Genomic DNA, 144,179 nt, shown 5'->3' with positions numbered 1-144,179 from the left:
ATTCATCACACCACCACCACCACCCCCCGCGGCTTTTCCTCCTTGGTGTCCATACATTTGTTCTCTACTTCTGTCTCAGTTACTGCCCTGCAAACCGGTTCATCTGTACCATTTTTCTAGGTTCCACATATATGCGTTAATATACGATATTTGTTTTTCTCTTTCTGACTTACTTCACTCTGTATGACAGACTCCAGATCCATCCACGTTTCTACAAATGTAGCTTGTTTGTTGATCATCTGTCTCTTACTCAATCTACACTCCTTTAGGGCAGGAACTTTGCCTATTTGGTTCATTGCTGTGACTTCAGCACCTAGGACAGTGCTTCACACATAGTAGGGTCTCAGTAAATGTGTGTCAGATGTGATTTATATCCAGTGATGTGCTGGAGCCAGTCACAGCTTGTGAGAGTCAATTATACACATCTTGACCCAAACGCAAGTTCAATGATATCATGTTGGTATCTTAAAATCTGCCATGAAGGGAATGTTTACACCATAGAAATTGGCCAGCGCTACATATATGGGGACTTTTTCTCCCTGGAAAGCTGGTTGTTGAGCATTTGCCAGTATATCATTAAACATAAATGAGGGCTTCCCTGGTGGCACAGTGGTTGAGAGTCCACCTGCCGATGCAGGGGACACGGGTTCGTGCCCCGGTCTGGGAAGACCCCACATGCCGCGGAGCGGCTGGGCCCATGAGCCATGGCTGCTGAGCCTGCGCATCCGGAGACTGGGCTCTGCAACGGGAGAGGCCACAACAGTGAGAGGCCCGCGTACCACAAAAAAAAACATAAAACAAAAACATAAATGAACATGTGCTATTAGAATATGCCTCTGTGGTTAAGAGAGGTAGTTCCCATACAACTCCAAGGAAAACTAACTCATTCGAGGATTCCAGGGACAGTTTCAACCCCAAGTTACTTTTCTGTCCTAGGCCGAACAGCTGGATGCTATGTTGCAAGGCTCAAATGTCATATATATATATTTATTTATTTATTTTTTCCTCTGCACACTGTTACTGATATAAATGTGCAAATGTGTTCTTAATGACATTAGGGCCCTCTCATCCAAGGGGTAACATTTTCCTTTTTGCCCTAATAATTAAAAAATGCCAATTGCTATTCATTAAAATAGGAAAGTAGATAAATAGTTGTGATAATTACCGCATTTTTCTTTTCAGAGAAAACAGCAATACTGTATGCAGTCATTTTCGATAAATATAGAAAATAAGCAATTATTGCTAGAGCTATTCATTATGAATATCTATTCCCAGCCTCACTTCTGTAAACACCATTCATTGTTTAAAATAATCATTTTGAAAGGGCAGGCCAAACTTGTCATTACTGACTGATGGGACCCTCCGACGGAGACACACAGGTCAGCCTGGGTAGGTAGTTAGCTGGTTGTCTCAATGCTGATTGTGAAAACAAGTTTGAAAAGATTACCTTTTCCACCATGAAAAAAGCCAAAAAGAGCAAGAAAAATCTAGCATGTCTCTCCGTGTACCAACCAGAGGCAGCTGCAGTTTTGGAGATTTAATTAAGAAATGTGCAGTGGATGAATGTTTGGGGGTTGACTTTGTGTCCATTCAGCCCACAAGTGCTTCTTTCATGTCTAACCTTGATTGAACCACGCTTCTCAGAAAGTCTGGCTCTGATGGAAAATAAATTCCACTGGATTCGAATGGAGCCATTAACATCTCCCTTCTCGGGTCCTGAAACATTTGCTTTAAAACACACACACACTCATCTCAGTTCTATCAGGAGGCAGCCAGCTTTTACCTCGGAGGGAGATACATCTGCCCCACTCTCCCGGCTCCTGCATGCTGCCTGCTTCCCCGGGCAGGGCTGAGCTGCTGGGAAACAGGAGGAAGGACAAGGGGACAGGGGAGGGGAGTCCCATGGCTCTGCTCCTCATCAGCTGGTGGCAGGAGCCCCGACACCACCTTGGGGTACTAAGTCATGACTAACCCCAAACCCCTGCTCCCTCCTGGAACTCACTTTTTTTTTTTTTTTTTTTGCGGTACGCGGGCCTCTCACTGTTGTGGCCTCTCCCGTTGAGGAGCACAGGCTCCGGATGCGCAGGCTCAGCGGCCATGGCTCACAGGTCCAGCCGTTTCGCGGCACGTGGGATCTTCCCAGACCGGGGCACGAACACACGTCCCCTGCATCGGCAGGCGGACTCTCAACCACTGCGCCACCAGGGAAGCCCCTACAACAAATCTTTTTTGAGCACCAACGATGTACCAGCTGCTGTGTTGCGTGCTGGGACCCAGCACTGAGTCAGACATGGGTCTTGTCTGTGTGGGGTTCATAGTCCAGTGTATTCAAATTTGTAATCCTAGTAAAGATGTCATGCCCCCAGATTATCAACATTCAATCTTCATTTATCAGTTTCCCATTAGGTGCTGGGCACTGAGCTAGTACTAGAGATTCTGTGAGAGGTAAGACACATCCCCATCCCTAAGGCGCTCACCGTTATCGGGGGTGATAAGCAAGTGAACAACAAGCCAGGCACACGATGCATATGATAAACCCTACGATACAGGCTTGCGAGCTACAAGATAAGAGCCACCATTTATCACACACTTACTGTGTGCCAGGCCTAGGAGAAGTACTTTGCATACATTTTGTCCTTGTAGCCTCACAACCACCTCGCAAAGTAAGCCCGTCTCTGTGTGCCACCATTACCATTTTCACCATTTTCACCTAACACCTGTCTTGCATTTACTCGATATTTTTAACCTTCTCAATGTAGTAAATCAACCTTTGTCTCGAGGAATAATATCTCTGAAATCATAAGACTTGTGAGCTAGTTTTCTGTGCCTGTCTATATTTTTTCTAATACCTATAAAATAAATGGGTAACAATTTAAAGTTTATAACCATTTAGATACATCTAAATCATCTTGATTATCAGATACTGTGTATGTGAGTCAGGGCAGGGGATGATGGGTAGGTGAGTCAGGGTAGGGAATGTTAGTTGCTATAGAAACAACATGGTCTAGGTTTATTCCTTGTTCATGTCACAGTTTTGTGTAGGTTGGGAGGTGGGGATTCTCCACCAAGTCACTCAGGGACCCAGGCTTCTTCCATCTAAAGGTCCTGTCATTCCCTGGAGCCTCAGGGCCTCCCCTGGATCCTTTGCATCCAGCTGGCAGATGCGGGAAGGGAGAGCATCACATCCCATTGGCCAGAATTCCTCCCTATGACTCCACCTAATAGCATGGAACCCTGGGATATGAGGTCTGCCCATGGATCCAGGGGGAAAGGAAAACAGGTTTAGTGAAGATCTAGCATGGTCTCTGCTACAGTACAGTAAGATTCTTACTTGGGAAGCACTAAGTTAAGCATTTCCACTTTACAAATGAGGAAATGAAACGTTAAGTTCCCTGACCCAGCTTACACAGGTATCAAGAGGTAAATGCTTGGACTCAAGCCCAAGCCAAGGCTGTGATAAAGCCACCACCACCGTGCTACACGAGGATTCTCACAGCTCTTCTTCGACTCAGAGCTCGCTCCTGACCTGCAGGACCGCACATCAAAACTTCCACAGATGTTCTCACCTTGCTGTCCCACAGGTACCTCTAATAAATGTATCCTGAACCCAGGCCATCATTTCTCTCCACGTCCCCAGCCTTGGCACCTTCTCCTTCTGAATTTCCTGTTTCAGTAAATGAGTCTGCTGACCAAGCCAGAAAACTAGAACTTATCCTAGAATTCTCCTCTCTCAGAATGCTTTCAGCTGCAGGTAACAGAAAACCCAACTCACTGGCTTAAACCATTAGGAAATAGTCCATTTCATATAAAAACAAGCCCCCAAATGCAGCAGCTCTAGGACTGGTTAATGTGGTGGAGCAAACACAGCACCGAGGACCCAAGTCCCTCTGTCTTTCCACTGGGCCACCCTCAGCCTGTTGACTCAGTCTCTTAGCCTGACTCCCCTCATGCTCCCAGGATGGATGGCTTCCTGGGTTCCAGGTCACACAAGCAGACAACAATGTCCAGAGGCACAAAAGGAAAGTTTCCCCTCAGCGTTCTCTTCTAAAGAGCAAAGAAACCCTACACAGAGGTGCCCCAGTGGAGATCTCCTTCACATCCCACTGGTCAGGATTTTGTCGTATGTCCATTCCTAAGCCAGTCATGTGCATAGGGAATGGAATCATAAGAACGGCTGAGATTAACAATGATTCACCTTCTGGGGTCCTGTAGAGACCCAGTCTCTCTGGTCGCACTGGCCACCTGTTACCAGAACCAAAATGGCGCTCTTTGGGCAAGAAAGATGAGGGAGTGGATAAGCGGTATACAATGTCTGCACAGTTCCTTTTTCCTAACCCCAGCGCCCTACCAATCACCACCGCCTGCCAGTTTCACCTCCTTCATTTCTCTTGGTTCCATGCCTTACTGCTGGTCACCATCTAGGCTATCATAATTCAAAACCTCAGTAGGCTGGCAATCTTCTACTGACAGGGAATAACTTTGTTAACATATACATACATACTTCTCAAATGCTAAAAATTAAAGATTCTTTCTGTTAAATGGTTTGTACTGTCAATTTCTTCCAGCAAATCTTTTCCTTATAGAGATAAAAAGATGAAATTATCCCAGTATTTGCATAAACTTAAAAAAAAAAAAACTCCAAAAATGAGACACCAGAATTAATAGGTTGGTACTGGATTTGATGTTCTCGGTTTCTAGAAATAATTGTGACTAAAGTTATTACAGAATCCGATTTCTGAAGCTGCATTAACATTTTTTAAAGTGGTTCATGGGAGAGCATTTAGATCATAGATATTGGTAGCTAACTACCATTTAAAACATGATCACAGAAACAGAAATAGGTGTGTATTGTACATATCCAAAACCGAATTGACTATTTCTCAACCTTCTACCTACACTCTTCTACCTACACTCATCTTATGATACAATTAGTGATCATTTTTTTCTTCCAGTTGCCCAGACCAAAACTCTTGTGTGTTAGTTATACATTGCTGCACAATCAATTATCCCCAAACATGACAATTTAAAACAGACATGTATTATCTCTCAGTTGCTGTGGATGAGGAATCTGGACATGGATTAGCTGGGCCCTCAGCTTTAGGGTTTCTCGCAGGATGTAATCACAGTATCAGCAGGCACCGCGGTCGCATCCCAAAGCTCAAAAGGGGAAGGACCCGCCCTGAGCTCACATAGTTGCTGGCAGGATTTGATTCTTCACGGGTTGTCGGACTAAGGGCTTCAATTCCTTGCTGGCTGTTGGCCAGGGGCTGCCCTCAGATCCTTGCCATGTGGACCTTGCTTCGTTGAAGTGTGCAAGCTGAGAGGGCAACAGAGAGAATATGCCAGCAAGAGGAAATCATGATCTTTTGTAGCCTAATCACAGAAGTGCCATTCCATCAACTTTGCCATATTCTAGTCATTAGAAACAAGCCACTAGGCCCGACCCCGACTCAAGAGGAACAGAATTACACAGAGACATGACTACCAGGAAGCGGGGACCAGAAGGGGCCTGTCTCACCTTGGAACACTCCTCAGTTTTTCTCCTTCTCTCACACCTTATATCCAATCCATCAGGCAACCCAACAGGCTGTCCCTTCAAAACAACACACCCAGAATCCCTCAATTGTTTGCTCAAATGTCACCTGTTGAGTGATATTTGATCATCTGACTTAATATCGCAACCAACCCATTAATACACACATACTCTCATCCTCTTCCTTTATGTTTCTTTATAGATCACCATCAGATATTCTAGATATCTTAATGATTTTTAAAATTCTCTCTCTCCCCACCTTAGTACGTAAGTTACCTGAGAGCAGGGATTTTTAGCTGGTTTGTTTGCCGCTATATTCCTCATGCCTAAAGCAGTACAAAAATATGGAAGAGATATGGAAACATATGTATATGTATAACTGATTCATTTTGTTGTAAAGCAGAAACTAACACACCATTGTAAAGCAATTATACTCCAATAAAGATGTTAAAAAAAATTGTTGAATGAATGAATATCAGAATACATGGAAATGTGTTATCTTCTTTTAAAAGCTCAGTACCACAAGAAAAACTTATTCAAAGATTTGCAAAGATTCCATCCTCTCTATGCACAGAGGTGTGGATTCTGTTGGTTTTTCAAAGTGCTCTGGTTTGTTTCACTAGGCTTCCAGATCGAGCCCATCACAGCTCCGACTCCCTACCAAAGCCAGATGGGACAGAGAGGAAAAGGCCTCATTTCAGCCCCGAAATTCTAGGGTGGTCTCTAATTTAACCTTGAAAACCACACTACATGGGCTCCTGGGCTAAAACTACAGGGGACATTCTACCGAGAGAGGCTTCAACTCCGAAGACCTTGCCCATCAACGGGCAGACCATGGTCATGGGTGGACAGCAATGGAAAGCAGCCTAGGACAGAAGGGACTGGCTGTATTTTTCTGCCTAATGATCAATAGCCATGAGGCTCAAGGGACTCTTTGTAAAGTGGAGCTTCTCAAACTTTTCCACATCAGTATCCCTCAGGGCAGCTGAAAATGAATGCTCAACCCTGGGGGCTTCGGGGGCGGGGTTGGGGGGTGTCTAGTCTGAAGCAGACCAGGAAGCCGGAAATGGATCTGCTAATTTTAATTTTCCCTTTAAAAAAAATTCATCTAGATTTCACATTTTCCTCAATAACACAGTTGCATTTAATTCTTTTTTTTTTTTTGCATTTGATTCTTAATACAAAACTAATGCTTTAAATTACTTATAAGTTTCCTAAAAATCTCTGCCGTTTCTTTTTTGGTCAATGCTAAATTACCAGGACTGTAAATTTCAGAAAATTCAGGCTGAACCGAAGGCAGTGCCCGCCGCACAGCACATTCAGGACCCAGGCAATTTCTTTTCCTGGTTTTTGAGAATTCAGATGCCCATAAAGATGTGGGTTGTATAAGTCAGATGGCAGATGGTGGCAGGGAACTCACAGGACACAGTGCTGCTGCGGGCGGCGGGGAGTGAAGAAGCCTCCTGCACCTCTTTGGGGCTCCTGTCCTGGGACAGTCTACGAGCATCCTCTTGCTGAGAGGGCAGGAAGCTTGGCTCAGACAATGGGCTTTCAGGTCTCTGATCCCAGTCTCTCTTTTTTTTTTTTTGCGGTACGCGGGCCTCCCACTGCTGTGGCCTCTCCCGTTGCGGAGCACAGGCTCCGGACGCGCAGGCTCAGCGGCCATGACTCACGGGCCCAGCCGCTCCGCGCCATGTGGGATCTTCCCGGACCGCGGCACGAACCCGTGTCCCCTGCATCGGCAGGCAGACTCTCAACCACTGCACCACCAGGGAAGTCCCCAGTCTCTTTTTTTGATGGTTGTTTTTACCTCAGAAAAAAACAGGTTTCAAAAGAAATTTTCCATGAACAGAGACGACTGATTCTTTTGTTGTTTTATCACCGAGGTTGTAACTTTTGTCACCTGTAAATGAACTAATCCTTCAAAGATTCAGTCTTCGTGATCAACTGCAGGTACCCATCTCGCAAATTTCATTGTCATCGTATCAATCTTGTCATGTGTGTAAAAGCAGTAAAATAATATAAAATTTACCCTAATTCAGGCTTTTAAAAAATCTGCTAAGTAAAGTAAACTTAGGAGGTCAGCCTTTACCATCAGGTCAAATACTGAATCCACATTTTTACCCTTTGTCCTCATGTCTACTTAATCCTTTGCAAAGAAGAATAATTCAACCCCGAATTTGATCCCTGAACACCGGGACCGTCTCTTTCTCTGACAAAGGCAGCAAATATCTGTGCAAAAGTCTTCATTAAAGTTACTCCCCATTTCCATGTCATGTGGAAAAAGATGAGCAGCCAAACAGCTTTTGTTTCTGTTCTTTTCAATGTTCATTGGATGCAAGGAGAAAACCGAGAGAAACTCTCTGATGTGAGATGCTTGTGGTAAAATGAGGCAGTGCTTGCTGGGGAGTTCAGGGTGAGAAATAACCTTGATGTAGGCTACCTCTACTGCCCTTTTGCCTGTCACACACTTGACCTTGTCTTTGCAACATATTTGCACCTTTTTTCCCTAATTAATTCTATGCTCCCTCAAATGCTAAAATACCAATCCAGTTGAAACCACTTCACCAGTTACTACCTGACACATTGTACATTTACACCCTTCTACGTGAGATCCTGCGGTGAGGCATCTGAGCCTGGACCCTAGAGCTGACTGCCTGGGTGGGAACCCCACCCAGCTTTACCAATCTCTAGTCGTGTGACCTTATCTCCCAAGTGCCTCAGTTTGCTTATCTGTACAACAGAGTAAAAATCAGGAGGATTTGAATGAGTTAGTGGGTATACATTTTTTTTAAAAGATTGGAGCATTTTATCTATCTATCTATCTAGTTTTATCTATCTATCTATCTATTTATTTTTGGCTGCGTTGGGTCTCCGTTGCGGGGCGCGTGCTTCTCATTGCGGTGGCTTCTCTTGTTGCAGAGCAGAGGCTCTAGGTGCGCGGGCTTCAGTAGTTGTGGCATGCGGGATCAGTAGTTGTGGCTCGCGGGCTCTAGAGCAGAGGCTCAGTAGTTGTGGCGCACGGGCTTAGTTGCTCCGCATGTGGGATCTTCCCGGACCAGGGCTCGAACACGTGTCCCCTGCATTGGCAGGCGGATTCTTAACCACTGCACCACAAGGGAAGTCCTGGGTATAAAATGTTAATGCCTGGCAAGCAGGGAGTGCTGTGTGTGAGGTGTTCCTTCATTTCATTGTATCTAAGATGCCATCAGTTGTAAGAAGCACCATTGTTTCATGTACAACTAAGAAAGAAAAAAAAATGCTGCCAATTAAGCTATGATGCAATGCTTTAGCTCAACATTTTTATTTTAGGTTTATCAAAAGTACTTGTTTAGGTATATCACATGTCGCCCTTGGGCCCACCTAAAGAGGAAGGTGTAAGTGAAAAAAAAATTGGTTAAGTTATTCTCGAAAACTTCTTCACAGAGACCAAATCCTCTTAGTGATTTTCAGCTCAAGGCTGTCAGGGCGCATATTTTCAACCCGAAGTAGGCTTCCAGGCAATCAGTGGCATCGATGAGGGAGTGTTTCTTTTAAGGGTGCTACTCTCTGGATCTGTCAGGCAATGACAACCATGTTATGACTTGACACATTGATCATAAGACATCCCAATTACACAGCTGCTAAAAGTGTGTATACAGGGGGGCAGGGGTTGTATCTTAGAATCAATGTAAATATGTTAATAGTATTGCATTCTCATCATAAATAGAACAAAGTGTATAAAAATGGTTGAATCATCAAAGTCCACACCTTCATCTAATTGTAAAGAGCTGTTGACCTCCGTCAGAATCTCAACCAGTTGCTTAAATGCATCTTTTGAGCACATGCGATCTGTCATTCCACGAGGGCACAGTTTTCAGCTCGGCTGCTGAATTTTGACCCCAATCAGGTGCATGTAAATCTTTACCAAAGCTTCTTCTGGATTTGCAGGTCACAAGTCATTTTTTAAATTGAGATATAATTGACATGTAACATTATATTAGCATCAGGTTACAATATAATGATTCAATATTTGTGAAATATATTGTATTTCATAATACAGTGTATATACTGTGAAATGATCACCACAATAGGTCTAGTCAACATAAAATTTTTTTTCTTACGATGAGAACTTTTAAGACTACTCTCATAGCAGCTTTCAAATATACATACATTACATCCCCATGACTTGCTTATTTTATAACTGGAAATTTGTATCTTTTGATCCATTTCACCCATTTCACCCTCCCATCCCCACACCCACCTCCGGCCTCTGAGCTCCGTGTTTTGTTGTGTTTTTTTAGATTCCACGTATAAGTGAGATCATACCGTGTTTGTCTTTCTCTGTTGGACTTATTCACTTGGCATACTGCCCTCCAATCCATCCATGTTACTGCAAAGGGGAAAGATTTCATTCCCTTTTATGGCTGAACAATACTTCATTGTGTACATATACAAGCACTTCTTAATCTGTTCATGCATCACTTAGGCTGCTTCCACGTCTCGGCTGTTATAAATAATGCTGCAATGAATGTGGAGGTGCCGATATCTTTTTGAATTAGTGCTTTCATTTCCTTCAGATTAATACCCCAAAGTGGAATTGTTAGATCATATGGTAGTTCTATTGTTAAGTTTTTGAGGAACCTCCATACTGTTTTCCGTAGGGGTTGAACCAATTTACATTCCCACCAACAGTGCACAAGAGTCCTCTACACCTTCTCTAACACATTATCTCTCGTCTTTTTCATAATAGCCACATTCACCTGTAGGTGTGAGGTGATCTCTCATTGTGGTTTTCATTTGCATTTCCCTGATGATTAGTGATGTTGAATACCTTTTCATGTACCTGTTGCCCACTTGTATTCAGATCCTCTGCCCATTTTTTAATAGGATTGTTTGCTTCTTTTCGCTATGGAGTTGTTCAGGTTCTTTATATATTTAGGAGATTAACCCTGCATTGGATATATAATTTGCCAATATCGTCGTCATTTTTCATTTGGATGTTTGATTATGTATCTGAACGGAAAGGAAGCAAGCACAGTGTTGATTCTCTTCAGATGGTCTCTTCTCTTTATCCCCTCTAGGTTTGCCCACAATTCCAGGGAACACCCCTGGTTCTGAAATCTAGTGCCTATACAGTCACCTGGAAAGCTTGGTAAAAATGTACATACAAAGACCACACTCGGGAACTGGACTAAAGCAGACTCTGAAAGTGAGATCCAAGAATTTATATTTAAAAAACTGGCTCCTCCCCATGATTCTGACATAACCTAAGTTTGAGGGTCACAGCTCTAGAAAAAAAGACGGTAGGAAAAGATGGGCAAAAGATGGGACAAAGGACATGGGGGGGAGGGGAGCATAAGGAAAGTTGTTTCTACAGAACACAGTTTCCAAAAGTTGCTCTTTTTTTTTTAAAATTGGAGCGTAGTTGCTTTACAACGTTGTGTTAGTTTCTGCTGTACAGCAAAGTGAATCAGTTATACATACACATATATCCCCTCTTTTTAAGATTTCCTTCCCATTTAGGTCACCACAGAGCATTACATAGAGCTCCCTGCGCTATACAGTATGTTCCCCTCAGTTGTCTATTTTATACATAGTATCAACAGTGTATATATGTCATTCCCAGTCTCCCGATTCATCCCACCCCCTCTTCCCACCCATAAGTCTGTTCTCTACATCTGTGTCTCTATTTCTGCTTTGCAATAAGTTCATCTGTACCATTTTTCTAGATTCCACATATAAGCGATATTATACGATACTTGTTTTTCTCTTTCTGACTTACTTCACTCTGTATGACAGTCTCTAGGTCTATCCACATCTCTGCAAATGGCACTATTTGGTTCCTTTTTATGGCTGAGTAATATTCCATTGTATATATGTACCACATCTTCTGTTGATGGACATTTAGGTTGCTTCCATGTCCTGGCTATTGTAAATAGTGCTGCAATGAACACTGAGATGTATCAAAAGGGGCTCTTTTTAACAGCTTTTTTTAAAAAATTGGGGTATAGTTACTTTACAATGTTGTGTTAGTTTCTGCTGTACAATGAAGTGAATCAGCTCCCTCATGGACCTCCCTCCCACCCACCCCCATCCCACCCATCTAGGTCACCACAGAGCACCGAGCTGAGCTCCCTGTGCTATATAGCAGGTTCCCACTAGCTATCTTTTTTAAACATGGCAGTGCACATACCTCAATCCCAATCTCCCAATTCACTTCACCCTCCACTCCCCACCACACTGTGTCCACATGTCTGTTCTCTGCATCTGCGTCTCTATTCCTGCCCTGCAAATAGGTTCATCTGCACCATTTTTCTAGATTCCACATATATGCGTTAATATACAATACTTAAAGTAGTATGTTGACTTTATAGTGTTGTTAAAATGAGATGAAAGCTGTGGAGAAGTCATGGAAAGGGTTGAGGTTAAGATGCTTTCTGTCTCCATCAAAAGCCCAATCCCAGCTGTGTTAAACAATTGGGAAATATGTTGGCCCACCCAGGGGGAGGGCAAGAGTTTGGGCCAGCACCTCGCTGAGATCCTGAGGGACCTTGTCCCTTTCCATCCCTCCACTCTGCCACACATAGCGTCCCTCTGAAGGCTGGGACCCTCGAGAGCGGAGGGTGACTGCCAGGGAAATTGGGATAATGTGCTTACCAAGCAGGCCCTGGAAAATGGCAACCAATCGGTTCGCCTGTTCAGAAATTACTGCAGGGGGGTCTTTAGAGAAAATAAAATATATAGAGTCCACCGTAGAATAGTTTAAAGTGTATTTTTAACTACTCAAAATCCCAGCAGCCCTAAAAGTAATGGTTTCCGTTTATTAATAATGGCCTTTTAATTTTAATTCTTATAAATTCACATAATGTTTACATAGTTATAATCACAGCATATATACACACACACACACACACACACACACAGAGTTGTGTGCATAATTTTTTTCTCTTAATATTATTCTCTAAACCTTTCTTCATGTTTTATAGTTACCATATAATTTTAAGTAACAGCAGGGCATTTTTTTATCGATACACCAGAACATACTTAACCAAATTCTACAGTTTCTTCGAGTTGCTCACTGTTACAGGTAATGCCGTGATGAAAATCTTTTGCATATGGCATTTTTACACACCTACTGCTTAAGGGATTTTCCTTTTCATTCCTGTCCTGTGGAAGAGAGAACTTTCCCTGGAGTCTCTCACAACCTGCTCCTCTCCTCACTAGGTGACATCATTAAGGTACAGAGTGTGAGATGGGAAAATTACCCTGGATTATCTGAATGGGTCCAGGGTCAAAAGGACCCTTAAAAGAGGGAGGAAAGAGACTTCCCTGGCGGTCCCATGGTTGAGACTCCACGCTTCCGTTGCAGGAAGCAGTGGAGTCTGCAGGGCATGAGTTCAATCCCTGGTTGGGGAACTAAGATCCCGCAAGCCGCGCAGCCAAAACAAAAAAGAGGGAGGAAAGAGGATGGGAGTTAGAAGCAAGAGGTTGGAGGGATGTGAGAACGGGGTCATGAGTCAAGGAATGTGGGTGGCCTCTGGAAGCCAGGGAAACAAATTCTCCACAGAAGTTTCCAGAGAGAATGCTGCCAACACCTTGATCATAGACTTCTGGCCGCTAGAACTGTAAGAGAATAAATCTGCACTGTTTTAAGCCACAAAGTTTGTAGTCATTTGTTACAGCAGCAGCAGAAAACAGATACATCCACTGCTCCGGCTGGGGTGGGAAAGGCATGAAAACTAGTAATAAGAGTGACGATAAAAATAACCGCTAAGAGCCGCCGAGGGCTTACACTGTCCTGCACGTCAACCTAGGTTAAAGCGCCACAACACCATGACATGGGTGTCAGCATCTCCACGCGGCAGACGTGAACCTGAGGCGCACAAAGGTTAAGGAACTGTGCAACGTGGCACAGCCTGTGAGTGGTAGTCAGGATTTGGACTTAGTCCAGAATCTAGAAAAGATGCTGCACAAGACTTGCCCAAGGTGCACAGTTAGTGGCACAGGCAGGAACAACCTCAGCGTCCCAACGGATTCCAGAGGACCAGAGGACTCTTTCCTCAAGGGCTGAAAAGAAAAAAAAAAGGGACTTCCCTGTGGCCTAGTGGTTAAGACTCTGAGTTTCCAGGGCAGGGGGCGTGGGTTTGATCCCTGATCGAGGAATTAGGATGGGAGGGGGGATGGTGAGGGGCCAGGCCTGGAAGGGGACCGAGGTAGATTCTTCAGGATTCTGCTTCAGGACTGGCTGGGGGGGTCACTGCTCCCTGACCAGATAGAGCCTCCCGGTGGACGTCCTCCTCTCCGTAGCTGCTCTTTGGTGTTTCTGACATCTCAAAGACAGCTCCACCCTCTCGAGCTTCAGCACCTTTGTCTGCAGGGAAATCTGAGGATCTGCTGCAAACTCCAGCAGCCCAGTGCTCCTGGGGTCTATGCACTCTAGAGCTCATCTCACTGAAAGGACAAAACGCCCCACAGCCCTGTCTTGCTAAGCTGAGCATCTTGGGAGCCACCATTGGCCACTGCAAGCAAGTGTGCGTTCTGAGCGCCACCTAGTGGTGCCCAGGGTCCCCAGCTTTTCTTCTGAAACCTGGCCAGAGGAAGGGGCTCCAACGATCTCCCTACCTCTGAGGTCGCTCTAGGCAGGCTTGGAGGACTTAGAGGATCTCCAGCCCTCTCGGATTCCAGGACACTTGAGAGAAGCCCGAGGCCAGCTGCTTCCCTGAAACTCTGTGAGCTTACATTGGGACTGTCGCATCCTGGGCTCTGCCTGAGGGTCCAGGATGCTGGTTCTGGGTTGATACACAGGATAATGCTTTTTGTCATTTATCAGCTCTGTGACCTGAATGAGGGTAGGGAAGGTGTGTGGGGGAATCAGCATCTCATTTCAATGTGAGAGGAACTAATAGAGGAAAGTGAATTTTAAAAAGCCATTGAGAATTCACATTATTTAACAACTTCTTAGATAAAATGGGCCAATTCTTTGAAAAACACAAATGACTACAATTCATTCAATATGAACTAGATAATTTGAATATGCCTACAACTGTTAAGGAAATTGAATTTGTAATTTAAAAGCTCCCCCCTAAAGAGGTCTCTAGACCCAGATGCTTTCACTGGAAGGTTCTATCAAATGCTTAAAGAAAAAATAACACTATATATATTCTTGATCAAAAAAAAAATACAAGGACTTCCCTGGTGGCGCGGTGGTTAAGAATCTGCCTGCCAGTGCAGGGAACACGGGTTCAATCCCCAGTCCAGGAAGATCCCACATGCCGCAGAGCAACTAAGCCCATGTGCCACAACTACTGAGCCTGTGCTCTAGAACCCACGAGCCACAACTACTGAGCCCGTGTGCCACAACTACTGAAGCCTGCGCACTTAGAGCCTGTGATCTATAACAAGAGAAGCCATCGCAATGAGAAGCCCGTGCACCGCAATGAAGAGTAGCCCCTGCTCGCCACAACTAGAGAAAGCCCGTGCGCAGCAACAAATACCCAACGCAGCCAAAAATAAATAAATAAATAAATTTTAAAAAATACAAGAGGAGGGAACACTTTCCAATTCACTTTATGAAGCTAGTATTATCCTAGTATTACCCTGATATCAAAACCAGACAAAGGGAGTACAAAATAAGAAAACTACAGATCAATACTCCTCGTGAATTTAGATTCAAAAACCGTTAATAAAATATTAGCAAGAGGAACTCAGCAATATATACAAAGAATTGTACACTGCAACCAAGTGTGGTTTATCCCAAGGATGCAAGTCTGATTCAATATTTGAAAATCAATTAGTGGAATCTATTAACAGGCTAAAGGAGAAAAATCACATGATCATATAAGTTGATGCAGAAAAAGCATTTGACAAAATTCAATGCCCATTAATGATAAAAAGAAACTCAGAAAAATGAGAATAGAGGAATATTTTCTTAATAAAGAATATCTACCAAAAAACCCACATAACTCTACTTAATGGTGAAAGACTGAATGCTTTCCACTTAAAACTGGGAACAAGACAAAGACATCTACTCTTACCACTCTTATAATAGTTCTGTAAGTTCTAGCCAGTGAAGTAAGGCAAGAAAAGGAAATAAAAGGTATGCAGACCAGAAAGGAAGATGTGTTTGCAGATGACATGATTATCCAGGTAGAAAATCACCAAGGAAGCTACAAAAATATCTTCAAACTAATAAGTGGGCTTAGCAGAGACACAGATTACAACATAAATATATAAAAATCAGTTGTATTTCTATATACTAGTAAGGAACACATGGACATCAAAATTTTGAAAACAATACCATTTACAGTTGTTCACAAAAAGATGGAATACTTAGGTATAAATCTAACAAAACATGTATAGGGCTCCTCTGCTGAAAACCACAAAATATTTAGGAAAGAAATCAAAGAAGATCTAAATACATGAAGAGACATACTATGTTCATGGATTGGCAAGCTCCATACAGTAAAGGTGTCAACTCTCCCCAGTTTGATATACAGGTTTAACCCAATTCCTGTCAAACTCCTAGCAAGATTTTTGTAGATATAGACAAGATTATTCTAAACTTTATATGAGAAAGCAAAGGAACTAGAATACCTAAATCAATTTTGAAAGAGAAGAACAGAGTGCAGGAATCAGTCTACTCAGATTTAAGACTTAAAAAGCAAAAGTAATCAAGAGTGTGTAGTGTTGGTGGAGGAATAGACACATAGATCAATGGAATAGGATAGAGAGCCCCAAAATACATCCATACAAAGATGCTCAATTGATTTTTGGCAGGTGCAAAAGTAATTCAATAGAGGAAAGATCGCCTTTTCAATACACAGTGGTAGTGGAATTGGACTTCCATAGACAAACAAACAAACCTAAAACACAACCAAAAGAAAAAATACCTAAACTATACACTTAATACAAAAATAACTCTAAATGGATCATGGATTTAAATGCAAAACATAAAACTGTAAAACTTTCAGGAAAAGACAGAAGAAAATCTTCGGGATTGGGTTTAGGCTAATTTAATTTAATTTTTAAAAATACAAAACACGGGACTTCCCTGGTGGCACAGTGGTTAAGAATCTGCCTGCCAATGCAGGGGACACAGGTTAGATCCCTGGTCCAGGAGCAACTTAGTTGCCATGGAGATAGTAAGCCCGTGCGCCACAACTACTACGCTTACATTCTAAAGCCTGCAAGCCACAACTACTGAAGCCCGCACACCTAGAGCCCGTGCTCCACAGCAAGAGAAGCCACCGCAATGAGAAGCCAATGCACCGCAACGAAGAGTAGCCCCCGCTCGCCGCAACTAGAGAAAGCCCACGCGCAGCGACGAAGACCCAACGCAGCCAAAAATAAATAAATAAATAAATTTATTTTTAAAAAAATAAAACACACCCACACAATAACCTATTTCAAATAAAGTAGAAAGCATTTTATTTTCTTCACCTTCCCATTTGCTGCTCATCCCTACAGTGATGATGAAATCACATGAGAAACTTTTTTAAACTTCCAAAGCCCAAGTTCCATTCCCAGAGGTCTGATTCACTCAATCCAGGGGAGGGCCTGAGCATCTGTATTTTGGAAAGCTCCCCAGGTGATGCTACGTGCAGCCAGGTTGAGGACCACTTTGCGAAATGAAGAGCTCTCCCCTTGCTTCTCCAAGGATGGGCCAACCAACCAGCAGTATCAGCCTCATCTGAGAGCTTGATAGAAATGCACATTCTCAGGCCCCACCCCATACCTGCTGGATCAGAGACAGCCATCTGTGTTTTAAGAAGCCCTCCCTCCATGCGATTCTGATGTCCACTCAAGTTTGAGAGCCTCTGCCTCGGTAGACAAATTCTGATAATAGGAGCCACTGATTCACAGACAAGTAGATACATCTGGTTAAAAAGCATCGAAAGCATCGTTCAACCTCCCTGATGATCAAAAGAAAGGCAACATAAAAACAGCAGTCAAGGGAGTTCTCTGGTGGCTTAGTGGTCAGGATTCTGGGCTTTCACTGCCGTGACCTGGGTTCAGTCCCTGGTCAGGGAGCTGAGATCTCGCAAGCCACGTGGCACAGCCAAAAAAAAAAGTCAAATGAGCAAATTTACAAGTAAATCAAACAGAAGTTAATAATTCATGCTTCCCCTTTCACACAGCTAGGGTAACCAATAACCAACCATCCCAGTTTGCCCAGGACTGAGGGGGTTCCCAGAATTGGGGACTTTGTGTGATAAAGCCAGGACAATTTGATAACCCTACACAAGACTCATGGGATCAGTATAATTATTGCTTACTCTCTGCTTTCCCCATTAGACAGTAATCCACAGGGACAGGACCCTGTATGTCTTATAGCCTGGTCCATATCTTTGTATATCATAAATGCTCAATCAATATTTGGAGATGGAAGACAGAAAGGTAGGAACAGAGGGAAAGAGGGAAGGAGGGGGAGAGAGGAAGGAAGATAGACAATTGCTGGGCAGTCACCTCCTCAGCATTTCTCCACGACCAGACACATACCACGGTCACAGTTCGGACTGCATCGCATTATAGCTACTTATTTATAGGGTTGTCTCCCTTGATAAGCCCTGAGCTCCTCTTGTGTGTGGACTGTATCCTATCCACCGTCATATAATCAAAGGCGTCAGAGCCTAGGGGTTAGGGGAATGGGTGCTGAGCTCAGTCTGCCTGGGTTCATATCCTAACTCTACGGATTATCAGCTGGGACCTTGGACGAGCTATTTCACCTTTCTCTACCTCAGCATCCTCATCTGAAAAACGGATATAAAAGGAAGAACACAGGACCTACCTTCGTGGAGTTGTGAGGATTTTACATGCGTTACTGCATGTAAACCATTTAGAATGGTGCCTGGAATATCCAGAGCGCTCAGTACCATTAGGCAGAATTATTATTAAAGGAAGGGAACCCACAAACCCCGGTTAAGGGATTGAAGTGACCTCACGGTGATCAGGAAGCTGCAGGTGGCTGTATTTTCTGGTTGGTGGACAGACACCAGTCTCTCTGCATGCCTCCGAAAGGTCAAGAGGGAACTTTCCAGGGTTGGGAAGATGATGCAGGAAGGCTCCAGGCTGACACGGGGCTTCCCTTGCCCAATGTCCCCCTTCATGTGTCCGCTACTCATTTCCCCATGAAGGACAGATACCCCAGTGCCTCTGGGTCCTCAGAGCTCCTGGCCTACAATTGCACCTTCACGTGCATTATCGCTTGAAGGGGCAAGGGGCTCTCACTGAAAAGTCAGGTCTGTGTGAGGGGATCCTTCAGTTCATCACTGAATCCCCGGAACCTGGTTTCTAGCACAGAGCAGGCACTCTGGAGCTACTTGTTAAGTAACTGATTTTTTTTTTTTTTTTTTTTGCGGTACACGGGCCTCTCACTGCTGTGGCCTCTCCCATTGCGGAACAACAGGCTCCGGACGCGCAGGCTCAGCGGCCATGGCTCACGGGCACAGCCGCTCCGCGGCATGTGGGATCTTCCCGGACCGGGGCACGAACCTGTGTCCCCTGCATCGGCAGGCGGACTCTCAACCACTGCGCCACCAGGGAAGCCCCAAGTAACTGATTTTAATGAGCATAAATACTTTTTAAAAAAACTAAGCAGATAACATTTATCAAGTACCTCCATACAGTGGCCAAATGGCTGTCGCACAAATATAAAACCTCAAGCCTCAGAGTATCACGCTTTACATTTTACCAAGCATTCTTACATCCATGTTTCATCTGACACCCCTCTCCCCAACAATTCTATGCTGGTATTATCCTTGATTGACACACTTTTAAAAATCCCAGTTGTCTATCGGTGCCCAGATCCACCTCACCTCTGGTCCTGCCCTTGACTGTGCATCTCCTAGCCAGATCCTTCCTATTGGGTCATGAACCAGGAAGCAGAATGGCCATGAACCATGTTACTCCATCAGTATTTACCTAATGGAGTTGAACACTCACGTCCACATGGAAATGTGCGTGCTGATGTCTATAGCGGCTTTGCTCGTAACTGCCAAAACTTGGAAGCAACCGAGATGCCCTTCAGCAGGTGAAGGAATAAATAAATTGTGGTACAGCCAGACAATGGAATATTATTCAGCGCTAAAAAGAAACAAGCTATCAAACCATGAAAAGACATGGAGGAACCTTAAATGCATATTATTAAGTGAAGGAAGCCCGTGTGAAAAGGCTACGTCCTGTAGGATTCCAACTGTATGACATTCTGGAGAAGGCAAAACTATGGAGACGTACAGAGATCAGTGGCTGTCCGTGGTTGGGGGGAGGGAGGGATAAGCAGGTCACAAGGCATCTTTTGGGCAGGGAAACTATTCTGAAAAATAAAAGAGCTCTACCTGTGAATTCCCCCAGGACCCCACCCCTCCCCATGGTCCCCATGACTTGAGAGATCGAAGGGGAAGAGAGCCCCCTGGGTTAAACGGGCAGGAGCCTGAACTGTCTTTTTTGTCACCATCCTTTATTAGGGACGTAACATGAGGGCCCCTTTGTCCCAGCACCTCGAAGGCCTTTACCCTCTTTGCTCCAAGGCACTGAATAAGCTCGTTCATTGTGCTGGTGCTGGCGCTAACCATGCGGTTAGGCATGATGAGATCATCCATCCAGAGAGAGTGCTTGTGAAACCAATAAAGGCTGAATTAGCCCCAGCCCTCCCCTCCCCCTGTCCCCCCAGAATAAATCTTCCCTCCCGTGTATGCCCCCCACCTTGGGACATGCCACCAACTGCACTTCATCAAGCGTATTTCTTCCTCTGTTTCCCTTCCCTAGACCCTGACAGGGACCCTGTTCATCCGTCATTCGTCTGGCCAGCCCCACCTAGGAGAGGGCAGGTCCCATGCTAAACATGGCAGACAGAGATGAATTAGACGCAGCCACAGCCGCTGGGCAGCGTACAACTCAGGAGCCTCCTGTCTCATTCATTTCCACACCCTTGGCATTGAGCACAGTGCCTGGCAAAGACAAGACATGCTTGTTGAAGGAAGGGGTGAAAAAATCCCTAAATGACCCCACATCAGTTTACAGAAAGTGCCCAATTAAAATCTGTTTTGGCGCTTTGGCCACCTATGCCCGGGGCCCCTCACCCGGGAGAGCAGTGATGAAGACAGGAAGGGTCCTAGTGACGTAGGGACAGATGGTGTCCTTTATCATCACAGATCAACAGCCAGTCCAGCCTGCTCAGCGCTCTGATGGCGCAGTGCTGCCCTTTGTCCAAGAGAAATGCAAAGCAGACAACGTTCTTCCAGGAGTGCAAATGTGCTGACACTGTTCTTTCTTGTCATTTTATCTTTTTCTCTTTCCCTTTTCACAAAAATGGGACCATAGAGTACGTACCATTTTGTAAATTTGGGTTTCCCACACCCCAGGCCACGTAACAGCACATAACGAGTATTCTTCCATATTACCAAATTTACAAGTCATGCAGCGATTTTAATGGTTGCATAGCATTCCACTGTATGAATGTATTAGCCCTTATTTAAACTGTTTCCCTAGTTTGGGATGTTTAGGCTGTTTCCAGATTTTTGCTGGGATGAATATCCTTATTCCTAAATCCTGAGAAGAAATTCCTAGAAGAGGAATTGTTGAGTCAAAGAGCATGTACATGTCAACTTTTGACATTTATGACCAAGCTGCCTACATCTGTTGAGTTCCTGCAGGGAATGGGTAAGCAGGGGGGCCCTGTGAGGTGAGTGGGCAGTTTTATACAGGTCCAGGGCGCTTACCTGAATCCCCTGGGACCAGATGTATTTCAGAATTCAGAATTTTCCAGGTTCTAGAGAAGTACCATAGTGTACATTCTATCTCCAGCAGATTCCAGGACAGACCCACAATCCAAGTCATCATTAAGGTTTCCTCCGTGGCCTGTATGAGAACAGAATCTAAAAAAAAGAGTGGATATATGTATAACTGAGTCACTTTGCTGTGCACCGAAACTAACACAACATTGTAAATCAACTATACTCCAATAAAAATTTTTAAAAAATTTTCCTCAGTAAAACACATGAACGTTCACAATAAGTGAGATAAATTAAGATCACACAGAGCCTTGTGGCAGCTCAGGGCGGGTTTTGCCAGTAGGTAAGTTTTGGAGCTAGAAGCATGTTTAAGAAAGGAAAAGCAACTTTCAGAGGTCAGAATTTTTGCAGGAGAAGAGAACGTGGTATATATATCATTCTGCTGCTTTGTGAGGGATATTGGCTTAGCGGGACAGGAGGACGGAGCGCAGAGTGAGGACGAAGTCGTCAGCTTGAGAGGAAAATCCATCTGTGTTTGGATCCTGCCTTCACCAGCTGCAAGCTGGGCGTCCCTGGACCAGTAGCTTGCCCTTTCTGGGCCTCATCTCTGAAGAGTACACATACCCCAGAGCTGTGGAGAGGATTACAGAGGATGGAGCATACAAAACACTTAGTATCCCTAACTAGTGCTGCATAGATGACAGCAGTTATTAAACTTGCCCTAGTAAATGGCAGCACTGGGAAATACAAGAGAAATGAAAGCCTTTGCTTGTCCTGTGATGTCAGGTGGGACCAGATAAACACTGAGACGCTTCTAATCTGTCAGCCCCCAAAGCTGACCTTCAGGGTTCTGCTCTAACTCACCCAAGTGGAAGGCCCAGAAATTTGGGTAAGAGGAAGGGGCCACCAGGAGATGCGGTGGAATTTCGCCCAGGGGCCCCGCTTGGCTTGTGCCCACCGTGGTGGTGCTGGGGCCCTCTGTCTCGCTGGCACGCCGGCTGGAGGGGCAGAGCCCAGGCCAGCCCCCCTGGACCTCCTCAGAGACCTACTTCGCTGTCCCAGGGTGCAGTTGTTGCAAATGAAGCCCTGGATAGTTCGAAGGCTGCCGTTCCAGAGGCAAGTTACCCCAGTGCTTGGGCAGGACCCCAGCAGGTCCCACACAGAGTCAAGCTGTGGCCTTAAGGACACGGGCGGTCCAGCTGGAAGAGGTGCGAGAGCGGGCGCAGGTTGGCTTTCCGTGAGCGCTGGGGTCCTCTGGGAGACCGCAGGCGGGTGCCAGGGTGGGAGGGGTGGATGAGGGCAGCCGGAGTGGCTGGGGGGACAGAGGTCTGGGCTGGGCTGCAGGGGCAGAGGCAGGGGGGTGGAGTCAGGACAAGGCATCCTTCCCTGTGTCCCAACCACATGGACCTGGAGGAACGCAGGACTACACCCCTGGGTTGTTTACCAAAATTGAAAAACAGAAAAGGAGAAGGAACAGACTTGTAAAGAAAAGCCTGAAAAGCCCTCTGTCAAATCCCCGCTCTGGACCAAGTTTTACCAGCACAGATTATAGCACCTTGGTTGCTGGAAGCTCTCTGCGCTGAGGACTCAGGCAGATTACATTTGCCAAGAAAAACTTTGTCAGGTCCGAACTGCTTTGCACCAGGAGGTGGGGAGATGGAAATTTTCAGAAGCCCCCTATCCAGTGGGGCCTTTCACAGCTTACCAAATAGACCCCGGAAAACCGCAGACAACTGGCTCATCTGTTTAGAAAGGACTGTTGGGGTTTCTTTAAAAGATTTTTAGAAAATATTCTAGAATCCACTGTGAGACTTCATCAAGTGTTTCTTCATTGCTCATAAATTTTACACAATAATTTGCTTCTAAATGCGCCTTCCTATCTTAATCCGTATAAATTTCCATGTTCATATTGTTTTAATCACAGTGTTATTAAATTTCATTTATATCCTTTCCCTTTCTATTCCATAAACCGTTTTTCATGTTTTTTATAGTCTTCATGTTGATTCTAATGATAGCATCCATTTCATTGTATTCAATACCACAGATTTCCTCACCAGACTATAAAAACTCATTTTTCATTATTATAAATAATGCTGCAACAAACATCTTTGTACATAGGGTATATTCACAGACTCACTACTTAAATAAATTTTCAGTTATTTATTCAACAGATGTTTATTGGATTCCTATTATGTTAGGCCCAGGGAATAAGTGAACAAAACAGACACAGCCTCTGCCCCAAAGGCTAAACAGTCTATCCTTTAATAATTTTCAGATCTTCCTGAGCGAGTCTCAAATACAAAAAGGACCCTCTGAATGAAAAACTGTAGGATTTGCAGCCAAGAAGCATCAACTGGGGTCTGTAGAAGTGACGCACAGAGTTGCGGGGAAGCGCAATACCCCTCTCTTACCCCCCCACCAGAGCCTGCAGGAGTCACAGGATGGAGAGCAAAACAGCAGCTCATTTCATTCGTTTGTCTTTTTGTTGAAGTATAATTGACTTACGATGTTGTATGAGTGTACAGCAAAGTGATACCTATATATATGTACGTATATATAGGCATCACTTTTTCACATTCTTTTTCATTATGGTTTTATTTTTTGGCCAGGCCACTCGGCTTGTGGGATCTTAGTTCCCCAATCAGGGATCGAACCCTGGTCCTCAGGAGTGAAAGCGCAGAGTCCTAACCAGTAGACCGCGAGGGAATTCCCTCATTATGGTTTATTACAGGATACTGAACATAATTCCCTGTACTATATAGTAGGACCTTGTTGTTTATCTATTTTATATGTAGTAGTTCGTATCTGCTAATCCAAAACTCCTAATCTATCCCTCCCTCCGTTCCCCTCTAGTAACCATCAGTTTGTTTGCCATTAACAGCAGCTCATTTCTACACGAGCCAGGCTGGAGGCCAGGAGACCAGGGACCATGCACAAGGTGCCTAAGAGGCCACTGCAGCATGAACTTGCACCCCATCATGGGGGCAGGTCTGGGCCTCTGCAGGCCTCTCTCCACCACCTGGGCCTGCCCCTATAAACTGCTAGGATGTTGAGTGCAGGGTTGGTGGAAAGTATTCTTCCTGAGGACAGGCTGCTCTCAGAGGGGAAAGGATGTGCCGAGCTGCTTAGTACCTTCTCCTGAGCTCCCGGATTGGATAACTCGCTTCTCTCCCGACGGAGGGAAGGATGCGATTGCATCCGGAGCCACTCTCCCCGCCCTCATGCTGCATGGAAACAGGAATGGGGACTCCAGAGGCAGTGGGGAGGTCGTCCAGTCTCTTCTGCTTACAGCCCCCTTCCCCATCCAACACCAGCTCCTGACACCCACCTCCCCTCAAAGCCCAGCCACTGGGACTGGCCCTCCAGGGTTCCGGGACCTTGTCAGCAGGCTGAGGGGTTACCGGAAATGAGCAGACTGGGAAAATGGCAGCATTCCACCCAAAGCCAGGGCCTAAGCAAAACCTCCACCTGCACTTGGTCTGGGTCTGCCGTTTGGTGGGATGACAGATTACGGGGCAGAAAATCGGGACGCAAATCCCTCGGCCACAGGCTGCTTTTGACCGAATTATCGTTACTAAATTAACCTACGGAACCCTTATTGCGTGCCAGGCATGGTGCCAACCTTTTTACATCATTGTCCTATTGAATCTTCTGAGCAGCCCCCTGACCCAGGAGCATTTACCAGCTCTGCTTTACACGTGAGGGTAGATAACTTCCCCAGGACTGCGCTAGTGAGTAGCAGCGACTGAGTTCAAACCAAAACATGTCTGATGGCAAAGCTTGGATTCCTAGCCTTTGGGCTATGCCACTGATCAGCACCTGGTTACCCCCGTCGCTTGTGCCTTCCTTCTTGAAAATGCATGATTGCTTGCAAAATCACTGCTCCGGTTACCAAAGAGGAAAGAAAGAAAAAACGTGTCTTTTGACTGATTACATGAGACATTCATGGGCGCGGCTGGGGAAAAGCCAGTGTCTCCTGACGGCCAGATCCGCCATCTGCCAATGGTTCACGTACAATCATGATCGCTAACACCAACGGAGCACTTTCTGCGGGCGAGCTCCGTTGTCAGTACCCTGCTGACCAAAGTTAACTGATCTAGTCCTCATGACAACCATGCGAGGGAGGTACTGATGTTTTCACCTCATTGTATAGCTGAGGAGATTGAGGTACAGAGAGGTTAAATGACAAGCCCAAAGTCACACAGTACGTGGTAAGCTAGGTTTGAGCCCAGCTTGTCCAGTTGAAGAAGCTATTGGTTCAGCCGCCCTCCCCTAAATCCTTTTTGACTGAAGAGGAACAAAGCAGCCAGTCCATTTCAGAACACAGGACACTGTGGTGATTCATAGAGGTGGGTCTCCCCGAGGCCCTTTTGGCATAAACACCTCTAGATTTTTCCACAAAATTGTTCCTGGGAAATGCCCGTTATTTCTTCAAATGGGGACGTGGGGCAGTGGGGAGGGGTAGGTTACAAAGTCTCATTTTATTTCTCAGCCAGGAGACTTGTCTGTGCCTTACTCTTATGCACAGGTACTTAACCCTCTGAGCCTCTGCGTTGACCCTCTGATTCTAAAATATCTCTCTGCACAAAACATTCCATTTCCATAATGTGGCCCTTCTTATTTGTGGAGACTTCTCTTCTCTGCAAATATTGACAGAGGTTGTTTTTTCCCGCTGATGAATTAACACACCCCAGCCCAGTCGGCATTCTCTGCGCTATATATGCCTTGAAGCGTACATGGAAGTTTTCTCACTGATTTTATTTGTAGAGAGAACTGACTGGTCCCTGTTGCACTGAGAACAAAGAATGAACAGAACAAGGAGGGATCACAAGAGGTGAGGTTTTCAAGCAAATGCTGAAACTGTTTAATGATGATTTAACTCAAATCCAAACTTTCTAACAAGTAAACGGGGGAAAAGCAGACTGGTTTAGGATGGTTAGTTTTGCTTTCCCTCCTGGCAGCTCTGATATTCTTCGTGATGACTATAACTTTACGAAGCTCTTTCATGCACACAATCTTTTTTGAGTGCTACAACAACTGTGAGGGGGAGTGATGGAGGCTGTAGGAGGAGGATGACATGAAACAAAGATTAGTTTCTGCTCTGCCTCCCTCCACTACCTAAGGTTGTCTCTGCTTTACATGCTGTTCATGGGCTAATCCACTCACTAGACTAGAAAAGCTAAAAAAAAAAAAAAAGAAAACCTCACCCCAGACTCCCTTGCAGCTAGGGGTGGCCATGGACACAGCTCTGGCCAAGGAGATAAAAGCAAAAGTCTGCTGGAGAATGTTGGGGCAGCTGAATTAAGAGTAAAGAGGCAGTTCCACCTTTTGCCCCTTCTTCTTACTGCCTTGAATATGGACTTGATGCCTGGAGCTGCAGCAGCCATCCTTTGACCATGAGGGAAAGGACAAGAGAATTGCGAAAAAAACATACTTGGAACCCTGATATCACTGAGCTCCTGCTCCAGTAGCCAAAACCACTTGCCTTGGGACTTCTCTTTATGTGAGAAAAAGAAACATTCCTTTAAGCTCCTGTTACTGAGTGCTTGTTACTTGCAGCCCAAACCGCTCCTAAACAATACCCTTGGGTGTTATTATCTCCATTACTCAGATGAGGAAAGCAAGGCCAGAGACACTGCGTGTCTGGTTTACAGTCCCCTTGCTAATCAACAGAACATGAACGAACGTTTTCTCATGCCTTTTCCTGGGCTCTCCCCACTGTTTCACAGCTGCCTCCACAGTGGTGGCAGAAATTCCACGTAGCAGAAAAATCTATTGGCTATGAATGTCTAGTACTTCATTCAAGCAATTGATATGTCTTCCTGGGTCAGTGGTCCAGGTTTGTGTGCAGCAAGAGGGCATTCTCAATTAATTTCAGACATTAACCAGTAGGGACTTTAGTCACAGAAAGGAAAAGTAAACTGTCTTAGCTGTCAGAAGTCTGGTTTAAGTAATACTGAGCAAATCTTCCCTCCCATCTTAGAGGTATGGTTGAATGCAGTCACTGGTACCCTTGGGTCCTGGCCACTGCCTTCTTGGATGATGTCAGGAGAAATGGACAATTGCTATGTGCGCAAAGGGACATAATGACCCTCAGCCTCCATCTGCCTGTGTAAACGCTCATGTGGCCCCATCCAGTTCCCATGTCCCCACCCCCCCAGACTATAGTGGTTCCCCCTGTTCAAATACTCAGGTTCTCTTCAAATACTCATTGTATGTTGTCTCACTTATTGCAATGTAATTAAATAATTATTTATGCAATTATTTGTTTACGGTCTGCTCCCCCCACTGGACTGGAAGCTCCCCATGGGCAGGGACCCTGTTGGTCTTACTCACAGATGTGCCCTCAAGTCTGGCACAGAGCCTTGGTCTCTGAGTGAATAAATGAACAGATAACTCAACGGCGTCAGTGGCTCTTTCTCCTTCCTGTAATTCAGAACCCTAGTCTTTCCACCTAGTTCGGGAAGTTTCTCTTGGCAGATGCAGTTTTCCCTCCTCTTATAATCTGGCTTCTATCCTAGGCCTTGAAAGTATAGAGGTGACTCAACCCAATACCAAATGCCTGGGTCCCTTGAGAGTCCTGTGGGGTTTTTCGTGTGGAGTCTTGGAAACAGCTTGGAAAGACATTCTAAGTAGCCCTGAGCTGGGTTTCTCAACCTTGACAAGGCAGGTCATCTGGACTGGATAACTCTTTGTGGCAGGAACTGTCCTGTGTATTACGGGATGTTTCTCAGCATCCTGGCCTCCGTCCACTAGATGCCTGTAGCACTCCCTCCCTACCTCCTCCCCAAACTGGCTCCAGACTCGGCTGAATGTCCCCTGTTGGGGACATTCAGGAGTTGGGAACTACTGCTCTAGAACCATTGGGTTAGAAATTCCCAAACAGCCAAAACATCTGTTAATCAAAGGAAGGATCCTTCAACCTCGCATAAGACCTGAGGCTGTGAACTAACACGCGGCCAAAACCTAGTCCTGGGGCTCCACTTTCTAGGGGAGAGACAACCTCAAAAATTACAGAGAAATTAGGCCTGATGCACATTCCAGTCTTTGAATCATCTTAACAGTTGGGAAGGACACAACCTGAACAGCAGAGGTGCCCTGGAGCACACATCATCAGCGCCTTATCTGTCTTCAGCACCTTCTCAGTTGGTGATGTCAGAAATTCCCATTTTCCCATGGTCAGGGCGGAGCGCGCCACGCTCGGGTTGCTTTGCTTTGCACGAGTGTGACATTCGACCACGGTGTAAATGTTGGAGCCATGAGCATCCTCAAAGCTACTTCTCTGGGCCTCCACGCCTCCTTTGGAAATTGAGGCTGGGAAGCCCTCACCTGCTCCAAGGAAGAGTGCTGAACAAAATGGGTCCTTGCAGGTTAGAGATCTAGGACCACTCCCCATACCCATGACCTCACTAACGTGTCCAACAAGAGTTTGCTGACAGACGCCAACTGTGGTGGGGAGTGGTGAGCTGCTCATCACTCCTATCTGAGCTTCAGTTTCTGCTTCTGCAAAGTGAGCAGCTTTGAAGCCACAAACCTCTTTGAGAATCTGATGAAAACCAGGCACCATCTCCCTAGGAGATACACATGAGCATAAAACGTTGCATAAAGTTTCAGGAGTTCACAGGGCCCCTTTGAGAATGCCTGGACCAGGGCAGGAATAGTTGGTTAGAGGCCTCTAGGACTGCTTTCCATTCCTACTTCCTGGGGCCTGGAAGCAACGCTGGAGCAACGCTGACGACCCTAAGTCAGCGCCAGGTTGCAGCGACCCGGGGACAGGATGACTGAGGGCAGAAAGGAAGGTGGAGTGAATGACAGCGTGGGAAAGATAGCGTCTTACTGTGCTGGGTCCTTTCATCACATCAGAGAGAAAGTCTCAGCTGGACGCGTGTCACCTCCTTACCACCGCCCTGAGTTGCTGAACCTCTATCAGCGAGAGGCCTCAAGCTCGTCACCTTTAGGAAGCAACGTATCTGGCCAGAATTTAATGCCAATGCTTTGCTTTCACTGCATTTTTTCAAACTGTTTGTTTTTATTGAATTCCCAAAGCAGAAAGTATCAATGGGGATATACAGGAATAGCCACTAAACGTTGTCCCCACCTCCATCCCCAGCCACCAGCTCTTCTCTCCATAGGAGATCCGTATGCCCTCCTTCCGGAAATATTTTATGTGTATGTAAGCATATGCAAGTATGCTTTTGCATTTATTTAAAAAATTAATATCTATTTATGGCAAATGAGGCTAGTTCCCATTTATGATTTTGATATATATTTTCTTTTCAAATAAATGTGTTTACATTTAAAAGAACGGGAGTCACTTTAAGGTATAGTGCTGAGTAAATACACAGAGGTGACAAAAAGTACGAATCGGGTGTGGGATGACACGCACAGGAAGTCCACGGGGATCTCTGCAGGGGAGGGGGCTGGGGGGCAGAGTCTTCACCCCCGCCTCCTCCTCCCCCCAGTGAGAGAGGCTGGAAAGTGCTTTGTTGAGGTTCAAGAGCAGCCCCTCCCCAGGACCCCTTCTCCCCTGAAGGAAGGGGAGCCCAGGCAGAGGGCACAGACCCTACTGAGAAGGCTCCCAGCCACAGAGGACATCTCTTGGTAGGACCTGGGCCTCCTGTCTCCCACAGAACATCAGACCATATGGGGTCTCTCTGTTTCTACGGTTACATCCAAGTAATGGCGGTTCCATTAGATCACACCTGACATGTATTTGCTTCCAGAAAGGATGAGTCACCTGGACACCGTCCTTCTTCCTGCTGTGCAAGGGGCCTTGGTGCAGACGTGTATACTCGTGCCTGCGTGAGTACCTCTGGGTCCCTGTGTGTCTGAACAAAGGAGCAGGGAAGCTGCAGAAATGCAGCAATAGCTCAAAATTCCTTGTACCCAGCACAGTGCTGGCCTGCCTCGCGGCCCTTAATTGTTATGAATAAAATATTAATGCATTTTATTTATGCACTAATGAATTTCATTATAAATACAATTAACACTCTCATTCTTCTCAGATACAACACCTCATGGATCTAATGAACAAAGTTTAGAGAGAGTCAAATACTGTCATTATCCATAACTGAATTCAGATTTCAGAAGATATCCGCAGACTCTCAAAATCGGCCCTTATAACTCGAAGCGTGTACTTCTCAGAAATAGTTTTAGGAGCTGTGTTGAATTCAAAAGAGGTGGGGCATGCTTACCATTGCACAGAACAATGCTAAGATTAATTTCAAAAGGATCAGATGAAGGGCTTCCCTGGTGGCGCAGTGGTTGAGAGTCCGTCTGCCAATGCAGGGGACATGGGTTCGTGCCCCGGTCCGGGAAGATCCCACATGCCGCGGAGCGGCTGGGCCCGTGAGCCGTGGCCGCTGAGCCTGCACGTCCGGAGCCTGTGCTCCGCAGCGGGAGAGGCCACAACAGTGAGAGGCCCGCGTACCGCAAAAAAAAAAAAAAAGGATCAGATGAAAACATACTCAGAAATGCCTACAACCGTCATAAATAGTCACTCTGTGATATGCCACGTGTCACGGCATTATGGTCACTTATGTAGTAACAGGCTTGATTTTCTTGCGATCACTGGATTCTTGCTCATTCACTGGTTGGAGGGATGCTGAGACCCTCAGGCCCAGCTGAACCTACCTGAGCATCTTACATAGAGAGTTATTCACTGGAACACAAAACCCCAAGTCCCAGGCGCTGCCTTCAGTAAACACGTGGGCCTCTCAAGGAGCTGTGGGAAGGCTGAGGCCACACCCCAGAAAAACGTGTGAGTCTTCTATATTTGGTGTACACCTGTGTAGCTGGGGTTTTTAAAAACTAGATTTTTTTATAGCAGTTTTACGTTCACAGTAAAACTGAGCAGAAGGTAGAGATTTCCCACATACTCCCTGACCCTACACACACACACGTATGCACACACGGACACACAAACATGCGCACGTGCGCACACATGCACGCACACACACGCAGCCTCCCCCACCATCAACATACCCACCAGAACGGTACATGTGTTACAGTTCATGAACCTACATTGATTGACACATCGTGATCACGCAAAGTCCATAGCTTACATTAGGGATCACTCTTGGTGTTGTACATGCTACAGGTTTGGACAACTGTATAATGACATGTATCCACAATTATAGCATCATACAGAGTAGTTTCACTGCCCTAAGCATCTCCTTTAATATACTGACTTTTCCCCTGATCTACAATCTGTAAGCTTTTTCTCATATCATTAAATATTTTCTGGAAAAAAAATTTTAACGGCTGCATTAGTTGAAGTACAGGCTAAGCTGCTATATCAAAGAGTGGTCCAGATAAGATACATGTCTTTGTCTCTCATCCAGCAGATGGAGGGTCCTTGAAGGAACCCTGGTTCCTTCCATCTTGTTCCCCCTTTTGCACTTTATTTGCTGAAGAAACCATGTGTTACCTTTCTACACGTGTTACCACCCAGAGGTTCTTCTGGAAAATGGGATAATAATGGCCAGCTCTTGGGTCCATCTGGGAGCTGAACGAGATGATGCATGAAAGTGCCTCAGATGCTGTGCAGAGAAGCGGTGCTTTTCTTAGAGTATCCTTATTTCATAGATTCAGGGGAGAGTAGAGTTTATAACAGTGACAGCGAGCTAAGCCCTTGTGAAGCACAGCTCTTCAAATTCTGCATGTGGCAGTGGGGGAGTCCCACCCCAGTCTTCCAGAGCTGCCTGACACCACACCTACCAAGAAATGACCCCTGGCAGGCCCAGCCCTGATCAGCTGCTGATGGCCTTTTCTTCCCTTCCTTTGTTTAATGGCCCTGAATGTGGACTCCGGCAGAATGCCACAAGAATCATAAAAAGAAATTTAGACCAAGGCAGTCATTAAGCTGTGCAAGCCACACAGGAGGCAAGGTAATTGAATTCCTAATCACGTTCCTGTCTCCTGACTTCACCATGAGAAATTCATTTCACCAACTATTAGGCTCAAATTCACTACAGCAGGAAAGGGGCCGGGGAAGGGAGGTGCCTATGACGAAGTCAATCACCACCCCACACCCTAGAGCGGGGACTCGTCCCACAAAATCCCCTTTCCACGCTAGGGCTTTGGGGAAGGGCTGGGGGGTATTGGCTCCTGATAACACCCACCATCAAGTTACCTTACAGGGTTCCTAAACAGGAAGGCACAAAGCAAGGCTGTGCTCTCGTTTAATTTTGTAACTACTCTCAGATGAGGCCTATGTGGGTTCCCGCTGGCTGATGGGGGCCAGAGCATGGAGGGGCCTTTTCTTCCCTGGCTTCTGTGCTTGTCCCCAAGGCAGGGACAGGCCTTTCCTTCTGGTCTCCCTCCTGCTGGCCTCACGCTTGCCCTGGGGCCACCCTCACATCGTTGAGCATCAGCAGAGGCTCTGAGACACACCCCACGTCAGCTGGGCTCAGGGTCCCCCGGGAAGGTATTTAAAAATGTGTAGTGCCCTCTCAATTCCCAACAGACTTCCTGGCTTGGGGCCCAGGAATGACAGACATTCGGAGGCTTTAGTCGTAGGTGGGAGTGAGTGGGGCTGGAGTAGAGAGAGACACGGAATTGCCCTGAACGTGAATCTCAGTGCTGCCCCTTCACATTTTTGGACCTCATCTGCTGAGAGCTGGGTTACTCACACTCAACTAATAAGAATAATAAATAATAAATAATAATAAATAATAAATAAATAACAATAGCATCCACTCACCCAGCACCGCCGGCCTTGTGCCCCCTGTTCTAAGCGCTTGATCAGGTGCGTAACAAACTTGATCCTCAAGGCAACTCTGGGAGGTGAGCACTGTTATTATCCCCATTTAATGGGGAAGAAAAGAGAGACCCTGAGAGGCTCTCTTTTTCTTCAACTTCCCTGCAGTGCCATAGCTCCACAGTCGGCTGCTCCGATCTGCTGGATATGTGCTGTCTGCGGGGGTCCTTGTAAGACTCGGGCCATGGCAGTGTGTGCCTGCATCTTTAACGTACACAGGCAGTTGTAGGGCTCATTCTCTTTTTTTTTTTTTTTTTTTTTCCGGTACGTGGGCCTCTCACTGTTGTGGTCTCTCCCGTTGCGGAGCACAGTCTCCGGACGCGCAGGCTCAGCGGCCATGGCTCACGGGCCCAGCTGCTCCGCGGCATATGGGATCTTCCCGGACTGGGGCACGAACCCGTGTCCCCTGCATCGGCAGACGGACTCTCAACCACTGCGCCACCAGGGAAGCCCTGGGTCAGATCTTTTGATGCAGTCGTTTTGCCTGTGGTTTGTGCTTTTGTTTTTGGCCGCACCTCTCAGCTTGTGGGATCTTAGTTCCCCAACCAGGGATTGAACCCGGCCGGGCCCACGGGAGTGAGAGCGCAGAGTCCTACCTACTGGACCGCCAGGGAATTCCCTATGGTTTGTGCCTTGAGGTCACGGTGTATGAAGTCCTTCTCCATCTCTAGATCACAGAGATATTTTTGGTATTTGTCATATAAACTTTATGGTTGTACCATATACATTTAGGTTTTTACTGTTTCAAGCCTAGCTTTGTTATACGGTGCTTGATGACGATGCAGTTTTATAGGTATACATAGTGATCGAGTTTCTCCAGTATTATCTGCTAAGGTGTTTGTCCTTTTCTTTTGATTTGCAAGCCCTGCAACTTTTTAGCTCTGCGGCTTTATTTATTCAAGAGGGTAGTTTGTGTTCCAAGCAAAATAACGGAGCGCTGCGAAGCAGAAGCGGCAGCCTGCTGTTCACAAGGGTGGACACTAGGGGGCATACCTTCTCTTTCTGCTCCACACAAGCCGTGTGAGCTTGGACAAGACTAGGTAACTCCCAACCTCATTTTGCTCACTTGAAAAACGGGTGCCACAGTTCTAAGGGCTCTTACAGAGATGAAAACAGAACCACTCACTGCACAGGAAGTGGCCTGGGGGTGCAGTTGTTTCTCCTTGTCTGCAGCCCCCATTAGTAATGCATCTTCTCTTCATAGTTCCTCTTGGGGCCACTTCAAGGCCTTTGTTCCCCCCAGGCCCTTGTACTTGCAGAGCTACCCCGTCATTCCAAACATAGTGAACTGCAGCCCTTCCTGTGTTAAATATAATGTTTATAAATATATGGGCATTGGATCCAACGGCAGTTGATTGGCTGAAATAATATTACGGAGGCATTTAAAGACTCGTCCATTGCAATTTTTGCTGCACCAATTTTTCTTTTTTTTCCTTCATATTTTGAAGCATTTTGTAAAAGGTCTCAAATGTCTTTGTAAACACTAGGTCTTTTGCTCATAGTACTCAGTGGATAAAACAGCCCAGCCTTCTCTGCCTCAGCAACACTAACTCACCTTGCGGCTGTCGATAGCCCTGCTGTATAGATACTGGCTCAAACCCGGCACCTCCCCTGCCTCCTGAGCCTGAGACCCACCTACCCACCTTCCACTCAATCGACCCCACTAAGTCCACTCGAGGACGTGCGGTATTTGTTTCTAGTGCAGGAGCCAAGAATGCAGGCCCTGGGCTAGGCCAAGTGCAAATTCTCGTCCCACCATTTTCTGGCTGTGATCTTGGGCAAGTTCATTAACCTCTCTATGCTCACTTCCTAATTTGTAAAATGGGACATTAATGACACTGACCTCAGAAAGGCAGTTGTGAGGATTATAGAAAAGGAGTCATGTGTGCAAAGTACCTGGACAAGTACTAAATTCCCTTTTGCTATTACTACTGTTCTGTTCAGAGAAGTTGTCTTCTCCACAGGATGTACCCTACTGTCTCCAAGATGGGCTTGCTCATAAAAATCACCTGGAGTACTTGATAAAAATACACATTCCCCACGGTGGTTGATTCCCTTGAGGATCTGATTCTGTTGGTCTAGGGTGAGACACTGGAATCTGTATTTTAACAAGTGCTCAAAACCTAGATTCAATCTCGATTTTGTAATCTAAGAATCATATACTGTTAGGCAAATTACAGAATCTAAGCCTGTTTCCTCCTATGAAAGATGGGAATAAGACCTATGTAGATTATTCTGAGAATTAAAAAAGTAAAGCCTGTATCATTCTGCATAATGCCTGGTGCATAGCTTCCTTTCCTTTTTCTCATCTTAGTCACTGCATAAAAACAATAGCTTCTTGAACTATTTCTTTCTATATTTTCTTTATTTCATTTTTTGGAAAATTGTTTTTAACAATTTTTCTGGGTTTGTTTTTTCTTTTTTTGAAAAAAAAAAAGCTCTAAATATTCCTCTGAATACAACTTTAACTGTATCCCGTAAGCTCCTTTCTGTTATTTTCAGTTATCATAGTTTTAATCACCTCTTTGATTCAGTTTTTGAAGAATGTTTCTCAATTTCCAGGTGGGTAAGTTTCCTGAATTTATATTTTTGCTTCTAATTTATGTAATCAGATATTACAGCTGTTATATCACATCTCTGTGAAATGGACTCAGGTTTCTTTTGTGGTTTCTACAAATGTTTCATGGACATAAAAGAAAAATGTGTATTTTCTACTTGTAAGGGCAGAGTTAAACAAACTGAATGATCATGTCGGTCAAATAGTCTGTGTTCTCACTGCTTATTTTGGTCTTTTTCAGTGTTTTCTAAACTGGAGCCATTAAAAAACTCACCTTTGTGATTTTTCCTGTATCCATGTATCAGCTATACTGCTATTTAATACAGTTATTTTAAAGGGAAACCAATGTCATTTGTCCTTTTAGCTCAACATGAATATGGGTCTAGCACAGGGCACTGTAGGCTCTGAAATGTTTGAGAATGAACGTGTTACGCGCTGAACTGTGTCCCTCCCCACCTCCAAATCCCTATGTTGAAGCCCTAAGTTCCAAATGTGGCTGTATTTGGAGATGGGGTCTTTAGAGATGTGATTAAAGTCAAAAGAGGGCATGTGGTCTGGTCCTCAGACAACATGATTGGTGTCCTAAAAGAAGAGGAAATTTGGACACGGACACAGCAATGCATGCACAGAGGAAAGGCCATGTGAAGACACAAGGAGAAGGTGACCGTCCACATGCCAAGGAGAGAGGCCTCAAAAGAAACGAAACCTGCCAACACCTTGCTCTTGGAGTTCTGGCTTCCAGACTCCGTCGTTTAATCTGCATAGTCTGCGGTATTCTGATACAGCAGCCTGGGCAAACTAATACACAGTGAATGAATGGGTAGGTCCCTTCTCAGGTGAGACCCGTCACGGAGACCAGCAGTACTACCTATGACCCAACCTCCACTTCAGCCTGCCCATCGTGGGTTTGGGGCCTCGCGTGCGACTCAAAGAGCAAGTGGACTTGCCTCGGAGCTCACGGGGCTCAGACCTCGCTCTTTGCTGAGGGACCCATGCATGGGTCAGGCCGCCTTAGGCAGCAGCGGTTAAGTGTTGCCCCAGGCCCTGCTGGAGACTCAAACCTTCCTCCCGTTTCCAGACCCACAGCCCCTAAATCACCTGGGACTCCCTTTAGCCCGTTTTTAGGCTCGTTCTGCTGAACTGCCCAGCTGGAAGTTTGGGGATTGAGCTGAGGCCACTGGTCTCCTTCTGTCCTTCAGAGTCCTTTTTGGAAGACTAGACTTTCCCTTGCTTTCCAATCAACCAGCTCTCAGAACAACTCCAAGTTCACAGTAGTAACTTTACACATAATTGTGGAATGAAAGCACAGAACTGGGTCCCACTGATTTTATCATTCTTGATAACATCCATCACCTCATCTTTTCATGACAAGTTCCCTCTTTAGCCTCCCTTTATCTCTTACTCTGACCTGCAGTTGCCTAAAATTTCTCTCTCCAACCCTCCTTCCACTCTGTATTCTGACCAAACAGTGCGATAGTAACAGTCGACTTTACCACATGCTTACTCTCAGTGCTTTACGTGTTATCGGCTCATTTAACCCTCACAGCCACCCTGGGAAGGTACAATTAATATTCTCATTTTGAAGATGAGGAAACGAGGCAGAGTGAGGTTAAGCAACTTGGCCAAGAGGTGGCAGAGCTGTGATTCTAACCTACACTGCATGGGTCTGGAGTAGGGGAGGACGCTAATCTGCACCAAACCTGGCCACTCATCATTTACGCAGGGCCGGGATTAGGGTGAGGTGAGTGAGGGGCCGAGGGTGCGGAATCTAATTCTGAGTCGTGCAGGGGCCACTCCTGCTCTTACAGGACCCTCAGTGTGCCTCTCCTCACCCCGTCTCGGCCCCGCAGTTGTGTACTTTCTCTGCTTCCCAGAGCCCCAGGATGATGCCCCAAAGCGCTGGCCCGCTGTTTGAGGCAACTTACAACTCATCTCTCCATCTTTCTCTCATTTTCTATCTCCATGTCTTGACTGCTTGTCTGTGTGGAACATCCTTTTTCCACCCCTTGAATCTTTTACCACCCCTTGTGGATCTAAAACCTGCCACCTGGCACTACAGGAAGGGTCCCCAGGAGATCCCCTTGAAACAGGAGGGAAAGGGGGCAGGGCACGACATTTTAAAAGAATGACAGCCATAGGACGTGACAAAAACCGGTTAGAACCAACTAGGTCCAAGATGGCAGAAGATTCGACTTCCAGTATACCTTGAGCCTCATTATACGCTCGCTGCAATACATTAGCTAAATGACACACCCACAGGTGCCATGACAGTTCTGACCCTAAAAGGTCAAAGTGGGCGTGGCCCAATTCCTGGAAATCCCGCCCCTTCCCCAAAATAGTTGGAATGATCCTCCCACTCACTAGCCTATGAAATTACCCAGCCCATATTTCAGGGCCTCTAGCCTTCTGAGATGGCCTGCACTCTGTCCGTGGAGTGTGTTTCCCTCTAAATAAATCCACTTCTTACCTATCACCTTGTCTCTCACTGAATTCTTTCTGCAAGGAGACATCAAGAACCTGAGCTTCATTAAATCCCGAGACCAAGTGTGTGATCTCAATTAAAAGGCCTTGGGTTCAAGTCCCAATCTGGGTTCTGGCTGGGTTCGAGTCCCAGCATGTGGGTTCATGTCCCAATCTGAGTTGCACAGTTTCACCCTAGTCCTGCGCTGTTCTCCTGGCATGGGGTACCTTCCTTTGGGGCAGCTGCTGGTTTCTAGCAGAGCTTTTCTCCTTTTTATCTGCACTCATGCCCTCAGGGCCTCATCTTTCTCAGGACTTTAAACAGCCTCTCTGGGCTGACGCCCTGACATTTAACTCTCTATCTTGAACTTCTTTCTGGAACTCCAGCCTCATGTGTCCAGTTAACCGTCCAAAACCTCTACTCGGATGTCTACAAGGCATCTCAACCTCGGCACCTAAAACTCGAGCTTCTGATATTCCTCTCAAACCTGCCCCTCCTCCGCAGTTTTCCCATCTCAGTGAAATGGCACCTCCAGCCTCAATGCTTCCAGTGTTGAAGCCCAAAATGTAGGAGTCATCCTTGAACCTCTCTCTCTCTCTCATCCCACATCCAATCCAACACTAAGTCCTATTGGTTCTCCTCTAAAATTATGTCAGACTGGGATTTACTTACCATACCTACTGCTACCACCTTGGACTAAGACATCATCTTCTCACCCCTATCACTGCAGCAGCCTCCACCCACCCAAAGCCTCAGGCTGCCCTCAGACCAGCCACCCGTGTGCTCCTGACCACCTGGAAGTGTGATCAGGAAGTGGGGTCACACTCCTCCTCTGTTCAGAGCCCTCCAGTGGCTCCCAATGCTGCTGCTTCTTACTACAACAAACAAGACCCTACCTGATCTGTTCTCTCTCTGACCTTGACTTTTATTCTTCCCCTCCTTGCTTGCTGGACTCCACCCACCATGATGGACTTAGACTCATTCCCCCAACATCCCAGTCATTCTCTGCCTCAGGGCCTTTACACTTGCTGACCTCCCTGCCTGGAATGTTCCTTCCCCCAGGATCTCCTTCACCTCCTCCAAGTGTTCAGTCAAATGCCACCTTCTCTATGGGGTCTTCCCTGACCACCTTAATTAAAATTCCACTCCCCACACACCTCCCCTTCCCTGCTTAGATTTTTCTCCGTGGCACTTATCACCACTTATTCAATATAATGACTTATGTTATTTTTGCCTATTTCCCTCAACTATAATGTAAACCCCTTGAGGACACGGATTATTGATGTTTTTGTTCACTGCTGAACTCTCCTGCCTAGAACAGTACCTGGTACATAGTATTTGCTGAAAAAATGAGGGAGTAACTGTGTACATTCACCCACCCTACCTGACTGCACACACCTTCAGAGTGAGGTCTGTGTGTGTTTCGGTCAAAGTTCTCTAGAGAAAGTGGACCAGTAGAAGATAGACAAATGACAGACAGATAGATTCATTTATTATAAAGAATTGGCGCATGCAAATATGGAGGCTGGAAGTCCCACCATCTGCCATCTGCAAGATGGAAAATCAGGAAAGCGGTGGAGTAGTTCTGTCTGAGTCCAAAGGTCTGAGAACCAGGACCGCGGAGGGTCAATGTTCCAGCTCAAGCAATCAGATAGAAAGAGCCAAATTCTTCCTTCCTTTTATTAAGGCCCTCAGTGGATTGGGTGATGCCCACCCACACTGGGGAGGGCAAACCATTTTACTGAGTCCACTGATGAATGCAATTTCATTCAGAAACATCCTCGAGACACACTCAGAAATACTGTTTAACCATCTGTCTGGGCATCCCTGTGACGCAGTCAAGCGGACACATAAATTAACCATCAGTGTTCATTCACTCTGTATCCACTGTGCCTTGATGTACAGCACATGCCATGAAGTTTGTTTCTTGTCTCTTCACTCCTTTAGCAATTGCTCTTCCAAGGTGCTGCTTTTGCAATTACGAGGCAGGCTCTACCTCATTTTCCCGACAGACAAGAAGGCGTCCCCATCACGCACGCAGGAAAGCCAACATGGAGGGCTCTGATGCCTCCCTTCAGGTCAGTCTGCATGCATTTCCTGCACACCTACTGTGTGCTGACCACACGGCCAAGGACCTACCTATTGGCTTTTTCAGAGTCAACACATGCTCCCATGCCCTTCAGCTTCACAGCAATCAGTGTGCTTACACGTAGGAGAATTTACAAAGGAGATGGTGGCAGGAACAAAGTAGCATCATGTTGTAGAAAAGCACATAGTTGGAAGCCAGATGGCTTCTGGTCTCAGATCTGTGTTTAGCTGTTTAACCTTGACCTTGATGTTGATCAGTCAGCTTCACCTGTCCAGCCCTCAGTTTCTGCATCTGTAGATGGACTTGGAGAAGCTGACCTCCCTTGCCAATCTCAAAGCCTATGAAATAGCGCCTGAGAAACGAACAGCTGCAGTAAGGTTGTGCAGTGATGGGATCAGGCTCAGAGACGGCCAAGGGGTCCAGAAAACCCTGCTCTGCTCAGCTCCTCCGGAGACTCTTAGGAGTGCCCAGAGGGCAACGTACGGCATCAGTGATACAGGGCATCAGTGATACAGGGCATCAGCAGAACAGGGTCTGCAGGAAAAACCTCGGTTCCTTAGAGTGAATTTCAAATTAAAAAAAAAAAATTTTAAGCTCTTTTCTTTTTCTAAATAAAATCTTTTGAAATGTTAAAAGTTGAGTGCTCTGATTTTAAGTGGGTTTAAGGAAAGAGGACCGGGCCTGCTTGTTGTGCGACCCCTCCAACTCCCATGTATTCATTATCGATTGCTGTGTCACAATTACTCCCAAACTTAGTGCACGTTTAGCCCATTCCCAGACCTCATATCAAGGATGGACTCATGGATGGTCAGGAAAGGCCTTCTGCTGTATTCTCTGTCTTTAGAGTCTGGTCTCCTAGCTCCTGTGTGAGACCTTGATGGACACATTCCTGCTCCGGGCATTCTAATACTCCCAGCTACCCCCTCCCCACCTTTTAAAGCTATTTGAATAAACTACTGAGTAGATACAAAGGAACATTTGTAACAAACATAAATAATGATGCAACAAATGCACAAGTCCTCCACTTGGGTTAGGAAAGAAGCCTTTAGGTCCTGGGTGCCCCTTCCTGACTCCAGCCTCTGCCCTGTCCCTTCATAGGTAACCACCAGCTTAAACTCCAGATTCTTCATTTTGAATTTGTTTCCCTTGTGGTTCTACTCCAACTGTCCATCTAAACACACATACATATTGCTTAGTTTTGCCTGTTTATGTATATAGTGGAATCAGACTGTACACATGCCTTTGACTTTTTCACTCATTGATCCACTGTTTGTAACATGTATCTTGCTGTTACTTCGTCTTCTGTTGTATGGATACACCGCAGTTGACCTGTCCATTCTTGTTCTGATGAATATTTGGGTTGTTTCCATGTTTCGTTTTTTTGCTATTGCTAACAGTGTCGTGTCTTTTGGTGCATAGATGTGCATCTGTGCTGGGTACATACCTAGAGTATGCACAGGATCTTGACTTTACTGGGTCACGTCAAATCATTTTCCAAAGTGACTACCAATTTACACTCCTCACAGCAATAAATGTGTCCCATTTGCACCACAGCTTTGCCAACGTTTGATACTGTCAGACTCTCTAAACTGTGCCACAGAATGGGTCAGAAGTGGTATTTCACAGCAGTTTAATTGTATTTCCTCAACAAGTGACGTTGGCCATTTTTATGTTTATGCCCTTTCTACTTTCATTAACATTTGGGTCAAAGGTTCCTGACACGAGAGATTAACAGCGTCCTGAAGTGGTCACCTCTGACAGGTACAGATCCAAGTGGTAAGGCTCTACCTGCCCACCCAATTACACGAAGCTTTACGTGCCTCCGTAGTGCACGTGTGGGCTTCGTGCTGGAAGCTACGCAGCACACAGACGCAAAGAACCCTAATTATCTAGAAGTGGGCTCGTGCAGGGTGACCTGAAGTGCTCTAGAGAAAGTACAGAGTCCTGTGGAGTACACGCAGAAAGAGCTCTGGCTGGAGGCAACCCAGCGCAGGGGGGTTAGGAGCGGTGTCTTTGGGGCAGAGGTCAGAGGTGCAGGTGACTGGCCCAGGGTCTGACACAGGGCCCAGAGCCTATTTACAGGGCTTTGGAAGACCCTGAGGACTCGGTGCAAGGGAAGTCTGAGGAATAAGATCCTGGCAATAGTGTGGAAATACACCGGCAGTGTTACGACCAGTTAGAAAAAGCACTAAAACATCTCAGACAAGGTGTTTGTTGATTGTGCGGACCACACTGCTCGAGGGCACGTGAAAACACGACGGGATCCCAGGCTTCAGCTCAGTCGCCCTTCATGAAAGCTCCCACCCGTCAGAGGTGAATGAGGCAGACTGCAAGGTGGTCGAGAGGTCTGGGCCTTTGAAGTCACAGACTTCCCTGGCTTCAAAAGTGTGCTATACCACTACCTAGCTGTGTAACCCTGAGCCAGGATTCCTACCTCTGAGCCCGCTCTTCCATCTGTAAGCGGGCACAGGAGCTTCCTGAGAGGGCTGTTATGTGCCTGGTACATGCTGCAGTAACAAGCACTTAGTGGTACTGTTAGCACTCTGCGGTTACTCAGGACAGAGAGGAACTTTGGGAAGGTTTTTGTTAAGGATTACCACAAGATAGGAGTTTCTGCTCATCAACTGATGCATCAGAAAATTAAGTGCATATGAGTGAATAATCTGAGCCTGACAATAAACATCAATGTAAACACTTACTGAACCCCGGGTATGTACCTGATACAGTTCAGAGAGAAAGGAAGGCTCACGTACCCTCACAGTGCTGTTATCAGGTGGGGCAGGTGGGGCGGTTTTGCCACCTTAAAAACTAAGATGGACAGATCAAGTGGGGATAAGCTGAAAAATGGAATCCGGAATGCCAACACGGCTAAAATGTGAACCTCAGCACACCCACCAGGCCCCGCAGCACAGCATCGATGAAACTTACTCAGCACCTAGTTCTCAAGATCGCCAACAGGAGCCCGGAAGTCCATTTGCCTGTCAGCTGAACAGTCCCAAGACCACCATTCAACAAGAGCCACACAGGGTGGATATTAACAGCTTTTAAGGTTTCACATGGTTTCTTTTCAGAAGATTTGTAACAAAAATACACGGAATTTAATACGAGTTCTGATACACTGGGCAATTACGCAGACAGGTCTATAAAGCAGAATCCTTCTCGTGCGGGCAGAACATTCTATTCCACAAAGAAGACAGAATCACAACATGATTAGGCATGATCACCCCGTACTGCCTATCTTCTAATTTCAGAGATTGGCAGACTTGGAGAAAAAAACAAATTTAAAAATAAATAAAGAAAACTGAACACAGTCAGCTGTCGCGATTCCCCTCCCCTCTTTTCCTTTTCCCATTGTCTCCACACAGCCAGATGGGACGGAGGGTGAGGCAGGGCTGTGAGGCAGACAGGGTCAGGGGATCTGCTGACTAAATGCTGGGCAGGCACTGAGTTCCCTGAGGTGACGGAGAAACGTACTTTCAATCAACCACTCAGTGCTGTAGCGAGACACACACACAGAGGGGAGGGAATGAAAAAGGAGCTACAAGAACTGCTGGTGGGAGGTCTGACGTCCACAACATGTTTAAAATCCAACTTCTGTAGTGGGAAAACGGCCTAAATATGATCCGTCGCCAGTACATTTAGGCAGAAATCTGTAACTGTAGGGTTAATACCTCTTTGTGATAATACGAGTTGGAATGCTAATGGAGCAGAAACACTTCTGCCCAAATTCCACCAAGTACAGTCAACAGAAAAAGCCAAAACCATTTGGTTTTTACACGAAAGTCCTTCACATCCACCTGTGTTCAAAAATAATAAATTATGATATTAACAGCTTTCTTTAAAAAAGTAATTACCACAAGAGTTAAATTGTTAAGTGTGGAAAGACATTTCTCCTATGAATATAGTTCTTAGGAAGGGATAGATGCATAACACACATGAAAAATAAAGCTGTAGTATTTTGTGATTTTAGCTTAAAGCAAAAGCCACCCCCCAAAAAGTCTTTAAACAAGCGTTAAATGTTTCCCATTGCAAAAGATCTCAGCTCACTTAGACCAGCACACAATGGACTAAACAACGACATTTATTGTTTTTCCCCATTTCGGCTGTGCATCTGCCTCCGTGATGAAGAACAGTGGAGATCACACTGTACGACCAAGTTCCCTGCATTGGAATATTCCTCCTAACAGGCTGGCCAGGTAGCCATTTCATCATCAGTGGTATAGTGCCTGGGAGCACACCTGGCCAGTGGTGACCACTTGTTTTGGGGAGATGCTCTCTCCCCGGGACAAGCCTAGGAGCCACAGTGCGCCGTCCCAGCAACGAGCCACCTTATTTGCACACGGGGGCCACGACTTGCTTTTGGATAAAAACTGTCTGCTATCATCTCTACTTTCACTAACACGGCGGAGAAAAAAAAAATAACCAACCTGAGAAAGGTTGACAGTGAGAATAAGAAAACCTACAAAGGAAAGGCCATGCAAAAACTGCTTCGACGGTTCCATCACCACCCACCGCGCGGGCTTGAGGCTGGTGACTTCATGGACGCCCCTCTGCGAAGCGCTGCCGAAAGCCAGTTTCGAGTGCGTCATGCTGACCCCAGTGCGATGCTGCCTGCCACCCACGCGTCACCTCCGGCCCATGAGATCCAAGGGGGCCTCGGGGCTCTAAGCACAGGACACGTGGCTGCTGAAGCCCCAGAACCTTCCGCAAACTTCGCCTTGGACTTGGGCAAGAAATACGTCAGTGGTTTGGAGTCCTGGCAGCAGCACCCACACTGGGGCTTAACCTCAGCAACCGGTCTGGAGGATGTTCTCCCCCGAGCGCTTGGTCACCGACAGTGTCGTGAATACCTGCAGGGAAGGAGACAGCATGAGACTCGGACACGGGCGCAGAAGTTAACTGGGCGCAGCTCAGATAACACCACGGGACTAAGAATGACTTGAGTAACTACTTACAACAGAGATGTAATATGACCAAGGTAAGCATTTCAACACCAAGGTGAAAGAGAAAAAAATGTAGCTTATATAATAAAGCACTTACTTGCATGAGGGTGATTGAAATAATACCCTGGTTGTTTATCAGTTCTCTAAAAGAAATGTACCATGAAATATTCTGGACACATAGAAAGAAGTGAAGTGTACTATCACGAACACCCTCGTGCTCACCCAACTCAGGGAGCTTCGTAACACATGGTTCGAGCCCCATGTGTATCCCCTTCCTGATAACTTTCACCCTCCCCGCCCCCTGACTGGTGCTTTTCTTTTGTAGGTTTTTAAAAACTTAATATGCAAATGGCAAGATGGTATATACATCCTCTTCTGCTACCTGCTTTCTTGGCTCAATACTTTATTTCTATTATTCACGCATACGGACACAGATGGCTCTAATTCTTCCATTTCTCACTGAATAGTATTCAATTACTATAGTATACGATACCATATTAGAGTATAGTATATATACTATAGTAGTGCTCTCCAACCTTTTCGGCACCAGGGACCGGTTTCGTGGAAGACAATTTTTCCGTGGCTGGAGGGGGGCGGGCAGGAAGGGGGTGACGGTTCAGGGAGTAATGCAAGCGACGGGGACTGGGAGATGAAGCGTCCCTCGCTCACCTGCCGCTCACCTCCTGCTGTGTGGCCCAGTTCCTAACGGGCCACACCCAGGGGTTGGGGACCCCTGTACTATAGTATTCAATCACTCAAATAGTGAGTATATTACAAATTACATACCCAGGCTCCTTTTGCTGGCCACTCAAGCTATAACCAATATGCTATCTGCAACGTGCTATGACATTCTGGTACATCTCCCTGCACCTGGAGCTACAGGTACAATTGCTGGGTGCGAGGGCAGGATTGGCTAGATTTCCAAAGTGCCTGACGAACTGATGCTCTCACTTGCAGTGACTGACAAGTTCTCCTGGTTTCACATCCTTGAAACATTGGTCCCTGTGGACTTAGAGCCTAAGAACTTTAGTTGGCTTTGATTTGCTACTACTCAGGATTGCCTATACCAAAAAAACAAGGGCTCTCAAACCTTAAAGCCTGTTCCCGCTGATTAAAATACACGGAAATTACAGATTCTAATTTGGCAGATCTAGGGTGGGCCCCAGGAATCTCATTTTTAGCAAGAGTCCCAAGTGATTCTAACGCAGGTTGCCTAAAGACCACAGATTAGAACTTCTTGAGGAACACCAGTGTAGGCAACGCACTGAGAATTTAACGCAAAATTCAAAGCCTAGAAGCCCACTGCGTGGTAAACTAACCATTGGTTGCTTAACTACTTTGTAGTTTCCCCAAACAGGAAACCTGCAGCTCTCCTACAGTCTATCTGGAACAGTAACTCTCTAAATTGCCAAATCCAGAGGGCACCTTGCCGCTTTCATTTCTCAGCCTCTCTGTAGCATTTGTTGTTGTCGATCTCAATGATCTTCTAACAATTCTTTCTTCTTTTTGCTTCCGTGAAAGCACTCTTTCCTGTTTCCTTCTTTTGTGGCTACTCCTCAGCCATGGCTTAGAGGTGTGCTGCTGAAACACCGATTTTTTTTTTTTAAATAAATTTATTTTTGGCTGCATCGGGTCTTGGTCGCTGCACGCGGGCTTTCTCTCATTGCGGCGAGCAGGCGCTACTCTTCGTTGCGGTGCACGGGCTTCTCATTGCGGTGGCTTCCCTCATTGCGGTGCACGGGCTCTAGGCACGCGGGCTCAGTAGTTGTGGCTCGCGGGCTCTAGAACGCAGGCTCAGTAGCTGCGGCGCACGGGCTTAGCTGCTCCGCCGCATGTGGGATCTTCCCCCCGGACCAGGGGGACCCGTGTCCCCTGCAGGCGGATTCTTAACCACCGTTCCAGGTGGCACGTCCGTGAAACACTGATTTTCCCCAGCCCTTAGGGTGGTCAGAGCCCCAGGGCGGGTGGGCTGCAGAACCAGGTGCCTGATCTGCTTATTCCAGTGTGCTGCCCAAACAATGCCACCGTCCACACGTGCATGACATGAACAAGGCCAGGCAGCATGGCCCTAAGGGTCCTTCCTCAGCTCTCTCCCCTTTAGATGCTCTCGTCATGGTCTCATTCAGGCAATTACTCCCTTTTAGGCAGATGGCTCCCGGTGAATGGCAGCGCCACTACTTGATTGACCAGGCCACGCGCCACGCATCTGGAATTGACCCTTCATTGACCCTTAATTCCTCTATTTCCATTACTGCTGATGTACCATCAATTAGTAAGTCTTAGATATGTTGTTTCTTTTCTGTCAAATCTGATCCCTCTTCATGTTAAGTCTGACTGAACTATGAGATTTTTGTTAGTTTCCAAAACATATGGTGCCTTCACCTCCCTGTGATGACACTGTGTGGACCACACATTATACATTCCCGCCCTACTGGACACAGACGTGGGGGGCAGGGGCTTGCTCTGGCCAAGGATACATGTAGAAGTGGGAAGCATCACTCCTGAACAGAAGCCTTGGGCACCAAGGTGCTTTTCCTATACCTCCTGTCCCTCTGCCATTCAGCCAGCTGTGCCCCTAGGAGAGGCTGCCCCACCAGCCAGGTCCTGGAGTGATGATGGATTTGGAGCTGAGCTGCAGCTGTTCCATGATGACCTTAGAGCACCACAAGGAATAAACCTCTGTTTTTATAGGCAAAAAAACCCCAAACAAAATCACCACCCAAACTGATCATCTATACTGCCCAGGCATGAAAACATAAAAGGACTTTGTGTAAAATCAATTAAACTTAGAAACTTATTTGGCTACTGAATACAATTAAGATTTCAATCCAGGGGCTTCCCTGGTGGCACAGTGGTTCAGAGTCCGCCTGCCGATGCGGGGACACAGGTTCGTGCCCTGGTCTGGGAAGATCCCACATGCCGCGGAGCGGGTGGGTCCGTGAGCCATAGCCGCTGAGCCTGCGCGTCCGGAGCCTGTGCTCCGCGACGGGAGAGGCCACAACAGTTAGAGGCCTGCGTACCGCAAAAAAAAAAAAAAATTTCAATCCAAATCTTTTCGGTCACACCAAGTAAGTTGAAAGGTAACTCTAAGTAAGATTCTGCAGAGTCCATTTGTCCTACTCTAACCCAGACCGACCTTTGAGAACCACTGAGTAAGTGTCATACTGAGACAGGAGGCTATGGCTGATTTGGGAGAGACCCCAGTGGAAGCGAGACTCATCAAGTGCTTGTATCACTGTCAGCACACCTGGACAAGCTTTTTGGTCAGCTGCATTCTCTGATTCCTGAGAAACAACTGGTCTCCTGATTTTTATTTTTATTTATTTATTATTATTATTTTTTTGCGGTACGTGGGCCTCTCACTGTTGTGGCCTCTCCCGTTGCGGAGCACAGGCTCCGGATGCGCAGGCCCAGCGGCCATGGCTCACAGGCCTAGCCGCTCCGCGGCACGTGGGATCCTCCCGGACTGGGGCACGAACCTGTGTCCCCTGCATCGGCAGGCGGACTCCCAACCACTGCGCCACCAGGGAAGCCCTGGTCTCCTGATTTTTAATACAAAGAGGAAAGAGCACAAGAAATCGAGGCCACTTTGACTTATATAGGTCAAAGCAACAGGAATCAACATCAAAAATACTTGTGAATAAAAGGGGAAAATACTTTTGTGTAAAGGAGGAACAATACTGAGAAAAACCCGTGGTCTATTTTAGCCTTAAAAGCAGCAACAAAGCCTTTTTTCTTCCTATATATCAGCAGTGCCTCAAAAAAGTCAGACCCAAGTAATGATGGCTAGTAAAACATTTAAAGTATGAACCCAGAAGAAAAATGTGTGAACAACTTGCATCCAAAAAAACAGTAATTATAAGAAAAAAAAGGTTCATCCTTGTTAATAAAGATATGTGAAAATCCTTGAAATAGTTATCTTTCATACTTATTAAAGAAAAAGTTACACTGAATTTTGCAACGTTTTCATTAGCACTCAGATTCAACGCTGATGACACTGTAAACTAGTACAATTCTTCTTTGAAAAGCAATACAACTCCCTTGTTTAAAAAATGTGTGACTGTGGATGAGGACAGAACAGAAAGATGCGATAATGAAAATAGCTGTGTTCGGATGATGGTATCACGGGCAATTTAAAGCACCATCAAACATGCTCTCTCTCCAACTTTCATAAAGGAAGAAAAATAATGAGGTAGGGAATACATTAAAGCAAATTCCAGGCTTGTGAATTTGCAAGCTTATGTTTTATTTCTCAGGAATTAATTTAGAAATAGAACTTGTAGGACATGTGGTTAAAAAACTAAACCCATCAAAAATGGAAACAAATTAAGGGGGAAAAAAAGAGCTCTTATCAATAGCCAGGACATGGAAGCAACCTAAATGTCCACAGACAGATGAATGGATAAAGATGTGGCACATATATACAATGGAATATTCCTCAGCCATAAAAAGGAACGAAATTGAGTTATGTATAATGAGGTGAATGGAACTAGAGTCTGTCATACAGAGTGACGTAAGTCAGAAAGAGAAAAATAAATAACCGTATGCTAACGCACATATATGGAATCAAGTGCCTGATGAACCTAGTGGCAGGGCAGGAATAAAGACCCAGATGTAGAGAATGGAGTTGAGGACACAGGGAGGGGGGAAGGGTAAGCTGGGACGAAGTGAGAGAGTGGCACTGACATACATACACTAACAAATGTAAAATGGATATAGTGGGAAGCAGCCGCATAGCACAGGGAGATCAGCTCGGTGCTTTGTGACCACCTAGAGGGGTGGGATAGGGAGGGAGGCTCAAGAGGGAGGGGATATGGGGATATATGTATGCATATAGCTGATTCACTTTGCTGCACAGCAGAAACTAACAACACTGTAAAGCAATTATACGCCAATAAAGATATTAAAAAAAAAAGAGCTCTTATCTATTTTTCTTATACTGGAAAACATGCTGATGTTAAAGAGATGGGGGAAGCCAAACTGCTGCTGCTGGTTAGTCTAAACGGAAAAACTGATGGGGTCAGTTCTTACACATATTTTATACGTGCAGAGCTGCTTTAGAATTTTCATAAAAATACATGTAAAAAAAATGAGCAGAGGCAGCTTTTCGATCCCAGCACAAAGAACACTCACAAAAGGGCAAATGCGATAGGCATGTACCTCACATTTCTCATCTGGCCAACACCTCCCAGCCTCACAAGACCCCCTTCACTGAAGACTGTGATCATGTTGACTATTAATAAAACAAAACTTCTGACGTTTGGCACTACAAGTCATTTTAAGACATTTCACAGGGTGTTCTCTCTGATGCTCCTTCTTCTTGAGCCATTTTTTTCCCTCTACAAATAAACTTAAGTTGAAATTATTACTCAAAATGATGTGTAATCAGTTTCCTATTCAACTATTACTGCTCAGATGTCCAGAATAAATTATCACCATATCGTCCTCACACTGAATAACGCTCGTGCCATCACTGACACCCCAGGCCTTAAGACCCCCTCTCTCGTACTGAAACCAAGGGGCCTTCAGTCAAAACAACAGGAGTCCCTCCTCCTCCTCCAGCAATTCCAGAAGGAAACTCTTTGGAAACTATTTTGCTCCAAAAAGCAAAGCCTCCACTGAGGAATTCATCAACTTTTGTAAGCAATTACTTCTGAGAGCCAAAGGTTGTGCAACTGCCCAGGTTATTCTATCGAAATGGTACAGAAGAGTTCATTCAATGAATCATTCTGCAAACCACCCACAGCTGGCACGGGAGCTGGGCTAGTTCTAAACACTTGAAAGCAATGCCCAGGACCAATTTTCAAATTATTACTGTTTCGAATCCATCCAACGGACTGACATTTGTGAAGTTTGATAAAAATGATTAGGAAAGAAACTTTTAAAAGGCACGTAAAATTAAAACCCAAATTTTCTATTATATCAGATACTGTCAAATTACCCTTTAAGTTTCTAAACCTTTTTTCTTCATTTCCATCCCGATCTCATTACGGACTAGTAACAAACATTCTCTGGACTGCATTTTGAGTGGCACTCCTGTACAGCACATGGCTGTTTGCTAAAAAAACAAACAGAAAAAACAACCAGTGGGTCCAGTAGCAAATCCAATTACATACTATGCCAGCCAGAACTCAGCATTTAGCAAGAGTGCCCCTAAAAATCCCCTACTGATCAAATTTTACTTTCCCTTAATCAAGAAGCTTTAAGGAAGATTTCCACAGTCAGAATTTTGTCATAAGTGTTTGGTTGTTCAAAATCTAGTTTCTAAGCAAGTTGCTCAAAACCAGAGGTAAAAGCAATCACCAGAGGAGCTTTCTCGGAATAGACCTCCTTGCTCCACCTCCCCTCTCCCCAAAATACTGTAATGATGACTTTTTAGTCAAGCCACATCTTCTGTAATGAAATACTCTGGGGAAAACCAGCTAACACATGCAGTTACTGAGTATCTATCTGCCGAATGCCAGGGACTCCCCTAGATACTTTCTGCACAGCATGGCCCACTGGCCCTGTGAGTTACAGCATCTCCACGTCAAATGCTGTGGGAAGGTGTGTAGAGCATCGTCTGCACTGCGTGGTGTCTCGGAAGCCAGCCTGCCTGAGTTCGGATCTTGGTTCTGCCACTTCCAAGCTGCCAGGTCACTCAACCGCTCTGTCCTCAATTCCCTCAGGTGTTAAATGGAGACACTCCTGCCACCCACCCTGTGGGGTTCCTGTAAGGACTAATAAGTAGGTCAGCACGCGGAGGGCAGGGTCCTGACACAGTCAGTAAGCCCTCAGGAACCTCAGCGCTTCTGCAGTGTGATTCCCCGGGAAGCTGCTCTTTCTACGACTGCTCCCTACTTCAAGCCGCAAATGTGAACCACTCTCAGTTCTTCCCGTTTCCAAACAGCGGGCTAGTGCGATCAACTCCATCTCCTATTCCCTCCCGCCTGGACCATGTCTTCTGACACACACTGCCACGACCCCGGTTCAGGTCCCTGCCCCTGCCCACCTCCAGACGTGCCTCGGCGGGACCTCTCCCCACAGCGCAGGCGGAGGGATTTCTCTCAGTAAGGTGTCTGATCACGTCCCCCCCACCTACCCCTGGACCCCGACCCCAACCCAGCTTTAAAGCACTCTTAGCTGAACTGCAATGGCCCCGGGATAAAGTCAAAATGTCCCGCCTTGGTTTATGAGGCCATGACCTTCCTACCTACTTCTCCAGCCTAATTTTATCATTTTTCTTAGCCCTCTCTGAGCTCTTCAAGCTACAGCAGCGCTCAGGGACCTGAAAGGCCATGAGCTCTTCCACAGAGCTCTCGTATCTGGCGTCCCCTGACCCTAGGGCTCGCCGCACTGGACTGCAACTGGCACTTCCCTCACCTGCCTCCCTGCTCCGACGCACATCCTAAATCCTTGCTGCTCCCCAGTGCCCAGCACAGTGCTAGGCACATGGCTGCACGACAGGTGCGCTCAGAGGGTGAGAAAATAGCATCCAGGGTTTTAATCTCGTTAATCAGCCGCCAGCTTGGAAAAAAGAAAAAGAAATAAAAGCCCCATCAGAGGAGAAGAACATTCACCTCTGAGCTTCAAGGTCATAAGAGAACCAACAGATGGAGAGGCACAGTGGCAAACATCAAGACTTAAAAAGGGTTCCCATGGTGCCAGGCGTACGGCGGGAGCAGGCCTTTGGCTGGCCTCCCTGCGGGCCCGGGCTTCAGGAGGACACCTGCCTCTTCACTGCACCTCTCTGCCCAGCGGGCAGTCATCCTGCCAAGATGCTGCCGCGCTCTCACTGCTGCTGGCTCACAACACAACACGACACGACATGATACAACACAACCAAGTGAGGCGGCAGGAGGCAAGTACACGTCAGCCTTTTCAACCAGCCCACTGAGAACCAAATTCAGATTAAAAAGTTAGACACTCGCAGAACCAAGTAGGGAAGTTACGTCTTTATCCCTGTCGGAGATGACTGTTCTTATTTTAAAGTATCTTAGACTTTTAAATATACTCACTGTCGTGGGTTGAATTAAGTCTCCCAGAAAGATGTTCAAGTGCTAAGCCCTGGTAATGTGCACATGACCTTATTTGGAAACAAGGTCTTTGCAGATGTAACCAAGTTAAAATGAAATCATGCTGGATCAGCGTGGGCCCTAATCCAATGACTAATTATCCTTACAATAGGAGGGAAATTTGGCTCAGATACACAGGAGATAAGATCACATGAAAAGCGGAGGCAGAGACTGGAGTGATGTGTCTACAAGCTGAGAAATGTCAAGACCTGCAACCCCAGAAGCTGAAGCGGCAAAGAAGCCATGCTCTCTAGAGCCTTTGGAGGGAGCACAGCCCTGCTGACACCCTGATTTCAGACTCTAGCCTCCAAAACTCTGAGAGAATAGATTTCCATTGTCTTCAAACGCCCAGTTTGTGGTGGTTTGTTACATCAGCCCCAGGAAACTAACACACTAAGTGTTCTTGAAAAAAAAAAAATTAAGTTAATTGGCTCCTTCCTAGACAGTCTCAGTCATTACACTGAATAAAAGACATACTGGGCTTCCCTGGTGGCGCAGTGGTTGAGAGTCCACCTGCTGATGCAGGGGAGACAGGTTCGTGCCCCGGTCCGGGAAGGTCCCACATGCCGCGGAGCAGCTGGGCCAGTGAGCCATGGCCACTGAGCCTGCGCGTCCAGAGCCTGTGCTCCGCAACGGGAGAGGCCACAACAGCGAGAGGCCCGTGTACCACACACACACACACAAAAAGACATACTGCCTGTTCTTTAAGAGCTTTTAAAATCTATTCTCTTTTCAATTTTTATTTATAATGTTTGAAATTTAGTTTTACTTCACAAGAACAACAGTTTTCAAAAAAAGAAGGAAAAAAACCCACACAGAACAAAACAACACACACACACAAAGTTTTCTGTGAATAATGCCACTAAACAGGTGCTTATTAATACAGAGGAAGACACTATCCCTACTCAGGGAAAAGGCAAAGAAAAAGGAAATGAGAACATTTTTCTAGGCTGCAGTTCTCAGTTCCATACCTAAGCCTCTTTATGAGATAACCTCTCCCCACCTCCAAGTTCTCCAGCGTAGACACTTTTTTTGGTTTCCAGGCCCTACTTAGTGGTATCACAATATTCGACTCTTGGAATGAGCGCTGACAGGCATGAAGAAACACTGACACCCAGAGGCCCACATTGGTCAATTTCCAGTTCTACTGCCATTTGCTTGATCTTTTACAAGCCTCACTTTCATTCTCATTCTTTAATGTCAAAAGCTCACAAGGTAGACATCATTTAGCCTCCAGGTAGCTCAGGGATAACTAGGATTGATGCTCTTTCTGGGTACGAACAGCATTATTAGCTGACTGCCAGGAAAATAATTTAGGACACATGATAAATAAAAGATGTGAGGCACATCTCTATAAAGCACTCTCATCATTTTTACCATTTAATAGCATGACGGTGCTATCTGGTTACCAGGAATGAGAAACATATGAAAGAGAAAAAAATCATTTCTAGAGACAAGGCTTTCTTTTGAGATATTCTCCACCACTAATAAGCTCTAAGGAGGTAAAAGTAGCTCGAGTACAGCAGAGAGAACACTAGCTGCAGAGTCCCACATCTGCCCCCTGTAAGCCAGGTGACGCTGTCACTTTGAAACAGAGCCTTTAAAACGTAGTGACCCACCTCTGCGCAGACGGGGTGGATTCCGATGGTGCCGTCCAGCTGGTCTTTGGTCAGCCCGCACTTGAGAGCTACTGCGAAGCCCTGGGTAACTTCTCCAGCATTTGGACCCAGTACGTGGAAGCCCACAACACGCTCCTAAGGTACAAAAAAGTAATAAAATTATGCGGCTTTTCCCCCCTTAACAGACTGGAATATTTCCCCAGTCTAATCTAAAACCCCCATTCAGAAATGGCCAAGGCTTATACTAATGCTTGCTGCTAAAAGCTGTCTAGGCTGCAGATACTCCAACGTGGGCTAGTACAGCACGTGTGGTCACATCAAGCAAGAAGGGAAAGACAGGAATCGGCCATGGATGAGGATGAAGAGACACGTGGAAAGCAAAAATGTGTGCAACCCATAAGCAGCAAAATGTTCTGGAAAATGTTTTCAAAGGGCCGTTCCATTGTGCCCTCATCTCCTCTATCTGATTGTCTCAAAGCTCCAGATAAACGACCTGTGGTAGCTGAAACACTGAAGAGCAACCATTCAAATTAAAAAATCATTTACACTAAAGTTTTGGGGGTAGATAGCACAGACTTAAGATCCTTCCAATGTGAAAACACTTTTAAAAAAATTTCTTATTGGAGTATAGTAGTTTACAATGTTATATTAGTTTCAAGTGTACAGCAAAGTGAATCAGTTATGCATATACGTACTTTTCTAGATTCTTTTCCCATATAGGCCATTACAGAGTACTGAGTAGAGTTCCCTGTGCTATAAAGTAGGTCCTTATTATCTATTTTACATATAGTAGCGTGTATATGTCAATCCCAATCTCCCACTTTATCCCCCCCCTTACCCCCTGAACCACAAGTTTGTTTTCTACATCTGTGACTCTATTTCTGTTCTGTAAAAAAGTTCATTTGTACCTTTTGTTTTAGCTTCCACATAAAGCAATATCATATGATATTTGTCAATCTCTATGAGTGAAAGCAAGAAAAAAAAATATTTGGCAACTCTGAAATACCTGTGTGGGAATTATTTTGGATAAATTCTAAATCCCAACCTCAGGCTACCTCTGCCAAGAGCAGGGAAGACTGTTGCGTTCTACTGCACAGACTTTCCGAGCCAGCTCGGGGGAAGTGCATCCAGTCCAGCACCCTCACAACAGACCAGGTAGCTCGGGTGGTGAGGTGCAGAGCCTGACCTAAGGCGCCATGCTCCCTGGAAACAATCAGGAAAGGCATTCTGTACGTGATACATTCCATGTTAGACTCTTACATTATTCATCCTGACAGTCAGGGGTTGTGTATATGGATAAATAAAACACAAAATATACTAGGCTCTTAAAATACGCTAGATTTACATGTAATAATATGGATAAATCTCAAACTGAGATTCAAAAACAAAAAAGTGCAGGCTTCTATTTAGCTGAGGATACCACTCTTCTTTAAACCACATTGTATGACATTTATGGTAAGTAATAGGCAGCAAACGGATACAAATATGAACAGGTGAGAGAGTCCAACTTGAGGACAGTGCTGCCTCTGGAGTAGGGAAGGAATGAGGGGTAGAGGATCAAGAAAGAATACGAAAGACAGCACCGGCACCAGCTAGTGGTTAACAGCACAGATTCTACGTTGCCTGGGACTGAATTCCAGCTCTGCCATTAACTAGTAAGTACCCTGGCACAACTATTTAACTTCCACGCTTCAGTTTCCTCGTCTATGAATGGGGATAACAATAGCACATACCTCATAAGGTTATGTAAGGATTAAATAAGTTCGTACATGTGGACCATTAAGTAGTCTCTGGCACATTTCAAGTGTTCAATTACATATAGGCTATTATAAACTGCCTCTGTGATGGTTTATCGCTGATAAGAGAAAAGCTCTGAAGCAAATACACCAAAATGTTAATATTCATTTGAGTCTGGATGGTAGGTACATTCTCCCAACCCTTTCTGTAAATTTTAAGGATTTCGTGTGAAAAAAGAATAGCACACAAAAAGCATAAAAGCCTGGTAAGCAAGTATTATCTAAAACCAAGCACATCTAGACACTGTGAAGTGACTGACTCAAAATGAATAAAGCAAGCCCCAAGGATGGTCAAGTTCCAGAAGCAAGCTTTTGTATGAGACGGCTCATGACAAAAGAGCAATGACAAGTATTCGTCTCTTCTAATACTATCTTTTTTTTGTATTTTTTTTTTTGCAGTACGCGGGCCTCTCACTGTTGTGGCCTCTCCCGTCGCGGAGCACAGGCTCCGGACGCACAGGCTCAGCGGCCATGGCTCACGGGCCCAGCCGTTCCGCAGCATGTGGGATCTTCCCAGACCGGGGCACGAACCTGCGTCCCCTGCATCGGCAGGTGGACTCTCAACCACTGCGCCACCAGGGAAGCCCTAATACTATCTTTTTTAATGAAAATAATTGACAACACTGTCATCCTATTTATCGCCTCAGTCATTTTAATTAAGGTGAGTTTACCGGTAATGAAAATTATTTTTCATATTATATAAAAAATGCCAGGCTTCCCTGGTGGCACAGTGGTTGAGAGTCCGCCTGCCGATGCAGGGGACACGGGTTCGTGCCCCGGTCCGGGAAGATCCCACATGCCGCGGAGCGGCTGGGCCCGTGAGCCATGGCTGCTGAGCCTGCGCGTCCGGAGCCTGTGCTCCACGACGGGAGAGGCCACAACAGTGAGAGGCCCGCGTACCGCCAAAAAAAAAAAAACTCGATTTGAACAAATGACACGGTAGTTCAAAAAAAACAAGGACAAAACAACTGGATACAGTTAAAATTAAAGACTTGCTCAGTGTGAAACTTTTGAGGTTTCATTGATTGCCTTGTGCAAATGAAGTATCTCTTGCTAGACATAAGGCTGCCAATGAGAACGTCTGACATTTTCTCCTTTTCTCCTTTCTCTTCTACAGTAGCATGGTATCTAATGTATACTCATACAAATGACGTTATTAAAACTTACGTCTAAAAAGATAAAACTCTACATGAAATTGTCCTCTATTTCTACTCTGTATAGCTTGTTAGAGGTTATCATAGTATGTCCAGTTTTTAAATGCATCTATGATGACCTTTTTTGTAGAGGATCCAGGTTTTCCTAGAACCTTGGGTTCTGCAAAAAGCAATCTGCAACTGTGCTACTGTGTACAGTGGTAGTTTCTAAACAGGATATATCAGTTAATTATACTCAAATCCCAAGATAAGAAAATGAGTTTATTAGCCTTTTAACATATGGATTCTTTAGCATTGTTTATAGTTTTACTGGGGACACTTTTTTAAAAAGTAAGATCTCAGTTAAGTTAAAAATACCAATTCTCATAAAGATTCAATCCACATAGGTGAAGGGATATCAGGAGGTACAAACTTCCAGTTACAAAATAAATCAGTCACCGGTATGAAATGTACAATGTGGGGAATATAGTCAATAATTATGTAATATCTTTGAATGGTGACAGATAGGATACAAACTTGGGTTATTACTGTTCTTTTTTGTTTTGTCATTATTTGTAGACAGTTGACAGCTTCGTTGGTCCCCTCTAATAAACACAAGCAGTTCTCAAGTTGTCCCTCTGGTTCCTTCCTCCAGAAAGTTCTGACTGCCTGCCCACTACATCCACTGCAGACGTGAGTCAAGCAGTGTCATCATGGGCCTCTCCCTGGGATAACATCCCAACAGGAGACGTACAGGTTGAACGCTAAAGGAATGCAATGTATGTACCATGTGAAAAATTAGTAGAAAGGTGTAAATAAGATTAGCACTTACACTGTCTTTGATATTGCAGACTATTTTTGCATAACATTTGTTGTTATCTCTTGATGGAATCGTCCATTCCAATGGCCAAAAGTGACTATGGTAAACCTAAGAAGAGGGAAGCACAATTTAGACCCATCATCTTAAGAAGTATGTCTGTCAAACATGAGTTGTGGTGTGAAGACGGTGGAGGCTCTTTAACGTTTAGTAATTAGACTTTCATTAAACAGTAAAATTCATGGATACATAGGAACCTGGTCAGAAGGTAAATAACTTTAAACTCATAGGTGACAAGCCCTTTTGCTATAAGCTCATCCCTTAATTACATTTCAACCTCCAACGAATAGACCTTATGTAACAAGAGCAAACAAATGAGAGAAAGAAGCCATGTAATTACTTGCTGTCTTGCATTAGAAAAAAAACAAAACAAAAAAACACCATCTAGCTACCTCACAGGAATGACAACTTTGGGCAAGAAACAGGTAAGGTGCCAGGAACAATTATAGCAATTATCTAGTTCTCTGACTTAATATTTCCAAAAATTTTCTCCTCTGAAATTATTCACCAAAAGTACTGAAGGAGAGAAGGAAGGAGGGAGGGAAGATGGTACATAGAAGGACAAACAGACATCCTTACTGACATTTCATAAACTTAAGTCTTGGATGACTAAAGGGATTTTTTTCTCCTCCAACTGCTAGCCTCAATTCAAAACATATATGGTTGGCAGGACCTTTTAAAAACATACTGATTATGTAAACATTATATAACATTCTTTTATCTTGTAATATGATGTGATTTTTTTTAATGTGTGTTACAATATTGAATGTGTAGTATCATAGTACTGCAACCATTACACCGAGAAAGAATTGGTTAAAGCAATTACCCCCAAAGGCTAACAACTGCTGCGTTGTAAACATAAGCCTATGAGTAACTGTTTACTATTTCCCTTGCAGTTTTCAAGATTTCAACTCAAATGCATTGTTTTTATAATAAAAAATCCAAATTCTAATAAAACGAATTCCAAAGATTATCTGTGAAGAAACACAGAATATATACATTAAGAACCTTAAAAGTTAAATACCTTCTGATAGCAATCTATCCTCAGCAAAAAATCAGAGAAAGAGACAATGAGTAGCAAAGATGTTCACAATTCTATTTATAACAGTGAAAAACTGTAAATAATCTAATAAAAGAAAGGCTTACCAAATTACCATACAGCACCCCTGAAAGGCAATATTGCACAAGTCATTTTTAAAAGCGGTGTTTTTAGAGGGAAATGGCTTGTGACCTAACGTTAACTGCAAAGTACGACAGAAAACTGCACATAACTTAATCACACTTAAACTAAAATGTATATACCTACACAAAATTATATACACACACAATATATATAACATATAAATACTTAGAGATTAGCATATGCAAAAGTATTAATAGCAGTTATCTTTTCATGAATTAAAATTTGTTTTTATATTTTCCTAATTTTTCAAATTTCCTATGAGGATATATATATATATATATATATATTTTTTTTTTTTTTTTTTTTAGAATATATTTTTTTATATATATTTTACAATCAGAAAAGAAGTGTTGGGCTTCCCTGGTGGCACAGTGGTTCAGAGTCCACCTGCCGATGCAGGGGACACGGGTTTGTGCCCCGGTCCGGGGGGGATCCCACAGGCCGCGGAGCGGCTGGGCCCGTGAGCCTGCGCGTCCGGAGCCTGTGCTCTGCAACGGGAGAGGCCACAACAGTGAGAGGCCCACGTATCGCAAAAAAAAAAAAAAAATGTAGAAAGCTCCTATTTAATACAGTCAACTCACGTTTAGCATTCCTAATGGAAAAGATGAACATAACAACAAATTATATCACTTTATTATTTTTCAATCCAAAAACTAACTTTCCTAATTTTAGAATGCAACCTGTGATTTTATTTAAAAAAAAAAAAAGATAAGAAGAAGGATTGCCTTCCAAAGCATGCTGGCTTTAGGCTAATATTTTATTTATTTAGATTTTTGATTTTTATTTATTTTATTTTTTTATACAGCAGGTTCTTACTAGTTATCCATTTAATACATATTAGTGTAATATGTCAATCCCAATCTACCAATTCATCAAGAAATATGAAAATAATGTGTTACTGATAGACTGATATTACATGCTACTACTGAAGCATATAATAAAGAAAAGATTAAGAAATTTAAAATAGACTTTTATATTAGAAAATTTACTCTGATTCACAAATCTAGTCTTTTAGAAGGTTTTACTGGAAACTTTTTTCCCAAGTGATTTAAAACAGCAGACCCTATGTGCAGCATTATTTGTATATATAAAAGTAGTTATTTCATGTGCATTTTCCTTGACTATATACAGGATAAAAGGTGACTGGCAAAGTTAGTATAAATTAGAGGGTAATGGTAAAAAAAAAAGTTAATAAGAGTAGAAATGTAGGTACTTTTTAGTTTCCTTCCTTGTATTTTTAACCATATAAATAATAAAAAGAAACCAGTAAAAGTGGTTTTGAAAAGTAGAACTAAGTATTACTGGGTCAACTGATAAAACTGATAAATGGAAGGCAGGTCAGATAAAAGTATTGTATCAACATCACATTGTCTAAAAAATAGTAACCACTGTGTGGTTATACAGGAAAATGTCCTTGTTCATAGGAAATACACATTCAAGTAATTAGGGGTAAAGGGGCATTCAACCTACTCTCAAACGGTTCAGGAAAAAGAAATACACACAGATGCACAGAGAAAGAGGAAGGGAACATGCAAAGTATAAAACAAATGGGCAAAATGTTAATAATACATGAATCTGGATAATGGGTATACAGAAATTCTTTGGGCTATTTTTCAATTTCTCTGTATGCTGAAAATTATTTTAAATTTTGGGGGGAAAAGTAGTAGTAAAGAGTAGAACTTACCTCAATATTTTCTTCCCCAAATTTCTCCACAGCTTTCTCTTCAGAAAGACCACAAGCACCATATTCCAAAGGAGTGAAAACGGTCGTTGGAACATTTTCATAGTCACACTGTTTCAAAACGGAGGAAAAGAGTTATGACAGAAGGAATTATAACTCAAAAGAGCATATACTTCAAAAAGGTTCAAATTTAGGAGAGGAAAACAGACTAATAAAAACCTACTATGCTGAGAACCATTAACTGATATGATAAAATTTCAGCAGCGGTTTGAAGTCCGTTAATACTAGTCATGAATAAACAATTTGCGTGGCCTCTCCACCCATCTACCAACAGATATTACAAGGACATCCTTTCTCTCCCTTAAATAAAGCAGCCAAAAACACCACCAGTGCACCCAATGCTTGAAGTCTCCTATTATCAGTGGCAGAAGTTAACAGACTTTATTGGAAAATCAATCAGGCAATACAAATCAAGAGCCATAAGAACATTTAATAATTTTTGGCCCAATAACACCACTTTTAGAAATCTATAATAATAATTTAATATATAGCAAAAGCCACATGCATTAATTGAGCAATGCCGCAGTTCTCATCAACAGTGGCAATATTGGAGCGGCTTTAAAATGCAAATAAGGAAGTGATTCTGTAGTACATATTTCCAATGCAAACTTATGCAGCCATTAAAATGGTAATGAAGGCCACAGCAACAAAAAAGTTCATGATTATGACAGTATTTCCAAAGCACATTTTAATAGGCGTAGATGTCGGAAGGGTTCTGAAGTGAAACAAGTTTGTAAAATGCTGTAATTAGCAAATAAACAGGTTTCTCAACTATCAGATTCCTCAGAGCCTTTGATATGCTGATGTGAATTGTGAAAAATGTAACTATGTAAGTGCCAAATATGTTTGCCAATGCTATTTGGTAAAAACCTACCCAGTCACATTTGGACATAGAGGTAAAGCCTAAATTTAAGGTAAGCGCTTAAAATATGAAAAATACAATTCTCCCTCTCTAACACCATAGGGTGAGATTTTTAAAATGTGCCTCCCTCTAGAAATAGCATATATAGTCTTTTTTCTCTAAAAAGAGCACAAATCCTTGGAATTCCAATTCAAAAGTAAAGGCAGACATCCACTTACAGCCATAATGGACCAGGTTTACTTCCTGTTTTAAACAACTAAAAAACGGGACAAATATGCAATACTTTTTTTTTTTTTTTTTTTTTTATGCAATACTTTTTAAGACACTGATGGTAGGGTGTGCAGCACTGTGGTCCCTGTGAGAAGGGAAACAAATGAGGTGAGACCAGCGATTGCTCTAGTCTCCTGCCCAGAGCAGTTTCCAGGGCTTGGTGCAAAGAGAGGGAACAGAGTGCAGGATCTTCCTGAGTTATGGAGACAGAGATCCCAGTTCAGGGAAGCCAATGTGGCCCGAAGCCGCAGGGCAGAACACCAAAGTGGGTAGAGCTGCACAAGGAGAACTTAAGATCTGCAGAGAGGGCCTCCTGAGATTTGGGCTGAGGACTGATCTGTAAATGGATGCCAGAGGAAAGCACTCAAGGGTGAGGAAAGAACCACTGGAAATCAGTGAGCCCCCAAATGACCAGAGCTCTTACAGGATGGGAATCAGTTTCTGTTCCCACAGGCCAGAGTAGAGAGAGTTCGTAGTAAGAGGAACGGGGGCAGAGTCCTTGAAAGGGCAACAATTGAGTAGTGGAACTAAATTGGGCCTAAATGAAAGGCTGCTGTTGACAAACCTTAAAAAAGCTGAAAAGCAAGCTACACAAGGATAAAATTAATCCCCTGTAACATAACGGGCCACCAGAACAAAGTCCAACACTATATAAGGGAATTCAACAAAACCCAGCCCCCAACAGTGTAAAATGCACAAAGTCTGCATCCATCCAAAGTAACACAACATGCAAATGAGCAAGAACACACAAACTAATACCAAGAGGAAAATCAATCAACAGAAACAGACATTGCAAAAGAGAGAAGGGGATTAGCAGAGGACATTAAAAGAGCTATTATAAGGACTTCCCTGGTGGCGTGGTGGTTGGGAGTCTGCCTGCCAATTCAGGGGACATGGGTTTGATCCCTGGTCTGGGAGGATCCCACATGCCATGGAGCAGCTGAGCCTCTGCGCCACAGTTACTGAGCCTGCACTCTAGAGTCCGCGAGCCACGGCTACTGAGCGCGCGTGCCGGAATTACTGAAGCCCGTAATTACTGAAGGCTGTGAGCTCCGCAACAAGAGAAGCCACCGCAATGAGATGCCCGCGCACCGCAACGAAGAGTAGCCCCTGCTCGATGCACTAGAGGGAGCCTGCGCACGGCGGCGGGGACTCAACACAGACAAAGATTAAATAAATAAATATTTTTGTTTTTTTTAAAAAAGGAGCTATTATAAATGTGTTCTGTAGACTCAAGAAACTAGAGAAAAATAGGAATCCGCTGAGGAGAGAAAAGGAAAATATATTTTAAATAAGTAAAACTCGTAGAGATGAAAGAAACTGCTTGAAGTGCAAACTACACAGAATGGGATTTATATCCCAAGACAGTGCAAAAGAAAAGATCAGTGGACTTGAAGACATTGCAATAGGCTCTCTAAAAAAATAAAGCACAGAAACAGGGAGAAAAAACATGAACAGAGCATTAGAGATCCACTGAGGGAACCAACATTCATTAATGTGAGGCTGAGGGGGAAAAAAGAGGGGGAAAGCAGAAAAATTGAATGGCTAAAAAATTTCCAAATTTGATGAAAACTATGAACAGATAAACCCCAAATCTCTACACACCACCAGCAGAATGCCGAAACATGCAATGGTCAAAATGCTAAAAAACAGTGATTAAAAAGAAAAACTTAAGAGGAACAAAGATAAAAATGAGGGCATATTCTCTTTAGAATCTATGCAACCAGAAGACAATGGGCAAATACTTAAATACACACTGTAAATCTAGAATTCTATATTCAGCAAAAATATCTTCAAAAAAATAAAGGCAAAATAAACTTAAAAAAAAAAAAGCCAAGGAATTCCCCTTGAGCAGACATGCACTAAACAACTGTTAAAGGAAGTTCTTCAGGCAGAAAATGGTATATCAGACGGAAATCTGGATCCACATAAAAGACATTTTTTCTCCTTGGTCTCAAAATTCAGTTTCCAATTGGCTTAAATAGACTATTGTGGCCTAACCTGAGAAATGTAATCCTTGTTTTTAATACTTTATTTGGATAAAATACTTTGCAGTTTTCACAACAAACAACGTAATAAGCTTCTAGAACACAACCCATCCTCAAGTTGCAGGTATGTGTACCGTGGTTTCTCTGTAGTTTCCACATAAAATAGTTTTACATTTACTGTAAAATTGAACTGATTTACAAAGAACCACTTTAAGTAATAATAAAGATGCTAGGGCTTCCCTGGTGGCACAGTGGTTGAGAGTCCACCTGCCGATGCAGGGGACACGGGTTCGTGCCCCGGTCCGGGAGGATCCCACATGCTGTGGAGCGCCTGGGCCCGTGAGCCATGGCCGCTGAGCCCGCGCATCCGGAACCTGTGCTCCGCGGCGGGAGAGGCCACGGCAGTGGGAGGCCTGCATAACGCCAAAAAAAAAAACAAAACAAAAAGGAAGGAAGGCAGATGTGGATCCTCTGACGTTCTCAGATATGTGGGAATGTTCTATTAATACATACTGGGCAAAATTAAAAGGATTACGCAGTTCTTTAAAAACAAAACAAAACTGTGTAATTTCCCCAAATACAATTAACCTAGATACCTATTAGCATTTCAGCTTTGTTTACTATATTTGAAGGACAGACTGGTGAGATTTCAAACTCAGGGACTTAGCACCACCTGTTTATTTTCCTGTTCGGTAAAGCACTTGTCATATTAGTTAGACTAAAAACGGGGGAAAAAGAACAAACAACAAAAAAAGAGTCCTTTAATTTCAATTTACATTAAATTCTGATGCTGATAAAAGCTTAAGGCACTTTAAGAATTTGCTCTACCTGGCAGATGCTAGAATACAGTACTATTCTCACACACAGAAGAATATGTCCAAAGTAAGTGGATTCACTATTTTTTTTTTTAAGGAATTTTGTGCTACAATAATTTTAAATTTATTTAGTACCAAATTTTGTATATTTGCCCTCTGGTTATTATTGGTATAAAAAAAATCTCTTTCCATTTTAGGAAATCACAAGGACTCAAGGTCAAAAACAAATGCACCTCACATTTTATTTCTGAATACCCCTTTCTTGGTTCACCATTACTCAAGAACTCCAACAGTTAAAGAGGCAGATAAGTTTATTTCAAATAGTGATATGGGGGCTTCCCTGGTGGCGCAGGGGTTGAGGGTCCGCCTGCCGATGCGGGGGGCGCGGGTTCATGCCCCGGTCCGGGAGGATCCCACGTGCCATGGAGCGGCTGGGACCGTGAGCCGTGGCCGCTGGGCCTGCGCGTCCGGAGCCTGTGCTCAGCGGCAGCAGAGGCCGCAGCGGTGAGAGGCCCGCGTACCACACACACACAAAAAAACAGTGATATGAACCAACTACTATTCCCTGGATGATCAGACAACCCTGGATTAAAAACCCTTTTTAACCTCAATCCTGTTATCCTCAAAACATAAGATTTTATCATGCTACAATCCAAACCAACCCCAGGTACTTTCAAAATGCTTGTCACAAATTCTACTAGCAGTATTCTTTGAAGTTTCAGTGGCTGTAACCAAACTAAATCAACCCATGATGACTTATGCACAAGGAAAATGGGTAGTGACTAAATTCTTTACAATCGATATTTCTAGAATCCTTTTAAAAAAATAGTTAGGGAAGGAACGTTGGTAATGGGTAGGGGATATAAGGGAAACCTCTATACCTTCCTCTAAATTTTGCTGTGAACCTAAAACTGTTCTTTAAAAGGTCTTAAAAAACTAATTAGAGCATATTTATTCTTTTCTTGCCATCTAGTCCCATGAGACACAACGAAGAGTTTCCATTTCCTGCAATGACTTTTAAAATCACTTACATATTCAACATTCCAAGAGCAGAAGATCTGCTTTTAGAAAGGACAGGGGAATAAAGCCTGAATATTGGTTTAAATAGCTCTGCACATTGACATTACTACCTAGATCCCCAAATCCTTTTGCAGCCTAGACAGGGGCCATAAAAAGATTTAGAAAATTATAACTCAAATTGGTAATAATGAAATTGATGTAAAGTGCAACTATTAGGAGTATATGGAACATAATAGTGCTGAAACTTGATTAACCAGGCTCATTTTGTTCTTAGTGTGATTCTAAGAGTGACAATTTCCATAATAAATCACAAAGGTACAGTGGTCTTAGCAATGTCTTGTCTGGAACAGAGTTAATAAAGCACATCTAGGATGCCATCATCAAAACAACTAAATTATTCAAGACCTGGAAAACTTCACAACCACCCTACACAGAGCACCGGGAGGTACCATTACAACAGCATGTCCGTGGTGACAGCCCCAACACTCACCTTGACAGTGGAGCTCCCATACAGCCTCCGCGCCAGCAACCTTCCTGCCTGGATTGCCACTGGGGTGAGCTCCAGCTTCCCCTCTAACACATCGCCAATGGCATAGATGTAAGGCACGCTGGTCTGCTCTTCATCCGTGACAGGTATTTTTCCAGTCCTGCAAATTCATTCAGTTAAAATCATCATCAATTACCACTATTCAGTAAGTAGATCAAAATCCCCTTTCTCCCAAAGAAGCCCCAAACTGTGGCTCTAACTGAGGGCAATGTTCTCATGTATTACCAAAACAACAACAAAACTCAGAGGAACCAAAAGCTTAGAAATTCTAGCTATTCTGAAAATCAGAGGAATAAGAAAACTGTAAGAAACCCTGGGATGGGAAAAGTAGAACACACTGGTTAAGAATGAATGAGGATTCTAAAGTGTGATAACCAGGTCTGTTAGTTATTACCTCTGTGATGTTGGGAGGGCTATTTAACATCTCTAAGCATCATTTTCCCACCTATCAAATGGGAATAATGATAATGGGAATAATTGGTGAGAAGAAAAAGAATACCATCATCTACCTTAAGGGGTTGTGAGGACTGAATGAGAATGTGTATAAAACATTAAGCACAGTAGTCCATGGAGTCCAGTAATTACAGAATAAGTGTTAACATTATACAAAATCTAAACCTTGGCCCCAGTTGGAAACAGGCGAGTAGGTTGTTAAAATGGTGGAACACTTGGTCTGCTAAATCTTATCAGACCTCCCCAACTCCTTTGTCTCTCCAACCCAAAGGGGAAAGAAAATAATAAAGCAAAAATGTTCGCATTAAGATTAAGAAATCTCTTCTGTATAAATGTTATTCCTGGAAGGGGGTAGAGGGGGCACCCTGTATTTTCAATTTCCAAGGCAGCTAGCCTCTCAGAGCACTTGTTTTTACTTGGATATAAGAAGGGTGATACTGGGAAATACCCCATGCTACTCCTGTAAGCAGACAACAGAGTCTCAATTACCCAGTGCAGTGGTATAGTCCAAAGGGATTTTAACTTATAAAACATCAAAGTTTTCAGACTCATAGCTGTCACTAGAAATGTAGCGACCACTCTAGTGATCCTAAAACTTGGTAGCTTTGAACATGGTTCAGATCTGCATATTCAATGAAGCTTTCAAAGCATATACCTGCAATTCACTGGGAAGTTGGATCTTTTTCTGTACACATATACATTGAAGAAACAAAATGCAAGCCAGCGTACCTCTCATTTAGATTTTGAAAAGGAAAAAAAGAAAAAGACAAATAGGAAATATCATGATTGGCACCGAAAGAAGAGTCTTCTAAGCTTAAAAAGGGAACGCTCCAACTATGGTAAAAACTAACTTTAAAATCTAAAACTCCAGTATTAATCGATCTTATAAATAACTGAAATAGTACTTAATAAAACATAATAAAGATTTTTTCTTACTGTTCATTTAACTTTACCCCCACGTTTTCTAAGCCAATTTCCCTTGTGCAAGCATCTCTTCCTATTGCCAGCAATACCTGAAAAATTATTAATATATAGTGACTGTTAATAGAAAGGCTTTGCATGAGTTATTTAATCATATTTTTTTCTGTTTATTAAGGTGATGTGATTCATTTTCCAGACCTGGAAAGACATATTCTATTAAGATAATAATGCAAGAGTTTAAACAAATCAAAATCATTTAAATTAAATCTTCTAAACATGACATAGTAAAAAGTCTTACCCATTTCTTGTTAAGAAAAAGGGAGTTAACAATTCCTTAATAAGTCTAGCCAAGTATAGCGACAAAGACAGCATAGCCTATGACTGAAATAAGTTATTTTTTTAAAGTGGTGGGCTGGGAAAATGAAAGAACATGGAGCAGAGAAATTCTAGCTCATTTTAAAATGTTGATACCTTTTAATAGCCATCTGATAAACAGTATTTAAGTTATAGTGGAGAATATTTGAATCCATCCCTATACCAAAACAAATTATAATATCATAAGTAATAAAGGTGTCTTAGAATAGGAACAGAACCAAGGGTTTTGGAACTAGCAACCCAGCAAACATCCAGTGAGCACACTATCTGTTTTCTAATTAAGTAGGACCGAGGTCCATTCCTTACCGTATTATACTCTCCTTCGATGGTTTTGTCACTATCAGTGGACTTAGCTACCACCCTGAGTCGGCCTGGTGTCCCTGCTTCAATTTGTTCAACCTACAAAAGTGATAAAGTTTTACTCCACGATAAAGACATGTATCAGTATCAAGATGGCTAATTATGTCCTCTCCTTCTATCTGGTTAACCCAAAGTTAAAACGTGAAATTTGGCTTGGAAGGTCTTTTATGTCCCACCTCCCTCGCATTAACATCTTTAGGATGACATGTGGTTCTTTTATGTATTTCCTTCTTTCTCACTGCTTAATGTTTGCTAGAGGGGCTTTCCTTCAAATAGTTCTCAAACGGAATAAAATTCAGAGAGAAAGCAGGAAAGGAGAAAGCCAGAGAAAGTACACTACAATCTCTAAAATTAAACCAATGACTTACTGCTTCTGCCAGGCTCCTATCTTATGACTTACCCAGAACCATTAATCCCATGCTGCTCACATCCGTACACTCCCTTTTGACTACATATGTTCAGCTTTGTCAACAAAGAATAGACACGGAAATAGATCAATCACGATACAGATAAGAGCCAGAAAGCCCTAAGAATCATAGTGGTTGAGGAGGTATGTGTGCTTGTCATAACTAGGGGTTGTCTTCAGGTGAGGACGTAGGAAGGCTGAGCAAGCCCTGGTACTTGTGCTCTGGCAAATGAGTCTGAACATATTAACCTACTACACATAGACGTCAACAGCCAAATCATGGGTTTCTGTATAATACTTACTGAAGAGACCCATAAAATCAACTGCAATTTCTACCCTACCTTTAAAATACAATACACTCTGTATGGGAAAACTGTGAAGCGTCATTTTATTTTCAACATCAACAAATAGTAAAGATTCCCTTCTAAAATTCCCTTCCTTTCTTACGTAGTTAAGCCCCTTTGAACATACTGGAAATGTCTTTCCGTTTAAATTAAAATATTCTAATTTTTGGAGAAGAGTGAATTGGTCCATGGCTTAGATTTGCGTAAACATATTAAAGGCCTCATCCCTTCCTCAAATTCCTTTCTGCCTCACTCACTTCTGTGTTCCAGTCAGGCCTTTCCTGTAACTAGCACATTTTCTGCCTTTAGAACAATTTCATTCCCCATGGCCTTTTTGCACATGCTATATTCTTGCCTAAAATGCATTCTCTCTCCCTCCTCTCCACAGAAGGCTTCGTCCACTGGGTCACTTTATAATACAGCCAGCGTTCACACCTGCCTACGGGGATCAGGGACACCCTGGTAACCCCAGCAAGATATTATGTACACAGACACAAGCTTATTTCACTAGGGATAGTCCACCACATTCTCAAAGGGCCTACAATGCCCCAAATGTTAAGATATTATAAAGGAAGACGCCACTTTTCTATCAGTATAGCATATACATACAGCTGTCGTTTTCTAATCATCGTTGTAATGCTAATGCAATCTTCATGAGAACTCTAAGATAGGTGCTATCAATTATCATCATTTTACAGAAGAAACTGAGGCCCAGAGAAGTTAAGTAATTCTCCCAGAGTCATAATAGTAAGAAACTGGGAGAACAGCGTTTGCACCCAAGTCATTCTGATGCCCACGCTCATTAAGAGATTATCGGCATCAAGAGATTCATGGTCCCACAGAAAACCTATGTTATTAACCCAATAAGCAATTTTTAAAATGACAGCTAAAATTCCTTAATTTTAACAAAACTGTCCCATCCTTACTTGCCCTAAAGGAAACTGTTACTTTGAGGTATGCAAAGTGATCGATTTTGCCACTCTTATGTATCAAAACATTTGTGGTAATGTTAACAAGTCTCAAATATAACTTGGCATATTATTCAGCATTTTCAAAAGAAGATTAAATGAGCAAAACAGGCCAGCCCACATAACAAAATTAGATAATCACTTCCAGGGAGGCCAGAAAAATACAATGCATCTGTGGACTATACTGTATACAAAGTAGAAATGTCTTTTGCAAGAAAAAAAAAAAAATCAGTCATCTTAAACTCTTATTTAAATAACTGGTATGTAGAACGAAACAAGTATAATAGACCAAAGATAATAAAATAATGGAATGCATAAAGGAAAGCATTAAGCAGAAGAGAACTAATAAAGGTGGTAAAGTTGAGAAGGGAAGGAAATTATTCATCTGCAAACAAGAACAAAGCTATTTAGGTGGTAGGAAGGTACCAGTTTATACACCTAAATCACACAAGTTGAGGAATTACAGCATTCCCAATGGTTTATAATGCCGAAAGGAGGCTTCTATCACTCACCCCAACTCTCTTCTCTTGCCTTTTAACATGAGTATAGAATCAACAAACATATAGGCAACCCCACTTACTTTTATTGGTACAAACTGTCTTATAAACTTGATACCATGTTCTTCCATATGTTCACCGATTTTGTTGGCCATGTCCTGGTCAAATCCTCTTAGGAGAATGGACCGTACCATAACAGTGACATCTAAACCAATGCCAGCAAGAAATCCAGCACATTCCAAAGCAACGTAGGATGCTCCAACCACCAGGGTCTTACCCGGGCAATAGGGTAAAGAGAACAGATCATCACTGAAAAAGAAAATTTTTTTTTTAAAAGGAAGAAAAGAAAGAAGAGAAAAATGTTCACATGTGAATAATGACCATATCAAAGTAGACCTTTTTACTTTCCTAAGAACAAGACACTTTTAAAATTAAAAACATTCAATTAGCTACACACATAATATTTGAGAAGATTTTATAAGGTCTTAGACACTCTCCTTTCTTGCCACTTAGCTGCTCTGGAAGCAGCTCGAGCTACCATGGCTGAGCACAGTAAACCATACAACGCTGACATTAGCCCAACTCCCAGTCAAACACATTTATTCTGTACTATCCAGAATAATTCTCCACTTACGTGTTTACAACCATACATTTGCAAACCCAAACTCCCACCCTCCTCCCACCACTCAGCTCTCCCTGAGGTACAAACCCGGTGTTACTTCCCCTCACCTACAACACCAATTATCAAGTGGGGGAGAGAGGGACTTCCCTGCTGGTCCAGCGGTTAAGACTCCACACTCCCAATGTAGGGGGACCAGGTTCGATCCCTGGTCAGGGAACTAGATCCCGCATGCTGCATCTAAAAGATCCCACATGCAGCAACTAAGACCCAGCACAGCCAAATAAATAAATATTAAAAAAAAAAAAAAGAGTGGGGAGAGGGGTGGGGAAAACTTTCAACATATGGGTTTTATAATATGAAAACCAACTATAAAAAGACACTAATGAAAGAAATTAAAGATGATACAAATAGATGGAGAGATAGACCATGTTCTTGGATTGGAAGAATCAACATTGTGAAAATGACTCTACTACCCAAAGCAATCTATAGATTCAATGCAATCCCTATCAAACTACCACTGGCATTTTTCACAGAACTAGAACAAAAAATTTCGCAATTTGTATGGAAACACAAAAGACCCCGAATAGCCAAGCAATCTTGAGAATGAAAAAAGGAGCTGAAGGAATCAGGCTCCCTGACTTCAGACTATACTACAAAGCTACAGTAATCAAGACAGTGTGGTCCTGGCACAAAAATAGAAAGATAGATCAATGGAACAGGATAGAAAGCCCAGAGATAAATCCACGCACATATGGACACCTTATCTTTGATAAAGGTGGCAGGAATGTACAGTGGAGAAAGGACAGCCTCTTCAATAAGTGGTGCTGGGAAAACTGGACAGGTACATGTAAAAGTAGGAGATTAGATCACTCCCTAACACCATACACAAAAATAAGCTCAAAATGGATTAAAGACCTAAATGTAAGGCCAGAAACTATCAAACTCTTAGAGGAAAACATAGGCAGAACACTCTATGACATAAATCACAGCAAGATCCTTTCTGACCCACCTCCTAGAGTAATGGAAATAAAAAAACAAAAATAAACAAATGGGACCTAATGAAACTTCAAAGCTTTTGCACAGCGAAGGAAACCATAAACAAGACCAAAAGACAACCCTCAGAATGGGAGAAAAAATTTGCAAATGAAGCAACTGACAAAGGATTAATCTCCAAAATTTACAAGCAGCTCATGCAGCTCAATAACAAAAAAACAAACAACCCAATCCAAAAATGGGCAGAAGACCTAAATAGACATTTCTCCAAAGAAGATATACAGACTGCCAACAAACACATGAAAGAATGCTCAACATCACTAATCATTAGAGAAATGCAAATCAAAACTACAATGAGATATCATCTCATACCAGTCAGAATGGCCATCATCAAAAAATCTAGAAACAATAAATGCTGGAGAGGGTGTGGAGAAAAGGGAACACTCTTGCACTGCTAGTGGGAATGTGAATTGGTTCAGCCACTATGGAGAACAGTATGGAGGTTCCTTAAAAAACTACAAATAGAACTACCATATGACCCAGCCATCCCACTACTGGGCATATACCCTGAGAAAACCATAATTCAAAAAGAGTCATGTACCAAAATGTTCATTGCAGCTCTATTTACAATAGCCCGGAGATGGAAACAACCTAAGTGCCCATCATCGGATGAATGGATAAAGAAGATGTGGCACATATATACAATGGAATATTACTCAGCCATAAAAAGAAACGAAATTGAGCTATTTGTAATGAGGTGGATAGACCTAGAGTCTGCCATACAGAGTGAAGTAAGTCAGAAAGAGAAAGCAAATACCGTATGCTAACACATATATATGGAATTTAAGGAAAAAAAAATGTCATGAAGAACCTAGGGGTAAGGCAGGAATAAAGATGCAGACCTACTAGAGAAAGGACTTGAGGTTATGGGGAGGGGGAAGGGTGAGCTGTGACAGGGCGAGAGAGAGTCATGGACATATACACACTAACAAACGTAGTAAGGTAGATAGCTAGTGGGAAGCAGCCGCATGGCACAGGGATATTGGCTCGGTGCTTTGTGACAGCCTGGAGGGGTGGGATAGGGAGGGTGGGAGGGAGGGAGACGCAAGAGGGAAGACATATGGGAACATATGTATATGTATAACTGATTCACTTTGTTATAAAGCAGAAACTAACACACCATTGTAAAGCAATTATACCCCAATAAAGATGTTAAAAAAAAAAAAAAGTAAAACCTGACAGAATCTTCTAGCAGAATGAGGAAGATACAAGACATAAGAGATCATAAAAGCATTGTTGGGAGATGAGTTTTTTAAAATATGAGAAGGGAGCCCATCCAAGACAGCAATGACAAGAGTTCTCATCTGAGCTGCCCCCGATGAGGCTCAAAGGATAAACTCCTATTACAAAAGAAAAAAAAAGCCTGAAAAAAAAAAAAAAAAAAAAAAAGCCTGAAAACAAGTAATTTATAACACCATCAGAAAACCAGAAAGTCCTGGGCAAAAAGCATCCAAGAAGACATACTTATCAACAATGTCTTAATGACTTCATAATTCAAAACTCCTGAACAATAATGTCACCATTATTATCACTTGATGGACAAAAATAAACCACACAGCAAAACCTTCCTGCTTGACTCACTGATTTCAGAAGGTCCCTCTACACTGACAACGCAACCATACAAATGGCAAAGGAGTAAGGAAAAACTAGGATCTGAGAAACCTAAATGGCCTGCTATCCTCTAATTTTTTTAGCATCTACATAAAGGTAATATATGATTCTAGTTTTGGAAAAACAAAAACGTATCTATCAATTATTTTATAAAATGTGAATATCCATCTGGTTTTATATAGTATACACGTATAACATATACTCACACAAATATAAATTTCAAATATAAATATTGTAAGCATGTATCTATATGTTAGCAGCGATATTAACTCTTGGTGATAAGATGACCAATGTTTATAGTTCTGAATTTTAGTGTTCTCTGGTTTAAAATAGTTTTTCCTTTCTCCTTTTCCTAATTCCCTGTCCCTCTGGACAAAAATGTGGTGGAAAAACTAAGTTTCAGGAAAAGGATTAAATGGGTTTGAAGAAAAAGCAAAAATCCCCTTTTCTCCCTGCAATTTGTCCTTACCTGCTGATGCAGTATTCTTTGTCACCAGGGATGCCCAAATAACGTGGCCTTTCACCAGTGGCAATGAGAAATCTCTCTGCAGAATAAATCTTCTCTTTGCCTTTGTTGTTTGTTGCCTACGAAGGAACCAATATATCAATTCTTAATAAATTATTATCCTTTAGAATTGTAAACGTTATAATTAAAAAGGCTGTTATACCACATTGCCCAATTTGATCTTCATAAAAATTTGCTAATGCAGTAAGAAAGAGATACTAAGACTCTGAGTAGTTAAGGGATCGCTCAAAGTCCCAATGCTAGGAAGCGACAGAGCCAAGACTCAAATCCAGCTAATGTGGCCCCAAATCCAGATTACCCTTTACTACACCACAAGAGAAAGTCCCTAAGAAGTAATTGCAAAATCACCAAACTGGACGGTCTGGGTCACAGTGGCCATCATTTTTTAGGATAATCACCTTCTCTTTTCCTCCCCCAACAAAAGCTTAAAAACACACCAAAAACAGCTACATACACTGTCACATGGTTACCTTAATCCTATGAGGCCCAACAAACTGCCCGTATGCGTTCTCATAGGTGACCTTTTTCTCCCGCAGAGCCACACGGTAGCCCCAGTTCAGAGAGCCAATGTGATTCTGGACAGCTTCTGTCATTCTCTCCCAGTCATGTTTCACTGCACGAGAGAGTAAGACAAAATGTTTAGCTTTTCTGCTGCCACCTGGTAAATATCATTTCCCGGTAACTATTTAGTCTAAAAGGGCAAGTCCTTCATTTCAAGCACATAAACAATCTTTTCAACTATTTTTCCCTTTTAGAAAACTACCAGACAATTAAATAGTGCAGAATCTCTGGCAGTTCTTAAGACTAAAATAACCATACCGAAAGCTTTTTCTTCTTTATCTAGGGGGATAAATGGGAATTGGGAATTGTACCTTGGACTGTGAACACTGACTGCTGGGGTAACAAGGTACTTAGGTTCTTGAGAACCTAAGATTCCTAAGATTCTGAATGTGTAACAATCTCTAAGAGATTCTGGTGTAGCCAGATTTGGAGTTACCAAACTGGTTAACAGTGTCTAGACCAGGGGGCTGGCAAATTAAGGCCCCACCAGTCAAATTCAGCCAATCACCTTTTCTGTAAATAAAGCTTTACTGAAATCCAGCCACGATCATTTATTTCCGTATTGTCCAGGGCTGCCTTCATGCAACAACTGCAGAGGTGAGCAGTTGTGACATAAGCCAGATGGCCCACAAAGCCTAAAATATTTACTATCTGGCCCTTTACAGAAAAAGTTTGGAGTTTTAAAATTCTACCATAAAATGAATCCTTTGAGCCAAGGCACTAATATAATATTGAATTTCAATGGATAAAAATCAATCCTGTCATTCATTCATTACTAACTTCAACAATGATGATGAAAAAAAAAAAGATACGGGTAAAATATACTCGGGTGGTAGAAGAAGGCAGGTTCTGGGGAAGCTGTGGTTTGGAAGGAAGGAGAAGAGAATCAACATGCATTGAAAGCCTCTGTCACAGAAATGAGCATCTGAGTCTTAGAGTCAGGGCTAAGTAGCTTGGTCAGGCAGGAAGCGATGCAATCAATTCTATGAGTACCAGTGGCCAGCCGCTGGAAGTAGGAATGACAGCACAAAAATTGGCTTGTGGCCTCCCAGAGCACAGATTATAAAGATTCAATTAATAGAACCATAAAATGTCAGAACTGGAGCAAACCTTCAGAGATCAGTTCAGCTGGGGAGAAAAAAAAAGGGACCTTGGAGGCCATGTGGTCATGAGGCCAGGAGGATTACGTGCTGGGGCGTGAGGGATTCTGCAGGGAGCCTCAACCAGCCTGTCCATCCGGTGTCCGTCCACCACCACTATAAAAAGCGGAGGCAGGGGCTTCCCTGGTGGCGCAGTGGTTGAGGGTCCGCCTGCCGATGCAGGGGACACGGGTTCGTGCCCCGGTCCGAGAGGATCCCACATGCCACGGAGCAGCTAGGCCCGTGAGCCATGGACGCTGGGCCTGTGTGTCCGGAGTCTGTGCTCCGCAACGGGAGAGGCCACAACAGTGAGAGGCCCACGTACCGGAAAAAAAAAAAAAAAAAAAAGAGGAGGCAGGACTCACTGTTTCCCCACCAGGAATGGAACAGAACAGTGTAACTCACTCCCACTTGCCAATCAACTAGCTGCAACAATTATCAACATTTTACCAATCTCATTACATATACGTCTTTTTACTAAAATATTTTAAGCAAATCCCAGACATCATTTTTGGTGGTGGCTTTGGCTATCACTGTGAATTAGGGATGCCCAAGGGCCAGTGATGCTATCCTCCGCTACAGTTCCTTACAATTAGGAACTGTCCAGTGCAATGTGCCAATAAAGCCCCAGGGAGAAACAACAGATCAAAGGCCAGATTAATTTCTGAAACTTTACAGTGGTAGAAGCACTAAGTGGATTCTACTCTGCTAATCCTACAGGAGATACCATATTCTAAAAGAAGACATAGCTGGGACTAAATAATAGTACCAATAAATTATTTCAACGACAGAAATTCAGATTCAATGATCAGACCTAATTCAACCTTAATTCTGTTGTTAAAGCCTTCCTTTGTAACTGTCAGGCCCCACCTGATTTCCAAACTCCTTAAACCCCCTTTCTCTACCAAAGTTCCTTCATCCTCTGGTACAGTAGGCAGGCACCAATCTCTAGTGTGGTTATGCTCAGGCAGAAGAAATTTAAAAACTGCAGCCTACTAGTGGTTAAGAATCCGCCTGCCAGGGACTTCCCTGGTGGCACAGTGGTTGGGAGTCTGCCTGCCAGTGCAGGGGACACGGGTTCAAGCCCTGGTCCAGGAAGATCTCACATGCCACGGAGAAACAAAGCCTGTGCGCCCCAACTACTGAGCCTGTGGCTCTAGAGCCCGAGAGCCACAGCTAGTGAAGCCCGCGCACCTAGAGCCCGTGCTCCACAAGAAAGAGAAGCCACCGCAATGAGAAGCCTGCACACCACAACGAAGTGCAGCCCCCGCTCGCCGCAACTAGAGAAAGCCCGCAAGCACCAACAAAGACCCAACGCGGCCAAAAATAAACAAATTAATTAATTAATTAAAAAAAATAAAAGCTGCAGCTCATCAGTTTAGGATTCAGCACCAAGGTCCTCCACCTGCTCCTATGGTCCTGGGTCTTGCATTCCATTCTGGGAACTGAGTTTCTGTCTTATAAAATCCAAATTCCTACTTTACATCCTGCCGGTAGTAAATGGATCCTTGTTGGACTGATTACATGCCCAGAACCCCAGTTCTCTAGGGCTGCCCTGCCTTCCAGTAATGCCCCAAGTCCACTGCCTTCCTGCATTCCCAAATACCACCTGGATGCTCCCCAACCGCACTCAGCCCATCCACTGGCATGGCCCAGCATTTCCCCTAGGCCTCCTGACTCTGCTGCTTGGTCTACCAGCTGTAATCCAACACTGAGCCTCTGCGATGCGGGTTCTAGCTGGCGAGGCAGGACCTGTATTTCACCTGGGTGTGCCCTTACGCCAACCTCAGCAACTGGGTCTTAAAGCCAACTCTCGGATGCCCCGGATCCGCCCCCCTCCTACTGTACACCCCTGGGTTCGACAATACTAATCAAACTACTAGCATCCTTACATCTTCGCCTCACCTGCTCACTTGCACCTCAAAGTCCCTGAAGGGGCACAAATTCCTTCCAGTATATACACAGGGAAATGAAGGATGGGTGACCTGCCCAGGGCCACACATAAACTCATGGCAGCACAGACATGTATGTGAACCCTCAGGTGTGTGGTAGGAGAATACGTACATCCAGAAATTCTGCAAGCCCCCAACTGCAAACCAATGACCTTGCTTTCTCTGGGATCCTAAAACTTCACAATCCTTAATTTTTTAAAGGCACACTTAATTCCTGAGCACAAGAGAACTCAAACATATAAATCTGAAAAAAATATGAAGCCAGTAAATCTTTCAGAAAGTTCCGATTCATCCAGTTTACATGACTGAGCTCACATAATTCTTTTCTCGGCACAGTCTCAGCTTGGAGCTTTTAGGAAAAGAGCAGATCACAGGCTGAGTCCTGGATATGTCACCCCCCCCGCCCCAACCCCATCACCAGGCAGATTCAGCTGTGCTGCCTGGTCCAGGTCCAAAGGGCCCTTCCTCCTTCACCACGCTCAGAACTATTTGCAGTGTCAGAGAGGGCAGTCTTCCAAGAAAACGGGAGTGCTGTTCTTTGGTCCAGGACATGAGATTAGATGTGTTTCTTTCTGAAAAATGCAAAATAAGCCTTCATGCTTCACCTCTTGGGAACACGGACCAGCAGCCTCTAGGGGTTTCTCATTTGAAAAATACACCTCCAAGTTTCCTTCTTCCTCGAAGATCTAATGACGAAGTGATGTTTGTCTAAATCCACTGTATTCTTCACCACAAGCGTTTTAGCACAAAAGGAGGGAGGCAACAACTGCTCCCCCAGTTGGTGGGCTCCCTCTCCCTTGGTGTTGGCCCCGGCAGGCACAGCAGGCCACTCCCGTGACGCCCAGCTCTGGTTCCCACAACCAGGCCACAGCCTGCTCCTGAGGCTTAATGAGAAAAGCTGAAGATGACAGTAAGTGAACCACCAGGCTTCCATTTAGGAAGAGTGAGGGGATTTAAACAGTAGGCACAGCTCTTCAAACAGCTCGCGTCAAAGACTCTGGGATTGCTGCTGCTGACAAAGGCATACAAGGGTGGGAGGTATACAAAGTTATATGCTTCTACCTTAAAATCTGGAAAAGGGGAAGAAACACCAAAGAGCTAACTAAAACTGTTAAATTAGTGGAATAAATAATTTCTGTAGGGATAGAAAAATAACGTAACTTTGATTTGGTTCAAGTTTTAAAACCCCACGGAATTCAGGAGCTTCTGCTGGCTTTAATGTGCAGATCTGGACTGTGCTGGTAGTGGCTTCTTTATTGCCTCGTCTTTGTACACTTATTAGTTCCTCATCATATAATTTAGAAATAAGTTCAACATAAATAAGTAAAGGAGTTACTATTGCTACGTGACAGCTACCTATATATTCTGTTGCTGGAAAGAAGGTTCGTCAATTCCTCAAGTTATATTTTACCACCCACCTGATTACTGAATTTATTAGAATTATACTTTGTTGACCCTGTTAATAAAATTCATTTGGCACACGCCTATACTTATCTCTTAAAGATTCTAAAGACCCATTATATGTACTTTCCTACATTTCTAACCACACTAAGTATTCTGTTCCACCTACTTCATTTTTCATAAGAGTTGACAGTTTTGAAGCTAACATCCACTACTTCTACATACCAATTTGAGTACTAGACCTTATATGAATGAATAACATTTTCATGACTCTGAGTTATAGCTCTCCAGAACTGTTACTGATTGAGATTTAAGGGCCAGTGGCATTCACTATGAAGAAGACACTATATGGAAATTATTACAGCACAGATCAAAATTTGCTTGGAACAACCTTATTTTTCCCAATAAATACTAGACTTTTTCAGATTAGTATTCTTGTTACATGTCCTTCTCTTTAAGCGGGAAATAAACTGTTCAAATATACAACTTCCTGTAAGATCCACAAATGTTTCCTACAACCCATTAAACAAAGAGCCAAGAAAAGTGCTTGGCGGAGTCTGCTCCAATCTACTGACGCTCTGAACAGGGAAGAGTTACAAGAAGCAAGTCCAGGAGGAAGGGACAGAAACTAACATTCACTGAGTGGCAAGTATTTTAATCACACTGTTGAATTTAATCCTCACCACACAGGTAGTACACAGCAGAGTCAGCACTAGTGCCCAAGTCTGTCTACGCTAACAACCTACACTTTAATGGGGCAAAGGAAGGATCTTAACCCTAGGTGCTCTGGGGAAAGAAGTCTCACTGAGAATACTGGTAAAAAGAGTATGTGTGGAATGATGGGGCTGAGACGGATCACAGATCTTATGAGAGTGGTTAGAAAATAAAATGAGTGGTTCTTAGGTTTTCCTCCCAAAGACCCAGAGGAGTATGGCCTACAGACCACATATAGAACTTGCCCCTTTTGGGGGGACCATGGTGAGGAGAGGTAAACACAGAGCCATGTCAAAAGCTCTGAAAGTACCTGCCACTACAACAGCTCCTAAAACTTTGGTCCTACAGAGGAATTGCCACTGAAGCCACGAGGGCTTAAAGAACACCACTTGTGTACACTCCATCTGCTGTGAAGTCAGTAAGGCTTCAGTCTAAACCTTAGTGCTGCCAATTTCTCAGCTATGACATGGGCGCACTACCCCACCCCCTAGAGCTTCAGTCTCCTCGTCTGCCAAATGGAACAATGGGATCTCCCTCCAGGGACAGCAGGTTTACATATGTACTGGAATAAGATGGAATGGAGAGAGAAGCCCAGAGACGCCGTCGTCGACGTCGCCAGTGCCTGCACCTCTGCTGCTGCCCGCGACCCCCCAGCCCTTCTCTCTGCCCAAGGTCCCGAGTCAGCCCTACCGCCGACCCCCGCCGGGTGCTGCGAGGCCCCTGGTGTTGGCAAGGCCGGGCCCGGCCCCGACGCCGCTCCGCCTCGCGCAGATCCCGACTGTCTCGAATCGCGTCTCAGTGCTGTCTTCTTTCCCAGGACTGGTTTCGTGGGGGCCGCAGGCGCGCAGACTCGCCCCCCGCTGGAGCGGCCCCTTATAGACGTTCGAGGAGCCAGCTGAGTGCCGTCCCGGGGCCCGACCGCCCACCGTCCGGCCCGCTTATTCCTGATGCAGACTGCCGTCCACTAGAGGCTGGACGGACCCCCGAGCTTCCAGGGTATGGATTGTGAACAAGTTGGTTTTGTTTCACATGTTCATTTACAGCGCTTTTGTGTTCTACCTTTCCAAAATGAAAGTATATAGCTTTTGGATTAATGGAGTGCTGATAAAAATTATGATATTAATTTCATCTTGTGCATACTTTGCTGTGTTAGGTGATTCATGGCAGGGGACGTGGAAGGATTCTGTTTCTCCATCCATGACACCAGGGTCTCTGCTGGGTTCAGAGCACTGTATGAGGAGGGATTGCTTCTTGATGTCACTCTGGTTATTGAAGATCATCAGTTCCAGGCCCATAAAGCACTCTTGGCCACCCAGAGTGATTACTTCAGAATTATGTTTACCGCAGATATGAGGGAGCGAGATCAGGACAAAATTCATTTAAAAGGTCTAACTGCTACTGGTTTCAGCCACGTCCTTCAGTTTATGTATTATGGAACTATAGAACTGAGTATGAGTACTGTTCATGATATTCTTCAGGCTGCCATGTATGTTCAACTTAGAGAAGTGGTGAAGTTCTGCTGCTCTTTTCTATTAGCAAAAATCTGCTTAGAAAACTGTGCAGAAATTATGAGACTCTTAGATGATTTCGGTGTAAACATCGAGGGAGTCAGGGAGAAGTTGGACGCCTTTCTGCTAGACAACTTCGTACCACTCATGTCCAGGCCTGACTTCCTGTCTTATCTGAGCTTTGAGAAGCTCATGTCTTACTTGGATAATGATCATCTGAGCAGGTTCCCAGAGACAGAGCTGTACGAGGCTGTGCAGTCTTGGCTGTGGCATGATAGAAGACGCTGGAGACATACCGATACCATCATTCAGAACATCAGGTTAAGACATCAGAATTTTATAGATACTCCCGACAGCTGCGCTATGAAGTTGACCAAGCCTTGAATTACTTTCAGAACGTTCACCAGCAGCCTCTGTTGGACATGAAATCAAGCCGCATCCGCTCTGCCAAACCCCAAACTACAGTATTCCGAGGCATGACTGGACATAGCATGGTTAACAGTAAAATACTTCTCTTAAAGAAACCAAGAGTCTGGTGGGAACTGGAGGGCCCACAAGTACCTCTGCGTCCGGACTGCCTTGCTATCGTGAATAACTTCGTGTTCTTGTTGGGTGGGGAAGAACTGGGCCCAGACGGCAAATTCCATGCTTCTTCCAAAGTGTTCAGGTATGATCCGAGACAAAACTCTTGGCTCCGGATGGCAGACATGTCTGTACCACGTTCAGAATTTGCAGTTGGTGTTACTGGAAAGTTTATTTATGCTGTAGCAGGCAGAACCAGAGATGAGACTTTCTATTCAACAGAGAGATATGATATCACCAATGATAAATGGGAATTTGTGGATCCTTATCCAGTTAACAAGTATGGACATGAGGGGACAGTGCTCAATAACAAGTTGTTTATCACTGGTGGAATCACCTCATCTTCCACCTCCAAACAAGTGTGCGTGTTTGACCCCAGTAAAGAAGGGACCATAGAACAGCGGACAAGGAGAACTCAAGTAGTTACCAACTGTTGGGAGAATAAGAGCAAAATGAATTACGCTAGATGTTTTCACAAGATGATTTCTTACAACGGCAAGCTTTATGTCTTCGGTGGTGTCTGTGTGATCTTGAGGGCCTCTTTTGAGTCTCAGGGATGCCCTTCCACAGAAGTGTACAACCCAGAGACTGATCAGTGGACCATCTTGGCGTCCATGCCAATTGGTAGAAGTGGCCATGGTGTGACTGTGCTGGACAAACAGATAATGGTTCTTGGAGGCCTTTGCTACAATGGTCATTACAGCGATTCTATTCTCACTTTTGATCCGGATGAAAACAAATGGAAGGAAGATGAGTACCCGCGGTTGCCCTGCAAGCTGGATGGTTTACAAGTATGCAACCTACATTTTCCAGAATATATACTGGACGAGGTCAGACGTTGCAACTAATGGCATTTTTCTCCCTTCAATAAAGCCAAACAAAAAATTTGTTTGCGACAAAGTAGTTAATTAAAAAACATAAAGAAGAACCCCACTAGTTTTACTATCAAAGCCATTGGTCTAATACATGAAAATGTTTTCATTCTGTTCTCGCATCCTTTTTATTCTTTTTAGTGGTCTCAAATTCATGCAATAAGTCAATTCTAAGCACTAGCTCTTGAAACTACTTCCAGAAGCAGTTTAATAGAACGATTCACTTATCTGGGAAGTTGATGTTATGCTTTAAACATTTCTTTCAAATGTCAGTGTAGGAGTCAGGCGTCTTCTAAGAGAAGACCTGATAAGTGTCACTGGATGTAATTTCAGTTCCTATCTCTATCTGAAATCTTTCTGAACATTTATTTCGGTGTATTGCAGTCTGTTAGACTTTTTGATTTTATTTTTTAAGTTTAAAACTCTTGACCTTTTTGCATGGCTTTTTGCTGAAAATGCAAAAATATAAATTTTCTACAAATTTAACTTTTTTATATTCAGAACACTATTTCTAAGCTGCCTTCTCTTATCTGCATTGTGTTAGTGAAAGCATAGCCACACTTGCTTACATCTTATGAATATATAAGGCACATCCCCTTTTATGCGTGGTTAGGATTCTATATTTTTAAGCTAGTGCACTTGCACACACGGTTTGCCATACTTGTTGTATTCTAGATGTAACGTCTTTTCATGTATTAACATTTTTAGAAAGTTAAAATAACTGGAGTCCTCGTTTGGTATCAGAGTAGCCTATCTTCAGTCCATACTGATTCAGTAATACTCAAACTCCTTATATTCCTGAAACATGTATGGTTTTATGAAAACTAACATTTTATGTTTTATTTTCAAAAGTAAACGTTAGTGTTGCTTATCAATGTATGTCTTCTTTTTGAAAATGTTTTTCTTTGCAGTCTGTTTAATGTTACCCTGTTTTTAGTGAGCATCGGAGTGGTATATGGCAAGCCCTGGCCCTGCAGCGTGCAAGCACTTTTAAAGAGAATTTAGGTAATACCAGAGTCCTAAATAAAGGCCCCTTAAAAGTAAGTGCAACTCCCATTCTTTACATTCAATAAGGCTGCTGCATCTGTTATTGAATGGAAAGTAGCAACTTGTGGACAATTTGAGCTCAGTTTTGACTTAGAGGTAAGGAATAGAATTATAATCTTAACTGGTCGTATCTACTTGTTTATTTAGTACAAAATATTTAGTGGCACTGGGGATGAAAGCCCTCAGCTTTTGTTTTATTTACTGAAAGCTACTAGCATGAGAGACAGTAACCTCAAAGTTCAGAATGGATCAAGAATAACTGTTTAAAAGCATTTATAATAAGTGTTTTAGGATTAGCCGCACCTTTCAACTCTTTAAACTCGAAGAAAAAGCATATAGTTGTCAAAATTAAGCAAGAATAACCAGGGAGTGGATCATCCAAACTGATGCCATTTTCTTCTGAGTAGACTCTATATATGATACAGACTAGATCTACACTGGCAGAACTTGCCAGATCTTAGGATATTGGTGCAATATTGCAATGCCTTCTATATGGCTGTTGTGTAAATTTTCTAGTTTTACTTTTTTTTTTTTTTTGCTGCTGCCGCCACTGAATATAAAATGGAAGAGTGAAATCATGGAAATGTGAAGACTTGTTTCATTTTTGCAATTAAAATAGACAACTATGAAAAAAACCTGATTTTAAAACTCTACAACTGGAGGCTAGAAACAGTCAGGTACGTAAGTAGTTTTTTAAAAAGTGAAACATTGGGATTGGCTTTAGAAATCAACTTAATATTCTTTTGTATATGAGACTTCAATTTTTATTAAGTGGTCCTATCATTTACTTTCAGTTTCTAAAAACGAAATTCAGTATCCTGTTTCCCATGGTAATATGGGTAAAAGTCTTTTTCTACATCTTAAAAATCATTTTTAGTCATTTTACTTTTGAAAACTAGGAGTTAGATTAGCCGTTTAATTCTTTTTCTAATGTATTAGTTGGCTTAGTGTTTTATATGTGTGCCGTCTTGCTTTAAAGAAAATAACAGTAACGTCTTCATTATTTTCCTCATTGTTGTCTTTTGCTGGAAAAGACAGAGACAGGGAACCCCATCAGGCTTTTACACTCCAGTGGTGGTTCTCTTTAATTGCTTAGATATGACTTCGTAGTCCTAGTTAAAGAAAGATCTGGGCAAACAATTGAATATTCTTGGTCTTCATTGTAAAAACACAAGGCCAAGATCAAAGTTCATGTTTTGGAAAATTTGTGAAATCTTTTAACTTGAACTAACTCTGGGTTTAGCTTCACACGTAAGTCATGTCTGACCTGATGTCAGCTGTAATCAGTTTTGAGCTTTAAGAATAGTTGTTATTGCTTGGGTTCTGAATGTATGAGAAAACTCTTCTGTTTATATGTAGTGCTAATTTAGCTTATTTTAAATCCATGATTAACTTACATTCCCTTTTTAAATTATGGTTTAATTGCTGAAAGAGATTTATTTTTGTTATACTAAACTATGGAAAATTTTTTCATAGAATTTTTTTCAAGTTTATTTTTTGTGTGCTTCATTTGGAACCATTTTTGTTTATATACATTATATGTGCTCAAAATAGTTTTTTTTTAATTCAGTAAGATTTAAAACTATACAGTGTAATTGCTGTGATCTTTGTGTGTTAATTTTCACTTTACATTTTAAATGCCAGACTTTACAAAAATAGCTGATTTTTGTTAATTGCATCTTAATTAGAAACGTTTGTTCTCTTCCATGTCTTTGACCTTCTAAGTTTTTATTTTAATCTGCTTAAAGAAAATCCTTGCACTACAACCTTTTCATAAAATTCAAGATTCTCACGTTGAAGGTTTTGTATTGGAAGAAATACTACTGGTTTTTAAAAAGTAAAGCTTAATTAATAGAATTATTAGCTTTTCTTGAGACAGCTTTCTCTGTGTCCTCATTACTCTGTGTGAGTGTTACTATAATTTGTGAAATATTGACTGAGCCCTTCACTTATCTTTTCTAAAGCAGCACCTCTGGACACCTCATTCTGGGAAGCCTGCTCGAGTCATAGTAAAGGACACACATTTGTGTGGGGAGAAGTGGTAAAAATGGTTTCCTCTTGATTACATGAAACTAAGCTTTAAAATATTTTATAACAAATTATTTGAGCTACATTATCTAAACATGTCAAACGTTCAGTGGGACTATTTTTATATATGTATATGTGGTTGTAGGTCATAACATTTCAGTTTATAATATAAATTGTTATTTCAGTTTATAAGCTATCTCTCAGAAAAGACTAGCTCTTTTGAGAATACGTAATTTAAAATTTTAGACTGAAGTAAAACAACATAGATAATAGTGTAAATTAGATATAAATGAGGGCTATGTGGCAGTAAAACTGCTCGTGCCATTTTTCCTGTTTGCCTATTATACATTTTTTTTTGTACTCTGAACATTTTTAGGGATCATACATTCTATCAGATTAGAGTTGGTTTGGGGATAAATATCTTCTAAAAAGAGATTTATCTTAAAAATGAAAGTTCTGAAAAACTAGTTTATCAAGAGTTTATAAAGTCAAATATTCAATAGACATAGACTGGAATAGGTAAACTCATGGAAGTCGTTTCCTTTCAGTATACCAGTATAACTTCAATATTACACGAGTAACATTGAGAGAATGCTGTCAGCTTTGTTTGTTCCTCCTTAATGTTCTTAGATTTTCTTTTTACATCTTTGGGAACAACTACATTAAAAACCTTATTAATCAGTATATCAGTAAGGATTAGGTGTTTGCTTTCTGAAGGAATGTTCCAGTGAGGTGATCAGAGAGGTTATTTTCTATCTAACTTGTATATGCCCTATACCCCTTGGGCACATTTTGTCTATAGAAAAAATATTTTGACCTTTAGGTACATTTTGGGCCAGTAGTCAAATAATCCTAGGGCCGATTTAAAAATCTTAGAATAATTTAAGGTTTGCCTTTTATACCTGTTTTGGAAGTCTTTACATTTTTGTCAGGTAATTTTTCCCAAGCCGTGAATATAATCTATTCAAAACATGTTTATGCTATCCATTCTGTTTTTAAATTGAAAAAAAATGTTAAAAGTGTTTATGAAGAAAAGTTTAAATAAAATATTTTTAATCTTAAAAAAAAAAGATGGAATGGAGAATAAAGAGGAAAATGAGATGATCTGACTTTAATCACGACTCCTGTCCTGCAGGACCTCGATGAATCCATAAGGCTGGCAGGAGGCTGAGGTGGGTAGTGGGGAAAGATGGTAGCTTCCTTTCTGCTACAGCTATGGTCTTTATCTCCTCTCCCCATTTTCTTCCCGCTACTATCCCAACAATCACAAAACATCTGTTCCAACTTGCCCTCAGCACAACTGTGCAGCTCCCTAAGCTGGTCCACATTCCTCCTCCTACCCTTGTTCCAAACCACCCAGGGTGTTCAGCCCACAGCAAATGTCCTCGTTTATGTTCCCCACATGCTCCCTACTCTAGAGGTGCCAGGGTATTTACTATTCTTCAAATATGTACCTCGTTCCTTCACTGTCTAAATGAACTGACCTTCCCCTCCTCTGCTGGCTGTCAAGGACACAACATCTAAAAAGTCATCTCCAGTCACCTCTTAAATCATTTACCGATCCCACCTCTGGGCTCCCAGGGTACTTAGTTGGTACATCAATGATAACAAAACCTGTGTACCTACAGATTTGTGTTATTTATCTTTATAAATATTTGTGTATTTCCCCAGCAGAGACTCAAGTACAAAGAACAAGCACTCGATAGTAATATTATATAACTTCACTAGTACGATTTCTAAAAAGTCTACTAAAAAGTCTAATACATTAACTGAAGAGAGACTCTGTTGTTAACTGGGTAGTACATTGACAGTAGGCTCCCAGGAAGGCAAAGAGTGGATTAACAGCAGACTCAGTTGGGCATTCAGACACGGGAGTAAATAACTTGGGAGGTGGCGGGGAGGGTAGAGGTGAAAAACAGAGGTGGACCATCAGCAGATGAAGTGTTAAATTCACGTTCCATAGGTCAAGAGTCTGCTCAACTGCCTTTCTGTTGGGCAAGGGAAAAGGACATGGAGCATGGCACCTTAGAACCAAATAACAAAACTCTCAGTACCAGTCTCAGGCCTCCAAAGGTCACTGACAGAAAGCAGCCTTCTAAGGGTCTGAGGAAAGAGATATGACCCCAGCATAAGAAAACTTCAAGTTAAAAGCATCAACAAAGGAAGCATGACTAGGTTAGAGGAAGAGCAAAAATTTTCAAAGCATGTGTTTATACCTTTTACACATGGGTATCTAGTAACTCTTAATTAAAACTCAGAAAAAGCCACAAAACAATTTACCCTAGCTGCTGGCTAGAAGATTTTCCCTCCAATGTCCCTCAGAACTAAAATCAGATAAGGGTTGGAGTCTCACTCTTCAAGGACATAGTGACCTACGTAATTAATTAGGCAGGAAGCTGTGCCAGACCTCATTTTATTCTTCTACAGATAATGTCATCTACACCTTCTAAAGTCAACGGATTCCTGTTCAACTTTTCTAGGGTTTCTATGGTAGTCTAAATATTTTTAATCCAACAAAACCCCCCCTTCTCAACAAACAATCCCCCCAAATATCAGCTCATGGAACAGACTTTTCTGGTGAGAGAAAAATGTAATAGCTTCAAAGGAAAGCAAATGTAGTTTGCACTTCCTTAGGAAACTCTATACAACTATGAGAATTTATTTGAAAGAATTCTGGTTTTCTATTATAAAAAGGTACTCCAAGTGCAATATCTGTTCTTACCATACATAATAATAGCTACAGAGCTAACACGACACAGGATAACCCCCGTGATTTTATCCATTAAAAAAACAAACAACAGGGCTTCCCTGGTGGCACAGTGGTTGAGAGTCCGCTGGCCGATGCAAGGGACACGGGTTCGTGCCCTGGTCCGGGAAGATCCCACATGCCGCGGAGCGGCTGAGCCCGTGAGCCATGGCCGCTGAGCCTGCGCGTCCCGAGCCTGCGCGTCCGGAGCCTGTGCTCCGCAACAGGAGAGGCCACAACAGTGAGAGGCCCGTGTACCGCAAAAACAAAAACAAAAAAACAAACAACAGAGACGAATTCCGGGTTACTTGTAGATGGATGGCGCATTGCCAGATCCCAGCTTGAACCCCTCAGAAGCACAAACGGAAGAGCAGCTTCCCCCACATACCTATCTCCTCGACGTTCCACCCGTAGTTTCGAGAGTCTCGGAGGGCTTGTCCTAACAAAGCTGCTTGGTGCATCAGTTTTTTAGGTATGCAGCCCACATTCACACATGTTCCTCCGAGACCTGCAACAACATTGAGAAATCAGTTTATAGCCCGTATTACAATCCTCCAAAGAAAAAAGGCAATGATTATTACTAACATCACAGAGGAGGAGATTTCCCTTCTATCCCTCTTGAGTTCTTGTGGTTGGACTAATAATAAATTTGACATAACAGATCCCCAGGAGAAAAAGAAAGAAATTTTAATTTGTGCACATGAAGGTTTCATAGAAATGGGACCTAAGAAGTAGCCAAAGCAGGCCGTTTTTATACTTTTTAGACAAAGAAACAACACATTTGTGAGAAATTGACAGGACAAAGAAACTTAGGTTTTGGGTGCCCAATTATTTAAGCATCTAAACAGAGTTTAGGCTTGGGACGAATTAAAGAGGTGACAGGTTTGTGTACAATAGGCTCTTCAGCCCCAAATTCCGTATCTTTTGTGATAAGGCTGCCTCGCTACCTCCAGATGCAGGAAGTGCACCTTTCGCATGACTTATTTCCTGCTTTCAGAGACAAAAAGGAGAGCCAGAGTGTCCCTCTTGCACTGGCCATTTCTTAAGTAACTTTAATTCAAAATAACCAATATGCCACTGTGTGTATTTTGGGGTGGCCTGCCCCAAGCACCAGTGCTATTGTATTAAACATCATAATTTATTTGCTTAATGTAGCCAATACTTTTTATATGAGTTTATTCCTAAGTCTCGTGACATTTCTAAGTTCAGAGAGCCTTATAGACCAAACACAGCAACATTACCCTAAAATGAAAATGAGCAGATTTCCACAACTTCCACATACTTCAAAGATTCAAAGTTAATTGACTGCTGATAAAAATGCCAGAAACTGAAGCCTTACTTTGCGTACAACCTTACACTTGCCACCAGCCCTATGAGTAGAACTGATAAAGGGGTTGTTGAGCTGGGCGTGGCTGGACTGCAGTGGGCCTGGGAGCACACAGAAAGTTTGGTGTATACGAGCATCTCTTTACGGAGGCGGTCTATAGCCTTCGCTGATTCTCACCAAAGGATTCATGACACCACCACCCCCACCCAAAAAAAGTAAAGATTTAGTGTCCCTGAGTTTAAAGAACATGGTGATAACTTGTCTCCGTTAGGCAGGTGGGGAGGTAGCCAAAATGGCATGAGTAAGACTGCAAGATGGCAGTGGACTCCACAGTGAAGGAAATCGAAGCCCTCTCAGGAGAATGCTTAGTCGAGTGTCATTATGGAATGTGAGCTCCACAGGCCAGAGGGACTACACCCAGCACCAGAACAGTGCCCGACACAGAAGTGACACCTTCACAAATATTTGATGAACGAATTAGAAATTGTGACCCTGTCTTATCCAGACTTCCTGCTTCTTCTTGCCTCCTTCTAATTTGAAGCAGCTGAGTCATCTTGATAAGACTTACCTATTTCAACATTTAACTGGAGTCCATTTTAACTTAGCACAAGTGAAAGAAGTACGTGTTTGGGGTTTTTTTCTTTTTGCTTATTTAATTTTTAATTTTAAAATTGGACATTAGGGGCCATTTAAACCAGTGCCAGGGAAAAACCTGCTCCTACAAAGTCACTTCTAAGGTATTTTAAAAGCCTACCCCATCTAGTTCCAAGAGGGGTTGGAGTGACAAAATCCAGGACCATCACCTTCTTGCCATATTTGGCTGCCTCCTGGAAAATAAAATTATTAAAATGAGTTGGAATGGTTAACATGATGGACTGGAAATGGGCTGTTGAAAACCCATGTTATTTTTACTAAGCTATAATGCCTAAAGCATAACCAATCATTAATACCTGAGAATTTCATATACCAAAACGATTAGTGCAACTCCAAGGTAAAAGTTAAGCAATACTTAGTCAATAAGGGTAGCTTTAAAGAATATGCAGATTACAGTTGCAGAACCGTCAGAGTCAGCTGGAATCCCTAGAATCCTATCATGTAATTCCAGCCAAACGATAATAAAGTAAGCAATAATCTGAAAAATATGTGGCCATTTCTAAGCAAGTGGTAAACAGGCAGTAAAACAGATATACTGATAGTCTACAATCCTTGTTTCAACCTGTATCCAGTAAGACAATATTTTTATAAGTACTTCGAAGTTTTATCTACTTCAGTTTCTGAACAGAATACTGCAAAAGTTTTTCTTCTGAAATTGTCAGATTTCCTAAAATGTTCACGCGAAGAGCCAGTGGAGAAGTTGATGATCTCTCTAAGGTTTCCGAATCTATTTTAGGGGAGTGACGACCATCACAAGTTCATTTTGCAGAGTATCCTTTATCTTTCTCAGAGAATAAGCTTTGTGTATTTGCAACTAGACCTCCAAAGCTTATTTGAAAGGACTGAGTCTATGTGTCTTCAAAGCCACCACTGCTAGAATAAAAAAAATCTGAGATTACTCCTGAATCATTTACAGCAAAGCAATGCTTGATGCCAGACATTGGCCTGCTCCCAATTTGAACAGCTTCATTTGAATCTACCTTTACTGATTCACCACAAGCTACACCTTAGAGGAGGACAAACAAACAAGGTGATAGGGAACAACGACAGGCACAAGGGCCCCTCACACATGGAAAATGTATCTCAATTCAGGGCCAGGAGCCGTACTCCTAATCTCCTGTATTTATACGTCCTGTACTCCATCACCTCCAGGCCACAGAGTTAGTGGATACACTCTTACCTCATTTCGTACACAGGGGAGGCAAAAACTTTTAGTAATTAAGCTTAAGAAATCCAACTGCTCTCCATCTTTCTATTGGGGAGGAGGTTCTGTGATTAGGGAAATCATCAAAGTGAAAACAACTAATAATTATCGTATTTATAAAGAATAAAAATATATTTACTTCTTTTCAAGCCATTTGCATACAAACCCCTTATTATCTTAAAAAAAAAAAAATCAACCAAACTTAAAATGAATGAAAATGTGTCCCAGAATACTGGCCCCAGTATTTTTATACAAAGAATATACAGCTGAACCTGGAAAAATGTCCTTAACGTTCCCTGCCCAAGTTAACGCATAAAACATCACAAGAGTAGCTCAAATTCCACAGGGGACCTGGAGAATGTTGTCGGGGATGTGACTATTCTACCCATATCCCAGAACACACAAGAAGCCTTGCCTTAGCGGCCGCCAGTCCTCCTGAGCCCCCTCCAACGATGATGAGGTCATAGTCATAGGACTCGGGGAGATCCTCGGGGCCGTTCATTTTCAGTAGATTTTGAAGTCTGCCCTCCTGATAAGCCTAAAGAAGAAAAACAATGGAAGTAAAAATAACTTAAAAGCAGCAATGTCTGAAAAGTTTTGTGAAAAACCTTTCCTCAAAGAAAAGCAAAGGAAAAATATTGATTTACATCATAGCATGCAATGGAAATGTTCAACCTTCCTTCAAGTGGTCATCAGTAACCTGCTTTCTGTTAGGACTGTCCTAATGCATCTCCACATCACAGACAGCTACTCTGAAGTGTCCTCATAGTACACAAAACTAAGGCCCTGATGGTCCAACAAAGCAACTTAGACCTAAATTAAGTTTGATCGGCTCTTTTTTCCTAGAATTTTTAAACTAGGCTTTAAATTAGGTTTTAAAAACATCGGTACTATACGTTTTTAATAGACCCAATACAATTTGGCAATCATTTTCACTTTCTAGTCAAAGGTAGAATAATGAGTAGGCTAAGGCCACAGATTAAGATAGGGACCTGGTAAATAGCAACTGAAACAGGTTAGCCAAATATTTAAAACTTTTTCTACACTGTTTAGGTAAAGCATAAAATCTAGAAATTCAGAACAAAATCACTAATTGACACTGACCTGAACAAAATGTTAAAAGTCCCTGCTTTCATAAGACATTTTAAATAAATGGGGGAAGAGGGTTAAATAAATAAACAAGTGACCCTTAAAGCTCATTTCTTTAATCTGCTTATGTATGAAGCCTCCTATATTTAGTAGTTTCCATGTACTTGGCATTTATAATATAAACGTTAGACTTTTAATTTTAAAACATCCTTTGATTCCACTGGTTTTAAAACACATTAGTTACATTTCATATTAGCATGGAACACTGTTTCGGTGAATATTTAAAATTATTTCTTATTTTAAAAATCTGGGGCTTCCCTGGTGGCGCAGTGGTTGAGAGTCTGCCTGCCAAAGCAGGGGACGTGGGTTCGTGCCCCGGTCTGGGAAGATCCCACGTGCCGCGGAGCGGCTGGGTCCCGTGAGCCATGGCGCTGAGCCTGCGCGTCCGGAGCCTGTGCTCCGCAACGGTAAAGGCCACAACAGTGAGAGGCCCGCGTACGGCAAAAAAAAAAAAAAAAAAAAAATCTGCTAACATGAGAGAATGATTGGAAAAGTTGTTAACAAGCACACAAAAATGTTTTTCTTTTTTAAGTCAAGTTTTAACATTGGTAATCAAAAAAGCCCCCAAATTTACCAGCCCAGACTGCACATTTTTCTCCTGCCTACCATCAGATGTGGGGGACAAAAGGCAGAGCTTAGGAACAGTAGAATTGGATGCTTGGGATGTAGAAGGGGGTGCAGTATGGAAAGGTGGAGGAGGCGCGGCACCGTGGCTGCCCCCGGGGCAGCGTGGCAGGTACACACCATGGCTCAGGGATTGAAGGGAGAGCACCTGGAAACCAGCAACAGCAGGGGCAAGCCTGCATCACCCTGACCGTCTGTACAAAAGGTCTAACATGAGAGGCTGGCTGGCATTATGGCCGAGGCTCCTCCAATGCAAGGCACTGTGGGGAGAAAAACAATTTGGTAATGACAGCCCTTCAGATCAACGGAGCAATATAAGCCTCAGGTCACAAGCGTTCCTCTCTCTAGCTGATCTCAGAGCGGAAGGGCTGACCTGCTGTTTGAAAAGAATTAACAAATAGATGCAGCTAGATGTTCTTCTGGAAAAATAACCATTTTTAATCTCAGCCTCATTTTATCTGCATGTACTTAACACAGATGGTGCCAAAACACAATCACTGGCTGCCTAAATAAAAACCACCTGTTCTTATAACCGCCTCCCCCAACACATCTACTGAAACAAAAGAAGGAAAATGCACTGTCATGCTGGAAAGCTACATACTCCCTCTACCAATGTTTATAAAAATCTGTTGTGTACTGAAATTTTGTATCAGACCTGGGTTCTTATGGTTCAAGTTTAAATCAAATTATATCAACCGGGCACACAGATTTTACCAAGAAAGCTCTCAGTGAGCCTGAACATTTTTAGTTCTGTAAAGTAAAATCAGCAAGACAGGCAACTGAGGCATTCAGCTGACCCCAGAACTAAACATGATGTTTTAAAATTTTAATCCAACTTAAAACTGAAGTTGCTGTCATTCAACTGCAAGGAAGTGGTTGCCCATCTGAGATAAAAGTAAGATAGACAATATAAGACAGCTCTCTCCTCCACAGTGTAAGGAAGGCGCACACAGATGGGGTAAGGAGACACAAGAGAAAAATGCCCCGCGTTCTCCAATTACGACTGCTAGAAATATTGGTAACTACTGACCAGAGAAGCTGATAAAGAACAGGAGTTCTCAAACTCTTAGTCTCAGGATCCCTTCAGAACCTTAAATTATTTAGAGCTTTGGTTAATGTGGCGCTTAGTATATTGGAAACTAAGAAAAAAAATGTAATATCTTAAATATTAAAATACTTTAAGTTATTAAAATATCTTTAAATTTTAAATATCAAACATCATTGTTAAACATAAACAACTGATTAAAACATTTTTAATTAGTGAGAAGAGTGGCATTATTTTATATCTCTGTAATTCTCTGTGATGACTATCTTTTCTGTGTTCAGTCTGTTGCACCACTCTGCCTGCCATGTAGCCTCTGGAAAACTCCATGGTAGACTTGCAAGAGAATGAGTGAAAAAGGCAAAGAGCACCTTAGTATTAAGATAATTCTGACCTCAAGGACTTCCTGAAGGGGGTGGGCAGAATGAAGACCACAGTTTGAGAACCAAGGACAGCAGTGTAAACATACACCCCCCTCCCCCCAGCAGCTGTTTGTGAGGTTTACAGATTGTGTATTCTTCCATCTGCCTCTCAATGCCTTTCCTCCACCCCACCGCTAGCAAAAACTGTGCTCCAGACTCCCCCAGAAAGGCACAATGCTGAAAGCAATTCAGATTTCTTTAAAATCTGAGTAAGTCATCTTTATTTTTCCCCCAAACATGACTCCTATCCTTTGGGCACAGGTTTTTGTTTTTTAACTATTACACATGAGCTCTGGTGTGGAAGTGACCTAGGTGAAAATACTTGCTCTATCACTCTCAAGGCTAGGTGACTTGGGCTCATCACCTAATCCTTGGGAGTCCGTTTTTTCCTTTTGTAAAATCAACATTCCCCCCACCCCCACCCCCAACTGCTGAGCCTGAGGTAAAGCATATTGGCACCGTGGTTGGTAGGAAAAATCCCTTCAGTCACTAATTCTCCCTTTCCTACAAAAGGGAACCTGCCTGCCCAAGGGGCTAAGTCAAAAAGCTCTGGCGTGTTTTACAGATGTTGTCCCCTGCACTTAACCTGCATCGCCTCTCACCTGAAATGCCCTCTTCCCATCAAATTCTGATCCAGTATATCAACTGCATGATGTTTTATTATTTTTATTCAATGTACATAAATATGTCACCCTTTCTAAAGCATTCCTTTAGGCTCTTTTACCAACATCCTAAGACACCAACGTAAGGCCCGTTTCTTCCATTGTTTCCCTAAGGTTCCCAAACAACATTCTCCTGTTTCTTGCAACTGTATTAACACAGGTTCTCAGAGCACTTAGTGAAGACTGTTCCGCGCCTTCCTGTCCTTCAAGATTTAGCTGGAAGCCTTTACTTGACTGTGCCCAGCAGGCTGGATCCTCCTCTGATGCCCCTGCTGGCATCTTCACGCAATCCCATCAACTCTACAAGGACAAGCATCGTCTCATTCCTGCATCACCAGTGCCAACTCCACATGCATGTGATGTTCAAAAATATTCTTAGAATAAAAAACACCTGGGTGCTAATTCCTACTCTGTTATGTATACTGAGAGGCTGGGCTTCAGTTCAGCTTCCTCATCCCTGAAAATAAAACTGTGGGAAAACACTGAAAAAGTACCAGGGGTGTAACATAATAGGTTAGGAGCTTGGATTTAGTCCAAATCTGAACCTGACTTTGTCACTTATGTGATCCTGGGCAAACTGCTTAAATTCTCCTGCCTGGGTTCCTTGTCTGCAGTGACTATATAAACGATACGAACTGCTGACTGCTTGTTTCCTTTGAAATCTGACTGCTGTTGCCAGCACGTTGGCACCCACTAGGCGATATACCTCAAGCCTCTGCTTTGGAGGATTATGGGCCATGAAAGAAATAAAACTAAATGATGGTTTAAATACTACAGACCTTCTGAAGAGCCTGGGCCCCGGGCCTATAACAGGAACTGGCAAACTACAGCCTGAGGGGCAAACCCAGCAGGCCTGTAGTTTGTTTGTTTTTTTCACAGCCCCTGAGCTAACAATGGTTCTTCTTAACATTTTTAAATGATAAAGGAAAAAAAAATCAAGAGCAATACTTAATGATACATGAAAATTATAAGAAACCCAAATTTCAGTATCCATAAATAAAATTTTATTGGAAAACAGCCACGCCCATTTGTTTCAATATTGTCTAGAGCTTCTGTTTTTGCAACAAGAGCACAGTTGACTAGTTTCAACAGAGGCCATATGGCTCACGAAGCTTAAAATATTTACTACCTGGCTTTTTGCAGAAAAAACATTGCCAACTCCTGGCCTAGGGAAAATTTCAATCAATGCTGACAGGTGGTGCTGGGTGAAAACTATCAAACGGTAATACTGAGGTGAATACAAATCAGAGAACTGTCTTTGTGCCCAGTCAGTGAAGTAGAGATGCTTGCTACACTACCTTCCTCCTAGGAGGACCAGGGAGGTTCTGGTTAACCATCTAGACCTGCCAGCTATCATGTGCCTAAAATGTTTAGAGCCACAGTAATATTTAACATTCACTCTGTATCGAGTATTCTGGCAAATGTCTCACAACAAACAGACGCCATTTCAATGCCTCCTCCCAGGGGCCACCCTGACCCAGCCTCTCAGCCACTCTCCAAGCAGTTTTTCTCCAGAGCAGTCATCACTGACAGAATTACTGTGGTCTCCCACTCTGTGACAGGCTCAACAATGGTCCCCTAACACTGAAGTCCAAACCCCAGATCCTGTGAATACATTACCTGTAAAAGAGTTTCTGGAGATGTGATTTAAGAATCTGCGGATGGGGAGATTTTCCAGGATTATCCCACGGGGCCCAACTTATTCACAAGTATCCTTTTAAGAGGGAGGCAGAGGGAGACTGCGTTACAGTAATCAATGTGAAGACAAAGAGGCTGCACTGGCAGCTTTGAAAATGGAGTAATAGTGTATCAAGGAACACAGGTGGCCTCCAAAAAGGCAAAACAGATTTCTCTCCTCAGAGCCTCAACAGGAACCGGCTGTGCTGACACCCTGAGAAACCGATTTCAGACTTCCAACCTCCAGAACCGTAAGAAAATTAATTTGTGTTGTTTTTAAGCCACTAAATGGTAGTTCGTTACAACAGCAATAGGAAACTAATACAGCCATTAGAATATAAACTCCATGAGAGACGGACAATTTTCAGTTCACCACTTTCCACCACCACCCCGCCCCCCTGCCTAGAGCTGTGCCTGGCACAGTTGTTGAGTGAATTAACAAAGTACCGATTCTAATCACTTGGTAATGGTTTCCCCACAACAAAGGCAAGAATATGAGAAAGTCACGACATCTAGACTTAAAGCAAAGTGTATGAACCGTGACAGAGATGTCACCATGGAAGGAGGCAGCAGCGTGGACTTTCTGACACTGATCTACTACTGAGTGAGGGACTAACATGAGTGCTCACAGCGAGCCCAACCTTGGGCTAGATGTTTGGTATATATCATCCCATTTAATCACATGCCATTCCCATTTCAGAAATGACAATAAGGAAACCCTTAGAGGGCTTCCCTGGTGGCGCAGTGGTTAAGAATGCGCCTGCCAATGCAGGGGACACGGGTTCGAGCCCTGGTCCGGGAAGATCCCACATGCCACGGAGCAACTAAGCCCGTGCGCCACAACTACTGAGCCTGTGCTCTAGAGCCCAGGAGCCACAGCTACTGAAGCCCATGCACCTAGAGCCCGTGCTCTGCAACAAGAGAAGCCACCGCAACGAAGCGTAGCCCCTGCTCACCACAAGAGAAAGCCCGCGCGAAGCAACGAAGACCCAACGCAGCCAAAAATAAAGAAAGAAAATAAATTAAAAAAAAAAAAAAAAGAAACCCTTAGAGATTAAGAAACTTGCCCATGAGTCAATAATTATACCCAGGTCTAAGTGATTACAAATCTCTTGCTTTTCTCACTATACCACACCCATTAATTCAAAGTACTTGTCACATACATTTTCTCATTTTATCCTTACTGTAAATTTAAGAGAACAGGTAATTATTCCCACTTAGCAAATAAAAAACCTAAAGGTTTGCGGGTTTAATAATTTGCCCAAAGTCTCCAACTAGAACGTTACAGAGGATCTGATCCCAGGTCCTTTGATCAGAGAGTGGTTCTGTCAAACAACAAAATCCTAGTTTAAAAGATTTCCATAATATTCTCCTGAAGTTCAGCTGATTTTACTGAACCTGCGAAATATAAGGCACTCTAACTATATTAGAGGGAAACCAGCAGACTTGCAGCTTGGTTCATATCTAATCTCTATAATTATCTATTGGTCAATTTTCCTTTTTTCTTCAAGATAAACAGTCGCTTTAATTTCCAAGTGATGAGGCAATCTATGTGTCATGACAACCAATTAAAAGTAGAAACAAGTGGTCAACCTGATTTATATGTTAACAGCTATTACTTTAGAGAAGACCCAGAAGATTACCTTCCTCCCAAACCTCCACATTCTCTGTTAATGCTTTTAGTCATCACTAAGTTTCAAATACTCCTGTAAAGGCACTTGGTGTTTAAAGAGAGAACTGGTGGTGAGTAGACCTGAGGCAAGATCTTTTTGCTATCACTAAGATTATCTTTTCCCCAAACAGCAAAGCTCTGGAAAACCTAAGGAACCCAGTTGGTAGAGGCATGCTAAAGGGAGGATCAGAGACCAAATGATGCTTCCACAATTGCTAGATCAAAGGGTGGTAGACACTGGGAAGGGTGAGCATCCCTTCATATAAAAAAGGGGAAAAACTGACTACTTCAGAAAATAATTGGCCCAGTTTCATGAGAAATTTCTCTTTTTGCTAAAAACCTCCACTATTACTGAAGAACCTCTCAATCTCAATCTTCTCTTGATCTCGAAGTCATTCATTTAGTCTTTGGATTTCCCTTCCCTGTATTACATTTAGACTTGGTGGGAAAGTTTATCATTACTGCTATGCAAAGCAGATACTTATCCACTTGCCAAATAAGATTTAATGGCAAGACCCCCTGCTACCAAAGATTTAGTTTCTATAGGGATCAAGGAAAGCATAGGCATGCTCACTGCACCTTCAAAACTTGTTTTCTTAAAGACTCAAATTTTCAGCAGTAGCGTCCAAATAAGGTGGTAATTTATATTCTTAAAACAATTACAAGCAACAACACTAAAAAGCCTTTATGGCTTTATGCTAAGTGAAGAAAATGAAGAAAACTTGGATTAATTAATCATATATTTCTGTTTAAACAGGAAGTTTCCAGGCATTTAAAGCCCTACTTAAGAAATCAAAATGGAGTTGGAAACAAATATTCAAAGCTGTTAACATGATGAAACATCACTGATTCTGAGGGACACTCTGTATCAGCAGAAATTACAAAGGGAAGCTAGGGGCCAGAGAAGAAATGAAGCAAGTACATGAAGACTATGTAACTGGATGTTAAAAGATTTTGTGTTTGAAATAATCTGGCAAAGGTTACCTTCTACTCCTGAGGTCACTAACAGATGAGGTATGCCAATTTTTGCCCAGTTTAACATTCAAATGGAGTAGTCTTCCAAAAAATCTTACAGGTCTCTCTGGAGCCATAACTTCTCACAATTCCATGTATTTGGCCTCCATATTTCTCTGCGAGACTACCTTCTTTACCTTTGACCAATTCCTGCTTGCCTTTCAGCACTTAGTTGATGGCTCACCTACTACAGTAGAGATATTCTACTTTTGTTGAGTCCAATTGCAGGAGAAATTATTTCAAATATGGATACCCACTCATTAATCTTTCTGAGTCTTCTTTGCAATGAAGCATGGCATCTGAATTTTTTTTTTTCTTACAGTATTAACGTCACTTAGGCTCTGCCCTACAGAAAGTCTTCCTTGACCAGTTTTTCCACCCACTCTTCTCCCCAACCTGGTCAAGAGCCCCATTTGGGATTCCTGTGGTTCCCTGGAGCGGAGGAAGCAAGGCAGTAAGTATCACAGAGCACCATAACTAATTTTTTTGGGAAAATTATCAAATACCTTTTAATTTATGGAATTCAGAACTGACTTTTATTATTAAAGTCTTAAGAAGCATTCAAAATAATTTTCCCATGAACATGCCAGTGAGATTTTTTTAGCAACAGAAGATCATGACAACTTTATAAACTACCAAGAAAAATACACTGCACAGTGAAACAAATTTCTGATGTTCTTGAAAATACTTTTTCACTTTACAAGAGATACAATATGTGTTTCTGTTTGGATTTTACTCTCCATTTTGAGATGCTTAAGAAAAGCCACAAAATGTCTCCTACACTAAGAACAAAAACCTTTAGTACGAGTTTGTGATCATGGCCTCTGAAATTTCAAAAGTTGCCACAATATTTTTCCAGTCCTGTAAACTCAAAGATATAACTCCTTGTTTCCTGCAATGGGAACTGGAATCATTCCCCTCACCCACATGGTTAATATTAATGGGCTCCAATATTGGCAGCCTGTCATGGTCAAGCCTTATTCTTGCAAAACCATCCCTTATAATGAAAGAAACATAAAATATATTCTCCACAGTACGAGAGAAAGAGTTTGGGTCAATCACAAACTCAAAATAGGACACGGGAGTATCAGGATACTTCTGAAAGTACGTTTGCAACAATCCCAAGATTCTTTCTACTTCTTTCTCTGTCGCTTCTTGATTACTACTCAGGTCCAGCTTCCTCAGCTTTGTAGGCATATCCCCGTTTTCTTCCATTCTGTGAACTCTTTTCCGGTGCTCAAGTCGGGGCTTCCGCGCGGAAGGCTCTGATTTGAATGAACCGAATATAAAGTGGAATGTTTCAGCTTGCAGCATCCACGACGTTGCTTCCTTTTGTACTGTCTCCCAAAAAGAGCGAACTATATTATCATCACAGTCACTCAGCGCATCACGTCCATCATCTTCCATCCAGTTTAGACCCACAAATATAAGCAGAAAATCACAAAATGCCACCTGATTAAAAAGGCTCATGTCAGAGTTTAGCTGCTTTGCTTTTTCTTTACCCAAATCAGAAGCCAAAACAAGAAACTGAGCGTCGAGGGCCGCTTCTCTCGTTCGACTCACTGCATCAAACAGGACATTGGCTTCTTCGAGAGCCTCGGTTAAGGACTCGCTCGTCGTGTTCACTATGTCATCACGGTTCTGCTGGACGTTATAGATGAGCTGCCGGTACTGCTTGCGGATACTCCGGCATTTCTCCTCATCAACCAGCTCCAGCAGGCTTGGGTCGATGTCGGCCTCCCCACAGCTGAGGTCGTCAGAGCAGGCATCAGCCCCCGCCTCCGCTTCCACCTTCATCGGCTCCTCCGCCGCCTGCTTCCCAGAGTACGCACCATCGGTAATGGTCACCACCGGCTCCTCGCCCTTCTCTACGTCTCCCCTCAAGCAATCTTTTTCCTCAGCCATGTCGGCGACCGGTAGCGCTCAGGTAACGGCCTTCGCAGTGTTTCGGCCAACGGCGGAAACAAGGGGTCAGCCGGAGCGGAGAAGGACGCCTGACCATGCGCACTAGCGGAGTCCCGCCGGCCCCGCGCCCGGCTCGCCCCGCCTCCCAGCGGTCCCGCCCCGCGGAGCCCAGACCCCTCAGTGTTCGCAAACAAGCCCCCGGCCGGCGCAGAAGGCGCGCGAGAATGGGTCCCACCCCCACCCTAGAGTAACACCGCTCGGTTCAAGCGACAGCTACTATTTTGGCGTTTACTGGCAGTGTCCTCTAGCTTTCAAAGAAACGCTTGGACAATCTTATGACAAAATTATGGGGGACCAAACGTCCCGTGCTTTAAAACATTTGCTGTCACATGTTGCGGCAGCGCTTTTTCGCTCTGTGATTAAAAGACTTTTTAGGGGGGGAAACTAAATCTGGCTAAATTATAAACTGCTCACAAAGCCAAAGATCGTGGCCTGCGGTATCTCCATTACAGATAGGCTGAACTCTCAGGGTCCATTTGCAAGGTGGTTGCTCGGAACTCCGTCTTCATTATACTAATGTAAATTGTGTTAATTACCTAGGCGGGCCCTCAAAACCTTCAAAAGCCAAATCCTCTCTAACCTACCCCAGTGGGGGGCGGGGTCACCAGGTAAACCAGGGTCCGGACTGGCGCATGCGCGAAGGTGCACTACCCTACCCCACTCCCACCCCCGCCCCCCGTCCCCCAGCGTTACGCAAAGCGATCTCTGGTGCTGCGCCACCCAAGGGCACAAGAATAAAGTGGACAGGGTCTCCATCAAAGAGCTGTTCGGAGGCTTGCCAAAAGTAAGGGTCACAGACTCCGAGTGGGTAGTAAATCTGAACCCTAAAAGGTGAGAAATCTGTGAAGATTTTAGACACAATCTGTTATAAGGATATGAATGTGAATGCTGTAAGTCGGGTGACTAATGTATGTTGGAAAAATACACCCCCCAGTTCACTAGGAAATCACATACAGTTGGAGAAAGGGCTTAGCTCATCAGTCACAAGAGGGGAAGGAGAGAGGAAAAGAGGGAGAGAGACCACCACATTGCATCTGAAGCTCTGGTTTCAAGGCACCAGGAAGTATATTGGCCCTACCTTCCTTCCTATGCATCTACACTGGTTCTTTATTTTTATTTTTTTTATTTTTATTTATTCATTTTTTTTGTGGTACGCGGGCCTCTCACTGTTGTGGCCTCTCCCGTTGTGGCGCACAGGCTCCGGACGCGCAGGCTCAGCGGCCATGGCTCACGGGACCAGCCGCTCCGCGGCATGTGGGATCTTCCCGGACCGGGTAACGAACCCGTGTCCCCTGCATCGGCAGGCGGACTCACAACCACTGCGCCACCAGGGAAGCCCTACACTGGTTCATTTTTCTTTGACATTAGCATAAAGTTTCTTGCAAATACATGAACAGCCAAGCCTCATGTTAAGTTACTTCAAAATAGTTACATTACTCTTCGTTCACCATTATTCTTTTTAAGTAGGGGTTAAAATTCAGAAAGAAACATGCATTTTTCAAAAACAGCATGCAGTACTGTTACTTGTGCATATACATTACCCTGCCCTATTAGACTGTTAGCTTCCCTAAAGCAAGAATTTGGTTATAAATTTTCCAAGCAAAGCTATTTTCACATGGAGGCATTTGAGTATGCACACTTGAAAGTGTAAGCGTAGATGAAAACCTTTGTTCCAGTACCTATTGCCAACTTATTTGAAGCAAAAGATTTCACAGATTAATGGAAGAAATAGATCTTACACACTGACAATAAGTTGGGACTTCCCTGGTCGTGCAGTGGTTAAGAATCTGCCTGCCAATGCAGGGGACACGGGTTCGAGCCCTAGTCCGGGAAAATCCCACATGCCGCGGAGCAACTAAGCCCATGCGCCACAACTACTGAGCCTGTGCTCTAGAGCCCGCGAGCCACAACTACTGAGCCCACGTGCCTAGAGCCTGTGCTCCACAAGAGAAGCCACCGCAACAAGAAGCCTGTGCACCGCAACAAAGAGTAGCCTCCGCTCACCACAACTAGAGAAAGCCCGCGCGCAGCAACAAAGACCCAACGCAGCCAAAAATAAATTAATTAAAAAAAAAAAGTAAAGTTGACTGCTTTTCAGAAAGTCAGCCTTACCTCTTCTCTGAAATGAAGAAAAAGCAAGAGAAAAACAAAGCTGGGGACCAGGACCATCAAAGGGCCATATTTTACCCCCAAGTCTGGCCAATTACAAACTAATACTTACCCGTCTTAAATCTTTGATGAAAACACATAGTTCCAAGTCCAAAACAGTCTGCTTTTATAGTTAACCATATTCTTGGGAGCTTCCGATATCCATTTCAAATTCAATAAAAGTGATTTATAAAAGAACTCTGAAAGATAAGCCAACCTTCCCACCCTAAGGTGCCTATTTTCTCCTGGCTCAGAGGATGGAAAACAGACTGACACCAATTTGCTCCATACAGAGCCTTTCTTCAAACAATTTTTAAATGCCTTGGAAAAATAAATTAATTTTCCCAACCTACTTATAAAGTATTACTGATGTATCACTTATAGGGATGTCACAGGAGATAACAGCCCACACAACTTGCTCAGAGCAACAGCACACATCAAGACCAGCATCACATTACTAAGTTGTGATTTTCAGTGCTGAATTTATTCTCTGCTAGATCCCTGCTCATAAGAACCTTGGTAACATGTAACTTAGGTCATCCTTAGAAAGTCATACTTGCATTATACTCTGCCTTTTAAAATCTGCCTCTAGAGTGCAAAGTTTAGATGTGTCTACAAAATAAAAATCTCAAACCTAATGATTTTCCCTGATCATTTGAAGAATGGGATTTCTGCACTTGTGAATCCTTAAGTTACTAAACGGTGATTTTCCAACCCGAGGTCCAATTACTAGTAATAATTATATAAATGCAGCTTAAAAAGAATGCACAGCAATACATAATTTGTTATACCAGTAAACTTCTCTGTGACTCTTAACAGAAGGCAAAAAGTGCGAGTACTTCAAAGAATTCACTGAAGTCTACCTTCTTCTTGCAGTAAGACTAGTTCAGGTCCCTTAACACACAACTTGGCCTCCAAAATAATTTAGCTTCCCTCTTCCCCCTTTTTCTCTTTCAGGAGTTGCTGCTAAAGGCTCCATAGGGTCTCCATTTCCTTTCTTCTTTTCTTCAGTTTTTTTCTCCAGTATTATTATTCAGTCCCTTTGCTAGGAGTTCAGATTCATTCATTCCAAGCATTCTTAAGCTCCTTCCCACAACCCCTAGTGTTCAACACAAACATGGTGGTACGGATGAATGTTACAGGTTATGGGTCTCTCTATGGTCAAATTTTAAAAGTCACATAGGACCCACTATCTTTTCCAGTGGGGTTTTACTGCCTGATTAATCTACAACGAACAGATATTTAAGAGACTTCTGAGCCAAAGCCAAGAACCAGTCAGGTTTGAGTCCCGCACTCTAAAAGATATGCTTATCCTGCTGTTAGCTACCTCCTGACACTTTTCTGTTCCTCCTTTCCCAGCAGTTTTTCTCCCCTCATCCTGCCAGGGTATTGATTTAATACTGAGCTGTGAAGAGATGTGATGAAGGCCTAGCTTGATTTGCTGGAGTAGCTGGATGGTAGGTATATGTTCTCTTTCATCCGAATTTCCTTTAAGGTTATGTTTGTGTGTGTATATTTTTGCTTTGTTTGGCTTTTCAGTATTAAAGGTAAACTTTCCAATGATCAAGGCAGATATCTGTGTTTTTTAAACGAGTTTCTGAAAAGACCATGGACAGTGGAAGGAGGCAAACCTGGGTTCCAATCATGACCTATTAGCTATTAGCACTACTTTAGGTTGCTTAACCTGTCAGCCTCCAGCCTCCTCATTTGTAAGATGAGAATACTAGTACTCACATCATAAAGTTACTGTAAGTATTGAATGAATGAGAATTACGTGATAGATCTGACAATAGTTTCAACTATTGAACAGGTACTTAAATCTTCAGTTATCCCAAAGATAGCAAGTGATTAATAAACATTAAGACACTAAATAGGAAAAAAAAAAAAGTGTATACAAACCAGTAGCTTCACTCCTGGGATGTTGTTTTAGGAACAGAAAAATATTTTAAAGGCTAAATATCCATAAAGAAGACAGAGAAGTATATCTCACTATAATAATACCAGTGAAAAGAAATTTGTCATATAAAATTTAAAAACCTACTAGAGCTTCAACTAATGGAACTGTGTATAGCACTTTGAAGGGTAAACCACTCTACTAGAAATTCTGAATCAGGGCCATGAAGAGTCTGAGATTATATGCAAAATTCCTTTCTTTTTTTTTTGGAAAATTTATTAAAATTAATCAGTGTGGGTTTATTTAAATTCTAATGTCAGTTAAATGGCATAGAATTTTTTTTTTTTTTTGGCTGTGCCACGTGGCATGTGGGATCTTAATTCCTTGACCAGGGATCGAACCTGTGCCCGCTGCAATGCAAGCCCAGAGTCCTAACCACTGGACTGCCGGGGAATTCCAGCACAATTCTTTATGTATATTTTTCTCATAAATAGCTCCTTGGACTTCAGCAGATTCTTTGTAAACACCTGGTATCTGAAAGAGGCTTTGAATAACTGTTCTATTCAAATAAGAAGGCTTTGCTGTTAGTTGAAGTAAAAGATAAAATGACAGTCAAGCCCCACAAAATAGTTTGGACCTGCCACTGAAATACTTTAGAGTATATAAAACCTCCGCCCTTGCTCTGTGGTTGAAAGTCATATATTTAACTGACACTTCAGAAAACCAAGTGCTGGCTGATTTGCCAAGCCTGAAGAAGTAACATAAACAAGGGTGTGAGATGAGAATAGAGAACCCTTCCCCTTGTAAGAGCCATTACCAACTCTCCTGGGACACCTCAGAAGTCAGCAATGATCAGGAGCATCATTCTGATAGACTAAGGGTAGGAAAGCACTGGGTATTCGGCTTCTAAAGGAGGCAGCCTTGAAAAAGCTCAGCTCTGGAGCTCTGGGTTAAAATCAAAAGTAGTGCTTTCTTCGGAGTTTGAGTTTCCTCTTTTGTAAATGTCTTCTATCCGACGTCTTCTCTGTCATACAGAGCGGCCACGACTCTTTGTAAAAAATCATATACAAACATCTGTTGACAAAGGTATTTTAAAATATATACATTGCCCTACAGACTTGAGTTAGAGATAACAAAGACAGAGCCTAGCTCAACATCGAGAACACAGGGGCTCAGTAAACAGTAGCTAAACAGACATAATGTGACTTTCTTCTCAACTGACCTGACACAGCTACACAAGCTGGCCAATGCCGCTATCATACAGCTCTTTTAAAAGTCTGAACTGCTTTATATGCTGCCTAGAACCTCTCCTGAACTATTATACTTAGGGCTTAATCGCTAACGGAGACAGTCCACTTTCACCAAATCAGACACCTTGTAGCTAAATCCCTCACTGAAGTCAGTCCTGTGGCCCTACCATCAACCATTCATTCCACAGGTATTTACTGAGTGCATACTAGGTGTTAAAATAACACATGGAAGATACAAAGATAAACCATTTTCATCCTAAAGGAGGATGTTAGCTACCTCCTGACACTTTTCTAAAGGAGGGTATAATTTAGCAGGCACAGAGGAATGCAGTTCCACTCAGCAAGCATGCTATGCACAAACGCCAATTTGCCAGAGCTATGCTAGGAATACCAAGATTTGCATGGGCTCAGCCATGAATCATGAGCGCACAATCACACCAGGGAGATCAGGCACGCATCCCAATAGCGATAACACAGAGCCAAGTGCCAGAAGTGTGAGAACACCAGAGTGAACTTTACAGACAGGCCTGCGCTCCATCCTGGCTCTGCTGCTTTATTAGCTGTGTCACCGGGGCATACTCCTTAAGTTCTGAGGGCCTCCATTTGCTCATCTGTAAAACTGGATCACACCACCTCCTTCACAGGACTACTCCTGGGAGGATTTCGGTCAACTAGGTACCACAGCATTTAGGGGCTATCACACAACAGACATTCAATAAATGGTAGCTGCTATCATTGACAGACATTCATTTAAATTTCTGATGAGCTCTAAGGCAGATCTAGAATCCCAGGCACAAGGAATAAGTCTAACTCTTCACTTCTGATATTGGCAGGACGACTCCTTTCCCAGGGACAGGGATTTGCGGGAGTGCTGCGGGAGCGGAGGAGGGAGAAACAGGCAAATCTGGCCTTGTACTCTGACACAGGTAGGCAGTTGGAAAAGTGGGTCTGAGCAGGAAGAAAAGTCGAGAAAGAAAATGAAGAACAGAACAAAGGAGGGAAATTTTAGGGACCACAGCTCCAACAGTATTCCCACGAGCTTCCAGTAGAGATAAACGGGGGCAGAGCACGAGATCACCAGAAAAGCAGGTTGGGGCCAGACCCTGGAGGACACAGAAAACCAAGTTAAGAAATATATACTCATTCTGGATGCAGATCTGGGGGCAGCAAAGAAGCAATCAGGAAGATGGTTCTGCAGCAGATGGACTGCAAGGACAGGGAGGTCAAAAGTGGGCAGCCAGTTAGAGACCGTTTAGGTAGGAGGCAACAGTACCTGAAGTAGCCTGGGCAAAAAGTTAATAGAAGAAGTAGGCACCTGTGTGGGAAACCATCAGGCCCTGGTAAATGAACAGACAGGAAAGGTGAGAGGAAATCCAAAGCCTGGACCAGAAGAGTGACACCACTGTACAAGGACTGACAGACAGCAAAGAAGAGGCTTGTGCTGTCACCTGGTTAAAGTGGGAGAAGGCACTGGGTCTCACCATGCATTCACAGCTAGTAAAAATTTTACTATATAATCAGCACCAAACAAATTTATTGTACTAACAATCCATGCCTCTTGTAAACACTGTTAGTCCTTACTCTTACCTTCTTAAATAAACCAGAGTCAAAGCAGTCCTTCAATTCTCCTTAGGCCTCAACCTTAACTAGGCCAAAAAGCACATACACTACTAATCTCCCCGGAAGGGATTATCTGAGAAGAGAATCAAGTTTTCTGCCCATTTTGGTAGAGTATTAAGAAAGAAAGGGAATGGTCAGAGTTATTAAGTTACCACTCATTTCCCGATGTCTATTCAGTTAGGAGTCTGGTTTCTGGTAACTTTTAGAAGTTAGGCTTGAAAGGAGACCTGCCTGTTTCAGTGCCTACCCCGGGCCCAGAACGTGGGGGGCTCCCAGCCTGACCACAACACCATCACCTCGGAGCTCCTCCCACACTGGCTCCATAATTCCCTTGGATGTTAATCATGCACCACTTTGTGTCCGTCTTGGAAGAAATTAAGTCCCATGTTGCAAGTTTTAGTCTTAATCTCCCAAGATTATTATCTCAAACTACTGAAGGCTTAACTATGTCTGGCACTTTGTGTTCCAATAAGCACTCTTTCACTCACTTTGCTTTACCTCTCAATACCACCGACAGGCATTCATTTTATATGAGTGGTTTCAAAACTCTGGCATCCTGGAGACACTGATTTACATATAAGAAAGAGTCCCTGTAGGAAAATTTGCAAGCTTGCTCTTAAGAACTACAATGTTTATGAAAGCCGTATGTCTTTGTGCAACAGGAACTATATTCATAGTTCTTAGAATTTAGTAGCTAGCTAGTGCTAATTTCACACGTGGACACACAAGCCCTGACCACAGATAGCACAGTTCCCCATTTTTCTATTCAGGTAGGAAGTGTTACTTGCCTGTTGAGTTACTATTTGCCATCTTCTAACTAACACCTTTTAGGTATTAAATAGTAATCTTTTGTTTGGTTTTCCTCGATTCTAATTATTTAGCAACTAATCGTGACCAAACTACTTTATACATTAAAGTAAGTCTCAAACGTGATATTTATCATAAGAATTACCTGAGGAGGCTTGTTTAAAATAAATTTAAAGGCAGAACCTAGCCCCTTCCAGAGGGTTCAGTGAACAAGATCTCGGGTAAAGCCCAAGCATGTGTGTTTAACAAGCACTCCAGGGGACTCTGTGCAGGTGGTCCATAGTCTACAGTTTTTTGAAAGGCACTAAAGCCTTCATCCTGTAGGTAGTCATCTAAATGTATCAGTTCCTTGGAGTAGGGCTGTACTCCCTGGTCTCCCATAGCACACTGTGAAAACAAGGTAGGTTTTGCTGCTGCTGCTATTTATTGAGGAGAAAGGAAGACAAAGGAAGAAACAATATTAAGAGGAGAAAAGAAAAGCACATGTTTTAACGAGCTCCCTCCCTCTCCATTATTTAGGTTGCAACTAAAGCAGGAAATCTTAAGCTTTTTTAAGGTGTGGACTTCAGGATTATAACACTAATTCTATAAGCACTCAACTCTCCACTAAATAAATGCCTTTCTCCACTCAAACCCAATGTTCCCTAAAGAATTTCAAGACCTACCATTTAGTTCCAAACGTGGGTAACAATTATCTAGAAATTCACAAACATTTCAAAGCAGTAGCCTTACCTTGTTGTGTCTTCTTCCATATCTTAGTACTCATTAAAAACCAAAAATATATCAAATGATACAAAGGAGAGTGGTAAGTTTACTTAAAAGAGATGTTCATTTTTTAAAATTTAATTATAACTTGGTGGTAGGCTTTTCATGCATGGCATCGCACCTCACTAAATGTCTGAAATTAACTATGATCATATAGAATTGAGAATATCAGATCTTACCAATAAAGTAGGTGCAAAGCTTATAAAAAAGTGATTTTACTTTTTACTCCCACTGGTGTTAAAACTAGGACCATGTGTAGAATTTATATAAAGATCAAATGCCTATACAGCTTTTTAAGTACAAATTTATGACACAGGCAGAGAAAAGATCAGACAGGAAAGAATATTAACAGGACTTTGTCTCATTTTACTTGCAAACTAAAGGTCTTGAGTAACACAGTGTATTTTATACCAAGCTAAAAGCCTTAATCTCCATTAATTATTTTCCATTAGTTTACTATTTGTCTTTGAAGTCTATCTCCATTTCTTATACCCATTCTTCAAAAAGGTAATAAATAAGATTCTTTTAAAAGAAAAGGTAGTAAATAAAAATACAAATTGTTATAACCTTCCTAAACACACACACATCTAAATACATTGTTACATTTAACTGAGGCCTCAGGCTTACTTCTAAGAGGCAATGTTCAAGTATAAGATCCATTTCTTAAACATTACATTGATACAGACAAGGAGGACAAAAAAATCAGCAAAAGTTAAAGCTATATCAAGGTGATAGGATTCTAAGGCTTTCTAACCTGGTCATCCACGTTGCATATCTCCCCCAAATGTGCACCCAACCTCCCAGCATCTTGCCTGTATGGCAGGTCATGACCCATCCAGCCTCCCAGCATCTTGCCTGTATGGCAGGCCATGACCCATCCACCCCTCAGTGGATGGTCCTAAGGGAGGACGCCACCACACTCACCACCACCCAAAGGAAAGATTTATTTCTCTTATTTCCCTCTACCCAGTTGTTAACTCTGGGCTAGAAAAGAGATACCTGAAGGGAAATGAACTTACTCTAGGAGCTTGCTGGTTGCTCTCCCCTGAGCCTGGGGTTTCTGGGTTTCCCTCCCTGAGAATTAAAGAGGAAGACGATAGGGACGGACAAAGATAAAGCATTTCTTGACCCACTTTTCTCAGTACTTCTCTAAACGACTCACTTTCAGCAGTTTACACTGCTGCTAAAAAATTTTGTTATTTGGATTTACTGGGAAGGAAAGAAAAAGGACACTTTAAAAAACCTATTTAAAAGAAGAAAATAGGCCGTCTGCCCTTCCACGCTTCCCACTTCTGAAATGTGTGTCTCATCCACGTCGATTAACACGTGAGCTGGCCCCCACGTTTCTTTGTCGTTTTCTAAGGATGTGCTCCGGTTGGAGGTTCGCTCACAATCACCCTGGCTTTGAGACCACGGCCGGATCGATGAGCTCGTTTGCAGTTCAGGCGGCAAAAGAGACGTTAAGGTCCCCTACCTACCTTCAGGGTTGGACCATGGCCGCCTAGCTTTCTCCGTTTCACAAACACAACGGGTATGTCGGTTTTCAAGGTCAGTTCGCAGAGCGCTCCCTCGAGGCCCCGCCCGTTCTCTGGGGCGCAAAAGCAGAGCGGATCCGGTCAGTCTTTCCGCCCGGGGCCGTGGCGGGAAGTGCGCGGCGGGGGCGGGGCTTCCGCGTCCCAAACTGCACTCGCCCGGGCGACAGCCCAGGCCCCAGCCCCGGCCCTGACCTTGACTAAGGCCGGCCACCAGCTCGGGTCCCGGACCGGCGCACCTACACGCGGGCTGGAAACATGGCCTCGAGGCCAACTAACACCTCCCAACTTAATCTTCCTTTGAACTCTGCATCGTATACACAGAATGCCAAAAAACCAACTTCCAAAGTTTCTCTGAAATTTGAAACCTCGAGGCAAAATTAAGAACACTGCCCACTTGGGGTGCTTTTATTAGAGAACCTTGAAATAATACAGCAACACCCTAAATGACATGCTTGGTGCAAATGGTCCAATTTTACAAACGGGCGAACTCAGGTAAAGAATGAGTCAGTGAGAATTAAAAATAGACTCTAGTTATACTGACATCAGGTCCATTCATGAGACAAAAACCACACCAGCCCCCAAAGTATAGCTGTTTGACAATAACAATAATAATAGCAGCTAACGATTCTGTAGTGCTTTGCATATGTTAACACTTAATCTTCATAACTACCCTGTTGAAGTAGGTCCAATCAGGTCCATTTCACCAATAGGGAAACTGAGGCACAGAAAAGCTTCCCTACCCAAATTCAAGCAGCTAGTCAACAGCAGAGCCAGGATTCAAACCAGGCAGTGCAGTGTAGCCTTTAACCCCTACCCTGTACTGCCTGATACAGTGAGATAAGCGCCGGTTCCTCTTAGTTGTCTCCTTTAACAGCCTAGGGAAAGTCACAGGAGTCTAAGCCTTGGTCTCCCCACTTGAACACACGAAGACACACGTGATTTGCCAATCTCTCACAATTTCTGAGGATTCAGTGGTGTGAAAATTCCTCGAAAGGCATCCTTTAATCGTTATACTCGCTTAATGCTGACAAGGCTCTGTCAATCTATTCATCATATTATCACCTACATTTCAAGACTCGTGCATTAAGAAATGATACAGAAACTATTTTCTCCGATATTCTGCAAACCGTCTCTATAAAGAAGAGCTGGAGACAGGAAACCACCAGCCGACAGGGGGCCGGTCTCACCTACCAACACGCCAAGCTTTCACCGACCCGGGCGAAACAATGAGCACCGCCAAGAAGCTCACCCGACTTAAGAGAAGCCTCGGCCCTACTCAGACACGCATTCAAACGTCTCCCCTTCCCCTGCATCCACAAGGCACCCGGCAGGAGGATGCTCTCGGCCCAGAGTGTTCACAGCCCAGGGGCTTGGGGCTTCCTCCGTTTTCAGTAAACCCGAAGCTTACACGAACACGAGTCCTTGGGCACCAGGCGCTCCTTCAGACGTCCCAGCACCTGCCGCTCCGGTGCAATGCGGGACTGAAGCAAACTGAGGAGGAAAGGCTGCGGGTTCCCAGTAGCTCCGAGAAGCCGCGCCCTCCTCTGAATGGGCGGGCAAACCGCCAGAGTCAGAATGACAAAGCAAAAACCCACTCTTCGTGCAGCACTGGCAACTAGGCTGATGCGCTTAGCAAAGTGGGATCTCCTAATTGGGTGACAGCATATCCTCTTCCTGCTCACAGCGCCCCCAACCCAAGAAAGGAGCAAAAACAATTTAAGAAATATTTGGAACCGGAACCAAGAGTGTGCCTTAATTGAACAAAACTGGACTATGCCCTCGGGCAGTGACTCCCGAACTTTGCTACTGATTGTAATCATGCGAGGATCTTCAAAAACGCTGCCGCCTGGCTCCCACCCGCAGACATTCTGATGTAATTGGTATTGCTTGCGACCTGGCCATCTGAGGTTTTTAAAACTCCCTGGATGATTTTAGTGAACAGCAGTTTGCGACCTACTGCCCTAAAGTAATGGATTAGTCAGTCTGGTGATTCCCTAAAGGAAGCGATTAGGCTTTAAAAAAAAAAAAAACTTCTAGTCCATCCTGACTAATTCTGAAAAGAAGTGACAAATTTTCACCAACACATAACTTCGCTTTATAGTACTTCCTCCTTATCCCACTCAGATTTTGGTTCGTCATGTTGTTGAAGGAAAACTGCATATATTTAACTCCAGCCATGCCCGGCACCTGCAGCCAGCCACCCGAGTGAGCCACACTCCCTCATACTTCCCTGCTCTTACTCATATTCTTACTCAGCACCTTGTGCTAGCAGGTGGCTATGAATATTTGATGAAGAAATAAATAAATGAATGTCTTTCCCACTTCTTTGTCTGGATACTGCCAGACTGAAACACGCTCAGGTTGCTGGTTTCTAAAGGCTCCGTGAAGCCACAATTTGCTCCTTTTGAGTCCCCTCCCAGGTGCAAGGCAGAGGCTTGTTGCAGCCTCTCAGTTTCAGAACGCGTTCACACACACACACACACACTCACACACACTCTACACATTGTGAGGGAGGGAAAAAACCCTCTGCAAACACAATGGGACCCAGAGAGGACTTTGATCAAACAGGCCTTGCTGAGTGCCCCTAGTCTACCACACCTAGTTCATGGTATACTTTAGTTTTCTATGGTGATAGTTGTTCTTCCTGAATAGGCCCTTTAGGCGGTTAAGGGCAGAAGGTAGAAAGTTCTTCCTGAGGTTTTGTTTCTTAAAAATAATCAGCCCCAAATCATCCTCAAACCAAAGAGACACATTTGGGGGTGGAAAGTTTTGTTCCCCTACAAGGTGCTAAACTGACACTCTGTTTGGTGGTTATTTATGTGAGTGCCTAACCTGATTCTGGGGTCCTTAGAAGAGAAGATGGGTCTAGCACATAGGTGTTCAGGAAACAAGATGACTTAGGAAGCAAAGAATGAAAAAATGTGAAGGAAAGACAGCTGGGATTAAGGCAGAGAACTTACCATTTACTCCCAGCTGCTGTGCCAAGCTTTGTACTAACCAGTTTACATGCCTTCTTTCATTTAATCTACACAAAACAACCCATGAGTTGGCGTCATAACTCCACATTCTTAAACATCTATAGAAGCTACAGTTTATTGCAAAAGCATGTCTTAGGATACAGAGGGACTTTAAAATCATTTAACTTAATGTGCTAAAAGCAAGTGAGAAGGGTTGACTTCTAAGAGCCTTCTGGGACAGACAGGTCCGAGTTACCATAGTTAACATTTTCTAATGGCATTCCAGAAAAGGCTAGATAAGGCATTTTAACTTTAAACTGTTCTTAAGTGAGCAGATTATAGCACAAATCCCAAGAGCAGCTCCATGTAGTTATTTTTTAAGTTAAAAAAAAATATCACCGTTAAAAAAAGCTTCACTTTCCTTTCAAACCATTCTTGCTACAGTTCAGGGCCCAGATGCCTTACCCTTGTCAGGAAATAGAACGCCTTAGTTCTATTTAGTTGCTGGTCAATGGAAGAAGAGCCGCTCGCTGGCACTCACACCCCCCTCCCCCATTTCTCATCATGCAGCATTTGTTCTAGTGGTACATCTTGCATCTCTTGACTGGGTTCATGTTATTCCTCCTGCCTAAAATTATCTTCCCTCCCTAAGGGCCTACTCCCTCAAAGCTCATCTGAAATGTCATCTCCTGTGGGAGGGCTTGCCTGATTTCTACCCTGTGTTTATCGCTCCTTCCCTCTTCTGTGTCCCCAAACACCTAAAAATAATTACAAATCATCTAAAGCCAAGAGAGTTTTGAGAAGGCAAAACCTTGCTTGATTTATCATGCCCTCCCAGAACCTGTTATATATTGTAAGTATGCAGAAAATGCTGGAAAAGACCCTCTGTTCCTGAGCTGTCATCTAAGGACACTATTAACAGGTCTATGAAGGTGTTCCGTCAAGGGTCCTCTTGCACTAAACTACCATTCCTCAATAAGTCTTTCTCATACATACACACTGAGCTAGAACCACCTTCCTGACACCCAGATCTCTGCGCAATCCTCCAGTAGTTCTCTAGGAACCTCTAAATAAAATCCAAACTCCTCAATTGTACTGAGTTGGCAACGGCCACCCTTGTTAAACCTAGATGTCCACATATTCTGTACCCTACTTAACCAGAAAACATTACTGGAGAAAACACAGAAATTAAAAGTAATTTCACTTTAGGGCTTCCCCGGTGGTGCAGTGGTGAAGAATCTGCCTGCCAATGAAGGGGACACAGGTTCAAGCCCTGGTCCAGGAGGATCCCACATGCTGCAGAGCGACTTAAGCCCATGCACCACAACTACTGAGCCTGTGCTCTAGAGTCTGCAAGCCACAACTACTGAAGCCTGCGCCCCTAGAGCCTGTGCTCCTCAGCAAGAGAAGCCACCGCAAGGAGAAGCCTGCACGCCGCAAAGAAGAGTAGCCCCCGCTCGCCGAAACTAGAGAAAGCCCACGCACAGCAACGAAGACCAAACATAGCCAAAAATAAAAATAAATTAAATAAATAAATTTAAAAAAAAAAGAAACAGCCAACGCAAGAGGGACACTCTGACTCTCCTTTCTGTCTCACTGAAAATAGGAAATAAGTCACTCATGTGAAATGTGCACTCCTTGCATCTAGAGGTAGAAGGACACCCTTAACACAAAAGATAGGGAATTTGGGGCCAGGAAGCCTATATAAACAAACTCATTACTTCTTTAATATACTACCCCAAGCCCAAACTCTGCTGATAATCGTCACTAGTTGGGCACCCAAAACCTAAGTTTCTTTGTCCTGTCAATTCCTCACAAATGTATTGTTTCTTTGTCTAAAAAAGTATAAAAGCTGCCTGCTTTGGCCACTTCTTGGGTACCATTTCTATGGGATCTCCATGTGCATGAATTAAAATTTGTTTCTCTTTCTCCTGTTAATGTCTTGTGTCAATTTTATTATTGGTCCAGATATAAGAACTCAAGACAGGTAGACTGGGAAATTTCCCCCTCGCCAACACTCACCACCCAGTTCTACAAGGGTTAAGTCGGAACCCAATTCAGTTGCCCACCAACCTGAGAGGAATTCAGGATGGAAACAGGATGAAGCACTCCGTGCTTTAGATAAACAGGCCCTTAAATAGCCAGATGCGTATCTCAGGAAGAATTTTAATGACCCCAGATTCTTGCATCTTCTCCTATTTAGCTAAGCACTTAAACTTGAGATATCTGTTCTTTGTGATTAGCAGTAATCTTTTACCAAGATGTATGCTTGACAGTGTGTATTTCCTAGCCCCCCCCCAAAAAAAAATCATATATAAACGGGTCTCTCCCCTACTTCTTCGGAGCAACTCCTCAGAGATAACTGAGTGCTGTCTCTGGGCTATAGTCCTCAATAAGACCCTGAATAAAACTTAAACTCACAACTTCTATGTTGTGTGTTTTTCTTTAAGTCGACAACACCTACACCTTGCCATTGGCTCATGACCTGCTTTCTACTTTAAGAAAAGAGAATCAACCAGACAGAACTCCCACCTATTTCCCTTTTTTATTTTTTTTTTTCCGGCTGTTCCATACGGCATGCAGGATCTTAGTTCCCCCACCAGGGACAAACCCGTGCCCCCTGTATTGGGATCAAGGAGTCTTAATCACTGGACTGTCCAGGAAAGTCCCAAAGTCCCACCAACTTCCATCTCAACCACCAAGCTGACATATTCCCCGCCTTCGCTCTTGATTTAATGAAGGCCAGCCTCTCCACTTGTGTGCGCATTTTCATCTTTTCTTGACTTCTCAACCTTCGATAACTTCACTCCTCCCATTAGCCTCCCTCTCTGGCATCATCAGTTTCTTGTTCTCTACCTGATCATTCCCATCATCATACAAGCACACTGTAATGTTCCCATTTTTTAAAGTCTCCCAAGATCCCATATGCCCAATTCCAGTAGTTACTACCCAACATCATTTCTCCCCTCACAGGGCGAAAAAAAAATTTTTTTGGAAAGGATTCTTTGTACCCTGAGAATAAAGTAGGGTAGGGAGGTCAGGAAAGATCTAAGTATATGGCACTCGAGCAGAGACCAGAGTGAGATGAAGGAGCAAGACTTAAGAGGGGGAAATCTTTCTAAGCAGAGGAAACAGGAAACAGCTCCCTAAGCTGGGAGCCTGCCCGATTTGTCCACAGATCTGCAAGGGAACCAATGTGTCTACAGCTCAGTGAGTGAGGAAGAAAGTGGTAGGTAGTGAGGTCAGAGGAGTAGCCAGGGGTCAGATCCCAAAGGCCATAGTCAGAAATTTGGATTTCATTCTTAATGTGATAAGAAGCCAAAGTGTCACAAGAGAGGAGAGGGAAATGATCTAGTTTGTATCCTTAAAGGATTGCTCTGCTGTGTGGAGGAGAGACTAAGGTAGGGACTCAGCGTGGAGGAACACAGACCAGTCAAGAAGTTACCGTGGTGGTCCAAGCTGAGATGATGAAGGTTTGGATTAGTGAGTTGAGAACATATATCTGAAGATAAACCTAATTAGTTTTACAGATGGATGGAACGAGGGGTGTAAAAGAAAGAAAAGAATCAATGACTCCAGGGTTTTGGCCTTGGCAACTGGGTAGATGGGAGCACTCCCTGATGAAAGGGGGGATACTCAGGGAGGAGGAGAAAAGATGGGAATGGGAGCGATGGAAAGCAATAGTTTGGGACAAATGCATAGTATGGTTTGAGAAACCTACTGTTATCCAAATGGAGATTTTGAGTAGGTAGCTGGTATGCAAATCTGGAATTCAGGGGAGAAGTCAGGGCTAGAAATAAAAATTGTTAGTCAAACAATAAAAATTGTTAGTCAAATATAAAAGGTATTTAATGACATGGATATTGCATTGTAGATAATGTTGGGGTTTTCCAGAGAAACTGAGAGAGAGAGAGAGAGAGATTTTTTTTCTTTCTTTCTTTTTTTCTTTTTTTTTTTCTGGCTGCGCAGCATGCAGAACTTCCCCAACCAGGGATAGAACCCATGCCATCCCTGCATTGGAAGCACGGAGTCTTAGCCGCTGGACCACCAGGGAAGTTTGAAAGATTTATTTTGAGAGAATGACTCACAGCATTTGGTGGCTGGCAAGTCTGAAACCTAAAGAACAGGTCAGCAAGCTGGAAATTCCAGCAGTCTTAATGTTGCAGTCTCGAGTCTGAAGGCAGTCTGGAGGCACAATTCTTTCCTCTGCAGGACACCTCAATCTCTTCTCTTAAGGCCTTCAACTGATTGCAGGAAGCTCACTCACATTATGGAGAGTAATCTGCTTTACTCAAAAGTCTATTGATTTCAGTGTTAATCACATTAAAAAATACCTTCACAGCTACATGTAGACTGGTGTCTGACCAAACAACTGGGTACCATAAAATCAGCCATCACATCATGCGACTAGATGAAATTACCTAGTAAGTTAATGCATTTAGAGAAATGAAGACAGTCCAGGACTGAGCCCTGGCAAAGTGCAACGGAGAAGGGTCCAGCAAAGGAGGCTGAGAAGGGAGGTAGGAGGAAAACCAAGAGAATGTGTTAAATCAAAAGCCAAGGAAGACGTGCTCCGAAAAGGAGGAAGATCAATTATATCAGGTGCTGCTGAGAAAACCTGCAAGATAAGGACTGAATCATGGAAGTTATTGCTGACTTTACTGAAAATGACTGGCGGAAAGAAAGCCTAAGTAGAGGCGGTTCAACAAGAAACAGAGGGCTTCCCTGGTGGCGCAGCGGTTGAGAGTCCGCCTGCCGATGCAGGGGACACGGGTTTGTGCCCCGGTCCGGGAAGACCCCACATGCCGCGGAGCGGCTGGGCCCGTGAGCCATGGCCGCTGAGCCTGCGCATCCAGAGCCTGTGCTCCGCAATGGGAAAGGCCACAACAGTGAGAGACCTGCGTACCGGTAAAAAAAAAAAAACAACAAGAAACAGAAAAAAAGGACAAGGAGGTAGTAAGTATAGCCAACTCTTCCAAAGAGTTTTGCTATACAAGCACAAAACAATGGGATTTTGTCTAAGAAGGAAGTTATTATAGCATGTTTCAATACTGAAGAAATAATCTAGTAGAGGAAATTTGGTGATTTCCAAAGAGGAAAGGAGCAAGATGAGATCTGTAAATTACAGAGGCAAAGTACTTTGACTATATACATCTATTATGCAGCAGACTTAAGTCAAATCTAGGTTCCATCACTGATTAGACAGTCAAATTACTAAGCCTCTCAGCTTTCTCATCCTCTTTCTACAAGGTCCTCTGTGGTCCTTCTACCTCTTTATCTCACCCAAACCTTCCCTCCGTCTCTATGCCCCAGCCATTAGCCTTTTTTCAATCCCTTTAATTAATCTAACCACAGGCTTTGCTAACTCCCAATCACTCAACACATCTTAGTTCAAACATGTCTCAGTCACATAAGCCAAATCCCCCTATGAAATGCTCTTGTGTTACCATGTATTCTTTCTGATTAGTACTTACCACAATTGCAGTTATATTTTTAAGTATGGTTATTTGATCAATGTCAGCCTCCCCCTCTAGAACAGCTTAGTTCAATAGAACTTTCCATGATGATGCAAATATTCTATATTAGCATTGTCCAACCCAATAGCCTCTAACCACATGTAGTTATTGAGCAAATAAAACATAACTAGAGCATATGGGGATGTAGCTCAGTGGTAGAGCGCATGCTTTGCATGTATGAGGTCCTGGGTTCAATCCCCAGCATCTCCATCTGATTTCTCCTTGTTTAATCCTTGGAAAATATGGCTAGTGCAAGTGCTGATCTGAGTTTTAAACTTTATTTATATTTAATTAATTTAAATGTAAATAGCTACATGTGGGCAGGGATCAGGATTATTTATGTTCACCACAGTGTTCCCAGCACTTAATATAGTGCCCACACTTAGTAATTGCTCAAAAAATGTTTGTCGAAAGATTCGATCTGTACAGTGGGGATATTACTAGTTAACTTGTAGATTTCATATTTTTCTAAGAGGAAAGGAAAAAGAGTCTTTACATAGTAACTGTCAAAGATTCTCAGTCCTCTTATAAAGGTGAATCTGACCTTCAAGAATTTGATCAATCCCAGAGGGTGGCTGAGAACATATTGGGTATCTGAATAAAATAACACCTGTAATATGCCTAGGAGTGTGCCTAGAACATGTGGTGGTCCATCAACTTCACAGAGGGCAAGCAAATAATGGTGTAGGGAAATTGGGGAAGCAGGTGATATCTGAACCACACCTGGAGGAATAATAAAGGTAGTAGTAATGGGAGTGGGAGTAATACCTAAGAATTTTTCAGTGCTTACCACATGCCAGGCATAAACTTGGGTCTTTACATGGCTAATTTAATCCCCACAATAATCCAATGAGTAAGATACCATTATTTCCCCCATTTTACAGATATCTGAAAAAAACCTGAGATATAAAGAGGAAAATTATCTTCCCATGGTCACCTAGCTAATAACTGGCAGAACCGAGACTGATGCCCAGCCCTTGGCTATTACCACGATGCTGTTCAACTCTTTTTTCTTTTCTTTTCTTTTTTTTTTTTTCCGGTATGTGGACCTCTCACTGTTGTGGCCTCTCCCGTTGCGGAGCACAGGCTCTGGACGCGCAGGCTCAGTGGCCATGGCTCACGGGCCCAGCCGCTCCACGGCATGTGGGATCTTCCCGGACCGGGGCACGAACCCGTGTCCCCTGCATCGGCAGGCAGACTCTCAACCGCTGCGCCACCAGGGAAGCCCCTGTTCAACTCTTAAACAGAATTTTTCTAAGCAGAGGGAGCAATAGGTACAAAGACACAGTAGTAGGAAAGAAATGGTGTGTTTTTGCATGACATGCAGAAACATAAGGGGAGATGAAACTATAAATATATGCTGGATTCAGTTTGGGGTTCCCAAGGCAGCTAAGTGTATGGCTCTTTCCCCTACATTCTCAGTTAATTTTTAAAATCATCCAAGTATTACACCCATATTATAAAATTAGAAACAGAAATTCCAGGAAGTTAAGAATTTTGCCAAAGTTCACAAAGCAGGTGTGTTGGAGATGGGATATAAATCTAGGTGTGCCTATCTCCAAATCTATTGTTTGTCTTACTACTCAATAATGTATAGTGAGGTAAGGGCTAAAAAAAAAGGCAAAAGGAACATGCTCTAGGGCCAAAAAAAAAAAAAAAAAGATTAATTTTCTGACAAAAGCCAGGTCAGAATTCATCCATGAAGCATCTACCTGAAATCCTGCTTGGGGCACCAAGATCTCTGTGAAGCCTTCTCTGATCAAACAGAATTAGTTACTCCTTTATTTCTTATGTCAAGCTACAGAAAAGCTGTCTGTTTACATGTCTGCCACTCTCAGAACTGTCACTTAGTGAGCACCTCTGTGCCAGGAGCTTTACATGTTCTCATTAATCCTCTTACTCACCCTTTGGGATACATATTATCATCTCCATTTGCAGATGAGTAAACCAAGGATAAGAGAGTGGCCAAAGTTCTGAGAGCTAGTCCAGGACTTATGTCCTCATGCTCTTTCCTCTCCACCACAGTCATTTTCACTCTGGGGGCTGGTTTTTGCACCCCCCGTACTTGGCACAGTGCCTTCCCCATAGTAGGCAGGCACTCACTCAAGGTTTGAATTCAACTGGCAGGATAGCAGGCTTTCGAATGTTCATGAAGTAAAGAGAAGAGAGTCTAAGGTGTCCTGGTAAACCAGCTTTGGGTGGCAGTTGCGGGGAGAAGCCCTCACTTGTAGCATCTGCCAGTTTCCGTGGTATAAATACCCCCACTTTGGCTGATTTCAAGCTACAAACCTGCCTGCAGTATTCCCGAACGTTTAACCATGGCTCTCTTGTGCTGGTAAGAGCCAGCTCCAGCACACCATCTAAAAGCTCAAGGTCATCAGGTACAAACTACTTTCCCTCCTACATGTCTTCTGCATGGCAGCTCTCTACACTTAGACTTCACTGCAACCCCAAAAGGATAAGGATTCTTCTACCTCTGCTAAAGCTTACCTTTATCAGAGCCCATGACCTATTCTAATTCCAAGTACTCTTAGGGACTCCACATCCCTTAAACATCCTCTTCTTAACTTGCATCCCTGACCATTCAATATTTAAGCCTTCTGTCTTCAAATGTGCCCAGGTCTCCTCTTTTGTGAATATTTCAGCTGATCTCACAGCCTCATCTAGCTTTCTGCTGACAAGCAGTATGGCCCAATAGTTACGGGAGCCTCCTCTGACATCACATAACCTGGCGTTTCTGCTGACAAGTGGCATGCCCTTAGGCAAAGTTCCATTACCTTTCTGTGCCTCAGTTTGCTTATCTGTAAATGGCCATAAAAAATAGCACCTGCATTTTATGTGGCAGTTGTGGAAATTAAATGAGTAAGTAGACATAAAGGGCTCAGAATGTGGTAGGTACTCAATATTTGAGTTGCTATTATCACCATTATGTCCTTAGGCATGGCACAAATCTAGGAAGACCTCAGTGTGGTTAAGAGTTTGGATTTTCTCCTTTGACAATTTAGTTATTCACAGTAACTGTTAAAAATGTGTTACACTAGGGGCTTCCCTGGTGGCGCAGTGGTTGGGAGTCTGCCTGCCGATGCGGGGGACGCAGGTTCGTGCCGGGGGGCTCCCGCGTGCCGTGGAGCGGCTGGGCCCGTGGGCCGTGGCCGCTGGGCCTGCGCGTCCAGAGCCTGTGCTCCGCGGCAGGAGAGGCCACGGCAGTGAGAGGCCCGCGTACCGCAAAAGAAAAAAAGTGTTACACTAGACTCCGTTTAAAACTTAATTCAAGGGGGTAACCTATTCATCTTTCTTTTAATTAGCAGTCTATTGTTAAGCATGCCGTTTTTCACAGTCATCCCCTCTCATTGCTCACAGCTTGTTCTTTCTCTGGTAGAAGAAAAATGTAATTTTCTCAAACAACTTGCTAAAAGAAATGCAAAGACATGAGGAACTTAAAAAAAAGTTCCTCATGTCTTTAATCCATTTTGTATCACATGTACCTACATGCATAATGTACAAACACTAGTGCAGAAACATCCCCCTCCTGCATTCCATTTGTTTTAGGTCTCTCAGCGTCCCATTTCAACTCTAGAGGAAAGAAAACCTTTTTAATCTAGAAAACCAACTGGTCAGCAGAACCTCAGGAGGTACAGGCTTTACTGCAGTCAAGCCTCAGACGTCTCGTCTTATAAAACTGGAGATCAGCCGCCCTCACCGCAAGCCAAGGGGTTGTGTGAGTATTAATAGTCTTAAACAGCTTTTAGATCTTACAGATGAAAGGAGTGCCATATACTTTATTATCATTATTAACCTCCAAATTCTTAAACCCTATTAGGTAGTTGACATTGAGAGGAACATCCCCCTCTAATTCTCCAAGAGCCCAAATTCCAGAATCCCAAGAGAGTTTATGACTACAAATCGTTGGTGGAGGGCTATGTTCACCCATAAAGTAGCCTTGAATATTCCTGATTGGCAACTAATACTCCAGAGCTGATGTGAACTAAGAGTGACCTATGTCTCATTTATAACTTGTATTATTAAGACCAACTTTCCCCCTCTAAAGACAGATGAGAACGTTGTGGTTCTCCACCAGAATATTTCTGAATTCATTTATCTACAGATTTACAACGCTCACTTAATCTTTCAATAATCTCAGGAACTCTTTTGAGGCCTTGTTGCAATAAAGGAGGCTGGACTACCTCCTACTCATCTTGATAGGGTTCAATGTTACCCATTAAGTGAGTTTACTAGGCCTCTAGTTCAATGTTCAGTCATTGGCCTTTTTTTTTTTACATCTTTATTGGAGTATGATTGCTTTACAATGGTGTGTTAGTTTCTGCTTTATAACAAAGTGAATCAGTTATACATATACATATATCCCCATAGCTCCTCCCTCTTGCGTCTCCCTCCCACCCTCCCTATCCCACCCCTCTAGGTGGTCACAAAGCACCGAGCTGATCTCCCTGTGCTATGCGGCTGCTTCCTACTAGCTATCTATTTTACATTTGGTAGTGTATATATGTCCATGCCACTCTTTCACTTCGTCCCAGCTTACCCTTCCCCCTCCTCGTGTCCTCAAGTCCATTCTCTACGTCTGTGTCTTTATTTCTGTCCTGCCCCTAGGTTCTTCAGAACCATTTTTTTTTCAGAGTCCATATATATGTGTTAGCATATGGTATTTGTCTTTCTGACTTACCTCACTCTGTAAAGTCATTGGCCTTTCTAAGAAAACAAAGTATTTTCCAGCTTACTACCATCATGTGATGACCTTAGTATGGTGCCTCTATTCTTATAATTGAAGTAGAAGAAACATGTATGGAAATTATTGTACTAATCCCTTCAGACAAACCAACCTCAGCTGTTCCACAGGTGAGCAAAACCAAGATGTTACTAGAATCACGAACTGGATTCTTGACTTTCAGCTTCCTAAAATAATTTCATTTCCCCATCTTCTTATATGGCTAAGTGACTAAATTCTGGCCAATAGGATGTAAGCAAAGTGTCATGTGCAACATTCAGAAAATGATCTTAAATGGAAAGGACATGCTGTCCTTCAACTCTTCTTCCAACTGATGGCTGGACTTTGGGCACTCATCTTGGGACATAAGATGGAAGACAAATTCTGAGGACTGTGGAACATGAAAATAGGACTCAACATTGGTTCCAACACTGTAGAGTACCATAAATGCCCTGGACACACTACCCCTATCTAAACTTCTTTTAGGTGAGAGAGAAATAAGCTTACATTTAGTTTAAGCCACTGTTATTTTAGGTTTGCTGTCACATGTGGCAAAACCTAATCCTAACTGAAACAGTTACATTACACTATAGGAAACACTTACATTTACACTATAGGACTTTTATAAATAAATAAATAAATAAAGCAAAGGAAGAAAAAGAGTTATTCAAAATTTCACCATCTGGACGCAATCAAGATCTAACTCTTGGCTCAGTCCGCAGACTTCCCTGAGTGCTTCTATTTTTTCCCACAGCTGCAAACCTCAGCTATAGATTAAACCTTTCCAAATCGGTATCTCCCACTCATCCAGACCTATGTACCTACTAGCCTATATATCCACATTGGACAATCACAACATGTCCAAAACCAAATTCATCATCTTCTCTGGTCCAAACCCTGTCTCCTTTCTCAATGACTGATACTACCATCCTCCCTCTTCACGGCAGAAACTGAAGTAGCTTGCCTGACTTCTCCCTCTGCTTCAGCCAACGCTGGATTGTGATCATCTGTCTATTAAAACCTCCCCCTAAGGAAGAACCAGATCTTATTCACCTGTGTTTCCTCAGTACCTACTGCATGGCAAGATAGATGCACAATATTTGAGTGATTATTCATATTTTGTGCCTTTCTTTCCAGTCTTTTCCTACACTTTTTCAAGCAAGATATGACTATTCTATAAAAACTATTTTAAACTCTTTGTTTTTTCATTAAACATTATAGTACTGAAAGTTTCCCCATGCTATTAAATATTCTATGTGAATCTTTTTTTTTTTTTTTTTTCGGTACGCGGGCCTCTCACCATCGTGGCCTCTCCCGTTGCGGAGCACAGGCTCCGGACGCGCAGGCCCAGCAGCCATGGCTCACGGGCCCAGCCGCTCCGCAGCATGTGGGATCCTCCCGGACCGGGGCATGAACCCGTGTCCCCTGCATCGGCAGGCGGACTCTCAACCACTGCGCCACCAGGGAAGCCCTATGTGAATCATTTTTAATGGCTGCATAATATTACATGAATTAGCAGCTACTACTAAGCACTGACTATGTGTCAGGAACAGTACTAGGCATTTTACATACAATCTCACTTTATAGATAAGAAAACAAAGGCTCAGAGGAGCAAAGAGTCCTCTACTTGTGGTGACTATAACTAATAACCCACAATAGACAATGAGCCCATGAAAGGCAGAACTCATATCCTTTATGTATAACGGCAGGCCCTCCAATATTTGTCAAAAGAATTAAAATAATCAATAATTTACTAGAATGTGTATCTGGCAATTAAAAAGATTTATCTTGCCTTATAAAAAGCTTAATCTATCCTTTTCATATCTGAATACAATGGGAAGAGGACATTAATTAAACGCCATGTTAGATGCATTACAAACACCCTATTTAATCCTAACGACTCAGAGGAGTAACACTATCCCACCTGCATGGATTTGAACCCAGGTCTGCATAATACAAAGATATATTTTCTACTTCCTATTTAAGAGAAATCCTTTTATAAAATGTGTAAGTTGTTTTCTTAAATAGATAATCAGCTTCCCTACTTGCCTTGCATTCATTCCAAAACAGAAATTTACTTAAATAGAAGTATATATGTATGGATTCTGATGTGACTTCTATATAACCATTGGTCTCCATCCTCTTGATCCATTTATACAAAAGCAAAGCACACATGAGGGGTCCAACCAATGCAGTGGTTATTTCCGTAAATAGCACTAATACAGGTGTAAAAACTGGCCTGGTGTGTGAGGCGTGTGTGTGTGTCTGTGTGTGCATGCATGTGTGTAGAAATTAGTGGGGAGTACCATGTCCAATAAGATCATAAGCACAGCTTAGCTCAGAGAACAGTTCAGCATTGATTAAGAGCCTGGTCTTTGGGCCAGATTCCCTAGTTTCAAGTTCTAGCTCTGTCACTTACTGGTTGTATGACCTTGAGCAAGTTCTTTAACCTCTTTGTGCCTTTATTTCCTTTTCTGTGAAATGGAGAAAACAGTTAATATCTCGCAGAACTGTATGACTGAATTAGTTAACACTTGAAGTGCTTATAGCAGTGACTCATAGAAATTGCCATATAAGGGTTTCCTGCGAAACATGAACAGATAATAGAGATAACAATATAACATATGGAAAAATTCTGCTGCATTAGTAATCAAAGAAATACAAATTGAAATAAAGCTATATTTTTTTACCTCTCAAATTGGCAAACGATAATTTTTAAAAACCTATTATTTCTAAGACTCACTAAAGCACAGGGAAAACTCATTGAACTTGTGGAGTTATCAATTAGTACACATCACTTAAAAGGCTCTAGAACTTTAGAAATGTTCATACTCTGACCCAGATATTCATTCCAGCAATTATCCTGAGAAATAATTCTAAATACAGCAAAAACTTTATGCCCAAAGAAAAATATTTCTAACTTGTTATTCCATAATAGCAAAAAATTGGCAACAGATTATTTGTCCAACCATAGTGGAATGGCTAAATAAAAATATTATATGGAATATTTCATAACTGAGAAAATTATTAAGAACTTGTAATAACATGCAAACTATTTTAATAATAAAACAGAATACAAGATACATAAAAGATACACAAAAATATTAATAGTGGTTATCTCTGGATATAACTATATGTTATTTTTGTATTTTATTATAACGCAGTCTCTATATTTTCTCAAATGAACATTTCTGCAGACCAAACCAAAATGCTTAAGGAATATCTTAAGCCTCATTCATAAAACAAACAGAACAACCTCCATGGATCCCCACTTCCTATAGGATAAAGTCTCTTTACTTTTCCACTTTTATCTCTGATCGTTCTCTCTGTCAGGCCCTCCTTACTACATTCGCTCTAAATGAACAAGCCGTGATGTTTTCTAACTTGTTTTTGTTTACGGCCGTGAATTCCTCCCTTACTACTTTTTTCCACTGGGAGAACACCTATCAACACCCTATCACAGCTACTCTGTGATCCCACAGCCTTTAGAAGAGAGACAGATACAAATAAGCAGAATGACCTTAAAGAACGAGACTGCCTTATTCATCTTTTTCTCTCCAGCCAGTGCTTGGCACATAAACAGGTGCCCAAAACACATCTGCTGAACGAATAAGCATCAGTACCAAAGTGGTGAGACCTGAGCTAGCCTGGGCTCCTCTGCCTGTAGGGGCTTTTATTTGTTTAAGGCAAGCAATCTCTGAAGAGGCGACTGGGGAACCAGATAGCCTGGGCTTGACACAGCAACACTGAGCAAGCTACTAAAACGCGGAGCATCTTCCTCTTCACTTGCGAAACAGAATTAAATCCAGCAACCCCACAAGGTCATTGTGAGGACTGAGTGAGAGAGATGTGAAACACTGGCATAAAAAAGGAATGTTAGTTCATCAATATGTCTCGAATGTTAGTTCGTCTCCCTCTTGCTGAAGGCATTAAAGCCGTGCCTTCTATAAGCAGCCAGGGGACAAGGATGATACACCTCAGAACCCCAGGGCTAGTAACATATGGCATCCAGATCCATACTTTCAGCAAACTGTCACACATGTCCTCTCAAACCTTATATCTGCTTTCCACATCGATAGCTGAAGAATGGTAGCAGCTGCCAGACCAAATTAAGATGATTACCTTGATGTTGTCTGTTACTCAGATCAAAGTCACTGGGCAGACACTCGAGACCAAGATACAAGCTTTCGTGTATCAGCCAGCCCTGTGAGTGGCAGCCAAGGTACAGCTGCCACGGTGGCAGGTGGCACGACCTCCGGTTACAACAGCCATCCTCTCATCTAGGAACACCTACCATAGTATCAGTGCCATGAAAACCATACACAAGGCAGGTAGCACGAAACGTTCTGAGGACGGAGGCAGTGGAAGTAGAGGGGAGGGACCAGGAATTACCAGTGGGTTCACTGGCAAGCCAACTATCCTATTAATACTTTTCCATGCTTTGTTTCCTCATCGTATGAAGGTGATATTACCTACCTCACTGATGGTATTTTGAAGATTAAATACGGGAGCATGCATAAGCCTCTGGCACAGGGAGGATAGGATTTGTGACCATTACCACAGCCCAAACACAGATACTAATGCCATGCCTTCCGGTGCTGAGCGCCCCTCTCCAATACCAATCGCGATAGATCTGAGTTCACCTTGACAGTTGTTCTCAAATAATAACCTTAATTCATGTACACAGGCTCAAAATTGGCCCAAAAGAAGGAAGAAAACCCAGTCTCACAAAGACAAGTAGTTAGAAAAAAGAGAAATACTTAATAGATTTTTCAGATAATTGTGGATATTCTTTTTTGATACTACACCAAAACTCAACAAGTGGTGGTTGATTAAAGGTTAGGTGCAGTGTGGAATCTGAAACCATGTGGATGAGGTTTTCATACTCTATCACATTAAAACGCATTGGTCTATCTTACACTTTGAATGACTCTTTTACCCATGAATGACTTTGTAAGATCATACATTGATCATTAAGAAAATATTCATTCACTAAGCTATGCAGCTCTTCCAAATGTTGACATATTTCAACCAGAATATTTTTTAAAAATTATATTCATAAATAGTACCACCAACCTCATCAGAAAAGTCTTTAAGTATTAAAAAGCTATTGAGCTCACATGGCAGATACAACTTCCCAAATTCTAATTTTCATGTGAAAGGTCAAATGTTATCATTAGCAACAAACACTGTCAGTTGTTTTCCTTGAAGTGACAGACTTGTTTTGTTCATTTTGGGGGAAATGCCTGCCAAGTACTCAAGTTTGAATAACCATAGTTTGACTGTCAGTTATTCTTTCAAGTATATATGGTGTTCCATGAAAAAAGCAGCTAGTTCAGTTTGCAACGCAAACTATTAATTGCACAAGTGCTGCTTCTTGAGAAAATCATCACACTCCTTGTGGCAAAACACTTTATGCATTCTTTTCTCATCACACAGAATATTAAAAAGATGTATACTCAAAGGGTTGAGATTTAATAAAGTTAATAATGTTTATGACTTCATCGAGAATAGTCTTAAGTAAAATAGACATTTTCTTTCACTGTGTGTGTGTGGTGGTGAAGAATATAATATAAACTAGTATAGTTTGGTACCCCTAGTTTGATTCATGCTAAGCCATCAGCAGTTTTACCCACCATTGCTTTGCACCGTCAATGAAAATGTCAAAACAGGAATGGTAAATAACATTTCAACATCATTATGAAAAGTTTTGACCTTGAGTATCCCCAAAGGTCACAGGCACCCCCAGAGGTCTGCAGACCACATTTTGAGAACTGCTGGCTTACTTTATAAATCCTGATCTGTCCCTGCAAGCTGGGCAGACTGTGAGCATGAACAGGAAGAAAGCTTCTTATGTGTGATGAGGCAACAGGTGAGGACACAGAGCACCATCCACTCCCTCATCTAGTAAGAGGCTCCCACTCTTCAACCACAGACAGCTTCAACCTATCCCAATACACATGCTTTTAAAGCAGGACTTTAGCAAGGGGGGAGTGGGAGCTCCCAGCAGTGACCTATATATCTATGGCTCATAGGGCGAGAGCTTCCTGCCTGATTAGTGTTGCCAGAATCAAAATTTCAGAGAAGTTGATGCTTGCCTAATTGATCTCCCATCCACCTTTTGGCACCCTTGCCAACCTCCTTGCCTTCTGACTCATGCCCCTCAAGCACCTGGCACATCCATCCTGCCTATCCTCTTCCAGTGTTACCTCCCTTACTTTTCCCATCCTTAATGGACATGTTCATTTGCTTTATCTTGTTAGTTTAATTACTTTTTTTTTTTTCTAATTCACACCAAGTTGCAAGTGACTTAACTTTCCCAGGAAAACTTTTATTTTTAAAAGGCTACTTTTTGGCCTGAATGAAATTTTAATTATTGGGATTTCCTTTCATATACTATGGAGTGTTTAGGAGCAAGAGTCTTCCTTGATGGAATGATAGAAAGCTCACTCTAGGAGAGACAGACAACATGGTGTTATGGAAAGAACATAGACTTTTGAATTAGGCCTGGGTCCAAATTACAGATATATTAGTTATATGACTTTAGGGAAGTTTTTTGACCTCTCTGGGACTCAATTTCTTCATCTGTAAAATATAGATAATCTCTTCTTGTAAGGATTAGTGACTTTGTATATAAAACCAGCAGAGTCCCTATGAAACAGCAGGCATTCCATAAGAGGCGGCTATTATCTGGTCTGTGTTAGGGAATCTGTCTTTAGAAGCATCAAATAATAGTTTCCTGCCCCACCACTACCTCCTTTCTGCTGAGCCTAGAAATGAGCTTTCTATCCTAGTTACCATGTCTCTCTCTAGCTGAGTCTCTTCTCTATTGTTTTATTCCTTTGGAGACTGGGCTGAGACTATAAATGCTTAGGACTCTGCTTCCCCAAGCTACTAGGCCTGAAGATTACCTATACTTCCTGATCTGGAAGGACCCACTTTCTAGAAGAGAAATGATGATGCTGGCCACTTGATCAGATTCTTAATAATGTCTGACTGCTGAGTCTTTGGGATTTTCTGACCCATGAACAAAAAGCATGATTGCCCTGGTCCTAGGAAGAGGCCATCCACTTTCCTCTACCTACCTTTCTTTCCCCGGGATTTCTAACCATATGCAACTATTTCCCAATGGTTCCTTTCATGGATCTTTATCATTACTGGTCTTTATATGTTCTTGCCACAGTTTCTAAATACATCTCAATTTATATTTAATTAAAATATTATTTGATATGACTTTCCAGAAAGGAGGCAAATTTGCAAAAATAATAAAGTTACCATAAAACTAGCAAATACTGTACCTGTAACTAGACTCAAGGTTAGTAGAAATAATGATTTCAACAATAGGAAACTCTGAGTAATACCAAGGCTATAAACTAAAGACTAAAGGTAAATATGATTAGTGCTAGGGGAAAGCCCTGCCTAAACAGTCAAAAAGAGGAATCAACTGGTAAGAGCTTATTAAACAATAAAAACCTCAAGGAAGAAAAATAAAAACAAGACAGAACAGATTAAATAAAATGTACAGTCATCAGATATAATTTACATATTAAACAGAATCTTACCTGCTTGATCAAGTTCGAGCAAAAAATAAGGAACAGATATAGATTTAAATAACTTCTTTACCTGGAAGAAGTTGAAAACAAGGGGGAGAATGTAAAAAAAAAAAAAAAAGTCATAACCAACAGTAGAGTCTCTTGCCCACGTTTGTTACTCTCCTCCTCAATCAGCCTTCTCCTCTGAATACTTTCTAGTTCATTTTTATGTAACCCACAAGATACTCCCTGTTAACAGAAAGGTATTTAAGAGGGTATTTGAAATCTGTTGATTCTAATCTGTTTTCAGTGATTCACCTGTATGGCTCCATAAAATATATTTTACATGTTTAGTGACTCAGTCTACCCCACTATAAAATGGGTTTAATACTAACCATGTTTAAAAAGGCACTGGAATACTTAAGGTTTCCAAAACATCATGTGGCAACCCTGAGAAAAAACACATCCTACTATAGTCAAAGTATTATTTCTTTTCGGCCAAGTAACTTTTAACCAACAAATCAGTTACAAAAGTCATATGAGCAAGGTTACATAAATTTTAATGGCAAACCCCCAAATTTTAAAGATAAGAATCCTTTCTAAGAATGATGGGCTATATAAAAAGGGACTTGAAGGAAAGGGCAAGGAAAGCTGTAGCTGGAAGACTGCATGGACAAAAGTCAATTCATTTGCCAGTGCTCATTTTCTAAGACTAAAAATCAAAAGGTCATAACATGAAAGAATGGACTCTTAAGACTTCCTTATCTGCTTAGTTTTAAAAATAAAGCATTTGCAGTTTGTTACCAGAAAAAAAAGTTTTCCAGATTTAGAGAGTAAATCCTAAAAGTAAATTATCAAAATTTCAAAATTATCAAAATATTATAATATGTGAAATTTTAGAAAATATACTCTCTAAATTCCAGAGGACACATGACCCCACTTTGAGAAACTATTTTGTAGGTTATTTTAACTCTGATTAAACTTAAGCATTGTTCATTAGTATAAGATTAAAGATCTGTACTGACTATCAGAAGTGCCAGTTTCTAGTGTATTGTTATTGATAGAAGTAGAGAATGGTAAATTTTGTCTGTAAAGTAGACACACTATGGAGAAATGGCAGTGGATCTGGATATCAAGCAGTGGATAAGCTGTAATGAGACATCATTTGCTAATTCCAACTGCATACTTCTGACTTCCCACTGAAATGAAAATCACATTTTCTGAAAAGGTTGGGGGGGGTGTGTATCTTTGCCTTTTTTTTTAAATTTAATTTTATTTATTTTTTAATACAGCAGATTCTTATTAGTCATCCATTTTATACACATCAGTGTATACATGTCAATACCAATCGCCCAATTCATCACACCACCACCTCCACCTCCCCGCCGCTTTTCCCCCTTGATTTCCATACATTTGTTCTCTACATCTGTGTCTCAATTTCTGCCCTGCAAACCGGTTCATCTGTACCATTTTCCTAGGTTCCACATATATGTGCTAATATATGATATTTGTTTTTCTCTTTCTGACTTACTTCACTCTGTATGACAGTCTCTACATCCATCCAAGTCTCTACAAATGACCCAATTTCGTTCCTTTTTATGTCTGAGTCATATTCCATTATACATAGGTACCACATCTTCTTTACCCATTCGTCTGTCAATGGGCATTCAGGTTGCTTCCATGACCTGGCTATTGTAAATAGTGCTGCAATGAACACTGGGGTGCATGTCTTTTTGAATATGGTTTCCTCTGGGTATATGCCCAGTAGTGGGATTGCTGGGTCATATGGTAATTGTATTTTTAGTTGTTTAAGGAATCTCCATACTGTTCTCCATAGTGGCTGTATCAATTTATATTGCCACCAACAGTGCAAGAGGGTTCCCTTTTCTCCACACCCTCTCCAGCATTTGTTGTTTGTACATTTTCTGATGATGCCTGTTCTAACCAGTGTGAGGTGATACCTCATTGTAGTTTTGATTTGCATTTCTCTAATAATTAGTGATGTTGAGCAGCTTTTCACGTGCTTCTTGGCCATCTGTATGTCTTCTTTGGAGAAATGTCTATTTAGGTCTTCTGCCCATTTTTGGATTGGGTTGTTTGTTTTTTTAATATTGAGCTGCATGAGCTGTTTAAATATTTTGGAGATTAATCCTTTGTCCATTGATTCGTTTGCAAATATTTTCTCCCATTCTGAGGGTTGTCTTTTCATCTTGTTTGTAGTCTCCTTTGCTTTGCAAAAGCTTTTAAGTTTCAGTAGGTCCCATTTATTTATTTTTGTTATTATTTCCATTACTCTAGGAGGTAGATCAAAAAAGATCCTGCTGTGATTTATGTCAAAGAGTGTTCTTCCTATGTTTTCCTCTAAGAGTTTTATAGTGTCTGGTCTTACATTTAGGTCTCTAGTCCATTTTGAGTTTATTTTTGTGTATGGTGTTAGGGAGTATTCTAATTTCATTCTTTTACAGGTAGCTGTCCAGTTTTCCCAGCACCACTTACTGAAGAGACTGTCTTTTCTCCATTGTATATCCTTGCCTCCTTTGTCATAGACTAGTTGACCATAGGTGCGTGGGTTTATCTCTGGGCTTTCTATCCTGTTCCATTCATCTATATTTCTGCTTTTGTGCCAATACCATATTGTCTTGATTACTGTAGCTTTGTAGTATAGTCTGAAGTCAGGGAGTCTGATTCCTCTGGCTCCGTTTTTTCCCCTCAAGATCACTTTGGCTAATCGGGGTCTTTTGTGTCTCCATACAAATTTTAAGATTTTTTGTTCTAGTTCTGTAAAAAATTACATTGGTAATTTCATAGGGATTGCATTGAATCTGTAGATTGCTTTGGGTAGTATAGTCATTTTCACAATATTGATTATTCCAATCCAAGAACACGGTATACCTCTCCATCTGTTTTAATCATCTTTTTTTTTTTTTTTTTTTTTTTGCGGTACGCGGGCCTCTCACTGTTGTGGCCTCTCCCGTTGCGGAGCACAGGCTCCAGACGCACAGGCTCAGCGGCCATGGCTCACGGGCCCAGCTGCTCCACGGCATGTGGGATCATCCCGGACCAGGGCACAAACCCGTGTCCCCTGCATCGGCAGGCAGACTCTCAACCACTGCACCACCAGGGAAGCCCCTATATCATCTTTAATTTCCTTCATCAGTGTCTTGTAGTTTTCTGCATAGAGGTCTTTTGTCTCCCTAGGTAGGTTTATTCCTAGGTATTTTATTCTTTTTGTTGCAATGGTAAATGGGAATGTTTCCTTAATTTCTCTTTCAGAATTTTTATCATTAGTGTATAGGAATGCAAGAGATTTCTGTGCATTACTTTTGTATCCTGCAACTTTACCAAATTCACTGATTAGCTCTGGTAGTTTTCTGGTGGCATCTTTAGGATTCTCTGTGTATAGCATCATGTCACCTGCAAACAGTTATAGTTTTACTTCTTCTTTTCCAATTTGTATTCCTTTTATTTCTTCTTCTTCTCTGATTGCCATGGCTAGGACTTCCAAAACTATTTTGAATAACAGTGGTGAGAGTGGACATCCTTGTCTTTTTCCTGATCTTAGAGGAAATGCTTTCAGTTTCATTAAGAATGAGGTTTACTGTGGGTTTGTCGTATATGGCCTTTATTATGTTGAGGTAGGTTCCCTCTATGCCCACTTTCTGTAGAGTTTTTATCATAAATGCGTGTTGAATTTTCTCAAAAGATATTTCTGCATCTGTTGAGATGATCATATGGTTTTTCTTCTTCAATTTGTTAATATGGTGTATCACATTGATTTGTGTATATTCAAGAATCCTTGCCTCCCTGGGATAAATTCCACTTGATCATGGTATATGGTCCTTTTAATGTGTTGTTGGATTCTGTTTGCTAGTATTTTGTTGAGGATTTTTGAATTGATATTCATGAGTGATATTGGTCTCTAATTTTCTCTTTTTGTAATATCTTTGTCTGGTTTTGGTATCAGGGTGATGGTGGCCTCATATAACGAGTTTGGGAGTGTTCCTTCCTCCCTAATTTTTTGGAAGATTTTGAGAAGGATGGGTGTTAGCTCCTCTCTAAATGTTTGATAGAATTCACCTGTAAAGCCATCTGGTCCTGGACTTTTGTTTGCTGGAAGATTTTTAATCACAGTTTCCATTTCATTACTTGTGATTGGTCTGTTCATATTTTCTATTTCTTCCTGGTTCAGTCTTGGAAGGTTATACCTTTCTAAGAATTTGTCCATTTCTTCCACGTTGTCCATTTTTTTGGCATAGAGTTGGTTGTAGTACTCTCTTAGGATGCTTTGTATTTCTGCGGTGTCTGTTGTAACCTCTCCTTTTTCATTTCTAATTTTATTGATTTGAGTCCTCTCCCTCTTTTTCGTGATGAGTCTGGCTAATGGTTTATCAATTTTGTTTATCTTCTCAAAGAACCAGCTTTTAGTTTTATTGATCTTTGCTATTGTTTTCTTTGTTTCTATTCCATTTATTTCTGCTCTGATCTTTATGATTTCTTTCCTTCTACTAACTTTGGGTTTTGTTTGTTCTTCTTTCTCTAGTTCCTTTAGGTGTAAGGTTAGATTGTTTATTTGAGATTTTTCTTGTTTCTTGAGGTAGGCTTGTATAGCTATAAACTTCCCTCTTAGAACTGCTTTTGCTGCATCCCATAGGTTTTGGATCGTCGTGTTTTCATTGTCATTTGTCTATAGGTATTTTTTCATTTCCTCTTTGATTGCTTCAGTGATCTCTTGGTTATTTAGTAACGTATTGTTTAGCCTCCATGTGTGTGTGTGTTTTTTATGTTTTTTTCCCTGTAATTCATATCTTATCTCATAGCGTTGTGGTCAGAAAGATGTTTGGTATAATTTTAATTTTCTTAAATTTACTGAGGCTTGATCTGTTACCCAACATGTGATCTATCCTGGAGAATGTTCCATGTGCACTTGAGAAGAAAGTGTAATCTGCTGTTTTTGGATGGAATGTCCTATAAATATCAATTAAATCTATCTGGTCTATTGTGTCATTTAAAGCTTGTGTTTCCTTATTAATTTTCTGTTTGGATGATCTGTGCATTGGTGTAAGTGAGGTGTTAAGGTCCCCCACTATTATTGTGTTACTGTTTATTTCCTCTTTTATAGCTGTTAGCAGTTGCTTTATGTATTGAGGTGCTCCTATGTTGGGTGCATATATATTTATAATTGTTATATCTTCTTCTTGGGTTGATCCCTTGATCATTATGTAGTGTCCTTCCTTGTGTCTTGTAACATTCTTTATTTTAAAGTCTATTTTATCTGATATGAGTATTGCTACTCCAGCTTTTTTTGATTTTCATTTGCATGGAATATCTTTTTCCATCCCCTCACTTTCAGCCTGTACGTGTCCCTAGATTGGAAGTGGGTCTCCTGTAGACAGTATATATATGGGTATTGTTTTTGTATCCATTCAGCAAGCCTGTGTCTTTTGGTTGGAGCATTTAATTCATTCATGTTTAAGGTAGTTATTGATATGTATGTTCCTATGACCATTTTCTTAAGTGTTTTGGGGTTGTTTTTGTAGGTCCTTTTCTTCTCTTGTGTTTCCCACTTAGAGAAGTTCCTTTACATTTGTTGTAGAGCTGGTTTGGTGGTGCTGAATTCTCTTAGCTTTTGCTTGTCTGTAAAGCTTTGGATTTCTCCATCCAATCTGAATGATATCCTTGCCAGGTAGAGTAATCTTGGTTGTAGATTCTTCCCTTTCATCAATTTAAATATGTCATGCCGCTCCCCTCTGACTTGTAGAGTTTCTGCCGAGAAATCAGCTGTTAACCTTATGGTAATTCCCTTGTATGTTATTTGTCATTTTTCCCTTGCTGCTTTCAATAATTTTTCTTTGTCTTTAATTTTTGTCAGTTTGATTACTATGTGTCTCGGAGTGTTTCTCCTTGGGTTATCCTTCCTGGGACTGTCTGCACTTCCTGGACTTGGGTGGCTATTTCCTTTCCCACGTTAGGGAATTTTTCGACTATAATCTCTTCAAATATTTTCTCAGGTCCTTTCTCTCTCTCTTCTCCTTCTGGGACCCGTATAATGTGAATGTTGTTGCGTTTAATGTTGTCCCAGAGGTCTCTTAGGCTGTCTTCATTTCTTTTCATTCTTTTTTCTTTATTCTGTTCCGCAGCAGTGAATTCCACCATTCTGTCTTCCAGGTCACTTATCCGTTCTTCTGCCTCAGTTATTCTGCTATTGACTCCTTCTAGTGTATTTTTCCTTTCAGTTATTGTATTGTTCATCTCTGTGTGTGTGTTCTTTAATTCTTCTAGGTCTTTGTTAAACATTTTTTGCATCTTCTCGACCTTTGCCTCCATTCTTTTTCCGAGGTCCTGGATCGTCTTCACTATCATTATGCTGAATTCCTTTTCTGGAAGGTTGCCTATCTCCACTTCATTTAGTTGCTTTTCTGGGGTTTTGTCTTGTTCCTTCATGGGATACATAGCCCTCTGCCTTTTTATCTTGTCTATCTTTCTGTGAATGTGGTTTTTGTTCCACAGGCTACCGGACTGTAGTTCTTCTTGCTTCTGCTGTCTGCCCTCTGGCAGATGAGGCTATCTAAGATGTTTGTGCAAGTTTCCTGATGGGAGGGACTGGTGGTGGATAGAGCTGGCTGTTGCTCTGGTGGGCAGAGCTCAGTAAAACTTTAATCCACTTGTCTGCTGATGGTGGGGCTGGGTTCCCTCCCTGTTGGTTGTTTGGCCTGAGGCAACCCAACACTGGAGGCTACCTGGGCTCTTTGGTGGGGCTAATGCCGGACTGTGGGAGGGCTCACACGAAGGAGTACTTCTCAAAACTTCTGCTGCCAGTCTCCTTGTCCGCATGGTGAGACACAGCCACCCCCCGCCTCTGCAGGACACCCTCCAACACTAGCAGGTAGGTCTGGTTCAGTCTCCTATGGGGTCACTGCTTCTTCCTCTGGGTCCTGATGCACACACTACTTTGTGTGTGCCCTCCTAGGGTGGAGTCTCTGTTTCCCCGCAGTCCTGTCAAAGTCCTGCAATCAAATCCCGCTGGCCTTCAAAGTCTGATTCTCTAGGAATTCCTTCTCTCGTTGCCGGACCCCCAGGTTGGGAAGCCTGACGTGGGGCTCAGAACCTTCAATCCAGTGGGTGGACTTCTGTGGTATACGTGTTCTCCAGTTTGTGAGTCACCCACGCAGCAGTTATGGGATTTGATTTTATTGTGATTGCGCCCCTCCTAGCGTCTCACTGTGGCTTCTTGTTTGTCTTTGGATGTGGGGTATCTGTTTTGGTGAGTCCAGTGTCCTCCTGTTGATGACTGTTCAGCAGTTAGTTGTGATTCCGATGCTCTCGCAAGAGGGAATGAGAGCACGTCCTTCTCCTCCGCCATCTTGAACCAATCTCCTATCTTTGCCCTTTAAAACCCAGATTTCACAGTAGAATCACAATAGGATGTGTTATGCAACAAGCAGGAAACTAACTTTCTGGAAAGTTAATTTCCTTGTGGGCAATTCCAATTTGAATTAATGCATTTCTCATCCTAGAGAGAAATATGAATTAATCAGGCCAAGTACAAATATAAAAACAAAGTTTCACCACTCTGACTCACTCACATCACAACAGCTAAATGAGATGATAAAAAGCAAAACTGAAGGAAATAACCTGGGGGAAATTCTATTCCAAGGTAATTTTTTTTTAATGAATGTGAACAGCCAAGTATATACGTTGTACCCCCCTCAGAAGAAAATCACTGTTTTTACCAGGAGAGGCACCTAACCATCTTTCATGGCCAAAGACATTGAAAATTCATTTCCATATTAATTGAATATCTTATATTCTGAAAAGCTAAGGAACTGTTACATGCCAAGGTAAAACCAGAGGATATTTGTCCAGAAGTCCTGGCATACCCAGGAATTATTCAGATAATGACATTAAATTATTCAGATAATGACATTAAAGTTGCCAGAATAATTATACATTTTAATAAGTGTGCAAATACCTACCACGAGCTGTGTAGGAAAAGTTCATCATTCCCACAGTACAGGCAATTAAGTAAAACTGCCTAAATAAATAAATAAATGGCAAGGCTTTACCTTTTTAGACACAGGGCAGAGAGCTGAGAAAGGAGGAAGTCAGGAGAATTCAGGGATAAGATAGTAGGAATGAGAGTAGTTACAGGTCAAGGAGATCTGCGATTGTCAGGAACACATAATCTGACGGCCTATCACTAGCAGCAACCCTGACCACACTAGCCCAACCCTTCATTGCAGAACTAGAGCAGAGTCAAAATTGGAATTTTCTAATTCTTTACTAGTGTTTTAAAATATAAAAGTAGAGTGACCAAACAGTGCCTGGCATATGGCAGGCACTCAGTGGTGGTTGTTATTAATAAAAGCGTACACTGTAGGCCTCCAAGTGCTTTCACATAGACTTGAAACTATCTGGGCCTCACAATAAAGCTGTGTATTTTACAGATACAGTAGATAAGGTGGCACTGCCATCCTCATTCTGTTGTTGAGGGAACTGAGATTTATGGAAAGAGAACTGAGGTCTTTTCAGTCCAGGTGTTCCTTCTGCTGTACCACTGTGAGCATGCGGCTATGAAAGGAGAGGCTAGGCTAGAATAAGAAACCTCTTTTTAACAGGATCAGTTGTGCTTGGAACAGAGACAAATATTTGTTGACTGCGATTTAACCAAGGCTCAGAATTGATAGAATGAAGATCACCATCCCAGGTCTTAAGTCTTGATAGGAAAACAGGAAGAGCAAGTAGTTCTCTTATTTAATCAACACTTTAATAGCATTTACTATGTACCAGGCATGTTCTATGGCTTTTTACAAATATTTACTAATTTTATCCTCACAACAAAGTTCTGAGATAGGTACTATTATTATCCATATTTTACAGATGAGGAAACTGAGACACAATAGGTAAATAACTTAACCAAGGTCACATGGCTAATAGGATGCGGAACCAAGATCCAAACTCTGACTTCAGAATTCAGGTTCTTAACCTTATTTGGTAACAGAGAAGATTAGACAACCACATAATTTCAGAACTAAAAGGAATCTCAATCATCAACTAGTCTCAGCTCTTCATTTTAAAGATTAAACAAACGAGAAGAATCTCAAAAGATCACCAGAGCTAGATAACTGAGCCCCCAGAGGGCCAGAATCATACAACAGATTTCTAATACCCAGCCCTCTTTTAAATTCTCTACCATTTACTGCTTATACTAATCATTTAGAAGTTAGCATGGGTTATCTTAGATCATTTTTCTTTCTAAACATATGTTCTGCCTTCTCAGTTTGAATAAACCCCCTAGGGATGGGACCTATACCTACCTCTTGGTAACCCTACTCCCAGTATGATGTCCCACACAAAAGGCACCATGATGACATTAATAGGGATGAAGCCTCAGGTGACAATGAAGCAGACTATGTTCAGGTGAAAAACAAAGATGAAAGGTTCTGCCTACTTTGTTTCCACTGCTTGCCCGCCTTCCCTTTGTTCTTATTTGGAAAAAGAGAAACACACACACACACACACACACACACACACACACACACAGCCAAAAAACCTGTCTCTACATAAGGCTTCCAGAATAAAAAGTCTTCTGAATTCAACCTCTCTGAGAACTGGAAAATAAGTCAAGAGATAGACAAGCTGAGGGAAAACTGAACTTAATAAATTACCTGGACAGATAGTTATGTTTACTTAAGAGTCCATCGTGTCTAGTCCTAGAGCAACCCTGAATATAATTTAAAGTTAAACTTCAGTGCTATTTAAATGCCCTCAACCTTCCTATTAAGCACCTGATCAAGTTTGTCTTTAAATCCTCAACTTCAATCTGTGGTTAAATTGAGATGGATTAAACCAGTCCTCTCCATGGCTGTGATCACTGACCTTGTCTCTCTAATAATCTAAGATCATGAACCAAGTAGGAAGCACAGTTCATTCTCTGCCCATAATAACCAGAGCATAAAGAGATATTTATCCAAATTTGGAGTACCTTAAGTAACAGCTCCTTAGGATATAGTGCCTATAGACGTGCCTAAAAGGGAAGCAAATCACCTGGTTTGGTAACTCCCCTACCTCATCTTCCCTGACCTTGACTACCTGACGACTTCTAGTACTTTGCAAAAGCTCAGAAAAAGATTACTCAAGCAATATTTTGTTCTCATATCAACACTCTCCAAGTACTCGGAAGCAAGTTACACCTACACACACACCCTTCCTAGGGTGAAATCCAATTGTTTACACCTGAGCTCGAAAGTCTGTCAAATTTCTGTCATTCAACAATTTGTCACCACCTGCCGAGGTTAAAGCCTCACCTCAGTACAGCGCTTGCACGTGGACTTGCTGAGGGTGACCTCAGGGTGGCTGTCGATCCAGGCATGCAGCT

The 144,179-nt window shown here is 42.7% G+C and overlaps 3 protein-coding genes and 1 non-coding gene across 7 annotated transcripts; 2 read left to right on the top strand and 2 right to left on the bottom strand.

The window, feature by feature from the left end:
* Positions 1 to 43,139: 43,139 nt before the first annotated feature.
* On the bottom strand, positions 43,140 to 114,609 carry TXNRD1 (thioredoxin reductase 1). Of its 4 annotated transcripts, none has more exons than XM_027107401.1 (14): positions 114,485 to 114,609; positions 93,246 to 93,368; positions 91,727 to 91,799; positions 90,034 to 90,153; positions 75,566 to 75,708; positions 75,039 to 75,154; positions 71,367 to 71,592; positions 69,015 to 69,107; positions 68,349 to 68,425; positions 66,903 to 67,059; positions 61,401 to 61,508; positions 58,489 to 58,584; positions 54,728 to 54,862; positions 43,140 to 44,961 (listed from the first exon to the last, which is right to left on the bottom strand). In XM_027107401.1, exons 2-14 carry the CDS (start codon positions 93,330 to 93,332, stop codon positions 44,899 to 44,901), a joined length of 1,494 nt encoding a protein of 497 aa, XP_026963202.1. In that variant the 5' UTR covers positions 93,333 to 93,368; positions 114,485 to 114,609; the 3' UTR covers positions 43,140 to 44,898. The 4 variants fall into 4 exon arrangements, with proteins under 4 accessions (XP_026963202.1, XP_026963203.1, XP_026963204.1 ...); XM_027107402.1 differs by lacking the exon at positions 114,485 to 114,609 and adding an exon at positions 114,326 to 114,473; XM_027107403.1 differs by lacking the exon at positions 114,485 to 114,609 and adding an exon at positions 113,020 to 113,208.
* LOC113620925 (kelch-like protein 15) lies at positions 81,223 to 87,910 on the top strand. Its single transcript, XM_027107399.1, is given in 2 exon segments — positions 81,223 to 82,689; positions 82,692 to 87,910. Coding segments are annotated over 2 exon segments (1,776 nt in total). The 5' UTR covers positions 81,223 to 82,022; the 3' UTR covers positions 83,801 to 87,910.
* EID3 (EP300 interacting inhibitor of differentiation 3) lies at positions 101,757 to 104,265 on the bottom strand. Its single transcript, XM_027107404.1, has one exon. It carries the CDS (start codon positions 102,995 to 102,997, stop codon positions 101,891 to 101,893), a length of 1,107 nt encoding a protein of 368 aa, XP_026963205.1. The 5' UTR covers positions 102,998 to 104,265; the 3' UTR covers positions 101,757 to 101,890.
* Positions 114,610 to 121,687: 7,078 nt separating the features above from the next.
* TRNAA-UGC (transfer RNA alanine (anticodon UGC)) lies at positions 121,688 to 121,759 on the top strand. Its single transcript has one exon. It is a non-coding gene; the product is annotated as a tRNA-Ala (tRNA).
* Positions 121,760 to 144,179: the final 22,420 nt, after the last annotated feature.

The sequence above is a fragment of the Aethalodelphis obliquidens genome, unplaced genomic scaffold (genome assembly GCF_003676395.1).
Source record: "Aethalodelphis obliquidens isolate GAN/ISIS:26980383/991018 unplaced genomic scaffold, ASM367639v1 scaffold8, whole genome shotgun sequence".
NCBI lineage: Eukaryota > Metazoa > Chordata > Mammalia > Artiodactyla > Delphinidae > Aethalodelphis > Aethalodelphis obliquidens.
This window is presented reverse-complemented; position numbering and strand designations above follow the sequence as displayed.

Coding starts and splice junctions, on each gene's coding strand:
- TXNRD1 (XM_027107401.1), bottom strand. CDS start 93,332: ATGAACGGCCCCGAGGATCTCCCCGAGTCCTATGACTATGACCTCATC. Junction 91,800..93,245: donor GAGGACTGGCGGCCGCTAAG/GCAAGGCTTCTT, acceptor TTTATTTTCCAG/GAGGCAGCCAAATATGGCAA. Junction 75,709..90,033: donor GTGGAACGTCGAGGAGATAG/GTATGTGGGGGA, acceptor TCTCTCGTGCAG/TGAAACATGACTGGGAGAGA.
- EID3 (XM_027107404.1), bottom strand. CDS start 102,997: ATGGCTGAGGAAAAAGATTGCTTGAGGGGAGACGTAGAGAAGGGCGAG.